Source organism: Oncorhynchus tshawytscha, linkage group LG33 (genome assembly GCF_018296145.1).
Source record: "Oncorhynchus tshawytscha isolate Ot180627B linkage group LG33, Otsh_v2.0, whole genome shotgun sequence".
NCBI classification, from domain to species: domain Eukaryota; kingdom Metazoa; phylum Chordata; class Actinopteri; order Salmoniformes; family Salmonidae; genus Oncorhynchus; species Oncorhynchus tshawytscha.
Genome location: NC_056461.1, coordinates 25,443,611 through 25,552,864, shown reverse-complemented (window position 1 = coordinate 25,552,864; position 109,254 = coordinate 25,443,611). Strand labels below are relative to the sequence as shown.

The following is a 109,254-nucleotide window of genomic DNA, read 5'->3' as shown; positions in this document are numbered from 1 at the left end:
TATATATATATATATATATATATATATATATATATATATATATATATATATATATATGTATATATATATATATATATATATATATATATATATATATATATATATATATATATATATATATATATATATATATATATATATATATATATATATATATATATATATATATATAGTATATATATATATATATATATATATATATATATATATATATATATATATATATATATATATATATATATATATATATATATATATATATATATATATATATATATATATATATATATATATATATATATATATATATATATATATATATAGATATATATATATATATATATATATATATATATATATATATATATATATATATATATATATATATATATATATATATATATATATATATATATATATATATATATATATATATATATATATATATATATATATATATATATATATATATATATATATATATATATATATATATATATATATATATATAGAGTATATAGAGTATATATATATATATATATGTATATAGAGTATATAGAGTATATATGTATATGTATATAGAGTATATATATATATATATATATATATATATATATATATATATAGAGTATATATATATATAGTATATATATATATATATATATATATATATATATATATATAGGTATATATATATATATATATATATATATATAGAGTATGTATATATATATATATATAGAGTATATATATATATATATATGTATATATATATATATATATATATATATATATATATATATATATATATATATATATATATATATATATATATATATATATATATAGTATGTATATATATAGTATGTATATATAGTATATATATATAGTATGTAGTATATATATATATATATATATATATAGAGTGTATATATATATATATATATATATATATATATATATATAGAGTATATATATATATATATATATATATATATATATATATATATAGAGTATATATATATATATATATAGTATATATATATATAGAGTATATATATATATATATATATATATATATATAGTATATATATATATATATATATGTATATAGAGTATATATATATATATATATATATAGTATATATATATATAGAGTATATATATATATATATATATATATAGAGTATATAGAGTATATATATATATATATATATATGTATATATATATATATATATATATATATATATATATATATATATATAGGTATATATATATATATATATATATATAGAGTATATATATATATATATATATATAGATATATATATATATATATATATATATATATATATATAGAGTATATATATATATATATATATAGAGTATATATATATATATATATATATAGTATATATATATATATATATATAGAAGTATATATATATATATATATAGAGTATATATATATATATATATATATAGATATATATATATATATATATATATATATAGAGTATATATATATATATAGTATATATATATATAGAGTATATATATATATATATATAGAGTATATATATATATATATATAGAGTATATATATATATATAGAGTATATATATATATATATAGGTATATATATATAGAGTGTATATATATATGTATATATATAGAATATATATATATAGAGTATATGTATATGTATATATATATATATATATGATGAGGATATATATATGACCCAAAAGCTATTATATATATATATAGCGCTTTTGGGGGGGTGGCATAAAAATAAATCACAAGGAGTTCCGCAAAGAAGTTGTTTAATTTAGGAAATCGGTTCCCAAGAATAAATTTAAAAAAGACACGATCGTGTCTCAATGTAATCTAGGTATGAAATGATTGTTGTACAATCAATAAATTATTGTACAATCAATAAAAATAACAATCTCTTTGGGCTTAGTTGTAGTCAATTTGCAGTGTACAAATTATTATAATTATGTTCCGGCTTCCCGACCATCTGCTCCAACAAGAATCCGCCCGTGGCTGAGTCTAGTTTCCTACCCCTGCCTTATAGGTTAGCGAAGGCTATATCAACCTGTTAATTACATTTTTGTAAACCTGATCCATGTCCAGGTCAGTCCTCTAACCCCTCAGACCATCCACCCCTCTTCCTCCAGGTCCTCAAGACTCTCCCCTGCCTCGGCCCTCCTGCACCCCAAAGCCCCCCATGGCAGCAGGGACAGGGGCTCCAGGCGCCCCACAGACGACCACTCCTCCACCCCCAAGTCTCCTGAATCGGCTTCACTCAGCTTCCCCAGCCCCTGTCCCAGCCCCTCACCCACCTCATCAGGAAAGGTACACAAATAACCAATATCATTATTACTATAGGTTTGTCTCCAGCAATGGTTAAAGTCCTTTATCCCAGTGTGTAAATCTAAATATATCATAGTTTCTCAACTCAATGTCTCCCTCAGTGCTCCAAGTCTCCGTCCCCGAGGCCAGGCGTTGCACCGGTGCGTTACTTCATCATGAAGAGCAGCAACCTGAGGAACATTGACATCTCCCAGCAGAAAGGCATCTGGTCTACCACGCCCAGCAACGAGCTCAAACTCAACAGAGCCTTCCTGGAGAGCAGCCTTGTCTTCTTGGTCTTCTCTGTGCAGGGCTCCGGACACTTCCAGGTGTGTGTGTGTGTGTGTGTGTGTGTGTGTGTAAGTGAGAGTAAATTGAGAATGGCAGGCTGTAACATGTCATTTTCGTGCCTCAGGGCTATGCACGGATGACGTCGGTCATTGGACAGGAGCGCTGTCAGGACTGGGGCTCCACAGGGCTGGGGGGGGTCTTCAGTGTGGAGTGGACGAGGAAGGAGAGCCTGCCCTTCCAGTGTACCCAACAGCTGCTCAACCCCTGGAACGACAACAAGAAGGTGCAGATCAGCAGAGACGGACAGGTGGGTTACCTGACTAACATCAATACAGCCGCAACATTTCCAAAGACTAGGACCAATATAATCCAATGAACAAACAGATATGTTACACAGCTAATATGGTCAGAATGACCTCACAGACTACTGTTAAGATGTGGGTTCAAGATGATCCCACTATCAGAGAACAATATTGTCAACAAAGAATATTCAAAAGTTGAAGACTCATTAAACCATCTTGCCAAAACACACCCACTAAAATGCCCTGCAAGACATCAAGTGAGATGATTGGTTTATTTGTCGGGGAGGATGCACAACCAATATATTGCTAAATAGCTCATTTCCATCTATGGTGTGTATATTTCTATGACTGAAATGTAACTAATTTTGTTTTCATCTCATCTCACTCTCCTTCCTCACTTCTCCTCCCTCTCTGCTTCCTGGTGTAGGAGTTGGAGCCCCAGGCTGGAGGCCAGCTGCTGCAGCTATGGGAGAGACTCTCAGGGAAACCACAGCAACCACAACAGCAACATGAGGTACAACAGGACCCATCTTTATCATCAGATAACCACAGGTTACACACAACGTGACTCCAGAAATAGAATTTGCAGTGTTTAAGAAAATCTGACAAAATAACTGCTCACTCTTGGATAGTCCCATTTTACAATGCACCAAACTATGGTTTTATTTTACTGTGCCTTGACCTGTTCTTTTGCTATGTCCATTTGATTATTTGTATTCAATACCATTACTAGTTGGCAATGTGGTCATTACATGTATTTCCTCCCTCTTTAGCCATGAGAGATTGCACTGACCTTCAGGACCTCACCACTTGACTTGGCTATGTGTCATTATAACAGATCGAAGACAGCATTATAACAGATCGAGGGCTAGTTTTATTTCCTAAATGTGTTTTGAACCACCACCACACACACACGTTTGTCAGTGGTCCACAACCAGTTACCCAATGTGTTTGTATTTGGCAAAAAAAAATAGATTTGTTACTGAGATTCATGTTCTGAAGTTAACCTTTTCAGATGCTATAATGTTATGTTCAAGAATATCTAAGTGCAGAAAGCTGTGTTAACATGAAGTGACCTCACGAGAAAAGTTATTTGTTTTTAATATTCATTTCCTGGTGTTTTTTTTTAAGAAAATTATAACTTTGATGACGAGACTGACATCTACGCTAATTCCCAGTGACTACAGTGAAATGTAATGATTGGGACATTCGGTGAGGAATCTTTTTTTTTTTTTTTCATTTTTTTTTTCAATGCTTCTCACAGCACATGAGTTGCGTGTACAATAGCACTCCATGGCACACAATGGTTGAATGTTATTTGTTAACATGTTTGAATGTGTGTCACTGCACAAGGTCGCTCAGACTGGAGCAACCATAATGTAACCTTGTACTGTAGCTAAGCTGTGCCTGGTGAGACCTTACTAGAGGTCATGTCTTTCTCTGTCAATGACCAAAATGTTTGTTTTTATTCATTTCAACGGATTTATGATCTTTTGTAAATGTATTTAAAGAATTACTTTTATCCAGTTTTTGGATATTTTTTTATCTGTTCATTTTAGCCCTGGTTCAGCAAGGGGTTAAATATTACAATTGACTGACAAGTCTCTTCGTTTGAGTTTTTTTTATGGTTGTAATTGTTGAAGTAAGAAATAGATATAAAGAATTTTTATCAATAAACTGTCAGCTGTTTAATACACCCACATTGTAGTATCACCTGAAAGGGAAAGTTCATCCTAAAATCAAAGATTATATGGTGCCAAATCTTAATAATTTGGTAGGTGCTTATTTGTCCTATTTCACACATGTACAAGTGTGAATTGTAAATTTATTTTTTGCTTAGCCCACTCTCCCTGAGACTCCCTCAGTGGGGTCACGGCCAGGGTCAACGGGGACCCTCAAGCAATTATTGTTAAGTGCCTTGTTCAAGGGCATATTAACAGATTTTTCACCTTGTTGGCTCGGGAATTTGAACTAGCCATCTTTCGGTTACTGGCCCACCGCTCTAACTGGTAGGCTACCTGCTTGGTATTACAGACTTGAATAAAAAAATGTGCTCCATAGGAATGCAAATCAATTAATAAATTCACTTGAATTTAGACAGCTATTGTCACCAACCCTGACAAGAACCCCTTTGTTTTTGTGGTGAACGATCCCTATAAAGCTGTTGTTTGCCTGTTACTGTACCTCTCAGTAAGCCATAGAAAATACACATTTTAATAGTGCAAGAAAATATTTATTAACTACATATTTACATCCCTTCCACCCCAGTAGATTGTACAATGCATATTTGAGTTGAAGCATTAGAAATGACAACTTACTGAAGGCTACTGAGCACACAGTAAACATTCATGTAGAGCTGATAAATTTAATGGTGAATTTAAGCTCTATTCTGGGTGTGTTCAGGTGAGGGATGGGCAGTGGTTGGTTACTGAGGTCTCCCTCTGCTGGTGGCATGTAGGATCCGCAGCAGGTCTCCTGCCAAACCACCCATTAAGGCAGCGTTCTGTTCGCTGGGTGACTGACGTTTACTGTCCTCTAGGCAGTCTGGGTCTAGCACACAACTCTCTGTAAAAAAGTTCAATAGTATTATGACAAGTGGATGATGCAAAAATATTTGGATTCAAGTAAGTACACAAGTCACCTTCCATTAGTAAAACATTTTAGCAACTGTTTCAAAGCTCACCTTTCCATTTACTGACTAACTGTCTTACCTGAGTCACAGCAGACTCCGGATGCAGCACAGCTTCCCTCAGAGCCACACACTCTTCCTCCAGCCTCGCAGGGGGAGGGCAGGTAGTTCTCCTCCACACAACCAGCTGCCTCTGGGGAGCCCATGTAACAGCCCATTCCCTCCCCACAGCAGATATTGGGGCCAAAGCAGCGGCCCCTGTCCCCGGGGCCACACGACATGCACTGGAAATGGAAGCATCCATTGTTAATCCCTGTGCTAGTGGTAGAGTGGCCAGCAGACCGTGCCTTTTGGCCATAACGCACGACCATAGCGCATTGGAAACACGGCTACACAACACCTGCATGTATAATTCCAGCTGATTACTGCATTTGAGGTTGAAATGAATAACGTTAGTATCTAGCCTACTTTGATCCATGATTTAATTTTGCAAGCATGAGCAAGGAGTCACATGAAGGAACATGAAGGACCATTATGTCGCCAAAATCATCCCTATTTTGCGCAATGAATGTGGCAGCATATAGGCTATCCACACGAAGCTGCTTTGATACTCATCTGACAATTATTTTATTTTCATAAATAGGCCTAACTGATTCGAATAAATAGGCTTGTTAAATTCAAGCAATAGGTTATTTGCACCAATAAAGTTTCATAAAACACCAAAGCACTCGTTACTGTAACTATAATGAACTTCGAAATTTAAAAAAAATAAACTTACTTGGAAACACATCTAACTTTACTTCCCATTTTAAATCGACGAATAAACTCACCTGTCGTGGAAGATCAGGAAAAGAGCGCTTCCCGCCTCGCGGACAGTTCTGGATGTAGCACGCGGAGGAGAGCGCGAGGAGCCCCAGGACCCACAGCAGTGGAAACGTAGAATATGGCATCTTTGTTCAGTCTGAAGTGCTTCGTCCAATTGATACTGTCGGCTACAACTGAACTCTTTCAAAGGGCTCGGTTTTTCTTTTCGAATGTCTGCTAGGAACTTTCCGTTATTTATAGGGATCGTACCAATTGATAAAGCTTGCGCTTTGCGCCTACGTCATCACAACACTTTGCACCCCAATGGGACTACCCCCAATGTCCGATCTGATATTTGATGACTCAGCTTTCAAAATTAATCTCTCCCATTTGGATTATAAAAAGTATATTCGAATAGATGGATGAGCCTGACAGTTTGACACCGTCTGTCTGTATACTTCAAGGAGTTGACGGGAGACTACCCTTTACACCTGCCCACTGTCAGACCAAATGGATATTGCCTTGAAATTATGTGAAGCTATAGACATTCCAATAATATGCATTACAAAGAAATGGAACCATTCAACTCCATATATTGCCAATGAGGTTAATAATTGTCTCTAAAAAAATATCCTAAACCTGTATTTTTACAACATACAGATCATTTGTTCTTAAATCTCATTTTAGGTCATGCAAGTTGTCTCCCCTTAATTAACCCTTTGCATTCCAATCATAGGACAAGAGACTGAGAAGAGGGATGGCCAAGAAAGAACTGTGAGTGATGGAGAAACAAACGGTGTGACATTGATCCAGAGTGGTATGCTTGTGACAAGCTATTAGACAGACAGACAGAGCAAGCAGCGAAGACCCAGGGTGATGAGCTGCATCAGAAATCTTCCATTTCGTTTAAGGCACATCAAGCAGGACCTCTGATTATGAGAAGATGCTGTCAGTCCCTTTACAGGGATGACAAGGCTAATTGCTTTGAATATTTATGATTGTTACACTAAACCAGCCATTCAAATGCAAGGCAGCAAACAAAATGGAGCAATAGTGAGAAGTCATGGGGAGCCATCAAACGGATGGAGCAAAAAGAACAATTTCTACCCCCACCCCTATGGCTTCATGGTAATGCTGTGATGTAAAAAAAAAAAAAAAAAATACAGCCAGTACAACTAGTACAGTTTAGTACAGCACATGGTGTGGTAGAAGATAGAGACGTCCTAATGATGTTGGGTAGATTAGCCAATGGTGCAGCTTGGCACACACATTTCTTAGACTGCCCAATGATTCCATACATAGTCTACTGTAGAGTTATGGCAGTGGTGAGAGAACTGGGAAATAAACTATTCTGAATGTAACAATCGTCTATATGAGAGTAGCTCTCCAATACCTTGGAATAAACCATATCAGTAGGACATGACATGGGACAGATAAAATAAGCTACAGCTAGTGTAAGGTTTTAAATAACCATGTTTATGCAGTGCCATTTGACACCATTATTTAGGAATATATCAAGCTATTGGAAATTCAAATGTGCCTTTCTAAATGAGTGTTAATTCTTAATGTCATAACAGGTGGCTTGTTGTGTATCATACTGGCATTGGAATAGTAAAATCTCAATAAGTGTCTCGTTACAACAATTACTCAGAGAAGAAGTGACAAACAAGGCATCAAAGACCATCTCTGAAGAGGGCCAGAGGTCAGACTCCAATGCAGAGATGCGTCAGGGGACCGTGTGTGCCTGTATGTGTGTGGAGAGACCGACATGGTACAGCACTTACAGTGCATTCGGAAAGTATTCAGACCCCTTCACTTTTCCAGATTTAGTTAAGTTAGTCTTATTCTCATCAGTCTACACACAATACCCCATACTGACAAAGCAAAAACAGGTTTTTAGAAATGTTAGCAAATTTCTTCAAAATAAAAAATATTACATTTACATAAGTATTCAGACCCTTTACTCAGTACCTTGTTGAAGCGCCTTTGACAGATATTACAGCCTTGAGTCTTGGGTATGACTCTACGAGCCTGGCATACCTGTATTTGGGAAGTTTCTCCCATTGTTCTCTGCAGATCCTCTCAAGCTCTGTCAGGTTGGATGGGGAGCGTTTTTCAGGTCTCTCCAGAGATGTTCGATAGGGTTCAAGACCGGGCTCTGGCTGGCCCACTCAAGGACATTCAGAGACTTGTCCCGTAGCCACTCCTGCGTTGTCTTGGCTGTGTGCTTCGGGTCATTAACCCGGAAGCCAGCCACACCAATGTGTCGGAGGAAACACTGTACAGCTGGCGACCGAAGTCGGCGTGCATGTGCCCGGGTGCCACAAGGAGTTGCTAGAGTGCGATGGGACAAGACATCCCAGCTTGGCCAAACTCTCCCCTAACCCGGGCGACGCTGGGCCAATTGTGCACTGCCTCATGAGTCTTCCGGTCGCAGCCAGCTGCGACACAGCCCGGGATCAAGGCCGTATCTCCCAACCATCCAGGAAGTTTGGTGACGAACAATGCCTTTTCCAGCATGATGGAGCACCTTGCCATAAGGCAAAAGTGATAACTAATTGGCTTGGGGAACAAAACATCGATATTTTGGGTCCATGGCCAGGAAACACCCCAGACCTTAATCCCATTGAGAACTTGTGGTCAATCCTCAAGAGGCGGGTGGACAAACAAAAACCCACAAATTCTGACAAACTCCAAGCATTGATTATGCAAGAATGGGCTGCCATCAGTCAGGATGTGGCCCAGAAGTTAATTGACAGCATGCCAGGGTGGATTGCAGAGGTCTTGAAAAAGGGTCAACACTGCAAATATTGACTCTTTGCATCAACTTCATGTAATTGTCAATAAAGACCTTTGACACTTATGAAATGCTCGTAATTATACTTCAGTATGTCATATTAACATCTGACAAAAACATCTAGAAACACTGAGGCAGCAGACTTTCTGAAAATGTATATTTGTGTCATTCTCAAAACTTTTGGCCACGACTGTAGAAACATCTCAAGGATGATCAATAGAAGTAGGATGCACCTGAGCTTAAGAACAGTATGGTGCCAACATACTGCTCGCCATACTGGCGACCATCTCTGGAGCCAACAGATGGTCGCCTCGCTTCGAGTTCTTAAGAAACGTATTATTTCTTACATTGTTACCCCAGGAAATATTAAGTCTTATTACATACAGCCTGGAATAACTATTGGATATAAGAGCAATGTCAACTTACCAACATTACGACCAGGAATAAGATTTTCCTGAATCGGATCCTCTGTTTGGACCACCATCCAGAACAATGGAGATAATTCCAGGAGACGATCCAAAACAATGACGTCGCAGAAGGGGCAGGTGAACCGGCCACCTGACCAGGCTCCCAAGTATACTACTCGCCAATGTCCAGTCTCTTGACAACAAGGTATATGTAATTCGAGCAAGGGTTGCCTTCCGGAGAGAGACATCAGAGATTGTAACAGTCTCTGTTTCACGGAAACATGGCTCTCTCGGGATATGCTGTAGGAATTGGATCAGCCACCGGGCTTCTCCATGCATCGCGCCAACAGAGAATTCTCGTCAGTTATAGTCACAGCTGTGTACATTCCCCCTCAAGCAGACACCAAGACGGCCATCAAGGAACTTCACTGGACTATATGCAAACTGGAAACCATACATCCTGAGGCTCCACTTATTGTAGCTGGGGATTTTAACAATGCAAATTTGAGAACAAGTCTACCTAAATTCTTCCAGCATATTGATTGCGCTATGCGCATGCGCAAAACCCTCGACCACTGATACTCTAACTTCTGTGATGCATACAAAGCTCTCCCTTTGGCAAATCCAACCACGACGATGCTTGTTCCTTCCGTCTTATAGGCAAAAACTCAAACAGGATGTACAGTGGGGCAAAAAAGTATTTAGTCAGCCACCAATTGAGCAAGTTCTCCCACTTAAAAAGATGAGAGAGGCCTGTAATTTTCATCATAGGTACACTTCAACTATGACAGACAAAATGAGATAAAAAATCCAGAAAATCACATTGTAGGATTTTTAATGAATTTATTTGCAAATTATGGTGGAAAATAAGTATCCGCAAGGCAATCAAACAAGCAAAATGCTAGTACAGGGACAAGGTGGAGTCGCAATTCAACGGCTCAGACACAAAACGTATCGAACTACAAAAATAAATCTAGCCACGTCACGGACACCGACGTCACGCTTCCAGACAAACTAAACACCTTCTTTGCCCGCTCTGAGGATAATACAGTGCCACCGTTGCAGCCAGCTAACAAGGACTGCGCATGCTTCACGATGTCTACCATTGCTCCTGTTCCCAAGAAGGCAAAGATAACTGAACTTAACTGAAATCTCAAACAAAATAAACAGTACAGTTTAGGACCACTGCACTGGCAAATTATTAGTGTCTCATTTTGAGCAGAAGGTAAAGATGAGAGTGTGAGTCGATTCTTCATCATGAAGTGCTTTGAGAGACTAGTCAAAGATCATATCACCTCCACCTTTCTGGCCACCCTAGACCCACTTCAGTTTGCACACTGCCCCAACAGGTCCACAGACGACGCAATTGCCATCACACTGCACACTGCCCTATCCCATCTCTACAAAATAAATACCTATGTAAAAATGCTGTTCATTGACTACAGCTCAGCATTCAACACCGTAGTACCCTCCAAGTTCATCATCAAGCTGGAGGCCCTGGGTCTCGACCTGTGCAATTGGGTCCTGGACTTTCTGATGGCCCCCCCGAGGTGTTGAAGGTAGGAAACAACACTTCCACTTCGCTGATCCTCAACACTGGGGCCCCACAAGTGTGTGTGCTCAGCCCCCTACTGTACTCCCTGTTCACCCACGTCTGCGTGGCCATGCACGCCTCCAACTCAATCATCAAGTTTGCAGATGACACAACAGTAGTGGGCTTGATTATCAACAACGAGATAACCTACAGGGAGGAGGTGAGGGCACTTGGAGTGTGGTGTCAGGAAAACAACCTCTCAGTCAACGTCAACAAAACAAAGGAGATAATCGTGAACTTCAGGAATCAGCAGAGTGAGCACCCCCCTATCCACATCGAAGGGACAGCAGTGGAGAAGATGGAAAGTTTTAAGTTCCTTGGTGTACACATCAGACACACTGAAATGGTCCACTCACACATACAGTGTGGTGAAGGAGCAACAGCACCTCTTCAACCTCAAGAGGCTGAAGAAATGTGTCTTGTCACCCAAAACCTTGACACACTTTTACAGATGCACAATCGAGAGCATCCTGTCGGACTGTATCACAGCCTGGTACGGCAACTGCTCCGCCCACAACCTCAAGTCTCTCCAGAGGGTGGTGCGGTCTGCACAACACATCACCGGGGGCAAACTACCTGCCCTCCATGACACTTACAGCACCCAATGCCACAGGAAGGCCAAAAAGTTAATCAAGGACATCAACCACCTGAGCCACTGCCTGTTCACACCTCTACCATCCAGAAGGCGAGGTCAGTACAAGTGCATCAAAGCTGGGACCGAGAGACTGAAAAACAGCTTCTATCTCAAGGCCATCAGACTGTTAAACAGCCATCACTAACATAGAGAGGATGCTGCTTACATTGAGACCCAATCACTGGCCACTTTAATAAATAGATCACAAGTCACTTTATACAATAAATGCCACATTAATAATGTTTACATATCTTACATTACATATCACATATATATACTCTATTTTATACCATCTATTTTACCTTGCCTATGCCCCTCGACCATCGCTCATCCATATACTTACATGTACATATTTTCATTCACACCTTTAGATTTGTGTGTATTAGGTAGTTGTTGGGGAATTGTTAGATTACTTGTTAGATATTATTGCACTGTCAGAACTAAAAACACAAGCATTTCGCTACAATCGCATTAACATTTGCTAACCGTGTGTGTGTGACAAATACAATTTGATTTCGAGCCTCATAGCAAAGGGTCTGACTACTTATGTAAATAAGGTATTTCTGTTTTTTTATATTTATAATACATTAGCAAAAAATTCTAAAAACCTGTTTTCACTTTATCATTGTTGTATTGTATGTAGATTGATGAACATTTTTTATTTAATTGATTTAATACATTTTCGAATAAGGCTGTAACTTAACAAAATGTGGAAAAGAATGTGTGCAGGTGACAGAAACCTTGGTGATATCAAAAGCTTTGACGCTGGTTCCTGCTACAGCCTATCTGTTAACACCCCTACAATTTCTCCCTGTTTGAACTGAAATACACATTTTAAATGTCCTCATTTAAAAAAAAGTTATTCAATAAATAATGTATGCGTTAAATGTATTGATATACTTGATATACAGTGCCTTGCGAAAGTATTCGGCCCCCTTGAACTTTGTGACCTTTTGCCACATTTCAGGCTTCAAACATAAAGATATAAAACTGTATTTTTTTGTGAAGAATCAACAACAAGTGGGAAACAATCATGAAGTGGAACAACATTTATTGGATATTTCAAACTTTTTTAACAAATCAAAAACTGAAAAATTGGGCGTGCAAAATTATTCAGCCCCCTTAAGTTAATACTTTGTAGCGCCACCTTTTGCGATTACAGCTTGGCCATTCTAACACCTGGATATGTTTATTTTTGAACCATTCCATTGTAGATTTTGCTTTATGTTTTGGATCATTGTCTTGTTGGAAGACAAATCTCCGTCCCAGTCTCAGGTCTTTTGCAGACTCCATCAGGTTTTCTTCCAGAATGGTCCTGTATTTGGCTCCACCCATCTTCCCATCAATTTTAACCATCTTCCCTGTCCCTGCTGAAGAAAAGCAGGCCCAAACCATGATGCTGCCACCACCATGTTTGACAGTGGGGATGGTGTGTTCAGGGTGATGGGCTGTGTTGCTTTTACGCCAAACATAACGTTTTGCATTGTTGCCAAAAAGTTCAATTTTGGTTTCATCTGACTAGAGCACCTTCTTCCACATGTTTGGTGTGTCTCCCAGGTGGCTTGTGGAAAACTTTAAACGACACTTTTTATGGATATCTTTAAGAAATGGCTTTCTTCTTGCCACTCTTCCATAAAGGCCAGATTTGTGCAATATACGACTGATTGTTGTCCTATGGACAGAGGCTCCCACCTCAGCTGTAGATCTCTGCAGTTCATCCAGAGTGATCATGGGCCTCTTGGCTGCATCTCTGATCAGTCTTCTCCTTGTATGAGCTGAAAGTTTAGAGGGACGGCCAGGTCTTGGTAGATTTGTAGTGGTCTGATACTCCTTCCATTTCAATATTATCGCTTGCACAGTGCTCCTTGGGATGTTTAAAGCTTGGGAAATCTTCTTGTATCCAAATCCGGCTTTAAACTTCTTCACAACAGTATCTCGGACCTGCCTGGTGTGTTCCTTGTTCTTCATGATGCTCTCTGCACTTTTAACGGACCTCTGAGACTATCACAGTGCAGGTGCATTTATACGGAGACTTGATTACACACAGGTGGATTGTATTTATCATCATTAGTCATTTAGGTCAACATTGGATCATTCAGAGATCCTCACTGAACTTCTGGAGAGAGTTTGCTGCACTGAAAGTAAAGGGGCTGAATAATTTTGCACGCCCAATTTTTCAGTTTTTGATTTGTTAAAAAAGTTTGAAATATCCAATAAATGTCGTTCCACTTCATGATTGTGTCCCACTTGTTGTTGATTCTTCACACAACAATACAGTTTTATATCTTTATGTTTGAAGCCTGAAATGTGGCAAAAGGTTGCAAAGTTCAAGGGGGCCGAATACTTTCGCAAGGCACTGTATAACTTAAACTAACAATTAATGAAAAAACAATTATCCAAACATTAAGGCCTAGATTCAATCAGATCAAGAGTTAATGGCGACAAGCAGACACCCGCATAGCAGCATTGCAGATGTTTTTGTTGGGAGGTGGAACTGTGTTGGAGCTGTCCAATCGGGTTAGCAGCTGCTCTTGCAATTATTGTCATGAAGCCACACCTGCCCCACTCACGTTAGAAGTTCAGAACAAGAAAGTGGAGGCTATATATAAATAAGTAAGCTCAAATTGAAAAATCATTCAACAAAATGAGGATTTATATCATCTTAGTCATGGTGTAAATTACATCTCACCTTCCAGTGTTCAAACTTGTAAACAAGGCTGCATGGGATTTCACTTAATGCAACTCCATGCAGCCAATGGCAATGTTGGCTTTAGGTATAAGCTAATGTCAGGAGCCACTTGCGGATTTGATAGCTCTAACGCAGTTCCGCCTCTGACACAGCCTAAACATCCGCTATGCAGATGTAGGTGTAGCCGATGTGAAATGGCTAGCTAGTTAGCGTAGTGGCGTTTCAATCGGTGACGTCACTTGCTCTGAGACCTTGAAGTAGTGGTTCCCCTTGCAGCTCTGCAAGGGCCGCGGCTTTTGTGGAGCGATGGCTAACGATGCTTCGAGGGTGACTGTTGACGTGTGCAGAGCATCCCTGGTTCGTGCCCAGGTCGGGGTTAGGGGACGGACTTAAAGTCTATACTGTTACATAGGCTAAAGTGGATCTGATTGAATAGAGCCCAAAGTCAACCTATTTTTCCTGCCCTTTATCATGGTTTTCATGTGAACAATCTGTTGTCTATCATGAAGCCCTGTCATTGAAATTATTCACTGTATATGAAAATGAGATTTCCGTTCCACAATAGTCTATTTGTTTCTGAGCCTTGAGCACAGAGCTGGAAACTTTGCAAACAACCTCTTCTATAACTCCCTCCACATCCTTCAGTGACTCTATGTCATGACACACTTCATTTCAATTTGACAATCCACTTAAAAGGACAAGCGGCCTCTGGCACACGTCCTCTGCTTTGAGAAGGACATAGGAAACAAAGTAGTTATGAAATCGGGACGTAATTGAATAAATGCGTCATACCCACCTTTAACCATGTTGCTTGTGGCCTAGACAATGTCATTGCCAAGAAACTAAACCCTGCGTCACGCATATTAGAGAGTTTTAGAAGTACTAGACAAGATCAGAAAAGCATGCCTTCTTGTATAGATGCGGTAAAGAGGTCAATCGAACTCGACCAAAACAATGGAAACACGTGGGGGAAAGACCCTGAGTCTGTCTCCTTATTGCCCGCCAGTAAAATTTGCCTACATTTAGAATATTTATTAATAATGTGTATTTCACACTATGTTGAGGTGAAGATCGGAGTATAATGCTTGTAAGGATGTCAACCCTAAACACATGTTCAGGTCATCCCTACCAATCAACTGCATTACAGTTCAAACTTGTTAAAGGAATTTCATTCCTATATGTTCACCAACCAATTCAATTAAAACACTCTACCCATTTCTAAGAATTTGTAGATACTTATTTGCATAAAATGGACAGAAACCAGTCTCAAAATCAATCAATAGCATTTATTCTCAAGAGTACTACATATAAAATCATGTACATTAGTTTATATACCTACTATTTTGTCATAAATATCTCTCCTCTCAGATACAATGGCAGTATAGTTCACAAGCCTTCCCACATTGTCTGCCACCTGTTAAACAATCTACTACTAGCCCAAGGTCTCTCCCCTCCCTGGGTAGAGACAGGATGTCCTGTAAGGAACACAGCATTCCAGCCAGTCTGACGATAGCTCCATTAGTTTCTAACAAGGAACAGAAAGTCCTAATTCTTGACGAAAACTATACACATTACATTCAGTATTATGATTATAATAAGATTCATACATCCATACAGTAACATAGTAGTATTCGGTTTAGTTTTCGTTCTGATTTAAATGTATACATAATTTAGTCATTATTCATAAAAATCCCTTAACAAACTGAATTTGACTACCACCACTGATTTCTGTATGGTAGCTATGCTAACCAGTTTATAAAAACAGGAGTTAGCATTTAGCAGTCACTTATACTAAACCTGAAAAGAGAACTTCTACATGTTATGCAGCGAAAACAGACACATCGGACTTAAGTAACCACATTATGGGACTGTTACAATACATCAATCATGACAAATATCCACTTTGTTAGATCAGATTTGTTGAAGGTGCTCCAATCTGGTCAATGGAACATCTGCATTCTATTGACTCCTTTAGCGCATGTATTCAGTTGTCTCTGAGTGCAGTGAAATTGTATTTTTTAAATTTAACTAGGCAAGTCAGTGAAGAACAAATTCTTATTTACAATGATGGCCAAGGAACAGTGGGTGAACTGCCTTGTTCAGAATGACAGATTTGTACATTGTCAGCTTGGGGATGCGATCTAGAAACCTTTCGGTTACTGGCCCAACACTCTAACCACTAGGCTACCTGCTGCCCCAAATGCAGCGAAAGAAGGAATACAATTCTGGTTACCTTCCAGTTACAGTGGCAAGAAAAAGTATGTAAACCCTTTGGAAATACCTACATTTCTGATCTTCATCTTAGTCACAACAGACAAACACAGTGTGCTTAAACTAAAAACACACAAATTATTGTATTTTTCTTATCTATATTGAATACATCATTTAAACATTCACAGTGTAGGTTGGAAAAAGTATGTGAACCCCTAGGGATAATGACTTTTCCAAAAGCTTATTGGAGTCAGCTAACCTGGAGTCCAAGCAATAAGACAAGATTGGAGAAGTTGGTTAGAACTGCCCTGCCCTATAAAAAATACTTACACAATTTGAGTTTGCTACTCACAAGAAGCATTGCCTGATGTGAACCATGCCTTGAACAAAATAGATCTCAGAAGACCTAAGATTAAGAATTATTGACTTGCATAAAGCTGGAAAGGGTTACAAAAGTATCTCTAAAGCCTTGATGTTCATCAGTCCACAGTAAGACAAATTGTTTATAAATGGAGAAAGTTGAGCACTATTGCTACTCTCCCTAGGAGTGGCCGTCCTACAAAGAGCACAGTGCAGAATACTCAATGAGGTTAAGAAGAATCCTAGCGTGTCAGCTAAAGACTTTCTGAAATCTCTGAAACATGCTAACATCTCTGTTTTCGGGTCTACAATACGTAAAACACTAAACAAGAATGGTGGTCATGGGAGGACACCACAGAAGAATTCACTGTTGTCCAAAAAAAAACATTTCTGCACGTCTGAAGTTAGCAAAAGAGCACCTGGATGTTCCACAGCGCTTATGGCAAAATATTCTGTGGACAGATTAAACTAAAGTTAAGTTGTTTGGAAGGAACACACAACAATACGTGTGGAGAGAAAAAGGCACAGCACACCAACATCAAAACCTCATCTCAACTGTAAAGTATGGTAGAGGGAGCATCATGGTATGGGGCTGCTTTGGTGCCTTAGGGCCTGGAGAGCTGGCTATCATTGACGGAAACCACATATCCTGAGGCTGCATTTATTGTAGCTGGGGATTTTAACAAGGCTAATCTGAGAACAAGGCTCCCTAATTTTTAACAGCATATCGATTGCGCGACCCGGGCTGGCAAAACACTGGATCATTGTTATTCTAACTTCCGCGACGCATATAAGGCCCTCCCCCGCCCTCCTTTCGGAAAAGCTGACCATGACTCCATTTTGTTGATCCCAGCCTATAGACAGAAACTAAAACAGTAAGCACCCGTGCTCAGGTCTGTTCAACTCTGGTCCGACCAATCGGATTCCACGCTTCAAGATTGCTTCGATCACGTGGACTGGGATATGTTCCGCATAGCGTCGAACAACAACATTGATGAATACGCTGATTCGGTGAGAGAGTTTATTAATTAACAAGTGCATCGGTGATGTTGTACCGATGCACAGCGTCTATTAAAACATTCCCCAACCAGAAACCGTGGATTGATGGCAGCATTCGCGCAAAACTGAAAGTGCGAACCACTGCTTTTAATCAGGGCAAGGTGACCGGAAACATGACCGAATACAAACAGTGTAGCTATTCCCTCCGCAAGGCAAACAAACAAGCTAAGCGTCAGTATAGAGACAACGTAGAGTCGCAATTCAACGCCTCAGAGAGGTATGTGGCAGGGTCTACAGTCAATCACGGATTTCAAAAGAAAAACCAGCCCCGTCGCCGACCACAATGTCTGGCTCCCAGACAAACTAAACAATGTCTTTGCTCGCTTTGAGGACAATACAGTGCCACTGACACGGCCCGCTATCAAAACCTGTGGGCTCTCCTTCAGTGCAGCCAACGTGAGTAAAACATTTAAACGTGTTAAACCTCGCAAGGCTGCAGGCCCAGACGGCATCCCAGGCCGCGTTCTCAGAGCATGCGCAGACCAGCTGGCTGGCGTGTTTACAGACATATTCAATCAATCCTTATCCCAGTCTGCTGTTCCCACATGCTTCAAGAGGGTCACCATTGTTCCTGTTCCCAAGAAAGCTAAGGTAACTGAGCTAAATGACTACCTCCCCGTAGCACTCACTTCCGTCATCATGAAGTGCTTTGAGAGACTAGTCAAGGACCATATCACCTCCACCCTACCTGACACCCTAGACCCACTCTAATTTGCTTACCGCCCCAATAGGTCCACAGACGATGCAATCGCAATCACACTGCACACTGCCCTAACCAATCTGGACAAGAGGGTCTGGGTCTCGACCTCGCCCTGTGCAACTGGATCCTGGACCTCCTGACGGGCCGCCCCCAGGAGGTGAGGGTAGGTAACAACATCTCCACCCCGCTGATCCGCAACACTGGGGCCCCACAAGGGTGCGTTCTCAGCCCTCTCCTGTACACCCTGTTCACCCACGACTGTGTGGCCATGCACACCTCCAACTCAATCATCAAGTTTGCAGACGACACTACAGTAGTAGGCTTGATTACCAACAACGACGAGATGGCCTACAGGGAGGAGGTGAGGGCCCTCGGAGTGTGGTGTCAGGAAAATAGCCTCACACTCAATGTCAACAAAACAAAAGAGATGATCGTGGACTTCAGGAAACAGCAGAGGGAGCAGCCCCCTATCCACATCGACGGAACAGTAGTGGAGAGGGTGGAAAGTTTTAAGTTCCTCGGCATACACATCACGGACGAACTGAAATGGTCCACCCACACAGACAGCGTGGTGAAGAAGGCGCAGCAGCGCCTCTTCAACCTCAGGAGGCTGAAGAATTTTGGCTTGTCACCAAAAACATTGACAAACCTTTACAGATGCACAATCGAGAGCATCGCCGCCTGGTACGGCAACTGCTCTGCCCACAACCGTAAGGCTCTCCATAGGGTATTGAGGTCTGCACAACGCATCACCGGGGGCAAACTACCTGCCCTCCAGGACACCTACACCACCCGATGTTACAGGAAGGCCAAAAAGATCATCCAGGACAACAATCCCCAGAGCCACTGCCTGTTCACCCCGCTATCATCCAGAAGGCGAGGTCAGTACAGGTGCATCAAAGCGGTGACCGAGAGACAGCTTCTATCTCATGGCCATCAGACTGTTAAACAGCCATCACTAACATTGAGTGGCTGCTGCCAACATACTGACTCAACTCCAGCCACTTTAATAATGGAACATTGATATAATAAATGTATCACTAGCCACTTTAAACAATGCCACTTTATATAATGTTTACATACCCTTCATTACTCATCTCATATGTGTATACTGTACTCTATACCATCTACTGCATCTTGCCTATGCAGTTCGGCCATCATCATTCATATATTTTTATGTACATATTCTTATTAATTCCTTTACACTTGTGTGTATAAGGTACTTGTTGTGAAATTGTTAGGTTAGATTACTTGTTAGATATTACTGCATGGTCGGAACTAGAAGCACAAGCATTTCGCTACACTCGCATTAACATCTGCTAACCATGTGAATGTGACAAATAAAATTTAATTTGAAAAATGAATTCCCAAGTTTATCAAGACATTTTGCAGGAGAATGTAAAGCTATCTGTCCGCCAAATTGAAGTTCAACAGGACAACGACCCAAAACACAGAAGTAAATCAACAACAAAATGGTGTCAACAGAAGAAAATACGCCTTTTGGAGTGGCCCAGTCAGAGTCCTGACCTCAACCTGATTTTAAAATTCTGTGGCATGACCTCAAGAGCGGTTCACACCAGACATCCTAAGAATATTGCTGAACTGAAACAGTTTTGTAAAGATGAATGGTCCAAAATTCTGTTGGTTGAGTTTATTACTGTCAAAGGGTCAACCAGTTATTAAATCCAAGGGTTCACATACTTTCCCCACCCTGCACTGTAAATGTTTACACGGTGTGTTCAATCAAGACATGAAAACATATCATTGTTTGTGTGTTATTAGTTTAAGCAGACTGTGTTTGTCTATTGTTGTGGTCTAGATGATCAGATCAAATATGACCAATTTATGTAGAATTCCAGGTAATTCCAAAGGGATCACATACTTCTTCTTGCAACTGTATGTAGCTAGCTGAAATAGAACCAGAGAGAGATATGAAATGTTTAAATCTGGTATAAAACGTTTAACTTCACAACTCCCAAAAAACATTTATTTTGCATCAGTACTTTGTTGACATTGTGCAGAGCTAACTCTAGATAGTGGATGGATAATGACAGCAAATATCCAATAGGCTTTAAAGGCCACAACACATAAAGCATGGTCTTTGCTCAGGAATTTACTAATTTCCTTCAAGGCGACTGAAGGAACTAACCTTAGTTGGATGGGCCCTTGAACCACATTGGTAATCTCACAGAGAATGATTTTAAAGATGTATGAATACATTTTGTTCCCCGCTCTCTATTGTGCCTGTTTAACCTTTGAACCCCAACCAAGGTGACCAAAGGCCTTGATCAAAGGAACATGATGTATGGGGTTGATGACATCATTTAATACAGAGTAAGATTGGTTAGGAAGGGACAGTTCAACATTTACTGGGGTGGTGTCTGGTCTGGTCCAAAATAGGGGAGGGTTGTCTAACTTTTTTTGTTGCTTTGGGAGCGTTGTTTTTTTATTGAGCACAGAGGAGGGTAGTGCTTTTTTCCCGTGATTTACATTTGCAGATTTTACGATATAATGTCCTCATCTGCTTGCATGTGCCTCCCCTATAAATGTGTTTTGGTACTTCCCATATGCACTACTCTTTTCCATGTGCTTACTATACCACAGGTCAATATAGTCAACTGTCTATCCTGCCCTCTATCTGAAGTGCATTTGTAAAGTATTCAGACCTCTGGACTTTTTCCACATTTTGTTACGTTACAGCCTTATTCTGAAATGGATTAAATATTTTTTTTGTCCTCATTGATCTACACATAATACCTCATAATGACAAAGCGATAACAGGTTTTTTGAAATGTTTGCAAATGTATTACAAATAAAAACATACATTATTTACATAAGTACTCAGACACTTTGCTGTGAATAAGAGGGCTTTCACGGCATTATTAAAATTATATTTTAATGCAAGTATAGTTCCCGAGTGGCACAGCGGTCTAAGGCACTGCATGCATCTCATCTCAGGTAAATTCAATTGATTGGACATGATTTGGAAGGCACACCTGTTTATATAAGGTCCCGAAGTTGACAGTGCATGTCAGAGCAAAAACCAAGCCATGAGGTCGAAGGAATAGTCTGTAGAGCACTGAGATAGGATTGTGTCACGGCACAGATCTGGGGAAGGGTACCAAAAAAATGTCTGTAGCATTGAATGTTCCCAAGAACACAGTGGCCTCCATCATTCTTAAAATGGAAGACATTTGAAATCCCCAAGACTCTTCCTAGAGCTGGCCACCCGGGCCAAACTGAGCAATCGGGGGAGAAGGGCCTTTGTCAGGGAGGTGACCAAGAACCTGATGGTCACTCTCACAGCGCACCAGAGTTACTCTGTCAAAATGGGAGAACCTTCCAGAAGAACAACCATCTCTGCAGAACTCCACCAATCAGGCCTTTATGGTAGAGTGGACAGAAGGAAGCCACTCCTCAGTAAAAGGCACATGACAGCCCGCTTGAAGTTTGCCAAAAGGCACCTCTCAGACCATGAGAAAAACATTTATTTGGTCTGATGAAATGAAGATTGAACTCTTTGGCCTGATTGCCAAGTGTCAAGTCTGGAGGAAAATGGGCACCATCCTTATGGTGAAGCATGGTGGTGGCAGCATCATGCTGCAGGGATGTTGTTCAGCGGCAGGGACTGGGAGACTAGTTAGGATCAAGGGAAAGATGGACAGAGCAAAGTACAGAGACATCCTTGATGAAAACCTGCTCCAGAGCGCTCAGGACCTCAGACTGGGGCAAAGGTTCACTTTCCAACAGGACAACGACCTTAAGCACACAGCCAAGACAACGCAGGAGTGGCTTCGGGACAAGTCTCTGAATGTCCTTGAATGGCCCAGCCAGAGCCCGGACTTGAACTCGATCGAACATCTCTGGAGAGACCTGAAATTATCTGTGCAGCGACGCACCCCATCCAACCTGACAGAGCTTGAGAGGATCTGCAGAGAAGAATGGGAGAAACTCCCCAAATGCAGGGGTGCCAAGCTTGTAGCGTCATACCCAAGAAGATTCAAGGCTGTAATCACTACCAAAGGTTCTTCAACAAAGTACTGAGTAAGGGGTCTGAATACTTATGTAAATGTGATATTTCTGTTTTTTTCTATTTCTATACATTTGCAAAAATGTATAAAAACCTGTTTTTGCTTTGTCATTATGGAGTATTGTGTGTAGATTGCTGAGGAAAAAAAACTATTGAATTAATTTTAGAATAAGGCTGTAACAACAAAAAGTGGAAAAGGTCAAGGTGTCTAAATACTTTACAAAAGCACCATATAGTAAACTATAGAGTGGTAGTTTTAGTCAATATCTGCAATACGTTAACTAGCAATCATACCACACATAAAATCTTTCAAATCTTCACAAATCTAATTGGCAGCCGAGAGGCCAGGTGCGTCATTGCGCATGAAATAACAGTCAAGACACAGTTCAAAAAACTCCCCTATTGATCCTATTTTGGGACAATAAACTTATCGTACCTAGACTAACCAACAACACTCCAATTCTGCATTTAAAAAAAATATTTAACTAGGCAAGTAAGATAAGAACAAATTCTTATTTACAAAGACGGCCTACCCTGGCGACGCCCTATGGAACTCCCAATCACGGCCGGATACAGCCTGTATTCGAACCAGGAACTGTAGTGACACCTCTTGCACTGAGATGCATGCAGTGCCTTAGACCACTGTGCCACTCAGGAACTATAATTGCATTAAAATATAATTTTAATAATGCCGTGAAAGCCCTCTTATTTTTATGTTTCATTCCATTTGGATCAGTTGTGGGTCGGCAGATTATAGAATGGCACAGTAGCAGGCCAGTCTGGCTGTATTTTTTACTTCTGATGCGTTGTCTGTTGCTGATCATCATTCTCCTATATAATGTGGCCACATAAGCTTATGTTCCCAGCAGGCCCATTAATTCAGGAAAGCTTAACATGTGTTCTAGAGATCCTGGTTCGAGTCCAGGCTCTGTCGCAGCTGGCCGTGACTGGGAGACCCATGGGGCGGCGCACAATTGGCCCAGCGTCGTCTGGGTTAGGGGAGGGTTTGGCCAGCGCGGTCTAGCGACTCCTGTTGTGGGCTGGGCGCATGCATGCTGAACTATCGCCAGGTGTACAGTGTTTACTCCAACACATTGGTGTGACTGGCTTCCGGGTTAAGTGGGCATTGTGTCAAGAAGCAGTGCTGCTTGGTTGGGTCGTGTTTCGGAGGATGCATCGCTCTTGACCTTTGCCTCTCCCGAGTCAGTACGGGAGTTGCAGAGATGAGACAAGAAGGTAACTAAAAATTGGGGAGAAAAATAAATAATAATTCCAGCATCCAAACTTTGCAATGGCCATTTGATTAATCGAGACATCGGTTACAAAACACCAAAAAGTTTCATTACAATCAGAGATTCTTAAACCAATGCTGAGTAGGGAGTGATGTATTGTCTGTTTGTCGAAATTGACATACTCTACTTGATTGTGGTGTTGCATTGGTTATGTATGGTGCATTGGCACAGAAACCGTTTGGTGAATCTGCTGCTTATATTTTATATCATTACAAATACAGCATCAAAAATGTGGAAATTTGGATTTTCCCGCTGATCATTGTTCGCAGCCGGCACTGATTGTAGTGTAATGAGACAGGCAGGGAGAGTGAGCTAGTCCATGGTGTAGTTGCAAAAACCATCAAGCGCTATGATGGAACTAGTGGCACAGGAAAGGAAGACCCAGAGTTACCTCTGAGCAGAGGATAAGTTCATTAGAGTTAACTGCACTTCAGATAGCAGCCCAAATAAATGCTTCAGAGTTCAAGTAATAGACATATTTCAGCATCAACTGTTCAGAGGAGACTGTGTGAATCAGGCCTTTATGGTCAAATTGTTGCAAAGAAATCACTACTAAAGGACATCAATAAAAAGAAGAGACTTGCTTGGACCAAGAAACACGAGCAAAGGACATTAGACCAGTGGAAATCTGTCCATTGGTCTGATGAGTCAAAGTTTGAGATTTTTGGTGAACGGATGATCTCTGCATGTGTGGTTCCCACCGTGAAGCATGGAGGAGGTGGTGTTATGGTGTGGGGGTGCTTTGCTGGAGACACTGTCTGTTTATGTAGAATTCAAGGCACACTTAACCAGCATGGCTACCACAGCATTCTGCAGCAATACGCCATCCCGTCTGGTTTGCGATTTAGTGGGATTATCATTTGTTTTTTAAAAGGACAATGACCCAAAACACACCTCCAGGCTATGTAAGGGCTATGTGTCCAAGGAAAGTGATGAGTGCTGCATCAGATAACCTGGCCTCCACAATCACCCGACCTCAATCCAATTGAGATGGTTTGGGATGAGTTGGACTGCAGAGTGAAGGAAAAGCAGCCAATAAGTGCTCAGCAGATGTGGGACTGTTGGAAAAGCATTCCAGGTGACTACCTCAGGAAGCTGGTTGAGAGAATGCCAGAGTGTACAAAGCTGTCATCAGGGCAAAGGGAGGCTACTTTGAAGAATCTCAAATATATTTTGATTTAACACTTTTTTTGGTTACTACATGAATCCATATGTATTATTTTGTGTTGTGTTGTCTTCACTATTATTCTACAATGTAGAAAATAGTCATAATAAAGAAAAACCCTTGTATGAGTAGATGTCCAAACTATTGACTGGTTCTGTATATGAAATATTGAATTTGGTCTTCCTGCTATTAGCCCATAGAAACCTATTGAATAACAGAATCATACAAGGATAGTCAAAAAATAAATGAAAAGGAAGTACGCTATATATACAAAAGTATGTTGTCACTCCTTCAGATTAGTGTATTTGGCTATTTCAGCCACACCCGTTGCTGACAGGTGTATAAATCGAGCACACAGCCATGCAATCTCCATAGACAAACATTGGCAGTAGAATGGCCTTACTGAATAGCTCAGTGACTTTCAACGTGGCACCGTCATAGGATGCCACCTTTCCAACAAGTTAACTCGTCAAATTTCTGCCCTGCTAGAGCTGCCCCAGTCAACTGCAAGTGCTTTTATTGTTTAGTGGAAACGTCTAAGAGCAACAACGGCTCACTCGCAAAGTGGTAGGCCACACAAGCTCACAGAACGGGACCACAGAGTGCTGAAGCATGTAAAAATAGCCTGTCCTCAACACTCACTAACAAGTTCCAAACTGCCCCAGGAAGCAACGTCAGCACAATAACTGTTCGTCGGGAGCTTGATGAAATGGGTTTCCATGGCCGAGCAGTGGAAACGCATTCACTGGAGTGATTAATCAATCGCCCAACATCAGTGCCCAACCTCACTAATGCCCTTGTGGCTGAATGGAAGCAAGTCCCCAAGCAATATTCCAACATCTAGTGGAAAGCCTTCCCAGAAAAGTGGAGACTATTATAGCAGCAAAGGGGGGGACCAACTCCATATTAATGCCCATGATTTTGGAATGAGATGTTCGACAAGCAGGTGTCCACATACTTTTGGTCAAGTGTATGTTTTGAAATGTCTGTCCTAGATCTGAGATAAGAAAGATCAGGAATATGTTTTTACTGTGGAATAAACCGTATACCTATGACGTGGAAATGCCCTATTCACTTTCACAGATTTTTCGGCACAGTACCGAGTTACCTTCAGACGAGTCTCATGACAGTGGTGGGGGTCATAGAGCAAAACGGAGAACACCATCGTGTTCGTGAGTCTCATCTTTAAAAGGGTCATATTAGTGTGTAGCCCAAACTGTTTGGACTCTATAGACGTTTTCGTGAGAAGACCGATTTTCAGGATGGTCTGACAAACTGCTGTAGCTCTGCCACCTTCCACTGCAGATGCAAAAGGCCAACATCGGCAGATGCGGTGGAAGACGCAGCCTATTCAAATAACCCAGATATCTCTAGCTTAAACAGACAAACGTGCACATGGTAGTGTAAACACTTGGTAAATCTGTTTTATAGATTAACACAAAATTCACATTGAATAAATCCAAATCCAGATAGCTGATGTTCTGAAAGAGCTGCAAAATCTGGACCCCTACAAATCAGTCGGGCTAGACAATCTGGACCCTCTCTTTAAAAAATGACCCGCCTCTTCAAAGGGGGAGACACTCCAGACCCAAACTGCTACAGACCTATATCTATCCTACCCTACCTTTCTAAGGTCATCAAAAGCCAAGTTAACAAACAGATTACCGACCATTGCGAATCCCACCGTACCTTCTCCGCTATGCAATCTGGTTTCAAATCTGGGCATGGGTGCACCTCAGCCACGCTCAAGGTCCTAAACGACATCATAATCGCCATCGATAAGAGACAATACTGTGCAGCTGTATTCATCGACCTGGCCAAGGCTATAGACTCTGACAATCATCACATTCTTATCTGCAGACTCAACAGCCTTGGTTTCTCAAATGACTGCCTCGCCTGGTTCACCAACTACTTCTCAGACAGAGTTCAGTGTGTCAAATGGGAGGGCCTGTTGTACGGACCTCTGGCAGTCTCTATGGGTGTGCCACAGGGTTCAATTCTTGGGCTGACTCTTTTCTCTGTCTACTCAATGATGTCGCTCTTGCGGCTGGTGACCTCTACGCAGACGACACCATTCTGTATACTTCTGGCCCTTCTTTGGACACTGTGTTAACAAACCTCCAGATGAGCTTCAATGCCATACAACTCTCCTTCCAGACTCACATTAAGCATCCCCAATCCAAAATTAAATCTAGAATCAGCTTGCTGTTTCTCAACAAAGCATCCTTCACTCATACTGCCAAACATACCCTCGTAAAACTGACAATCCTACCGATCCTTGACTTCGGCGGTCATTTACAAAATAGCCTCCAACACTCTACTCAGCAAATTGGATGCAGTCTATCACAGTGCTATCCATTTTGTCACCAAAGCCCCATATACTACCCACCACTGCAACCTGTATGCTCTCGTTGGCTGGCTCCTCGCTTCATATTCGTCGCCAAACCCACTGGTTCCAGGTCATAAGTCTTTGCTAGGTAAAGTCCCGCCTCATCTCAGCTCACTGGTCACCAAAGCAGCAAGCGCTCCAGCAGGTATATTTTACTGGTCACCCCAAAGCCCATTCCTCCTTCGGAAGCCTTTCCGTCCAGTTCTCTGCTGCCAATGACTGAAACTGCAAAAATCACTGATGCTGGAGACTCGTATCTCCCTCACTAGCTTTACGCACCAGCTGTCAGAGCAGCTCACAGATCACTGCACCTGTACATAGCCCATCTGTAAATAGCCCATCCAACTACCTCATCCCCATACTGTTATTTTATTTATTTGGCTCCTTTGCACCCCAGTATCTCTACTTGCACACTCATGTTCTGCACATTTATCACTCGTGTTTAATTGCTATATTGTAATTATTTAGCCACTATGGCCTATTCATTGCACACACTGTATATAGACTTTTTCTATTGTATTATTGACGTATGCTTGTTATTCCATGTGTAACTCCGTGTTGTTGTTGTTTGTGTCACACTGTTTTGCTTTATCTTGGCCAGGTCGCAGTTGTAAATGAGAACTTGTTCTCAAGTAGTCTACCAAGTTAAATAAAGGTGAAAAAAATAAAAATAGCACTGCAGTCACTTTTTTTCCTGAACATTCTCATGAACATCCCCACTTAATGTCAATACCTCAAAAATAAGCTACATACTATGTCAAATATTCACATGACGGACATATGACAGGGTGGGAGGTAGCCTAGCAGAAACAGCATTGGGCCAGTAACCTGAAAGGTCGCTGGTTCGAATACCCGAGCCAACAAGGTGAAAAATCTGTCAATGTGCCCTTGAGCAAGAGTGTGCCGTATTACTATGGCTGATCCTGTATAATGCTTATACAAAGGTAGGACAGATATTTATTCAGTTCCAGTATGTAGGTTGAAGCAACAATATTGGCAAAGATGTATTTTCAGTACTTGAATCCATGAGGAACAAACACAAGACGTAGTGGATATGGCTATAGGGAGAAAAGAACATCATAACTTCCTCTCCAAGGACAGTTCTGACTCATGCTTCGTCTCCTCCTGAAAAGGAAGGGTATATTGACGTGGAGGATAGACACGGAGTGAGGCACGCCGACACAGGCAGGATAAAGGATAAGACACACTTAAGAATCTCTTAAATCACAGAAAGCAAAAGAGACAAGTGCAAGACAAAAGCATGTTAAACAACTCACTAGTGACCACATTCCAAAGTGACAAATAACAGCTTTCGCAATGGCAAAATTTCACAATTTCTGTCACGTTGAGGCTATGCAATGCCAATTGAGAAACCCAGCATGACAGGCCAAATTGGTGTGTAGAAATGTTCACCTTCCTCCATTCCTTCCAGTTATTGGGCATAGGGCCAGAGTTTTTCCCTGACCAGGTCAGACCAATTAAGGTCTGGTTATGTAACAGGTGGTTCAGTGAACTACGGTCGCATGATGAGTATCCTTTCCTTGAGACCTGACAACTTGCTCTAGCCTCCAAAGCTAATGCCTAGGCTTTAGCTCAGCATGCTAACATAGTCTTGCATTGTACAGATGACCCCAGTTTAACCACAGTTGGTCAGTCAGGTCAGTGGGTCCGCTGGCATACACAAACGTGGACTAAGGGCACGGACACTTTTATTGTGTTGGTGCATACTGTTGTGTTACGAGGACACCTTCAAAGGGACATTGAAAAGCTTTGACCTTCATAGAACGAGTAAACATGATGGAGAACAGTTGGTCACCAAGTATCAAAAGACTCAGAGAATGATTGACCCTGCTCTCTATGAGAAACAGCTGACATTGTAAGGTGAAGTCTTTGGTCTATTGAGAAAGCATTGAAACACTGTCTCTCTGAATGAGGTCGTTCGAGTGTGACATAAGTCAAATGTACAGTGATGCGTTGAGACTTTTGTAAGATTTGGCAAACCTATTCCTTGACTGAATAGCCTCTTTTAAAAAGGGCCATTAGTGTTTTGTAAATTAACACATGAAATGAAGAATATGGCTATGACAAATGTGAAAACCTTCACGTTGACGGTAATTGTTCATGCCATGCCTTGTGTAATTTTTTTCTGATTTAAAACACTTTGTCAAAGTAAAGGATGTATAGTTGTTGACATGTAGCGAATAGAAAATCTCCTATAAATAACACATGCTGTCCCTTTTTATACTTCCTGCCTCAAGAACACAACTGGATAAATAAAGGGGTATCAATTCTGGTCATGAAGTTGCACCACACCTCTGATTATCGTTTAGTGTTCTTAATTTTGTACGCTTGGCCTTCGATTACTCTCACCCACACGCAAACAAACTCACACACTAATAACTCAAATCTGGAGAACCAGGTGTATGAACAGTCAATCAAGAATATTTTAATTTCCTGCACGTACAAAAGGGCACATGGGCTTTAGATTTAAGATCCTACTTTGAATTCCTGATTAACATTAACGAATGGTAATTTAAACCCTTCACATATGTGCCTCCACTCAATAACATGAAAACCTCATAACTTTTCTTAATTAAATGAAATACATGAATGCATGTGCATAGTTAAGCAGAAAAAAAACTGCTGGATTTAGGGGTTGGTGAATTATAATAGAACATTTTAGGCCAAATCACATGTGTGGTAGACATGAATCAGATATCTATACTGTATAGACAGCTGGACTGGGGGTAAATGGCACAAAACGTAAGGTTATAAGCTGTTAAATATCGCAATATTAAAAACCCATAAAATCGAGGAGGAAAGTCTAATGATAGGCTACAGTGCCTTCGGAAAGTTATAAGACCCCTTGACCCTCCACATTGTTATGTTTCAGCCTTATTCTAAAATGGATTTTAAAAAATCCTCAGCAATCTACACACAAAACCTGTTTTTGCTTTGTCATTATGGAGTTTTCAGAAATGCTTGCAAATTTATACAAACAAAAAAAGTATTCAGACCCTTTGCTATGAGACTCGAAATTGAGCTCAGTTGCAGCCGGTTTCCATTGATCATCCTTGAGATGTTTCAACTTGGAGTCCACCTGTGGTAAATTCAATTGATTGGACATTGTTTGGAAAGGCACACACCTGTCTATATAAGGTCCCACAGTTGACAGTGCATGTCAGAGCAAAAACCAAGCAATGAGGTCAAAGGAATTGTCAGTAGAGCTCCGAGACAGGATTGTGTCGAGGCACAGATCTGGGAAAGGGTACCAAAAAATGTCTGCAGCATTGAAGGTCCACAAGAACAAAGTGTCATCCATCATTCTTAAATGGAAGAAGTTCGGAACCACCAAGACTCTTCCTAGAGCTGGCCACCCGGTCCAAACTGAGCAATTGGGGTAGAAGGGCCTTGGTCAGGGAGGTGAACAAGAATCTGATGGTCACTGACAAAGCTCATCTGTGAAGATGGGAGAACCTTCCAGAAGGACAACCATCTCTGCAGCACTCCACATATCAGGCCTTTATGGTAGAGTGGACAGACGGAAGCCACTCTTCAGTAAAATACACAACAGCCCGCTTGGAGTTTGCCAAAAGGCACCTAAAAAGGACTTCGACAATTAGAAAAAGTAATCTCTTAGTCTGATGAAATCAAGATTGAACTCTTGGCCTGAATGCAAAGTGTCACATCTGGAGGAAACCTGGCACCATCCCTACGGCGAAGCATGGTGATGACGGCATCATGCTATGGGGTTGTTTTTCAGCGGCAGTGACTGGGAGACTAGTCAGAATCGAGGCAAAGATGAACGGAGCAAAGTACAGAGGTCCTTGATGAACCTGCTCCAGAGTGCGCTAAACTTCAGACTGGGGCGAAGGTTCATCTTCCAACAGGACAACAACCCGAAGCACACAGCCAAGACAATGCAGGGGTAGCTTAGGGACAAGTCTTTGAATGTCCTTGAGTGGCCCAGCCAGAAACCAGACTTGAACCCAATCAAACAAAGTACTGCGTATAGGGTCTTAATACTTCTGTAAATGTAATGTCTTTTGTTTTTTACTTTTAATAAAAAAAACTGTTTTTAAAAATGGGCTATTGTTTGTAGATTAATGAGGGGGAAAAAACAATTTAATCAATTTTAGAATAAAGCTGGGGTCTGAATACTTCCCGAAGGTACTGTATGTCGCCTACCACCCCGAGTTATGACACAGAAGATACTAAAATGAGTTCTCTGAAGCGGTTTTTAATGGACCATCAAACATTTAATGGAATACTGCAAACATGTCAACAGTGGAGAAGTGATATGTACTGTACATTCAAAGTATTCATACATTGCATTTGCTTAATAGATCCTCTTTTACCATTTATCTTAGGCCTAGCAACAAAAAATGTCCCATCCCACACATGAAGAACATGCAGAAGTCATGTTTGGCTGCTGTTCAAAATCTTGCAGTCATAACATTTATTTTTGACACCTCTCACACTGATCAGGGGTGGCAGGCAGCCTCGTGGTTAGAGTGTTGGGCCAGTAACCGAAAGGTTGCTGGATCGAATCCCCGAGCTGACAAGTTAAAAATCTGACATTATATTCAACAGCCTCTCAACAAGGATTGCCCATAAACTTACTAAAAAAAAAAAAAACTGTCCTGCTAAGCCTTGGGCCTGGTTTCATTTAGGTTCCTAGCCTCTACCACTTCAGTGTTCAGAGATCTAAAAGCACTGGATAGGTGTTAGCTAAAATGTTAATCTCCACCTAGCCCTTCAACATGTGAACACGTCAGTCAAGGGTGCCGTAAACCTTGCAGTGCATATAGGCCAGTTTCTCAGCTTGGGTTCGCCTCAGCAGAGGGAACCACTCACGGTGAGGCAGCTCCACCACTCGGTATCCAGTCAGCTTCAGCTGCCTCCTTTTCATGGCGTGCAGCCCCAGCAGCTGTGGAGAGCGGTAGCAGTAGTGGTTCCTGTTCGTCACCTGGATGGCCAGTCTGATGGGGGCTATGGAGGCTTTGTGGGAGTCCCTGGGGAGTGGGCCTGGGTTGTTACGTTTGGTCAGAGTCCCCACAAGCCCGTCCGTCAGGTCGACTCCCACACTGAACAGCCCCCCTCCCTCATCCGGCTCTGTCCTTCGGAGGAGGGGCAGCTGAGAAGCTTGGGTTGGGGGAAGGGGGGTCTTTCTGCCATTGGTAAGTTGAGTCAAAAGGTCCTCGGTGAGAGTGACTCCTGTGTTGATCTTCTCCCAGCCCTGAGTAGAAGAGCCAGAAGAAGTTGTCCAATCCTTGGAGGAAATGGGGTATGTCTGCACTGAGGTCACAGGTAGCGGCTGTCCGACAGGGTTCAAATGCACCTCCAGGTCGATGGAGCGGGTGTGAGGCAGGATCATTCGTTTGCTCACAAACTCCTCTCCACCCAAAAGGTCCCGTAACACGGCCTCTGCCTCCAGGACCTCAACCTTCTGACACACGTCCTTCTGGGCAAAGCGCCACAGAATCTCCGTTGTCTCCTCCCGCAGCTCTCTACTCAGCCGCGGGCCAGTCCAGTGAGGCAGTTCCAACGCCACCGTCCCATCCAGCGTGAACAAGTCTTTCTTCAGATCCAGCTGTTTGGACCTGGTGGCTAGGCTAACAAACTCGGGGCTCAAAGCTAACGCCACAAGGTCCTCAGGGAGCTGACAGATAAATGCCAGGCCGAGGAGGCCGGTTAGGAGGTGCTCAGGATAGCGCTGGAACTCATCCTCTCTCTGCCGGAGGGCCTCAATGAGGCTGGGGTAGAAGTTAGGGCACTGGCTGGGCAAGACACCTAGGGTCCCAAAGGCCCATATCAGCTTGCCCGAGTCTTTGCTCCGACAGTGTGGTGCTAACGACGGCAGGCGCTCAGCAACAGCCAGTAGGATGCGTTCGTTGCGGTAATGCAGGGACGAGCAGGCCAGTGCCACATGCATCAGACCCTGGACGCCCATGCTGGGGGCACGGCGAGGCACCTCATGCGCCATGACCTCAAGCCAAGCCCGATGGTCCAGGTAGCTAAAACGCAGCAGCTTCATCACATTCACCATGGCAAAGTCACTCATCTCATACACAACCGAGTGGGCCCTGTCCACCAGCCGGTTCACCGATCCTTCCGAGAGCGCTGTCTGGGACTTGAACAGGCCCAGGCACACAGCACCTACCTCCTCTGGCTCCAGCTGGTCCAGGTGACGCATCAGTATCTGCTCTAAGGGGTGAACTAGCTCTTTGGGGCAGTGCCTGCCCTCCCCCATCACATACAGAAGCTGGACTATCTCAGGGACACCTACCTGGCCTAAGTGCAGGCTGGCGCAGTCATACAGGCACTGCAGGTACTGAGGCACAGACCTCCCCAGGCAGCGCCACAGGTCTGCGGCCAACAGCAGCTGGTGGAGGCCCATCTCCCCGGCCCTGCGGCCCAGCTCAGCCTCATACAGCCCCAGCATGCTGTGAGTGGGGGGCAGGCCCAGCCAAACAAAAGACCTCAGCACATTCAGTAGCTGGGAGTGGCTGAAGTGACTCAGGTTTTCCACTGAGTAGCGGAGCAGCATGATGAAACGCGTGTCACCCCTCACTAAAGGTGTCTGGTCAGGGTGCAGGTGGCTAAGCTTGGTGAGGAAACCGGTTACATCCACAGGCTCCATGCTGCCCTTCAGGATGGTTACTTTGTGCAGCAGGAAAAAGGCCTGCTTGGAATGGACTGGGGCAGGCCGCTGGGACAGGTCAAGGGTCATGGCTGAGTACTCTGTGCGGCATGTCTGGAAGGCACGGGGGTCGCCTTTGACGTCTGGGGTTAGGGGTTCTGTGCGGTAGGGGGGTGCCCTTTCTGCCTTAGCCCCAGTGCCTCTGTTGAAGGCCAGGTCCAGCAGAGTGTTCTTGGTGCTAGATAGGCGGCGTGAGGAGCTGACACTGTAGCGGTTACTCTGCTGCCTGAAGGCAGAGGTGACGGTGGACTGACACTGCTCCTCCATCTCCAACCTGCTCAGGGAGGCTCCAGGGTCATGCTGGGGCCGATAGTAAGAGGAGGGGTTGTACTGTAACCTGTAGCCCCCGGGATGTACCCCTTCCCTCCCGTCCTCCTCATCGAGTCCCTCCGTTTCAGGTTCTCCATAAGCGTTGTGCAGATGCCGAGCTCTGAGGAACTGCCTATGGAGGGCTAGGGAGAGATGGCGTAGCCTAGCCACATGGCATAATGATCCCACAGACATCCACCTCAGAAGCTGAAAGGCAGAGAATGTGCAGGAATTATTAGGTTGTTGGTTTAACCATAGATATATTGTTCCTAAAATGTAATGTGCATGCTGCTTCAATTCTAGAGATGACTTTTCTACTTCATCCATATAAACAGAACAGCCTATACGAGGGCCATGTGGAATCTTGTTCAGGATATAGCTAGCAAGCTGGGTTTCCTATAGCTAACTAACGTTAGGATATTAATATACATAATTGATAACGCCGGGTAAGCTATAACATTGGTGGCAAAGAAGAACACAGTACAGTAGACTGGCGTGCTCTCCCCTGAAGTTTTCAGTAGCTAATGTTAACCAGGTAGCCACTTTGGAATGAGTTGCTAGCTAACGTTAGCTAAGTATGATAAATTGTATTAGCTAACTAATTTATTCCACAATACTAGCCAGTTGCAGTTTGCCATATATACAAAACAAAGCAAACTCACCGATAATAGCAATATCATGCACAAGGAAAAATATATATCATTTTTTATGACATTTCAGAAACATCCTTGTCTGTAAGGTCGCTGATGAGCTCTGACCTACGGCGCTGTGCGGGTACAAAAATAGTAGCGTCAGCGAAAGCGAACTCTTTGTCGAAGTAGCTGTGCACTAGACCGCTCTCCTAGTATATATTAAATTAATGCTGCAGATGTGGAAGGCAGGGTTTTCCTACTTATGCAGTTGCTCAAATGAATGTGAAATCATGCAATCAATCAATAATCAATATATTACATGATACTATCCTAATACTGAAATTGGACGTAATTGGCCAACTGTATCCAATTATCCTAACTTGACAACGCTTGGCCAACTGTATTTCTAATAAGAGATTAGAACTACTTCAACATGTTTAAAATTGAAAGTCAGATATTGAGTATTGAGCTTTATTCATAGTGAGCATGTGTGAACACCCTGTGGGCAACAAAATGAGTTATTCAAGATTTAATCACATCTTTAATCATTAAATTCATATTTGCTAAGATATGTTTTCTTCAAGCCATTTTTCAGTAACACAAAATAAATACAAAAAGAAACTTGATAGCATTTTGTCTTTTAAGACATTACATTAGTTGAAACACAAAAAATCTAACATATTAGTTTTTGAACAATCGCTTCAGTTGTACTGTACCATGTAGTAGATCAAAATTAAAAAGATTTCATATATATGTATATATTTATATATTTATATTGATATAGTTTAAAAAATAAAAGCGGAAATGTCTGTCTCATTCATTCATAGTAATCCTCTTAAATTATTCACACGTAATAAGCTTGATATATTTGAATAAATATGTACACATAATAAATAACAATAATATTTACATCCAAGTACACTGCCTTTCTGTTTCTACTAAGAACACAACAAAAGTACATAGCAGCAAATGTTGCCCCAAAACTGAGGTTGTGGGCCCTCCATCCCTTGCTCTACCTCTTTCTTTTCCTCTCTTCTTATCCTCTCTTTAGCATTCATTCTTTTTTAAGTCCTCACTTCTTTCACCCCTGACTTCAAAGTTATTCTCTAAATTTCCCAGACCCATGAAAAAATATATGTCAACATATACTGTACACACTAATGTTTAGAATAGTTTAATATATTGTAAAATATCCCATATAGCCAAATATATTCTAGAGATCTATAAAGGTAGTATATATTGACATATACATTAGTTTTTTTCAAATGAGGGTGGGTCCTGTTCAAACAAGTACACCACACAAGTACACTCCATGATCTCAAAGAATCATTCCAAAAATTCATTACTCTTCCTATAAAGTCTGAATCTTACAATTAGCATCTAACACCATCAAGTCTGCTGGCTCAGCTACCACCTGCTGCTAGTGATCTTAAATATACACTTTGCACAGATAAGCAGCTTCATTGACCAACCTTTATGTTTAAGTAATCATTAATTAATCACTAACACACCCCTTTTTGTCACTTTAAGAAATATCAATGGAGACCAAAAGCATCTAGAACGTCAACAAATTACAAGCTGCTTTTAGCTGTCGCCTACATAGTTTCGAAACGAAGTAAAATGCTAAGAGGTTTGCAGCTGATTCGTCATCCTGGGATTGATTGAGCCATTTTGTGTCAGTTGTTGTCGCCACAAGGTGGCTGTCCTCAGTCACTGCAGCTACTAATAGCACAGAGGAATCTACATGTGCGGCATCACTGGAGATGGAGGAAACAAAGCCTTCTACGCCCAACAAATACAATGTGCCGTCAATCATTCACAGCTGCAGACCCATCAAAGCTTTGGAGATCCCTGATTGGTTAATACAACTGATCCTGTCATGCAATCCCAGCCCTTAGGGTTCTGAAGCCTCATTTTCCCATCTCAACCAAGCACATTATTAAACACCCCCCCCCTTAATAACACAATGCAACAAACTCCTGAAAAACACATCTCACACCCCTTAAAACAGCTTCTGTATCTTAACCGTTTGGTTTGTTTCCTTCGTGATTTGGTGTGGTGGTGTGTTCTTATAGCACCAATAAAGTCACAGGGGGAGGCTGTATAGATGGATCTCCCCCTGTTTACCTGAATCATATCTTGTTCCTAATGTTAACCATGTGAATTAAACAGAAGAACTGGCCCTGGCCAACTTGTTAAGGGCATACAGTAACCACACATGCCCAACAGTCATGCCGCAAATCTGACACCAGTAGTATTCAATGTTGTTCTTCAAGACCCTTTATGTACAGAGGTTGATAAAGCTGTGTTTTACGCCATACAACACTCTTCCGTGGCCTCCAACTGCTCTTAAATGCTAGTAAAACTAAATGCATGTTATTCAACTGATCGCTGCCCGCCCACCCGACTAGCATCACTACTACAAATGGTGTAGTAGGTGTCTGGCTAGACTGTAAACTCTCCTTCCAGACTCACATTAAGCATCTCCAATCCAAAGTTAAATCTGGAATCGGCGTCCTATTTCGCAACAAAGCATCCTTCACTCATGCTGCCAAACATACCCTCGTAAAACTGACTATCCTACCGATTCTTGACTTCGGCGATGTAATTTACAAAATAGCCTCCAACACTCAACTCAGCAAATTTCGATGCAGTCTATCACAGTGCCATCCGTTTTGTCACCAAAGCCCCGTATACTACCCACCACTGCGACCTGTATGCTCTCGTTGGCTGGCCCTCACTACATAATCGTCGCCAAACCAACTGGCTCCAGGTCATCTATAAGTCTTTGCTAGGTAAAGCTCTGCCTTATCTCAGCGCACTGGTCACCATAGCAACACCCACCCGTAGCATGCGCTCCAGCAGATATATTTCACTGGTCATCCCCAAAGCCAACACCCCCTTTGGCCGCCTTTCCTTCCAGTTCTCTGCTGCCAATGCCTGGAACAAATTGCAAAAATCACTGAAGTTGGAGACATATCTCCCTCACTAACTTTAAGCGTCAGCTGTCAGAGCAGCTTACCAATCGCTGCAGCTGTATACAGCCCATCTGTAAATAGCCCACCCAACCAACTACCTCATCCCCATTGTTTTTCTGCATACCAGTATTTCTACTTGCACATCCTCATCTACACATATCACTCCAGTGTAAATTGCTAAATTGTAATTACTACGCCACTATTGGCCTATTTATTGCCTTACCTCCTTACTTCATTTTGCACATACTGTATACAGATTTTTCTATTGTGTTATTGACTGTACGTTTGTTAATTCCATGTGTAACTCGGTGTTGTTTTTGTTGCACTGCTTCGCTTTATCTTGGCCAGGTCGCAGTTGTAAATGAGAACCTGTTCTCAACTGGCCTACCTGGTTAAATAAAGGTGAAATTAATCATTTAAAAAAATCTAAATCTAAATCAAATATCATACATTCTCGGTCTTTACACTGTCAGTTATTGTGACAATTTACAAATAGGCCCAGACAGAATCTGCAGGGTAGTTTCCTTATCCCTACTTTTACAGTATTTGACAACTGTAGTAGTACATGTTTAGTAGTAGTATTTGGCTTGATTTAAATTGAGATTTTTTTTTTCCACATAATTTCTAGAGGCTGCCTTGAGGAGAATCTTTCTCCCACAGACTGTCTTCGCTTTATAATATATTCATTTCATGCTAATGTCAATGCAACAATAGCTTTTCCAATAGTGTGCTACTCTTGATCCCAAAATTCACCAACCTAAATGTTCAGTGGATTGCCGATCAATAGAACTAAAACCTGCATACAGGGTGGCTTGAAGAGCGTCTTTTGAAAACCAGAGTAAACTGTTCTTTTCCTTCCCCAATGGTCCTCCATGCCTCTCTCTGCCATCCGTAGTGCAGTGCGTCCTAGGACCGCCCCGGGGTAGCAGTGAGTACAACTATTTAGGACTACAAAATGAATGCTATTGATATGTGATACTGTTTAATTATTATAAAAGTGTGTATAAGCTGAATTGAACTGCTCTGTAGTGTTCTGGAGCACTATGGATCTAGATCACATAGAATCTAGATCTCTGTGGATTCTATCCTCTCCAGACGGGTGAGTACTGGCCAGGGAGGGGCCAGCTGGTGGAGGGCGGGAGGGAGCTTCTTGTCCTCAGCAAGGGGAGGTGGGGAGAGAGAGAGGGAGGGTAGGGGAGTGACGGGGGCAGGCAGGGGGATGGGGGACAGTGGGGGTGGTGAGGTGGGCGAGGGGGTGGTGTTGGTGGAGGTGAGCTTGGAGCCCAGCTGGCCCACGCGGAGCTCCAGGGCCTGGTTCTTCTGCAGGGTCTCCACATAGCTGAGCTGCAGCTGGGCCTGGTACTTGAGCACATGCTCTTTCTCGTCCATCCACACATGGCGCTCCTTCTTGAAGGTGAGTGCCTGTCGCTCACGCTGCTGTCGTTCCAGACGCAGCTCGCCTTGGAGGTGCTCCAGCTGCCGGCGCAGGTCCCCTGCCTCCTCCCACTGCTGGTGGGCCTCCTGGCGCTGCTGGTGGATTTCCTGCCGCAGTTGGGCCTCTTGACGCTGATGAGCTTCCTGACGCAAGTGAGCCTCCTGACGCTGGTGGGCTTCCTGACGCATGTGAGCCTCCTGGCGATGGTGGGCATCCTGGCACTGAACCTCATCGCTCTGCAAACTCAGTATGGCATCTGGGGGGACGGGGGGTGGAGGCAGGGCCGGGTAGGAGAAGGCGGAGCCTTCAGGTGGGCTGTGTGGCGAGGGAAGTCCCACTCTAGTCCTGGATGCTTCCCTGCTCCCTCCACCACTAGCCTCGACAGCCCTATCCCTCACACTGAGCTCACCCAGGGCCCGCTTCAGCCCTACCACCTCAGCTTCAAACATTCCCAGCTTGTCCCTCAGCTGAGAGACCTGGAGAGACACAGGGAGGAGAGGCCGGAGAGTCAATCAGGAGTTAAAGAGAGAGTAAGTGGTAGCTAATTCACTTAATGCGTGTCGTGTGAGAGAGAGAGTATTGTTTGTGTCTTTCAAAGTGTATTTGAATGCCTGTGTCTGTACTGTATGCATGCGAGTGTCTCAAGAGCTCAAAACTTGTGGTGCACAGACCAGAATAACCCTTCAAGTGGTAGTTAGTGTTTCAGGTCAGTCTGACTCTCCAGACCTCATCCCTACCTCGGTCAGTGTCTTCTGCAGCTCCCCCTCGCAGCGCTCCAGCTCCAGGCTCTTGGTGCTGTAGGAGTCCTTGAGGCCCAACATGGCCTCTTCCCAGTCCCTCAACTGGGCGTTGGCCTCCTTCAGCTGGCCCCGCAGGGCCACCATCTCCCCCGCCCGCTGGGTCACCTCCGCCTGGCTCTCCCTCAGCTGCTGCTTCAGCAGGGAGATCTCCCCTGCCTTCTGACACACCTGACAGGGAGGGGGATGAAAGATATGGACATGGTTGAAATAGAGATCAACAAGCACCTATGTAAAGGGCATGAGTCTGTGTAATGGATGTGCACTTACAGTATAGGACAGCTACTGCTGCATTGTGTGCTAATGATCAAAAACCATTTGCACAGAACAAATAGGACACATCTGACCATTGGTTTAGACAGTATTGCCCTTTGTCATTTTTAGCATGGACATCTACTATTTATTCTCAGCACTCCTTTTCACATTCTCCCTCTCACTTGTCATGCCCCCTAAAGTTTACCTTCCTCCCAGTTAACTTGTAAACCTCACCCATCTCTCTAGTATCCCACATCCAGCCATGCACACTACCCTCTTAACCCCGGGTCCCCTCTCTCACCTCCCATTTGGTCTCCTCCAGGCGTGGCAGGATGTCAGCCTGCTCCTTCCTGTAGTCCAGGCACTTCCTCTCCAGCTCCTCTCTCTGGGCCAGCAGCGCAGCCATCTCCTCATGCAGCCGTCGCTTGTCCTGCGACAGACGGGTGATCTGGGCCTGCAAGGCACTCTGGGAGCGCTGGGCGCGACGCGTCACCTGGGTAGAACGACATTTGGTAAAATGGAGATTCCCGATTCAAATCAACATTCGGCAATGGGTATACTGGAGGAGGCCATATTGAGTGTACTATTTGAAATAAGGTAAGTGGGAAAAATTTTGCACAAAATTTGACTAAACTACTCCTCAACGCTCATTCTTTGCCTTTCTCAGTGTTTGCCATGCAGCCATGGCAAATGCTATTGTGCTATTGGGTATAGCCTACGACCCCACAATCTGTGAACTAAGGAGCCATTACCTGCTGCAGGCGTGAGGCATAATTCTGCCGCAGCTCGTCCATCTGGCGCTCCCACACGCGCTGCTTCTCCTCAAACACCTGGACGATGGCCGCCTCACTCTGGTCCACATTACGGCGCATGTGGAGCACCTGGGAGAGGAGGAAAGGAAGTAACTCATCTGTAATTCACATGTAGCTGCAGGAGGTGATGGGGAATTCACAAAATGGCTGCCATCCATCATCGAGGTTACTGCCCCACTAGTCTTTCATATTTCTTTGTACTTCTCATTTGCAATGTCAACGGATGCTGAATATTAATTGATTGCTTTTTAGGTGTTCCACTATGTCTCCTTGCATTGCATTGTATTGTATGTGGGTAACACACCTCATTCACCATCTACCACCAAGGTGTACCACCCCACTTTCAAATTGCCACATTTCAGGCTTCAAACATAAAGATATAAAACTGTATTTTTTGTGAAGAATCAACAACAAGTGGGACACAATCATGAAGTGGAACAACATTTATTGGATATTTCAAACTTTTTTAACAAATCAAAAACTGAAAAATTGGGCATGTAAAATTGTTCAGCCCCCTTAAGTTAATACTTTGTAGCGCCACCTTTTGCTGCGATTACAGCTGTAAGTCGCTTGGGGTATGTCTATCAGTTTTGCACATCGAGAGACTGACATTTTTTCCCATTCCTCCTTGCAAAACAGCTCGAGCTCAGTGAGGTTGGATGGAGAGCATTTGTGAACAGCAGTTTTCAGTTCTTTCCACAGATTCTCGATTGGATTCACGTCTGGACTTTGACTTGGCCATTCTAACACCTGGATATGTTTATTTTTGAACCATTCCATTGTAGATTTTGCTTTATGTTTTGGATCATTGTCTTGTTGGAAGACAAATCTCCGTCCCAGTCTCAGGTCTTTTGCAGACTCCATCAGGTTTTCTTCCAGAATGGTCCTGTATTTGGCTCCATCCATCTTCCCATCAATTTTAACCATCTTCCCTGTCCCTGCTGAAGAAAAGCAGGCCCAAACCATGATGCTGCCACCACCATGTTTGACAGTGGGGATGGTGTGTTCAGGGTGATGGGCTGTGTTGCTTTTACGCCAAACATAACGTTTTGCATTGTTGTCAAAAAGTTCAATTTTGGTTTCATCAGACCAGAGCACCTTCTTCCACATGTTTGGTGTGTCTCCCAGGTGGCTTGTGGCAAACTTTAAACAACACTTTTTATGGATATCTTTAAGAAATGGCTTTCTTCTTGCCACTCTCCATAAAGGCCAGATTTGTGCAATATACGACTGATTGTTGTCCTATGGACAGAGTCTCCCACCTCAGCTGTAGATCTCTGCAGTTCATCCAGAGTGATCATGGGCCTCTTGGCTGCATCTCTGATCAGTCTTCTCCTTGTATGAGCTGAAAGTTTAGAGGGACGGCCAGGTCTTGGTAGATTTGCAGTGGTCTGATACTCCTTCCATTTCAATATTATCGCTTGCACAGTGCTCCTTGGGATGTTTAAAGCTTGGGAAATCTTTTTGTATCCAAATCCGGCTTTAAACTTCACAACAGTATCTCGGACCTGCCTGGTGTGTTCCTTGTTCTTCATGATGCTCTCTGCGCTTTTAACGGACCTCTGAGACTATCACAGTGCAGGTGCATTTATACGGAGACTTGATTACACACAGGTGGATTGTATTTATCATCATTAGTCATTTAGGTCAACATTGGATCATTCAGAGATCCTCACTGAACTTCTGGAGAGAGTTTGCTGCACTGAAAGTAAAGGGGCTGAATAATTTCACACCCAATTTTTCAGTTTTTGATTTGTTAAAAAAGTTCGAAATATCCAATAAATGTCATTCCACTTCATGATTGTGTCCCACTTGTTGTTGATTCTTCACAAAAAATACACAGTTTTATATCTTTATGTTTGAAGCCTGAAATGTGGCAAAAGGTCGCAAAGTTCAAGGAGGCCGAATACTTTCGCAAGGCACTGTATAATACTTTCATATATATAATACTTTCAAATATCGCTACCTCCAAGCCCTCAGTACTTGAATAACTTGCACTACTATTTCAGACCAAAGACCTAATGTCTCTTACCAGCTTGACCGTCAGCTAATAAAAATACAGTTGTCCGCTCGGCGAGTTTAGGGCACACCCACCTGACCAGTTTATCAACTCACCCAACCAGTTTCCCAGCGGTTTTAGTTTAAAGTTTTATTTGTCACATGCACAAGTACTGTGAAATGCTTAACTTTCAAACCCTTCCCAACAGTGCAGTACTCAATATCAAAATAGTATAAAAAAATAAAAAAACAGGAACGTGTAAGCTATGTATGGGTTATTCTTAAGCCATAGACAGTATTAGGTAAACAGTAAGATCACTAGTACAGTTACCTATGCCCTCTATGGGTTATGCAAACTCAAATTTCAAATAACAATTTCTTGTGATTATATAAAATAACTGCATTCACTGTCCTATAGTTGTGATAATTTGCACTACTGGCACTATTTGTTTGTTGCTTTCTTCTACAATATAATCTATTAAATCTCCTCCTGCACCCCCCAGTAGTATCCATTATTTCTTCTCCCTTTTCCTCTCTCCCGTCATCTACATCTGTCTCAACTCACCTCTTGCTCCCTCTCCCATAGCCGATCCTCCAGATCCTGGATGACGTCATCGGAGGAGGGCGAAGGGCGGAGGGGCGGGGGGGCGTCACTCAGGTGGCTGAGCCTCTGATAGGATGAGGAGCTCTTCCCAGAGGAGGAGCGACCACTATCCGAGGTGCTCAGTCCGTTCTGGTATCCACTATTACCGCTAACGCCACCAGGCTTGTCCATCTTCTCCAGGGCCCCTGTGGTCCCCAGGCGGTTAATGTGGCTGGTGGAGGCGCTCAGGGGCCCTAGGACAGGCGGGGGCCCGTAGCCCGAGCTGGAGCCAGCGTAGGTGGGCAGGCTGGTTAGAGAGTTCCTCCCTGAGTCGGAGAGGCTCCCCTGACCTCCGCCCCTGCTGCCACCACCTCCCCCGCCTCTGGTACCTCCACCCCGGCTGCCAGAGCTGTCTGTCTCTCTGAGGGGTCCTGGTAGACTGGGACCCCCACCACCTCCAGCCCCACCTCCGGCCCCTCCTCCGGGGCTGCGGCCCCCTCTTCCGGTCTGGGGGGGGCACACCAGATTCTGCATGGAATGGAAGCTCTTGGGCACTACAGGCTTGAAGGCAGAGGGGCGGACCAATCCATCGTTGCTCTGGATGGGGGAGGATGGAAAATGGCATTGGTTGTGAAATGTAATGCAAGGATTGTATAACATACATTATCTGACAATTAGGTTGACAGAGATTATGAATATGCTGCTATACGTGTAATTAATTAAGCAGCAAGCATACTGACGCTACATGTGAATTTCAAATGGGGATTAAGAGCATTTACTGTGGTTTGTTAATGTACCGGTACACAAATTATATGCAGATATACAAAAAAACAAATGTCCAGTATGAGAGACCTTTTCAGAAATCTATCATAAAGAACAGTAACAGCTAAGTAAAGGCTAATGCTATTTGAATGCATGGAGGAGTTGAGGGGAGAGGAGAAATAACTCAGGCAGCTAGGTAAGAAAGTACAGTATATCAATTTATGACAGCTTTTTATATACATTCCTGTACAAATACATACACACATGCACAACACACACTTTCAACATGCACCCTCATACTCAACTTACAGCCTGTATTTGGACACACACACACAGAGAGAGAGAGAGGAGAGAGACTCACCTGAACCTTCTCCAGCTTCCCAGAGATGGGGAGGATGTTGGGGGGGTTGTTATGGTTATCCAGTTTGGCTGCGCTGGCGCCCGCCTCTTTGTACTGAGCTAGTTGTTGGCTACTGTTTCGATCATTGTTCAGCGAGACCTCGTTGTTCCCGCAAACGTCCAAACTCACTGCCCCTCTTGGCACTTCTCGCCCCCCATCCCTCTGGTCCCGCCCATCACACCGCCCGCCTCCATTCAAAAACACTGCATTGGACACCTGCCTCTCACTGTTACCCACCGCTGCTCGGTTCCCATTGGAAACGCCCCTATTGCCATTGGAGACTTGTCTGCTTCCATTGTTATGGACGGGGGGCCTCTCTCTCTCTGCTCTCTCGCAGAGCGGCAGAGGACGCTCGCTGCCGTAGTAAGAAGAAGAGTGCTCCACTGTGGCAAAGCTTCGTTCGTCAGCCGTAGTCCCCTTAGCATGGGTCAGGGGAGGAGGTTGCTGAGAGGACCTCTCGATGCTGTAACTCCTATCTTCCAAGCCCCTGCGGGTGGAAGTGGATGGGGGTGGTGGGGGGGCACGAGGCAGGCTGTTCTGCTGGGTGGTGCGGGTGCCCACGCTCCGCATGGCGATCTCCTGCTGCTATTGCTGCTGGCCAGAGGTGTTGGTTGAGGAGAATACCCCGCTGGCCACAATTCCCATGCCCTAGGGGCGCCCCCCCTCACTCATCCCCCCACACTCCACACGTGCCATGATGGAGGGCAGGGAGGCAGCACCAGCCGACATGCACTGCAGGACACACAGAGACATCGAGAGGAGAGGGAGAAGGTAAAGAGACAAACTGTAAGTACACACAAGCACATGCCCACACACAAACACACACTATACGTAACAGAAGGAGGAGGATGAAGAAGTCCTCCAACTGCGATATCTGAGACCATCAGTGCTTGACATGGGCAGGAGCTGAGTATCGGCACCTCAAATGTTCTACTGCTCCTGTTCCTCTTATAGAATATTAGCTCAAAAGTATTGTGGAGCTCTTGCACCTAAAATGTAAACAGTAAATGTAAACAGTACGGCACCAAATGAGTACCGGCACCTACAGTGCCCTCAGAAAGTATTCATACTCCTTGACTTATTCCACATTTTGTTGTGTTACAGCCTGAATTCAAAATTGATTACATTTTTTTTTTTTAAATCTCACCCATCTACACACAACACCCCACAATGACAAAGTGAAAAAAATGTGCTTAGATTTTTTTTTTATACATTTATTGAAAATGACATACATAAATATCTAATTTCAGAAGTAGTCACACCGCTTTCTTGGACATTACATGTTAGAATCACCTTTGGCAGAAATGAGTTTTTCCTGTAAGTCTTTATGAGCTTTGCACACCTTGATTGTACAATATTTGCCCATTATTATTTTCAGAATTCTTCAAGCTCTGTCAAATTGGTTGTTGATCATTGCTGGACAATCATTTTCAAGTCTTGCAATAGATATTCAAGCAGATTTAAGTCAAAACTGTAACTAGGCCACTCAGGAACATTCACTGTCTTCTTGATAAGCAACTCCAGTGTGTATTTGGCCTTCTGTTTTAGGTTATTGTGCTGTTGAAAGGTGAATACATCTCCCAGTGTCTGGTGGAAAGCAGACTGAACCATGATTTTCTCTAGGGAAATCCCAGTCCTTAACAATTACAAGCATACCCATAACATGATACAGCCACCACTATGCTTGAAAATATGGAGAGTGGTACTCAGCAATTGGATTTGCTCAAAACATAACACTTTGTATTCAGGACATTGCAGTACTACTTTAGTGCCCTGTTGTAAACATGATGCATGTGTTTGGAATTCTTCCTTCTTTTCACACTTTCAATTAGATTAGTATTTTGGAGTTCTCCTATCACAGCTATTAAACTCTAGAACGGGTTTAAAGTCCCCATTGGCCTCATGGTGAAATCCATGAGCAGTTCCCTTCCTTTCTGTCAAACGAGTTCGAAAAGATGCATGTATCTTTGTAGTGACTGGGTGTATTGATAAACCATTCAAAGTGTATTTAATAACTTCACCATGCTCAAAGGGATATTCAGTGTCTGTTTTAAATGTTTACTCATCCACCAATAGGTGCCCTTCTTTGCAAAGCATCGAAAAACCTTCCTGGTCTTTGTGGTTAAACGTGTTGGAAATCCACTGCTTGACTGAGGAACCTTACAGATAATTGTATGTGTGGGGTACAAAGATGAGGTAGAGATTCGAAAATCATGTTAAACACTATTATTGCTCACAGACTGAGTCCATGCAACTGATGGTGACTTATTAAGCACATTTTTACTCCTGAATTTATTTGCCATACAAAAGGGGTTGAATACCTATTGACAAGACATTTCAGCTTTTCATTTTTTTTTAAATTGTAATTTTTTGGGGAAAAAATGAGGCACACAATGGTTTCAAACGGCACTCCATCTTCTCTCTTCCAAAGAGAAAGTGACATTTTTTAGTTTGGTGTGGCGACAGAGTGGTGTTTGAATCAGGGCTAAGGTTACTATTGAGACGACAAACTGACACCAAAGAAATAGTGGTTAATTATATACTACACATAAATACAAGGAAGAGAGTAAAGGGGTAACCTCTCTGGGATATGTGGGACGGTAGTGTCCCACCTCGCCAACAGCCAGTGAAAGTGCAGGGCTCCAAATTCAAAACAAAAATCTCATAATTAAAATTCCTCAAGTATTTTACACCATTTTAAATATAACATTCTCATTAATCCAGCCAGTGTCTGATTTCAAAAATGCTTTACAGCGAAAGCACCACAAACGATTATGTTAGGTCACCACCAACTCACAGAAAAACACAGCCATTTTTCCAGCCAAAGAGAGGAGTTACAAAAAGCACAAAGAGATAAAATGTATCACTAACCTTTGATGATCTTCATCAGATGACACTCATAGGACTTCATGTTACCGAATACATGTATGTTTTGTTCGATAGTGTATATTTATATCGAAAAATCTCATTTTACATTGGCGCGTTACGTTCAGTAGTTCTAAAACATGCAGTGATTGTGCAGAGCCACACCAATTCACAGAAATACTCACCATAAATGTTGATGAAAATACAAGTGTTATACATGGAATTAGAGATATACTTATCCTTAATGCAACCGCTGTCAGATTTTAAATAAAAAAACTTTACGTAAAAAGCAAACCATGCAATAATCTGAGTACAGCGTTCAGACAACAAAGCAGCCAAAAAGATATCCGCCATATTGTGTAGTTAACATTAGTCAGAAATAGCATTATAAATATTTATATATTAACTTACCTTTGATGATCTTCATCAGAATGCACTCCCAGGAATCCCAGTTTCACGATAAATGTTTGATTTGTTCGATAAAGTTCATAATTTACTAACTTTTGTTAGTGTGATTGGTAAACAAATCCAAACGCGCGTTCAGGTCCAGCCGAACGTCGGACGAAAAGTTCAAGGAGTTATATTACAGCCCGTAGAAACTTGTCAAACTAAGTATAGAATCAATCTTTAGGATGTTTTTATCATAAATGTTCAATAATGTTCCAACCGGAGAATTCCTATGTCTGTAGAAAAGCAATGGAACGAGAGCTAACTCTCTCATGACCTCACCTCAGAGCCTGTGGCACTCTGCCAGACACCTGGCTCAATCCCCTCTTCACAGTAAAAGCCTGAAACAACATTCTAAAGACTGTTGACATCTAGTGGAAGCCTTAGGAAGTGCAATATGCAATATGCAATATACATTTACACTGTATATTGGAATGGCAAAGAGTTGAAAAACTACAAACCTCAGATTTCCCACTTCCTGATTGGATTTTTCTCAGATTTTCGCCTGCCATATGAGTTCTGTTATACTCACAGACATCATTCAAACAGTTTTAGAAACTTCAGAGTGTTTTCTATCCAATACTATTACTAATATGCATATAATTAGCATCTGGGACAGAGTAGCAGGCAGTTTACTCTGGGCATCTTATTCATTCATGTTACTCAATACTGCCCCCCTGTCACCAAGAAGTTAAGGAATTTTCCGTAGAGGTCCGAGACAGGATTGTGTCGAGGCATAGATCTGGGGAAGGGTACCAAAACATTTATGCAGCATTAAAGGTCCCCAAGAACACAGTGGCCTTCATCATTCTTAAATGGAAGAAGTTTGGGAGCACCAAGACTCTTCCTAGAACTGGACGCCCGGCCAAACTGAGCAATCGGGGGAGAAGGGCCTTAGTCAGGGAGGTACTCAAGAACCCGATGGTCACTCTGACAGAGTTCCTCTGTGGAGGAACCATCTCTGCAGCACTCCACCAAATCAGGCCTTTATGCTAGAGTGGACAGACGGAAGCCACTCCTCAGTAAAAGGCTCGATGGAAAGATGAACGGACTAAAGTACATAGAGATCCTTGATAAAAACCTGCTCCAGAGTGCTCAGGACCTCAGACTGGGGTGAAGGTTCACCTTCCAACAGGACAACAACCCGAAGCACACAGCCAAGACAACGTAGGAGTGGCTTCGGGACAAGTCTCTGAATGTCCTTGTGTGGCCCATCCAGAGCCCGGACTTGAAAATAGCTGTGCAGCGACGCTCCCTATCCAACCTGACAAAGCTTGTGAGGATCTGCAGAGAACAATGGGAGAAACTCCCTAAATACAGGTGTGCGAAGCTTGTAGCGTCATACCAAAGAAAACGAGGCTGTAATCGCTTCCAAAGGTGCTTTAACAAAGTGGTCTGAATACTTATGTAAATGTGGTGTTGTTGTTTTTATACATTTGCAAAAATGTCTAAAAACCTGTTTTTGCTTTGTCATCATGGAGTATTGTGTGTAGATTGATGAGAAAAAAAAATTAAATACATTTTAGAATAAGGCTGTATCGTAACAAAATCTGGAAAAAGTCAAGGGGTCTAAATAGTTTCCGAATGCACTGTACATGTATATGAAGTACATTGAATATTATCCCAAAAATTATGTAAAGGCTAATAATAAAGGACAATTTGCGGTATCAATTTCAGCAGAAATTCCTCCTTATACAGTTGCACCTTATTCCAAACCATATGAAAATTCATATTCAAATGTATTTTTTTCAGTTGAGAAAATTGTTTATGCAATAAAAATGAAAGCACATCTCATATAACTGTAAAAACAGTTGACATTAAAGTGGAACTGACATAATTTTAGCAACATGAAATCTTTAAAAAATATCTGTTCATACACATCTCTAGGAAGAATGACACCTTTTCTTGCATTTGCTGACAAGCGAGCACTTAGATATGGTAATTTTCACTGTTTCATAAGTTAATAGAATGTTTGGGAATTCAGTGTAGTTGCGTTTGGACAATTAATAGACACTGCAGCAAATAAAACCTAATAAAAACAACCGTCTTGTCCAGGACCAGCGTCTATGCAGAACGGTGCGCCATAGCCAATCAGAGTTACAGTAGGCCTTATGCAAATAAGCCATTTGTCACACAGGCTTGCCATCATTCACTTTGAACTGGAGTGTGTGTTAATAGGCAGCAGCATCAGCGTGACATTAGATAATTAGAACGCATTCACCAAAAGCCACAAAACACACCTGAATGGATTTCTGTAAATATGTAAAAACCATGGGAGCCCTCTTACATTTGGGAATTGTACAGCCCTATTGATCAAACAACCATGAAAAGGCAGGCTCTCTCTCCCTCAGTTGCCTATGCACATCATCAACAATAGCAAGATCAACAACTAATGGTAGTCAGAGCGAGATTAGCTCAAATCTAACAACGGAATATTAGATAAACGCTCTCAGACTCGTTAAACAAGTAGGCTACAAAATTGCACTGAGAAACAGAAAAGTAACATGCTCGTCCTTCTGCAGTTTGCCTGCCAGTACATGCTTGTCCCAACCTACGTTTTAAACAACTGAATCGGAACCTGCCTGCCTTCCCGCTAATTTGATCGATGCCAAATGCATTTGATTGACGACTATTTCAGCATAGCTAGCTAAGCGATATACATTTTTTTGCTAGCTAACCATATGACAGCTGGATCTCTAGCTGTAGCCACTGAAAAACGATATGAGGGTCCGACCAATCTGATTCCACACTCCAAGACTGCTTCCATCACGTGGACTGGGATATGTTTCGTATTGCGTCAGACAACAACATTGACGAATACGCTGATTCCGTGTGCGAGTTCATTAGAACGTGCGTTGAAGATGTCGTTCCCATAGCAACGATTAAAACATTCCCAAACCAGAAACCGTGGATTGATGGCAGCATTCGCGTGAAACTGAAAGCGCGAACCACTGCTTTTAATCAGGGCAAGGTGACCGAAAACATGACCGAATAAAAACAGTGTAACTATTCCCGCTGCAAGGCAATCAAACAAGCTAAGTGTCAGTATAGAGACAAAGTAGAATCTCAATTCAACGGCTCAGACACAAGAGGTATGTGGCAGGGTCTACAGTCAATCACGGATTACAAAAAGAAAACCAGCCCCGTCGCCGACCAGGATGTCTTGCTCCCAGGCAGACTAAATAACTTTTTTGCCCGCTTTGAGGACAATACAGTGCCACTGACATGGCCTGCAACCAAAACATGCGGCCTCTCCTTCACTGCAGCCAAGGTGAGTAAAACATTTAAACGTGTTAACCCTCGCAAGGCTGCAGGCCCAGACGGCATCCCCAGCCGCGCCCTCAGAGCATGCGCAGACCAGCTGGCTGGTGTGTTTACGGACATATTCAATCAATCCCTAACCCAGTCTGCTGTTCCCACATGCTTCAAGAGGGCCACCATTGTTCCTGTTCCCAAGAAAGCTAAGGTAACTGAGCTAAACGACTACCACCCCGTAGCACTCACTTTCGTCATCATGAAGTGCTTTGAGAGACTAGTCAAGGACCATATCACCTCCACCCTACCTGACACCCTAGACCCACTCCAATTTGCTTACCGCCCAAATAGGTCCACAGACGATGCAATCTCAACCACACTGCACACTGCCCTAACCCATCTGGACAAGAGGAATATCTATGTGAGAATGCTGTTCATCGACTACAGCTCGGCATTTAACACCACAGTACCCTCCAAGCTCGTCATCAAGCTCGAGACCCTCTCCTGTACTCCCTGTTCACCCACGACTGCGTGGCCACGCACGCCTCCAACTCAATCATCAAGTTTGCGGACGACACAACAGTGGTAGGCTTGATTACCAACAACGACGAGACGGCCTACAGGGAGGAGGTGAGGGCCCTCGGAGTGTGGTGTGAGGAAAATAACCTCACACTCAACTGCTCTGCCCACAACCGTAAGGCTCTCCAGAGGGTAGTGAGGTCTGCACAACGCATCACCGGGGGCAAACTACCTGCCCTCCAGGACACCTACACCACCCGATGTTACAGGAAGGCCATAAAGATCATCAAGGACAACAACCACCCGAGCCACTGCCTGTTCACCCCGCTATCATCCAGAAGGCGAGGTCAGTACAGGTGCATCAAAGCTGGGACCGAGAGACTGAAAAACAGCTTCTATCTCAAGGCCATCAGACTGTTAAACAGCCACCACTAACATTGAGTGGCTGCTGCCAACACACTGACTCAACTCCAGCCACTTTAATAATGGGAATTGATGGGAAATGTAAAATATATCACTAGCCACTTTAAACAATGCTACCTAATATAATGTTACATACCCTACATTATTCATCTCATATGTATACGTATATACTGTACTCTATATCATCTACTGCATCTTTATGTAATACATGTATCAATAGCCACTTTAACTATGCCACTTTGTTGACATACTCATCTCATATGTATACGTATATACTGTACTCGATACCATCTACTGTATCTTGCCTATGCCGCTCTGTACCATCACTCATTCATATATCTTTATGTACATATTCTTTATCCCCTTACACTTGTGTGAAAGTTGTCATTTTGTTTTGTGATCACTGTGTATTATTGTGTAACAAATGTGCAAAATGTATGGGATTATTATTATTCTTTCTTTTAGACACATTTTATCCCTGAATGTGTTTTTTTTTTTTTATATATAAAAAAAATGTTGTAAGACAGAGGTTTGGAATTGTTACTTAGATTACTTGTTGGTTATTACTGCATTGTTGGAACTAGAAGCACAAGCATTTCGCTACACTCGCATTAACATCTGCTAACCATGTGTATGTGACAAATAAAATTGGATTTGATTTGAAGTCAGTCACTCACCCACTCCTCCAATGACATGCCATCCTCCTAGCAGCTAACTAGCTAAAGTTAGGCTCTATGTTTATAGCTCACTAAATAAATAGATACGCTAGTTCAGGGGTGTCAAACTCAATCAGTGCACACGGGTCCATATAGAAGAAAAAAAACACATTTTCAGGCCAGACATAGCCTAAAATATGGTCCAATGTTCACGTTTGTACATAGGAAGCTGTGTAGTATTTTAACATTAAAACAAAATAGATAAATATTTGTCCAGCCTTTGCTGCTAAGCTTGCAGATGGGCATAATAGGCTGCCACTGTAACTTTAAACCGTACCCTCGCCCATACCCGGGCGCGAACCAGGGACCCTCTGCACACATCAACAACAGTCACCCACGAAGCATCGTTACCCATCGCTCCACAAAAGGGCAAGGGGAACTACTACTTCAAGGTCTGAGAGCAAGTGACGTCACCGATTGAAACGCTATTTAGAGCGTACCACCGCTAACTAAGCTAGCCGTTTCACATCCGTTACACCACCCTAACCAAAAAGTATTCATGGAATTAAACTTTTTTTTCAAACCTCTTATAAAGTTGGTTTTGAAGCATAAACTGGGAATTTTATACTTATGACTGATATTAACTATATTCCACATCTACAAATATTAACTACATTCCACATCTACATTAACAGACATATTCAAGATTTGCAATTGAGGTACAATCATAGAAGGAAAGCTTACTGTGCTCACTGCTCACACAATCTTCGTATTGTTCGTTTCACACCCTTTCTCTCACTATTTGTTGATGGTTAGCATAGCAGGTTTTTTGCACACCTGGTACATTTGCATGTTAACATATGCCTTCTGTCTTATATACACACGAAAACCGATAAAACATACACAAATGCCAACAGATATTCTGTCCCTGAACCACACCCACAGGGAACACCATCTGATTACTCAACTATCACTGATTGAACATTGACCTAAAGGTAATATCTGGATTTATAGTGCATTGTACCAAGTGTTGCCTACTACTCCTTTCTGAGCAAAGATGCAGCCAAACCATTGTGCGAATTCTCTCTCTCCATTGTCTCTTCATGCCTGAAGACACACACATGCAAACAAATGCAAACAAATGAAAATACACACAGACACAAGTTCTTCCCCCTGCGCCAATGACAAAAAAAAAAAAATTCAACTGTCTGACTAATAGAAGGAAAAACATGTGAGTCAATCATCAATACTTCATTGAGAATAAGGTCATGCAAAGTATGTGTGCATATAAAGAGAGTACATCATGTCTGTGTATGCATCACTGAGTGCAATCAGGAATACACACTATATTATCATTATTTCACTGTCCCCTGAACCACAGACAGAGAACACTATCTGATTACTCAACTATCACTGATTGAATATTGACCTAAAGGTAATATCTGGATTTATAGTGCATTGTACCAAGTGTAGACTATACTAGTCCTATCAGGGCAAAGATGCAGCCAAACCGTTGAGTGAATTCTCTCTCTCCATTGTCTCTTCATGCCTGAATCCAAGACCGTGACCATTAATCTACCATGCTACTTTGCTATAGTAAGGTAAGAATTAACATTCCATCTCAGGTAGGACATGAGAACAGAACTGAATGTGAAAGTGCGAGTACTGAATCCTTGGGATAAGGTGCTGTTCAAAACTAGATAGGGTGCGTTACTGCCCCAGGGCCAGTAGAGGGACCTGTTCCAGTGTTGGCTGAGCTGTGGCACGTGCCTACACTCCTCACTGTCACAGTTACACACTCCTAGGCATTACATCATCGGCTCCATGCTTCATACAGAGAGAGCACGGCACACACAAGCACTCTTTCTTGTGTGCCCTCATTCACACACTTACACATTCCTCAAATCTCTCAAAAGGTCATTCTGCTCAATCTCTTGTCCTGTGCTGAAATGCACTATGAGGTATTTAATAGGTGTACACACACACACCTGCAATACATGTTCTCCCCATATTGTCACTGCATTGTCCATACATAGACCCTTATATACACACACACAACTCAAATGCAAACAAACTGTCCCCCAAACTAAGTGACCACTTCCCACTACACATACTTCACTTCATTCAAGGCCTCATATAAGCTAGGTCTAGAAGACCTCCAGAGCAGTAACACTGGGCACAGAGGTAAACACTACACAGTAGAATATATTCAATAGGCCTATTTTATCAGAGTTCCCTTGCCATTATCATCAAATTACTGTCCATATACCTACAACTGACATGTTAGCCCCCACTTTTAGTTCATATACATACACACGCATATATATATACACACTTATAATATGCTTCATGACATGTCAATAACAGTGTTTTCTACATCTGTTTGGTATTGATGTAGGCCTAATAAATCAGCCGATTGCCTATGCAAGCTCTATTCCTGTTAAGTGCCAAGGTAGGTCTAAATTCTACTGTAGGACATTTGCTCTTGGTCTGTCAATTTATGCTCTTAATGTATAAAAATTCTCTTCATTATTTTTGTAGCAGCTAAAACAACCTCCGTCAACCCTTTCACCGCACAGATGTGCACAGGCAGGGTGACTGTCAGCTGACGCGGCGATGCTAGAGCACAATGGAGAAACATCACTCGTTTCTCCATACCAGCGAAAAAGCCCTAACCCAACAACGAAGGACGAGAAGAACGAGATAATTAACACGATCTACCCATTTCCCCCTGTATTTCTTTCCGTTCACGAATTAGGCCTGCATAATGTGCGTGTGGGTCAGGGAAATAGCTCTCCCCCCGTGGGGGAAGCGGAGGGTCGTGCTCGAGTGAGCGTCGTAAACTACAACCCGCGCGCACAACCGCTCGCTTTTGCCACATTCCCATCTCGCCGTCTTTACTTTCACTCCAATAAGCAATATGAACAAGAACGGTATCCCTCTCCCTCATCGCTCTGCCACAACAACATTTGAATCACCCAAATCCTTCTCCCCGTCAGCGTGCACCATGTAAAGCGGCAGGATAATGGATTGGCAATGCAGTGAATGGCGATAAAAATAGAAAAACGCAGGTGTCGATGTGCGCCGCGCTGCGTCGCCTAATAGGTGCGCGTATTTCTCTGTGGGAATGATGGAGCGCTCCGCTCAAACAGCAGCTCTACACTTACTATTAGCGGCAGGCACAGCACTGCTCCTCGGCGAGCTATCCGATTCGAGGTTCGCAGATAGCGACGGTGGAGCGGGAGTATAGCCTAGGCCTACTCGTGTGGCTCTGGTCGGGGAAAGCTGCAGCCGCTAGTACCCGTAGCAAAGATCGGGTGATTGAGGCATCGAGAGGATGCGTGCATCAGCTGTGTCACACACCCACCTCCGCCCCGCCCCTTCTGATGACCACGACACCGCCCCCTTCCCAGAACGGCACCGCGCCTGCGCCCACACTTCCAGCAACAAAGGTGTGAATTCTTCCTCCACATCAGAATAGCACACAATGTATTGATTTTGTTCCACACAGAATACGTGGAGAGCAAATACAGTGGCTCACAATGTATTGATTTTGTTCCACACAGAATAAGTGGATAACAAATACAGTGGCTATTGCTGGAAAATGGGGACTCTTGCCAATCTTGCAATTTGTCTTTCTGTGTCTTACTATGTATATATTCCTTTGAGTACTGTACAACGGAATTACATATGACCGGGCAGGATAAGTGTGTGTGTGTACTAGTATACGTGCATAATAAGTGCGTGTGTAGCTCAGAATGCAGTTCTTAGTACCGAGGGCAAGCGAGGCCTTGGGCAAACATGATTGCCAGTTCCCAGGGGCAGAGACAGAGCAGAGCTGGCTGTGTTTGTGTAGGTGAGGAACTGGAGCCTGAAAATCAGCCTCACTCAGGACTAGTCAAGAGAGAGAGGAGGGATAGGCAGGGAGAAATTGCAGAAAGAGACAAAAGAGAGAGATATCAAAAGATGAGCAGGGAGAGGGCAGAGCGAGAGAAACTAGCCTATGTTGAAGCTGTAGCAGAACAGAACTGTTAACTTGTCTGTAGATGGATAAGAAGGACCATGTCCTTCCTCTCTTCTAAACCTCTGACTGGGTTTACCAAATGCACACGCAGGCATTGAGTTCAAAATCAGAGCTCACACACAAAAAATGCCTTTATAGGGATTTAAAAACATTAGATCATTACATTCCAAGCAAAACTAAATGAAAGGGTTGATGAGTATGAGAGTTTCTGGTTTCATTTGGAGTAAATCACATTATTTTCAGTAGCCTTTTCCAATGTCAAGAAATGTGTGACTTATTTCCCTGTCATAATGCCTTCTTCATACACACTCCACTGTTTGCACACAAGCAGAACTATTACAAGCAGTCTTCCACACATAACCCTGTCAACATGATCAGAAAACATCCATGGTCCTTCACATCAGAGGAGGCTGGTGGGAGGAAATATAGGAGAACATTTTTATTGTAATGGCTGGAATGGAATGGTACCAGACACATGTGTAAGTACAAGTACAAAATTGTTGCTAGTGGTTGTACTAAATTATCCTCTAATTACACAAATTGCTTTAGTTTAAATTATGAACCTAGCCAGTCAATGTAGCTAGCTAGTAGTAGTAGCTTCTTGACTTCATAAATCTTAGTAAAACAACCAATGGTGTTTTGTCGAGGCCATATGCAACCAAAATCAACTTTATTTGGAATTATTTCAATTCACAAGATAGAATGAAAGAGAGCGTCAGTCATCAATTATTTAACTTCTGCAATTCTTGAGCTTGGACGCTGCCATTGGACGCGATGCAACGCGAGCTCAACACGGGCAGTGAAGCAGCTTTCATTCATTTCATAGGAAGCATTATCTCAATGGCTGACGGCAATGACGGACACCCGATGGCTACAGTGTTGCAGGGCCATAACACAGACCAGCACACAAGCCACTCTCAAACTCAAATAACCTATTCAGCACACATAGGGACAAACAGGACTGTCAAGACAAGACAAACACACAATCTCTGAGCCAGGTTAGCAGAAAAAATGGTTAATGCTTGCATAGCACACACACACACAAAAGCAAATATATGACTGTTGTCGCCACGCATATGGTGATCCACATCTAATCTGGACATTAAAACACACAACATGCATTCACATTGCATGCTGTACTGATCTACTACTACAGCTCACACACCTGCCAGTTCTCTTGGGGCTCCCGAGCGGTGCAGTGGTCTAAGGCACTGAAAGAAAGATGTTTTGGCATCGAGTAATTGTCTCTGGCCCCCTCCCAGTTAAGGGGAGTGATGAGCTCTACAGCAAAGTCTCACAACTCAATCACTAGTTGAAAACTCTTTTCTGACCCTCCCAAAAGATAGAATTTGTAGATAATTGGCCCTCTTTCTGGGACTCACCCACAAACAGGACCAAGCCTGGACTGTTGAGGAGTGACAGACTCCATCCTAGCTGGAGGGGTGCTCTCATCTTATCTACAAACATAGACAGGGCTCTAACTCCCCTAGCTCCACAATGAAATAGGGTGCAGGCCAGGCACCAGGCTGTTAGCCAGCCTGCCAGCTTAGTGGAGTCTGCCATTAGCTCAGTCATTGTAGTCAGCTCAGCTATCCCCATTGAGCCCGTGTCTGTGCCTCGACCTAGGTTGAGGAAAACTAAACATGGCGGTGTTTGCCTTAACAATCTCACTGGAATAAAGAACTCCTCCATTCCTGAAAGAGATTGTGATACCTCACATCTCAAAATAGGGCTATTTAATGTTAGATCCCTCACATCCAAGGCAGTTATAGTCAATGAACTAATGACTGATCATAATCTTGAAGTGATTGGCCTGACTGAAACATGGCTTAAGCCTGATTAATTTACTGTGTTAAATGAGGCCTCACCTCCTGGTTACACTAGTGACCATATCCCCCCGCGCATCCTGCAAAGGCAGAGGTGGTGCTAACATTTATGATAGCAAATATCAATTGTTTTTGTCTTTTGAGCTTCTAGTCATGAAATCTATGCAGCCTACTCAATCACTTTTTATAGCTACTGTTTACAGGCCTCCTGGGCCATATAAAGCGTTCCTCATTGAGATCCCTGAATTCCTATCGGACCTTGTAGTCATAGCAGATAAAATTCACATTTTTGGTGACTTTAATATTCACATGGAAAAGTCCACAGACCCACTCCAAAAGGCTTTCGGAGCCATCATCAACTCAGTGGGTTTTGTCCAACATGTCTCTGGACCTACTCACTGCCACAGTCATACTCTGGACCTAGTTTTGTCCCGTGGAATAAATGTTGTGGATCTTAATGTTTTTCCTCATAATCCTGGACTATCGGACCACCATTTTATTATGTTTGCAATCGCAACAAATAATCTGCTCAGTCCCCAACCAAGGATCCTCAAAAGTCGTGCTATAAATTCTCGGACAACCCAAAGATTCCTAGATGCCCTTCCAGACTCCCTCCGCCTACCCAAGGACGTCAGAGCACAAAAATTAGTTAACCACCTAACCAAGGAACTCAATTTAACCTTGTGCAATACCCTAGATGCAGTCGCGCCCCAAAAAACAACACATATTTGTCATAAGAAACTAGCTCCCTGGTATACAGAAAATACCCGAGCTCTGAAGCAAGCTTCCAGAAAATTGGAACAGAAATGGCGCCACACCAAACAGGAAGTCTTCCAACTAGCTTGGAAAGACAGTACCGTGCAGTACCGTAGAGCCCTTACTGCTGCTCCATCATCCTATTTTTCCAACTTAATTGAGGACAATAAGAACAATCCCAAATTTGTTTTTGATACTGTCGCAAAGCTAACTAAAAAACAACATTCCCCAAGAGAGGATGGCTTTCACTTCAGCAGTGATAAATTCATGAACTTCTTTGAAGAAAAGAACATGATCATTAGAAAGCAAATTACGGACTCCTCTTTAAATCTGCATATTCCTCCAAAGCTCAGTTATCCTGAGTCTGCACAACTCTGCCAGGATCTAGGATCAAGGGAGACACTCAAGTGTTTTAGTACTATATCTCTTGACACAATGATGAAAATAATCATGGCCTCTAAACCGTCAAGCTGCATACTGGACCCTATTCCAACTAAACTATTGAAAGAGCTGCTTCCTGTGCTTGGCCCTCCTATGTTGAACATAATAAACAGCTCTCTATCCTCCAGATGTGTACCAAACTCACTAAAAGTGGCAGTAATAAAGCCTCTCTTGAAAAAGCCAAACCTTGACCCAGAAAATATTTTAAAAACGAATCGGTCTATATCGAATCTCCCATTCCTCTCAAAACATTTAGAAAAAGCTGTTGCACAGCAACTCACTGCCTTCCTGAAGACAAACAATATATACAAAACACTTCAGTCTGGTTTTAGACCCCATCATAGCACTGAGACTGCACTTGGGAAGGTGGTAAGTGACCTTTTAATGGCATCAGACCAAGGCTCTGCATCTGTCCTCGTGCTCTTAGACCTTTGTCCTACTTTTGATACCATCGATCACCACATTCTTTTGGAGAGATTGTAAACCCAAATTGGTCTACACGGACAAGTTCTGGCCTGGTTTAGATCTTATCTGTCGGAAAGATATCAGTTTGTCTCTGTGGATGGTTTGTCCTCTGACAAACCAACTGTGAATTTTGGTGGTCCTCGACATTCCGTTTTAGGACCACTATTCACTATATATTTTACCTCTTGGTGAAGTCATTCGGAAACATAATGTTAACTTTCCCTGCTATGCGGATGACACGTACATTTCGATGAAACATGGTGAAGTCCCAAAATTGCCCTCGCTGGAAGCCTGTGTTTCAGACATAAGGAAGTGGATGGCTGCAAATGTTCTACTTTTAAACTCAGACAATACAGAGATGCTTGTTCTAGGTCCCAAGAAACAAAGAGATCTTCTGTTGAATCTGACAATTAATCTTGATGGTTGTACAGTCATCTCAAATAAAACTGTGAAGGACCTCAGCGTTACTCTGGACCCTGATCTCTCTTTTGACGAACATATCAAGTCTGTTTCAAGGACAGCTTTTTCCATCTACGTAACATTGGAAAAATCTGAAACTTTGTCCAAAAATGATGTAGAAAAATTAATCCATGCTTTTGTCACTTCTAGGTTAGACTACTGCAATGCTCTACTTTCCGGCTACCCGGATAAAGCACTAAATAAACTTCAGTTAGTGCTAAACACGGCTGCTAGAATCTTGACTAGAACCAAAAAATTTGATCATATTACTCCAGTGCTAGCCTCTCTACACTGGCTTCCTGTTAAGGCAAGGGCTGATTTCAAGGTTTTACTGCTAACCTACAAAGCATTACATGGGCTTGCTCCTACCTATCCTTCCGATTTGGTGCTGCCGTACATACCCACACGTACGCTACAGTCACAAGATGCAGGCCTCCTAACTGTCCCTAGCATTACTAAGCAAACAGCTGGAGGCAGGGCTTTCTCCTATAGAGATCCATTTTTATGGAATGGTCTGCCTACCCATGTGAGAGATGCAGACTTGGTCTCAACCTTTAAGTCTTTATTGAAGACTCATCTATTCAGTAGGTCCTATGATTGAGTGTAGTCTGGCCCAGGAGTGTGAAGGTGAACGGAAAGGCACTGGAGCAACGAACCGCCCTTGCTGTCTCTGCCTGGCCGGTTCCCCTCTCTCCACTGGGATTCTCTGCCTCTAACCCTATTACAGAGGCTGAGTCACTGGCTTACGGGTGCTCTTCCATGCCGTCGCTAAGAAGGGTTGAGTCACTGACGTGATCTTCCTGTCTGGGTTGGCACCCCTCCTTGGGTTGTGCCGTGGCGGAGATCTTTGTGGGCTATACTCGGCCTTGTCTCAGGGTGGTAAGTTGGTGGTTGAAGATATCCCTCTAGTGGTGTGGGGGCTGTGCTTTGGCAAAGTGGGTGGGGTTATATCCTGCCTGTTTGGCCCTGTCCGGGGGTATCGTCGTATGGGGCCACAGTGTCTCCTGACATCTCCTGTCTCAGCCTTCAGTATTTATGCTGCAGTAGTTTGTGTCAGGGGGTTAGGGTCAGTCTGTTATATCTGGAGTATTTCGCCTGTCTTATCCTGTGTCCTGTGTGAATTTAAGTATGCTATTCCTTTCTTTCTTGGAGGACCTGAGCCCTAGGACCATGCCTCAGGACTACCTGGCCTGATGACTCCTTGCTGTCCCCAGTCCACCTGGCTGTGTTGCTGCTCCAGTTTCAACTGTTCTGCCTGCGGCTATGGAACCCTGACCTGTTCGCCGGGCGTGCTCCTTGTCCCAGACCTGTTGTTTTCAACTGTCTAGAGACAGCAGGAGCGGTAGAGATACTCTGAATGATCTGCTATGAAAAGCCAACTGACATTTACTCCTGAGGTGCTGACCTGTTGCACCCTCGACAACCACTGTGATTATTATTATTTGACCTTGTTGGTCATCTATGAATATTTGAACATCTTGGCCCTGTTGTGTTATAATCTCCACCCGGCACAGCCAGAAGAGGACTGGCCACCCCTCATAGCCTGGTCCCTCTCTAGGTTTCTTCCTAGGTTCTGGCCTTTCTAGGGAGTTTTTCCTAGCCACCGTGCTCCTTCACCTGCATTGCTTGCTGTTTGGGGTTTTAGGCTGGGTTTCTGTACAGCACTTTGAGATATCAGCTGATGTAAGAAGGGCTTTATAAAATAAGTTTGAAATCTCAGTGCTAGAGGTGTCACTACAGACCCTGGTTTGATTCCAGGCTGTATCACAACCAGCAGTGATTGGGAGTCCCATGGGGCGGCGCAATATTGGCCCAGCATCGTCTGGGTTTGGCTGGGGTAGTCCGTCATCGTAAATAAGAATTTGTTAGTAACTGACTTGCCTAGTTCGTTTTTTAAAATTTTCTTTAAAGGCCAGCATCCCGGAGTCGCCTCTTCACTGTTGACGTTGAGACGGGTGTTTTGCGGGTACTATTTAATGAAGCTGCCAGTTGAGGACTTGTGAGGAGTCTATTTCTCAAACTTGACACTCTAATGTACTTGTCCTCTTGCTCAGCACCGGGGCTTCCCACTCTTTCTATTACGGTTAGAGCCAGTTTGCGCTGTCCTGTGAAGGGAGTAGTACACAGCGTTGTACGAGATGTTCAGTTTCTTGTCAATTTCTCGCATGGCCTTAATTTCTCAGAACAAGATTAGACTGACGAGTTTCAGAAGAAAGGGCTTTGTTTCTGGCCATTTTGAGCCTATAATCAAACCCACAAATGCTGATGCTCCGGATACTCAACTAGTCTAAAGAAGGCCAGTTTTATTGCTAATTTAAAATCAGCACAACAGTGTTCAGCTGTGCTAACATAATTGCAAATGTTTTCTAACGATGAAGTAGCTTTTTAAAATGCTAAACTTGGATTAGCTAACACAACGTACCATTGGAACACAGGAGTGATGGTTGCTGATAATGGGCCTTTGTACGCCTAGTAGATATTCCATAAAAAAATCTGCCATTTCCAGCTACAATAGTAATTTCAAATCAAATAAAATGTTATTAGTCACATGCGACGAATACAACAGGTATTTCACCTTACAATGAAATGCTTACTTACGAGCCCCTAACCAACAGTGCAGTTTAAAAAAATACAGATAAGAATAAGAGATACAAGTAATGTAACGGCGTTCGTCTGTTGAAAGAGGAGCGGACCAAAATGCAGCGTGGTGGTTACTCATGTTCTTTAATGAAAAATAACAAACGAACAATACAAAACAACAAACGTAACGCGAAAACCTATACAGCCTATCTTGTGCCAACTAACACAGAGACAGGAACAATCACCCACAAACACACAGTGAAACCCAGGCTACCTAAATATGGTTCCCAATCAGAGACAACGATAATCACCTGACTCTGATTGAGAACCGCCTCAGGCAGCCATAGACTATGCTAGACACCCCACAAAACCCCAAGACAAAAACGCACCACAAAAACCCATGTCACACCCTGGCCTGACCAAATAAATGAAGACAAACATAATATACTACGACCAAGGCGTGACAAGTAACAAATTAAAGAGCAGCAGTAAAAAAATAACAACATATACAAGGGGGTGCCGGTACAGAGGCAAGTGACTATGCATAGATGACAACAGAGAGTGGCAGGGGTGTGGAGAGGGGGGGAGCAATGCAAATAGTCTGGGTAGCCATTTGACTAGATGTTCAGAAGTCTTATGGCTTGGGGGTAGAAGCAATTTAGGAGGCTCTTAGACCAAGACTTTGTGCTCCGGTACCGCTTGCCATGTGGTAGCAGAGAGAACACTATGACTAGGTTGGCTGGAGTCTGACAATTTTTAGGGCCTTCCTCTGACACCGCCTGGTATAGAGGCCCTGGATGGCAGGGAGCTTGGCCCCAGTGATGTCCTGGGCCGTTCGCACTACCCTCTGTAGTGCCTTGCGGTCGGAGGCCAAGCAGTTGCCATACCAGGCAGTGATGCAACCCGTCAGGATGCTCTTGATGGTGCAACAGTAGAACCTTTTGAGGATCTGAGGACCCATGCCAAATCTTTTCAGTCTGCTGAGGGGGAATAGGTTTTGTCGTGCTCGCTTCACAACTGTCTTGGTGTGCTTGGACCATGTTAGTTTGTTGGTGATGTGGACACCAAGAAACTTGAAGCTCTCAACCTGCTCCACTGCAGCCCCGTCGATGAGAATGGGGCTGCCTGTATTCCACAATCATCTCCTTGATCCCATTGAGGGAGAGGTTGTTGTCCTGGCACCACACGGCTAGGTCTCTGACCTCCTCCCTATAGGCTGTCTCGTTGTTGTCGGTGATCAGGCCTGCCACTGATGTGTCATCAGCAAATTTAATGGTGTTGGTTTCGTGCCTGGCTGTGCAGTCATGAGTGAACAGCAAGTACAGGAGGGGGCTGAGCACGCACCGCTGAGGGGCCCCTGTGTTGAGGATCAGCGTGGCGGATGTGTTGTTACCTACCCTTACCACCTGGGGGCGGCCCATCAGGAAGTCCAGGATCCTGTTGCAGAGGGAGGTGTTTAGTCCCAGGTTACTTAGCTTATTGATGAGCTTTGAGGGCACTATGGTGTTGAACGTTGAGCTATAGTTAATGAATAGCATTCTCACATCGGTATTCCTTTTGTCCAGGTGGAAAAGGGTCGTGTGGAGTGCAATAGAAATTGCATCATCTGTGGATCTGTTGGGGCAGTATGCAAATTGGAATGGGTCTAGGGTTTCTGGGATGATGGTGTTGATGTGAGCCATGACCAGACTTTCAAAGCACTTCATGGATACAGACATGAGTACTACGGGTCAGTAGTCATTTAGGCAGGTTACTTTAGTGTTCTTGGGCACAGGCATTATGGTGGTCTGCTTAAAACATGTTGGTATTACAGATTCGGACAGGGAGAGCTTGAAAATGTCAGTGAAGACACTTGCTAGATGGTCAGCGTATGCTCGCAGTAAACGTCCAGGTAATTCGTCTGGCCCTGTGGTCTTGTGAATGTTGACCTGTTTAAAAGGTCTTACTCATATCGGCTGCGGAGAGCGTGATCACACAGTCTTCCTGTACAGCTGGAGCTCTCATGCATGTTTCAGTGTTATTTGCCTCGAAGCGAGCATAGAAGTAGTTTAGCACATCTGGTAGGCTCGTGTCACTGGGCTTCTCTCGGCAGTGCCTCCCTTTGTAGTCTGTAATGGTTTGCAAGCCCTGCCACATCCGACGAGCATCAGAGCCGGTGTAGTACGACTTGATCTTCGTCCTGTATTGACGCTTTGCCTGTTTGATGGTTCGTCGGAGGGCATAGCCGGATTTCTTGAAAGCTTCCGGGTCAGAGTCCCGCTCCTTGAAAGCAGCAGCTCTAGCCTTTAGCTCAGTGCGGATGCGGCCTGTAATCCATGGCTTCTGGTTGGGGTATGTACGTACGGTCACTGTGGGGATGACATCATCGATGCACTTATTGATGAAGCCAATGACAGATGTGGTGTACTCCTCAATGACATTGGATGAATCCTGGAACATATTCTAGTTTGTGCTAGCAAAACAGTCCTGTAGCTTAGCATCTGCTTAATCTGACCACTTTTTTATTGATCTAGTCACTGGTGCTTTCTGCTTTAATTTTTGCTTGTAAGCAGGAATCAGGAGGATGGAATTATGGTCAGATTTGCCAAATGGAGAGCGAGGGAGAGCTTTGTATGCGTCTCTGTGTGTGAGGTGTAGGTGGTCCAGAGTTCTTTTCCCTCTGGTTGCACATTAAACATGTGGATAGGAATTTGGTAAAACTGATTTAAGTTCCTCTGCATTAAAGTCCCCGGCTACTAGTAGCGCCACCTCTGGGTGAGCGTTTTCTTGTTTGCTTATGGCGGAATACAACTCATTCAATGCTATTTTAGTGCCAACCTCTGAGGTGGTATGTAAACAGTTATGAAGAATACAGATGAGAACTCTCTCGGTAGGTAGTGTGGTCTTCAGCGTGTCATGATATACTCAACCTCAGGCGAGCAATAGCTCGAGACTTCCTTAGATAGTGCACCAACTGTTATTTACAAAAATACATAGTCCACCACCTCTTGTCTTACCAGACGCCACGGTTCTAACCTGCCGGTAAATCGTATAACCAGCCAGCTCTATGTTGATAATGTCGTCGTTCAGCCACGACTCCGTGAAGCATAAGATGTTACTGTTTTTAATGTCCCGTTGGTAGTTTAATCTTTTCCATAACTCGGCGATTTTATTGTCCAAAGATTCCATGTTTGCTAGCAGAATTGAGGGAAGTGGGGGTTTATTCAATCGAATTCTCAGAAGGCAGCCTGCTCTCCAGCCTCTCTTTCTCTACCTCCTCTTCACGCAGATCATGGGAGTCGGGCCTGTTCCCGAGGGAGCCATATACCCTCAGTCTCGGGCTCATCAGAGTCGTGAAAGAAGAAAAAGATTCTGCTAGTCTGTGGTGAGTAATTGCAGTCCTGATGTCTAGAAGTTAACAATGTTAACAATGTGTACACTGTATTTCTGATCAATGTTATTTCTGATGTTATTTTAAATGGACAAAAAAATAGTGTGCTTTTCTTTTAAAAACAAGGACATTTCTAAGTAACCCCAAACTTTTGAACGGTAGTGTGTGTGTGTGTGTGTGTGTGTGTATATATATATATATATATATATATATACACTGCTACATATATAAAAAAATGCTCAAAAAAAGGGAACACTAAAATAACACATCCTAGATCTGAATGAATGAAATATTCTTATTAAATACTTTTTTCTTTACATAGTTGAATGTGCTGACAACAAAATCACACAAAAATGATCAATGGAAATCAAATTTATCAACCCATGGAGGTCTGGATTTGGAGTCACACTCAAAATTAAAGTGGAAAACCACACTACAGGCTGATCCAACTTTGATGTAATGTCCTTAAAACAAGTCAAAATGAGGCTCAGTAGTGTGTGTGGCCTCCACGTGCCTGTATGAGCTCCCTAAAACGCCTGGGCATGCTCCTGATAAGGTGGCGGATGGTCTCCTGAGGGATCTCCTCCCAGACCTGGACTAAAACATCCGCCAACTCGTGGACAGTCTGTGGTGAAACGTGGCGTTGGTGGATGGAGCGAGACATGATGTCCCAGATGTGCTCAATTGGATTCAGGTCTGGGGAACGGGCGGGCCAGTCCATAGCATCAATGCCTTCCTCTTGCAGGAACTGCTGACACACTCCAGCCACATGAGGTCTAGCATTGTCTTGCATTAGGAGGAACCCAGGGCCAACCGCACCAGCATATGGTCTCACAAGGGGTCTGAGGATCATATCTCGGTACCTAATGGCAGTCAGGCTACCTCTGGCGAGCACATGGAGGGCTGTGCGGCCCCCCAAAGAAATGCCACCCCACACCATGACTGACCCACCGCCAAACCGGTCATGCTGGAGGATGTTGCAGGCAGCAGAACGTTCTCCACGGCATCTCCAGACTCTGTCACGTCTGTCACATGTGCTCAGTGTGAACCTGCTTTCATCTGTGAAGAGCACAGGGTGCCAGTGGCGAATTTGCCAATATTGGTGTTCTCTGGCAAATGCCAAACGTCCTGCACGGTGTTGGGCTGTAAGCACAACCCCCACCGGTGGACGTCGGGCCCTCATACCACCCTCATGGAGTCTGTTTCTGACCGTTTGAGCAGACACATGCACATTTGTGGCCTGCTGGAGGTCATTTTGCAGGGCTCTGGCAGTGCTCCTCCTGCTCCTCCTTGCACAAAGGCGGAGGTAGCGGTCCTGCTGCTGGGTTGTCGCCCTCTTACGGCCTCCTCCACGTCTCCTGATGTACTGGCCTGTCTCCTGGTAGCGCCTCCATGCTCTGGACACTACACTGACAGACACAGCAAACCTTCTTGCCACAGCTCGCATTGATGTGCCATCCTGGATGAGCTGCACTACCTGAGCCACTTATGTGGGTTGTAGACTCCGTCTCATGCTACCACTAGAGCATTCAAGCCAGCATTCAAAAGTGACCAAAACATCAGCCAGGAAGCATAGGAACTGAGAAGTGGTGTGTGGTCACCACCTGCAGAACCACTCCTTTATTGGGGGTGTCTTGCTAATTGCCTATAATTTCCACCTGTTGTCTATTCCATTTGCACAACAGCATGTGAAATTTATTGTCAATCAGTGTTGCTTCCTAAGTGGACAGTTTGATTTCACAGAAGTGTGATTGACTTGGAGTTACATTGTGTTATTTAAGTATTCCCTTTATTTTTTTTAACAGTGTATAAATAAACACACACACATAGGCTACTAAGAGAAGGAACCGCATGCAAGTACGCTAGTAAAACAGGATCTGACATCCATCTTGAATAACACCACAGTTCTTTCTCTCTCCTCTTTTTAAATTTCTGAATGTGGCTAAATGGCTAAATGTCACTAAAGAGGAGAAGAGGAGAGAAAGGAAGAAGGAAGAAGGGATACAAAGAGGAATCTCACAGCTCCACGAGTAGGTTCGTCCCTGTCGCTTCTCTAATCCCTCTCTCCACTCCTCCATGTAGATGAACTCCACATGCACGCATAACTCAGGAAGCTCTGTTGAAAGAATCATCCACTTGCCTCACAGAATACTGAATATTAGGGTTGTAAAATAAATACATAATTGTAAAAGAGCACCATCAACTGGGGGTGGACTCAGATAGAGGTGCCAGTTTAGATATAGGTAGAATTGTCCTAGCACCCCAGTGAAGACGTAAGTGACCAGTAGGAGACAGGGATACAATACACACTTTATTACCACGCACCAAACCGACACACACACAGCACACAGGAAGAGGTGACTAATAGAAGTGTAAGTGATAGTGGTTGTGTGGTCAAAGATGCACTAAACACCAGTCAGGAAGTCCAGTGGCTGGATTGTCTATATGAACATTTCCAGATGTCAAATCAAATTTCATTGGTCACATACACATGGTTAGCAGATGTTAATGCGAGTGTAGCGAAATGCTTGTGCTTCTAGTTCCGACCATGCAGTAATATCTAACAAGTAATCTAACAATTTCACAACAACAAATGAATGAATAAGAATACGTACATATTATGGATGAGCGATGGGCAAACGGCATAGGCAAGATGCAGTAGATGGTATAGAGTATCTGTTTCCGACAGAATCTTAACAAGGTCCCTTGCTGTTGTTCTGGGATTGATTTGCACTTTTCGCACCAAAGTACGGTCATCTCTAGGAGACAGAACGTGTCTCCTTCCTGAGTGGTATGATGGCTGCGTGTTCCCATGGTGTTTATAGTTGCGTACTACTGTTTGTACAGATGAATGTGGTACCTTCAGGCATTCGGAAATTGCTCCCAAGGATGAATCAGACTTGTGGAGGTCTCCAATTTTTTTTCTGAGGTCTTGGCTGATTTCTTTGGATTTTCCATGATGTCAAGCAAAGAGGCACTGAGTTTGAAGGTTGGCCTTGAAATACATCTACAGTTACACCTCCAATTGACTCAAATGATGTCAATAAGCCTATCAGAAGCTTCTAAAGCCATGACATAATTTTCTGGAATTTTCCAAGCTGTTTAAAGGCACAGTCAATTTAGTGTATATAAACTTCTGACCCACTGAAATTGTGATACAGTGAATTATAAGTAAAATAATCTGTCTGTAAACAATTGTTGGGAAAATTACTTGTGTCATGCACAAAGCAGATGTCCTAACCAACTTGTTAAAACTTGCTAACTAGTTAGTTAACAAGAAATTTGTGGAGTGGTTTAAAAACAAGCTTTAATGACTCCAACCTAAGTGTATGTAAACTTCCGACTTCAACTGTACCTACAGGCTCAGACTCACACACACACTCACTTACCCAGCAGCGCAACACCACCACTAAAATAGGCTCTTTGACTCACCCCCACTTCTCTCCTTTCTTATCTCTCATTCACAAATTCACTGGCGACATCAACCATTTATCAAGGTTACTAATGGTAAGGGTTTCCGTCCAATGAGAGAGGGGAGTGGAGTCATTGCTTGCTGACTGAGGGGACATCATATTCACAGCGAGTCCTGCCTGGCTAACCCTAAAACCTGCCTATGCATTCAGAAAGACTTCAGGAAAGATGTGAGACAGTTCTGAAATGGAGAGGTATATTTAGATCCATCTGATTGTCAATGAAGAGAAGGTTAGCAGTCCCTATAATGAGTCTTACATATACCCCAGGATACTGTTAGACACTCCCATGATAAATAAGAACATCCCCACACAAACACAAGCCGGTAACTATGGAAAATATTGACATTGGTCCAGACAACTTTTCTTTGATAGGATGGAACCCTGCATAGAGTAGTCAGATATACACTATGAAGATACTGTATACACATTCCATTACAACAAACAGCATCGGGGGACGATCTCATTGTTTTTGGTTAAAAGAAAATCCCTAGACCTCTACTGCAGTAGATGCCTCATTTGATAATAAGATGTTGCCACAGGCTGAATTTTGGTAGCAATTCATTTTTGATACTGTTTAGACTGGCATTTACTAGAGAAATAGTATGGCGTTGGGTACTTATAACAATTAAAACACATTTTCATAACCTAGTACCAAATGGTGCCTGTTGTGGGGGCTTGTTTAAATGAATCCCAAAGAAAAAAAGTAATTCATACTGTAGGTTATTACTGGATAATTACCATGTACATTCTAAGTTAATACCTGGTCATGTGCGGTCTTGGATGAAGACCATTTCCTGATGATGTTGGTTGGAAATGAACCTATAGAGGCAGAGATGACAGACACCAACACATAAAGCAGATGAGTAGGAATGAGAGTAACTGGACTGGACACTTCTGTTCTGGAACAGAAAGAAAATGCATGTACACATGTTTTACAAATACGCAAAAGTAGTTTAATGAATAAATAGCATCATAAACAACAACAATGAATAGTCGGATTCATAGAGATGGGACTGTGACCCTGGAATAAGAGAAGGAACGTCTTCCTATGTACCTGAGGAAAAGATTGAGGGACGGTTTCCCAGACACATAGTAAGCCTAGTCTTGAACTAAAAACAATCTCCATCGAAAATGTTTCCTAGTCCAGGACTAAGATTAATCTGTGTCCAGGAAACAGACCTTGAGGGTATAAGCGGGTAAGGAAAACCTGATTCTAGGCAGCCATCTTAATTTATCAAGTCAATATCCATAACCCTACCGTCACATGCAACCAAGCGCCATCAAGGAGCTTGTCTTATTGGTTACCTTCAAGTAGGATAAGCATACATACAGTGGTTTGTGCTGTAATGTAGACGCCTAAAGATGCCAAACCGGGATATATTTTCACAGTGATCTGAGGTATCTAGTGACCAGTAGCAGTGTCATTTTATGAAACAATAAATATTTAAGCACATCAAATATTTAATACATCATATTCAAATATGATTAGATAGCAAGTCATTTAAAGGCAAGAGCCATGTATTTACACTACCTACTGTGGTAAGGAAAGACTTCATCTCCCCACTCAATCTTTCCTATAGTAGTAAACAACCATGCTAATAAATACTTCCTCAATTTGTGATTAAAGCTATAGTGGCCATAATAGAAGCCAAATGGGCTTTTTAAATGGAATTTCTCAGAGGAAACTCCAGTTTCAGTATACTTCAGGTAAATCTTCCATAGAAATCTGTGATTTGTTTCCACCATTTGGGAAACTTAAAGTGTCACTATGGAAGACTGTGCAAAGGGTTCAAGAAGTTAAAATAATGCATATGTTAAAAAAACAACCTGTTAAAAAGAAAATAATCAGAAAAACCTTCCTCTAGGGATTTTTATGTTAACTAGAAGAGGAGAATAGGTGATTGTACTGTGTTAGGATCGCAATGTTAAGCAGTCTGAACTTCTGCTCATTGAACATATTTTCTGGTTCTGAACTGTTACAAACCATTCGCTGATCCGGAACATTCCCCAGTGGTTATTTTGCAGTAATGTGAACAGGGTCAAAGCTTGTTCCCATTGATGAGCAGGAAGGGCATATCATTTGCATCACACATCAATTATAACATACAGACACTCACTTTCCCTGGTCACACACAGACAGAAATAGCTTAACCGTGTTACATTCTTGTCACACTTTTCCAAATATCACAGCTAGCCAAAGAACGATTTATCTTGGTCGGGTCAAGTGTGAGACGCTGGGCATAAACTCCCACAAGGAAAAATGGGTAAATGGGTTAAGGACTTGATGTTGTGCAACTGTACATACCCCGAGAAGGCATGTTTTAGGCAGACAAACATTAAAACAACATTAGGAAACGTATCTGGTCTCTTTTTTTGGCTCCTGACTGGATTCCACCAGCTTGGTCCAGTGAAGCAATAGGGATTCAAAACATGAACAGGGAAGGCGCCAGCACTGCTGTCTAATTAAGTCTGTTACAGGCCATGTGTGGTGTGGTCCTGGTTTTCATTCTAGCCCGAAACTAAGCCATTTTGGGCCACACATTCAAACCTCTACCTCTGTAGTGGTCCGAGAAACCCCTTTAGGAGTCTCCACTTCCACCCACCTCCCCCTGAGTAATTTCAGGCAACACGTCTCCTACCCCCTCCTCTTCGTCAGACTGTCCCACTCCCTGCTCCCTGGGGGTAAGGGGCTCTGTGTCACTGTCATCCCACTCCACCACAGCTGTGTAGTCCCTCTGGGTGGAGGTGGGGTCCGCCAGGCTGCTCAGGCTGATCACACCAGCCAGGCAGGAGAAGAGCAGGCCCAGCATGGTGATGTAGAAGCTCTCCCCTGGGTAAGGCTTCATCCCCACCACCCCTCCCTGGCTCCTGGAGCCAGACCCAGGCCAGGTCCAGCCCCCCACCCATTCCCACAGTGGCCCAAGCTTGCCCTCCTGAAGGTTACAGTGGATGATGTACAGGCAGGCCCCACACACTCCCAGAACAGACAGGAGGAGAACCACTGGGGAGAGAGGAAGGAAGAAAATAGAGAGAGTGGGTAAGAGAGAGAGAGAGAGAATGACATACTAATTAATCCCAGAGAGAACTGCAGAGAGTGATGTAAGCTAACATGGCTCAGCAAACATGGCTCGTCATTCTATGAGAGTTCATATTTTGAGAGACCTGTGAGAGTGCATTCTTCTTCAAGTGATGACAGTATTGTGATAAGCCCTCAGTGAGTGAGAAAACAGAAAAGGCAGCAAAAGAGAGCAAGAGAGAAATAAATAAAAATGAGAGACAGAGAAGTTAGGTTACCTGTGGAGATGTGGAGTAACACCACCAGTCGGGGGTGGGACATCCCAGTCCCCAGGAAGTCCAATAGGAAGGAGGAGCTGGAGAGCAGGACAGCACTGTAGCACAGAGCCGCCAGGGCATAGAGCAGCCACACCCCCCAGCCATTTACACCACCCAGGGGACCTGCAGGGAGGGAATGCACACATGCCACTTTACTTTTTCCACATTTTGTTACGATACAGCCTTATTCTAAAATGTATTAAATTGATCAGGGGGGGAAAAATCTACACACAATACCCCATAATGACAAAGCAAAATCAGGTTTGTTGAAATTATAGCAAATTTATTAGAAACACAACTGTAATATGACAGTTACATACAGTAACAGTCAAAAGTTTGGACACAACTGCTCATTCAAGGGTTTTTCTTTATTTTTACTATTTTCTCCATTGTAGAATAAGAGAGAAGACATCAAAACTAAAAAATAACACATGGAATCATGTAGTAACCAAAAAGTGTTAAACAAATCAAAATATATTTTATATTCTTCAAAGTAGCCACACTTTGCCTTGATGACAGCGTTGCACACTCTTGGCATTTTCACAACCAGCTTCACCTGGAATGCTTTTCCAACAGTCTTGAAGGAGTTCCCACATATGCTGAGCACCTGTTGGCTGCTTTTCTTTCACTCTGCGGTCCAACTCATCCCAAACCATCTCAATTGGGTTGAGGTTAGGTGATTGTGGAGGCCAGGTCATCTGATGCAACATTCCAGCCCTCTCCTTCTTGGTCAAATAGCCCTTATACAGCCTGGAGGTGTGTTGGGTCATGGTCCTGTTGAAAAACAAATGATAGTTCCGCTAAGCACAAACCAGATGGGATGGCGTATCACTACAGAATGCTGTGGTAGCCATGCTGGTTAAGTGTGCCTTGAATTCTAAATAAATCACAGTGTCACCAGCAAAGCACCCCTACACCATCACACCTCCTGCTGCATGCTTCACGGTGGGAACCACAAATGAAAAGATCATCTGTTCACCTACTCTGCATCTCACAAAGACAAGGCGGTTGGAATGGAACCAAAAATCTCAAATTTGGTTCATCAGACCAAAGGACAGATTTCCTCTGGTCTAAATGTTTATTTATTGTGTTACTTGGCCCACGCAAGTATCTTCTTTTTATTGGTGTCCTTTAGTAGTGGTTTCTTGGCAGCAATTCGACCATGAAGGCCTGATTCACGCAGTCTCCTCTGAACAGTTGATGTTGAGATGTGTCTGTTACTTGAACTCCGTGAAGCATTTATTTGGGCTGTAATTTCTGAGGCTGGTAACTCTAATGAACTTATCCTCTGCAGCAGAGGGAACTCTAGATCTTCCTTTCCTGTGGCAGTCCTCATGAGAGCCAGTTTAAAATCATAGTGCTTGATGGTTTTTGCAACTACACTTGAAGAAACTTTCAAATTTATTGACATTTTCTGGGATTGACTGACCTTCATGCCTTAAAATAATGATGAACTGTCATGTCTCTTTGCTTATTTGAGCTGTTCTTGCCATAATATGGACTTGGTCTTTTTCCAAATAGGGCTCTCTTCTGTATACCACCCCTACCTTCTCACAACACAACTGATTGTCTCAAACAAACACATTAAGAAGGAAAGAAATTCCACAAATTAACTTTTAACAAGGCACACCTGTTAATTGAAATTCATTCCAGGTGACTGACTCCCTCATGAATCTGGTTGAGAGAATGCCAAGGGTGTGCAAAGCTGTCATCAAAACAAGGGGTGGCTACTTTCAAGAATCTCAAATATAAAATATATTTTGATTTATTTAACACCTTGTTTACTGCATGATTCCATATGTGTAATTTCATAGTTGATGTTTTCACTATTATTCTACAATGTAGAAAATAGTAAAAAAATTAAGAAAAACCCTGGAATGAGTAGGTGTGTCCAAACTTTTGACTGGTACTGTAATTATTCAGACCGTTTACTCAGTACTTTGTTGAAGCACCTTTGGGAGCGATTACAGCTTTAAGTCTTCTTGGGTATGACACTACAAGCTTGGTACGCCTGTATTTGGGGAGTTTCTCCCATTCTACTCTGCAGATCCTCTCAAGCTCTGTCAGGTTGGATGGGGAGCATTGCTGCACAGCAATTCTCAGGTCTGTCCCGAGATGTTCGATCGGGTTCAAGTTCGGGCTCTGGCTGGGCCACTCAAGGACATTCAGAAAATTGTCCCGAAGCCACTCTTGCGTTGTCTTGGCTGTGTGCTTAGGGTCGTTGTCCTGTTGGAAGCTGAACCTTCGCCCCAGTCGGAGTTCCTTAGTGCTCTGGAGCAGGTGGTTTTCATCAAGGATCTCTCTGTATATTGCTTCATTCATCTTTGCCTCGATCCTGACTAGTCTCCCAGTCCCTGCCGCTGAAAATTAAACCCACAGTATGATGCTGCCACCACCATGCTTCACCGTAGGGATGGTGCCAGGTTTCCTCCAGACATGACGCTTGGCATTCAGACCAAGTTTCATCAGACCAAAGAATCTTGTTTCTCATGGTCTGAGAGTCTTTAGGTGCCTTTTGGCAAACTCCATGCGGCCTGTCATGTGTATTTTACTGAGGAGTGGCTTCCGTCTGGTCACTCTACCATAAAGGTCTGATTGTTTGAGTGCTGCAGAGATGGTTGTCCTTCTGGATGGTTCTCCCACCTCAACAGAGGAACTCAATCTCTGTTAGAGTGACCATCGGGTTCTTGGTCACCTCCCTGATCAAGGCCCTTCTCCCCCGATTGCACAGTTTGGCCGGGCAGACAGCTCTTGGAAGAGTCTTGGTGGTTCCAAACTTCTTCCATTTAAAGAATGGAGGCCACTGTGTTCTTGGGGACCTTCAATGCTGCAGAAATGTTTTGGTACCTTTCCCCAGATCTGTGCCTCGACACAATCCTGTCTCTGAGTTCTACGAACAATTCCTTCAACCTCATGGATTGGTTTTTGCTCTGACATGCACGGTCAACTTCGAGACCTGATATAAACAGGTGTGTGCCTTTCCAAATCATGTCCAATCAATTGAATTTACCACAAGTGGACTCCAATCAAGTTTTAAAAACTTCAAGGATGATCAATGGAAACAGGATGCACATGCACTCAATTTCGAGTCTCATAGCAAAGGGTCTGAATAGTTATATAAGGTATTTCTATTTTATACATTTGCAAAAAAAAAAAACTGTTTTCGCTTTGTCATTATGGGGTATTGTGTGTACATTTATTATTTGATCAATTTTAGAATAAGGTTGTAAGTCAAGGGTTCTGAAAACTTTCCCGAAGGCACTGTATAAACATTTACATTACACCCACAGCTGCTCACAGACTAATGTGCTCAAGCAGGGAATACACACAATTACATATGGACAATGCAAACATAGAAGAATAGAATACAGACACATATTATCAGACATAGCGTGAGCACATTTTAACAGTGTCAACATGACACTTGCCCCCCAATCCATCCTTTCCCCAAAACACATGTAAATATTGGACTATATATATTGTCTTCCTGTATTATACTTATGCCAAAATGTTTATTATATGCTACTGATTTACTTTGTTTATATTATTTTATTTCTTATTGATGTTGCATTGTCGAGAAGGAACCTAAAAGCAAGCATGTCATTGGACGGTGTATACCATGTGTATTCCGTACATACGACCAATAAAACTTGATAAGAGTGAAAAGACAATCCTCAGTACAACACTTCTTCCACCTCCAGTCTTGCCCCTACCTGTGTCAGTGAGGTTCTGGGGAGCATGCAGTATGAAAGCCACACCATAGATGAGCTGTTTGCCTCCAGGGTCAGTGTTGTTCATGACTTGGATCCAGTTTGGGTCGGCGATGGATGTGCACAGTGACACCAGCGTAAAGCACTGGCACACCGCAGCCGGAGACATGCTCAGAGTCATGGCTGGAGGGGAGACACAATGGATTTACCAATAACAATTTTTTACAAATGATGCTGCTTTACAACAGAGAAAGGTTTTTCAACCTCAGAGACTTTGCAACAGTTGCCAAATGCATAAATGTGATGTCAGCATTTAGGCTGGGTGTTGTACTAGTCTGGACTGGATTTTTTTTTTTACTGTTTCAGACAAGCAATGTGTATGGTTATGTTAGATGTATAGTGAACAAAAATATTAAACACACCATGTAAAGTGTTCGTCCCATATTTCATGAGCTGAATTTGTTTTTCACAGAAATGTTCCATACACACAAAAAGCTTATTTCTCTCCAATTTTGTGCACAAGTTTGTTTACATCCCTGTTAGTGAGCATTTCTCCTTTGACAAAATAATCCATCCATCTGACAGGTGTGGCATGTTAACCTTGAGCTGGGGAGAATAAAAATCCACTAAAATGTGCAGTTTTGTCACAAGTTTTGAAATAGCGTACAACTGGCCTGCTGACTGCAGGTATGTCCACCAGAGCTGTTGCTAGAGAATTTAACATTCATTTCTCTACCATAAGCCACCTCCATCATCATTTTAGAGAATTTGGCAGTACGTCCAACTGGCCTCACAACCGCAGACCACGTGTAACCACGCCAGCCCAGGTTCTCCACCTCCAGCTTCTACAACTGCGGGACTGTCTGAGACCAGCCACCAGGGCTGCTGATGAAATTGAGGAGTATTTGTGTTTGTAATAAAGCCCTTTTGTGGTGAAAAACTGATTCTGATTGGCTGGACCTGGCTCCCCAGTGAGTGGGCACGGCTCCCAATTGGGTGGGCTCATGTCCTCCCAGGCCCACCCATGGCTGCGCACATGCCCAAACCATAGATTAGGGCCTAGTTCATTTATTTAAATTGACTGATTTCCTTATATGAACTGTAACTCAGTAAAATCTTAGAAATTGTTGCATTTATATTTTTGTTCAGTATAATAATATGATTCCAATGTAAATACAGTTTACACCTACAAAGTAAAGAGAGATTATGCACACAAAAAAATTTGCCTAACTAAGAAGCAGTGTTCTGGTGCAGGTTGTAGGAACATTACTACTGTAAACCGAATGTAGGGATATCTAAAATGAGAGAGCTGTTCTAAGAACAGCAATATTTTCTCAGAATCAAATTAGCTGACATTGTTAGGTCATGCATATAGCACTTAACCTTTCCCTAACCAGCACCAAGCCTAGCCCAATACACTACAAAGTATGCTTGAGACTAAAATGTAGACTCGCTAACGTTACGTGCTATTCAGGGATAACCAAATAATACAAATAAAAACGTCATGCGAAACAACTGAATCGTCTATTGTTCAGTTTATTGTCTGAAACGCTAGCTATACATGATGGGTGTGTAAAATTAGGCATTTCGAAATGTCACATTTCCAACCCCTCTCGTGCCCTGAATGAACTCAGATAATAAATTATCAATCAAGTAACTAGATGGCTATTTAAAATGCACGGGCACAACAACAACTATATCCAAGCTACTTCTATGGCTAACGTTACTTACCGAGCTAAAAAAAAACAATGAAATCCACGAACATATAATTATTCATATATATCTCAATGACTGATAGGTGTGGCAAAAAAATCTATCGTTTTTTAGTTGACGTAATCTCAATCCATTTCAACACGGGATTATCTCGTTTGTATTTAGCCAAAAATAATGGATATACTAACAATATACATGTCTCTCCGCCCTAAAAATGGAAGTTGCTGTCCACAAAGGGGCTGTCTAGTTCCCGCCTATCCTTTCTACGCTATGCAACTGCCCCATCACATGAATGAATATGCATGTCCATCTAGAGGCAACTCCAATAAAAAGTGTTTTTTTTCCCTCAAAATTGCCGGGATGTCACGTGTCCTACTTATATCTGTACACTCATAACAATGTAAGCATTATGAAACTTCTATTCGATCAAATAAACCTCACGTAACATATAAGGCATTCATATTGTAGTTGACCAAATTCGACATTGTCATTGACCTACATACAAAACGACTTGCTAGGTGGGCGAAACAACGAAAAAAAAACACAACCTGCTGGGGGAGCAGATTTGCCGCCGAGTTGATCCTCTCGCTTCCTCTTCTTTTCCTTTTTCTTCGATGAGGTTTAACGGCGGTTGGCATCCAATAAATGTTGCATTACCGCCTCCTCCCTTATACTTTGCTTGAAAAAAGCAATAAATAAACAAATACCCTACCTTCTCATTTTAACACTACACTCACAATTTCTTAAAAATAACACCACCCTACTCCACTATTTACATCTATTTAGTCCTACCTCAAACGACAAGCATCACAAACACTGTGAATCTTCCCCTTAAATTGGTCAACTTTTACATTTACTGCTACCCCAGTAATCACTCCTTTGGCACCCTTTTCTTGGGAGAAAAACAATTTACCTTTCTTGTCCTCATTTGTTTAACACGGAGCACCTTCTCCCTCTGACCAGCAGAAACACAAACAATTACCACAAGACCACTTCTGATTACCCTCACCAATTCCACAGCACCCAACACTGTTTTCACCCACAAATGGATCAGCTAAAAGGCAAGGGTCCACTTTTCCAAAACCTTCACTCCTGCTGTCACACACTCATCTTCATGCTGACCCTCGGTAAAAGCCTCGGCCTCCGAGAACTTCACCAAACCTACCACCTCCGATACATCGACCTCCTTCACTTCCATTTCTCCTCCTGTCTTCAGCTCACTCTGCTTACACTTTCTACCATTCTTCTTTAACAAACCATTTCCCTTTTCCCGCTATTTTTAACAGACTCAATCTCACCCTCTTCCTCCCTCTCTCTCTTAGACCTCCTCTGCCTCTCTTTTTCCCTCCATTCCTCCTCCATATTCCAAGTATATGTCCCCTTATGATAATAATGCACTTCTCCTGACATACATCTTGTTCTTGCCTTCTCAAGGGACGGCATTTAACCGGCTGTCACAATTTCCGCACAATCAGCATGAACCTCTCGGGGTGTAGTGCTCAACAGTGCATACCACTTATAAAGCATCTGCTTCGTCTTGATGTTCTTATTTTTCATAAGCTACCACTTTTCCATTTCAAACATCTCGCTTCCTTCTCTCTCTTCCTCTTCCTCTGAATTACCAGAAATTATAAAGGCCATTGCTATCCGGGGTGCTTGGGACGTCAATCTGAAGTCTGCATTGGCCGTGCAGCTTATTTGGTGATACGGCCTTTCCAGAAGTCAGGGCATTCATACTTATTGCCTTCCCGGAGCAACTTTAAAAAACAATTTATGCTTGATCCAAAAATGTGGTTGGAGGCTCCATATGGAGTGTGTGACACAAATGTGGAGACCAGGAGTAATGCAGAGGCCAAATCGAACTCCATACCACATCTTAGTCCCCAGTGGCGATTTTAGCATGTAAATCTTGTTGGGGCAAACTCAACCCCCAAAAATTGGGATGCATGCCAGCAAAGCCTCTACACAACAGAACACTAAATAATACATTCATTGCACTATAATGGTGACAAACGGTGCCCACAAACTGTTAGGGCCTACATAAAGCTGTACCAACAGCAGAGCTTTCTTTTCAGCTATACCTGGCTCTCAGCGGAGCCTTGTCTGGCAGCGAAACAGTTCATTCATCTTCATTTAGCAAAGCCTCTACACAACACAACACAACACTAAACAATACATTCATTGCACTATAACGGTGACAAACGGTGCCCACAAACTGTTAGGGCCTACATAAAGCTGTACCAACAGCAGAGCTTTCTTTTCAGCTATACCTGGCTCTCAGCGGTACCTTGTCTGGCAGCGAAAAAGTTAATTCATCCTCATTTACTGTCTTTTAAAAAGACATGGCTGACTTGCTTAAACAAATGTGGTTTCTACTGACAATTGAGATGTACAAACTATTGCATAAGGGGACAACAAGCGGATAAGAGGAAATCCTTAATTTTTTGTGGAAGGACCACCAGGGGGCAGGCTGGTCCCACGGATAGTAGCCCAGCCTGTGAGTCAAGGTGATCAGAGGCAATTAAGCACAGCTGATGCTACTAATGACCTATTCTTTTCCCCCTACAAGAGAGAGGAGGGAACCGGTAGTTGGGGAGAATGGAGAAAAAATAATTATTGCTTCTCCAAAGGAGAGGACTTACCGGACAGAAGGGAGAAGAAGAGGACAAACTACCTCTTGGGAATGGCAACCACGGATCCGTACCACCACCCGAAGGGGGCTCTCCACGAACGGATAGTTAAGGCGGCGACACACCCATAATTTATGTTATAGTTCAAAGTTACTCACGTTGTGTTCCTTGTTCCTGTAAAGAAGAAGATTTGTGTTTTCCTTGTGAGATCATCCCTGATCGTGTAGGATTGTTTGAGAAGAAATAAATACCTAAGTAGAGAACTTTGTTCAACGTAAGAACCTGCTCCCGACTCATTTATTCCACCTTTCCGGCTTTAGAGCAACCTCAAAGTACTTGGTCAGCTCACATTGGTGGAGAATGCGTGAATTAGGTGGACGAGTTACACAAGGAAAAGTGAGGAAAATGAAAATCTACCGGTAGACACAGAGGAACCATTCAAGAAAGATGGATAATGCTCTACTACAACAGTTGATCATGGCACAGCAGACAACCATAGAACTCATGCAACAACATCTGAGCCGGCGAGAAGAACTGAGAGTGAAGCCGAGAGCTGCTGCTCACGCCATCTTACCTCACCTCTCAAAGGATGATATTGAGGCTTTCATCATAACATTCAAAAGGACGGACACCTTGGAAGAGTGGCCCCCCACAGAATGGGCAAGAGCGTTAGCCCCTCTTTTGACCGGGATAGCCCAGGAAGTCTACTATGACCTGGACCCCCGCGAAGCTGCTGAATATGGGTGACTAAAAACCAAGATTCTGTCCCGGTACCAACTGACCGTCCGCGATAGAGCCGTAAAGTTCCATAAATGGACCTACATGGCAGACCAAGCTGTGCGAGCCCAGATCTTCGCACTCATACGACTAATGAAACAGTGTCTAATAATAGTGGGTGTCTCCATTGATACAGGAGACGGCTACTTTGTCTGGTGGCAGTGTTGCTGTGGTCACAATCTGCTCCTCCACTAACGTAACCTTAATTACGGAATCGAGAATAGCTACCACGTTTTGTCCTTCTATTCAAACCGGAATCTCTGGGGCTGAGGCTATTTTTGCTTCCCAAAAGGGGCAATTGTGCCCTCTCGGACAGGGATGCGTGGGGACGGGCAGTGATGATTCGTGGCCATGGACTCGTACTTTCTGGGACATTGTGTGCCGTAATGGTCCAGGGACTGGCATTTATAGCACCAACCCTGTTGTGTGGGTGATAACTTCTCCCACGTAAGGAGCAGGTTCAGTCGTTTCTGTGGTGGACGTGCCAGGGTTAATCAGGGAACGGTCATCCATGTCCCCTTTTAACAACTCCCATGTAGATTGGTACATTTCCATGGCCTGGGCTATGTCGTCTGCTGATGACGGGTTTGTTTGCCCCATGACCCTTTTTAAGTCTATGGGTAATTCCCTCAAAATCTTGTCCACTACGAGAGTCTCTACGACATGTCCTACTCCCTTTCTGGGTACCAGACACTGTTTCATTAGTCGTATGAGTGCGAAAATCTGTGGGTCAGATGTTTACATACACTCAATTAGTATTTGGTAGCATTGCCTTTAAATTGTTTAACTTGGGTCAAACGTTTCACGTAGCCTTCCACAAGCTTCCCACAATAAGTTGGGTGAATTTTGGCCCATTCCCCATGACAGAGCTGGTGTAACTGAGTCAGGTTTGTAGGCCTCCTTACTCACACACGCTTTTTCAGTTCTGCCCACAAATTTTCTATAGGATTGAGGTCAGGGCTTTGTGATGGCCACTCCAGTACCTTGACTTTGTTGTCCTTAAGCCATTTTGCCACAACTTTGGATGTATGCTTGAGGTCATTGTTCATTTGTTCATGCTGTTATCCCGGGTGGGCCTTCCCAAGATGATCCTAATCAACCAGGGAACCCTGTTCATTTCCTGGTTGATAAAGGACCTGTCGGTTATTCCAGGTTCAACAGATACCCACAAGCATATTCCATCCACAGACAGACAGTTTGTGCGAATGCCTGAACAAAACGATTAAAAGCATGTTGAGAAGAGTGGTGTCCAGAGACGGGAACAACTGGGACATGCTTCTGCCCCACTTAATGTTTGCCCTGTGAGAAGAACCCCAGGCCTCCACAGTGTTTTCCCCGTTCAAATTGTTGTACGGCAGACCATGAACGAGGGATCCTCGACTAAGATGCAGGACTTCCTGTCAGCAGTCTGGCCCATAGTAAAGGAGCATATGGAGAAGGCGTGACAGACTCAAGGACGGGCCTATGATAAGTCAGTGACACACAGTGAGTTCACCGTGGGAGAGAAAGTGATGGTACTCGTGCCCACGGCCGAACAACGATTGCTGGCACAGTGGAGGGGGCCCTACTAGGTAACAGAAAGGGCCTCACCAGTCAATTACCGCATCAAGCAACCTGAAAGTAGGAAGAAGGTCCAACTCTATCATATCAACTACAGGTGCGCTGTGGCCGAACTCTCCTGCTGTAGCAGTTGAGAAAGCTGGACAAGCTGATTATGCAATTTGGCAGGGTATTCTCTCCCTTCCCAGGACAAACAGATGTCCTGTTTCACCATATCCATACCGAACCCTGGCAAGAAGGTGCATATCCGGTCTTACAATATTCCTGAGGCACGCCGAGTCATCACTAAGAACGAGGTAAGGGAGATGCTGAGGATGATCGAGCCATCTACGAACGAGTGGTCCAGTCCCATAGTCCTAGTCCCCAAACACAACGGTAGTATAAGGCTCTGCAACCACTTTAGGTGCGTAAACGTCATCTCTACATTCGATGCATATCCCATGCCCCACGTGGATGAGCTCTTGGAGCGTTTGGGAAAGACCAAGTTCATCACCACCCTGGATCTGACCAAGGGATATGGGCAAGTGCCGGTGGCTCCGGAGGATCGCCCAAAGATCGCCTCGCCAAACCGGAGGGGCTTTTTCAGTATGTGAGGATGCCCTTCGGACTGCATGGTGCTGCGGCAACTTTCCAACGCCTCATGGATGCCATTCTACAACCCCATCAAGAGTATGCAGTGGCATACATAGAGAAATGTGGTCATCCAGAGCGACTGTGGGCAGTGCTCGTGAGCCTGGAGGCTACAGGGCTGACAGACAATCCCAAAAAATGCTGCCTGGATCTGTCCGAAGCAGAATACCTGGGAACGGAAAAATACACCCACAGGCAGAAAAGACCAGGGCAATTCGGGACTGGCCAGTCAGCATAGCTGACGCTACTAATGACCTATTCACAGCTGACGCTACTAATAACCTATTCTCTTCCCCCTACAAGAGAGAGGAGGGAACTGGTAGTGGGGGAGAATGGAGAAGAAAAAAAAGAGTGATTGCTTCTCGAAAGGAGAGGACTTACTGGACAGAAGAGAGAAGAAGAAGACAAACTACCTCTTGGGAATGGCAACCACGGATCCGCACCACCACCTGAAGAGGAACCTCCACAAACAGATAGTTAAGGTGTTGACACACCCGTAATTTATGTTATAGTTAAGAGTTACTCACCTTGTGTTCCTTGTTCCTGTAAAGAAGAAGATTTGTGTTTTCCTTGTGAGATCATTCTTGATGGTGTGGGATTGTTTGAGAAGAAAGAAATACCTCAATAGAGAACTTTGTTCAATGTAAGAAAATCTGCTGCCGACTCATTTATTTCACCTTTCCCCTTTAGAGCAACCTCAAAGTACTTGGTCAGCTCACATTCGATAACGACATTGATGACCGAGCTAGGATGGACTTTGTCAAAATGACAATTTGTTCAGCACTATTGAAATGTACAGCGACAGAATTCAGAACATGGGTCGGTCTTACAGTATTCTCCATGTACACTAAGTCAGAACCGTAGGATAAATAAAGTGGGCATATAAGCTGACAATGAAAGCTCTTACAATATTCAATGATTACATTTCTCTAAAATAGGCTATAGGCTACATGTGCACCACCAAGTCAGAACAGTAGAATGTTATGAAGGGAAAAGGGACCAAATTATTAGTGTGAGGCACATGGTCTACTAACAGCTTACTACAGAACATACAATTATTACCTTCTTAGCTACAGTATACATATCTCCTTGGCATATTACATAATTTATGCAGCAGCATACAATACATTTTTGGATTCACTTTGTTGTGCTGGGCTCACTTGAACAGAAAGGTGGCGCGGGGGTCCTTCTTGTGTACTGCTGTACTGCAGCGCCAGCTGTGCCATCAGAGACTCTGGGTTCGTGCCCAGGCTCTGTCGTAACCAGCCACGACCGGGAGGTCCATGGGGCAACGCACAACTGGCCTAGCGTCGTCTGGGTTAGGGATGGCTTGGTCGGTAGGGATGTCCTTGTCTCATCGCGCATTAGCGACTCCTGTGGCGGGCCGGGTGCAGTGCGCGCTGGCCAAGGTTGCCAGGTGCACAGTGTTTCCTCTGACACATTGGTGAGGCTGGCTTCCGGGTTGGATGCGCACTGTGTTAAGAAGCAGTGCGGCTAGGTTGGGTTGTGTATCGGAGGACACATGACTTTCAACCTTCGTCTCTCCCGAGCCCGTACGGGAGTTGTAGCGATGAGACAAGATAGTAGCTACTACAACAATTGGACACCACAAAATTGGGGAGAAAAAGGGGTAAAAATTAAAAGAAAAAAAAAATAATAATAATAATTATATTTAAAAATAATGATATATACAGTACCAGTCAAAAGTTGGATTTTGATAATTAGCGAGTATCAGCCTAATTCTGCTCTGCATGCATTATTTGTTTTTTTACGTTGTACACAGAGAATATTTTTGCAGAATTCTGCACGCAGTCTCAATTTGGTGTTTGTCCCATTTTGTGAATTCTTGGTTGACCCCAGACCTAACAAACATAAAGGGCGATGGGTTCTATAATGGATTTAAAGGAAGGTGCACAGGTAGGCCTCATGAAAAACAATGTTTCATATGCTCTTTTTAATCACAGTAATAGGCAGTGATTTGTCAGTTACAGTGAGCTTGATAATGTGAAAGAATCATTTTCATAGCATCACTTTCATATACTGTACATTAAGACAAATCCTTCTACGTTGAGTATTAGAACACAGTTTACATAACCTGATAATGACTTGATATTTGAGTGCATTCACAACAAGCCACCTGCAGACAACTTACAAAATGCAATAGTGCATTTGAGGGTTCGTTTTTGATGAAAAGTTACTTGATGCATAGCCTACTATTTCTAACTGGGAAAATAAATTCCTACGTCTTTTGTGAGTAAAATCCTTTTTCCAAAATTGATTTAGGTACATTTTTGTGAAGAGGTATGAGGGTTGTGAAATGGGTCTTTTAATAGTAACATAATTTAAGGGATCAATACATTTCTATATTGCTTCCCCAGTATCTGCATGAGGCCAAGTGTTTTTGGTTGACCCTGCTGGACAGAAAGAGAAGGAGGAATCGGAACATGCTTCCACTCGTCCCCTTCCCGTATCCACACCAGGTGGTAGGCGTTCTGTAGATCCAGCTTGGAAAACAAGGTGACCCCCTAGAGTGGCTCAAAGGCAGAGGAGATGAGTGGTAATGGGTAGCGGTTCTTCACCCTTATGTCGTTGAGACCCCTGTAGTCGATGCACGGGCGCAAAGAAGAACCATGCGCCGGCGGGAGAAGAAGAAGGACGGATGAATCCTGCAGCAAGGGAGTCCCCAATGTAGGTCTACATCGCCTTGGTCTCTGGTCCCGACAGAGAGTACAGTCATCCCCGGGGCGTAGTCGTGCTAGTGAGAAGGTCAATCCCGCAGTCATAAGTTCTGTGCGGTGGGAGTGAAATGGCCCGGGCCTTGCTGAACACCTCCCGGAGGTCCTGGTACCCGGCGGGAATGGCGGTAAGGTCCAGGGCACCTTCCGAGCCCCCAAGAAGACGTCCCGGGGCAGGTTGTGCTGAATTCAGGCAATGGGCGTGGCAGAACGGGCTCCAGCCGATGATGGCACCAGTAGACCAGTTCATGAGGGAATTGTGTTGCTGGAGCCAGGAGAATCCCAATACCATGGGAATCAGAGGGGACTTGATGAGCAGGAACTGGATAGCCTCGCTGTGGTTCCAAGACACACGTATAGGTTGATGGGAGTGGTGTTGTGAGTGACTCCGCCTATAGAGCGCCCATCCAGCGCTCTAACGTCCATGGGAACGGAGAGGGGCTGAGTGGGGATGTTCAGCTCAGACGTCAGGGTAGTGTCCAAAAAGCTCTCATCGGCCCCATAATCAATGAGAACCCGGAGAGATTTGGACTGGTCTCCCCACAGCAGAATGGCATGAAAAGGGGTGCGAGCAAGAGAATCAGGAATGTTCTCCATATGGCCCACCAGAGTACTCGCTCCTACCGGTATGCCTGTTTTTTTTTTAAAGGATAAGAGGACACAAAATGACCAAGAGTCCCGCAATACAGACAACTCTTCGTGACGATCCTGTATTCAAATCAAACTTTATCTGCCACATGCGCCAAATACAACAAGTGTAGACTTTACAGTGAAATGCTTACTTACAAGCTCTTAACCAACAACGCGGTTCAAGAAGAAAAAAACATTTACCAAGTAAGCTAAAATAAAAAGTAATTGCTTGGGGGTAGAAGCTGTTGAGGAGCCTTTTGGTCCTAGACCGCTTATTATATAGGTCCTGGTTGGCAGGAAGCTTGGCCCCAGTGATGTACTGGGCCGTTCGCACTACCCTCTGTAGTGCCTTACGGTCAGATGCCGAGCAGATGCCATACCAGGCGGTGATGCAACCTGTCAGGATGCTCTCGATGGTGCAACTGTAGAATCTTTTGAGGATCAGGGGGCCCATGCCAAATCTTTTCAGTCTCCTGATGGTGAAAATGTTTTGTCGTGCCATCTTCACAACTGTCTTGGTATGTTTGGACCATGGTAGTTCGCTGGTGATGTGGACACCAAGGAACTTGAAGCTCTCAACCTGCTCCACAACAGCCCCATCGATGTTAATGGTGGCCTATTCGGCCCGCCTTTTCCTGTAGTCCACTGTCAGATCCTTTGTCTTGCTCACATTGAGGGAGAGGTTGTTGTCCTGGCATCACACTGCCAGTTCTCTGACCTCCTCCCTATAGGCCGTCTCATCGTTGTCGGTGGTCAGGCCTACCACTGTTGCGTCATCAGCAAACTTAATGATGGTGTTGGAGTCGTGTTGGCCATTCAGTCGTGGGTGAATAGGGAATACAGGAGGGGACTAAGTACACACCAGGGAAGGGCCCCAGTGTTAAGGATCAGCGTGTTGTTTTCTACTCTTACCACCTGGGGGTGGCCTGTCAGGAAGTCCAGGAACCAGTTGCAGAGGGAGGTGTTTAGTCTCAGAGTTCTTAGCTTAGTGATGAGCTTTGTGGGCACTATGATGTTGAACGCTGAGCTGCAGTCGATGAACAGCATTCTCACATAGGTGTTCCTTTTGTCCAGGTGAGAAAGGGCGGTGTGGAGTGCGATTGAGATTACGTCATCTGTGGATCTGTTGGGGCGTTATGCGAATTGGAGTGGGTCTAGGGTGTCCGGGGGGATGCTGTTGATGTGAGCCATGACCAGCCTTTCAAAGCACTTCATGGCTACCGACGTGAGTGCCTATGGGCGGAAATCATTTAGGCAAGTTACCTTCACTTCCTTGGGCATAGGGACTATGGTGGTCTCCTTGAAAATGCAGGTATTACAGACTCGGTCAGGGACAGGTTGAAAATGTCAGTGAAGACACTTGACAGTTGGTCCACGCATGCTTTGAGTACACGTCCTGGTAATCCGTCTGGCCCAGCGGCTTTGTGAATGTTGACCTGTTTAAAAGTATTTTCTCACATCTGCTACTGAGAGCGTTATCACACAGTCATCCAGAACAGCTGGTGCTCTCGTCTATGCTTCTGTATTGCTTGCCTCGAAGCGAGCATAAAGGCATTTAACTTATTTGCTAGGCTCGCGTCACTGGGTAGCTCGCTTCACTGGGTTTCCCTTTGTAGTCCGTAATAGTTTTCAAGCCCTGCCACATCCGACGAGCATCAGTCACACAGTCATCCAGAACAGCTGGTGCTCTCGTGTATGCTTCAGTGTTGCTTGCCTCGAAGCGAGCATAACGGCATTTAACTCATTTGCTAGGCTCGCGTCACTGGGTAGCTCGCTTCTGGGTTTCCCTTTGTAGTCCGTAATAGTTTTCAAGCCCTGCCACATCCGATGAGCATCAGAGCCGGTGTAGTAGGATTCAATCTTAATCCTGTATTGACGCTTCACTTGTTTGATGGTTCATCTGAGGGCATAGCGGGATTTCTTATAAGTGTCCAGATTAGTCTCCCGCTCCTTGAAAGCTTCCAGCTCTAGCCTTTAGCTTGATGTGGATGTTGCCTGTAATCCATAGCTTCTGGTTGGGATATGTACCTACAGTCACTGTGGGGACGACGTCATCGATGCATTTATTGATGAAGCTGATGATTGAGGTGATGTATTCCTCAATGCCATTGGATGAATCCCGGACCATATTCCAGTCTGTGCTAGTAAAACAGTCCTGTAGTGTAGCATCCACTTCCATATTGAGCGAGTCACTGGTGCTTCCTGCTTTAGGTTTTGCTTGTAAGCAGGAATCAGGAGGATAGACTTATTGTCAGATTTGCCAAATGGAGCGCAGGGGAGAGCTTTGCATGCATCTCTGTGTGTGGAGTAAAGGTGGTCTAGGATTTTCTTTTACCCTGGTTGCATATGTGACATCCTGGTAAAAATGAGGTAAAACTGATTTAAGTTTGCCCGCATTAAAGTCCCCAGCTACTAGGAGTGCCGCTTCTGGGTGAGTATTTTCTTCTTTGCTTATGGCCTTATAGAGTTGGTTGAGAGTGGTCTTAGTGCCAGCTTCGCTTTGTGGTGGTAAATAGACAACTACAGATAATACAGATGAGAACTCTCTTGGTAGATAGTGTGGTCGACAGCTTATCAGGCGAGGAATACCTCAAGACCTCTTTAATATTAGAAACCAGCTGTTATTGACAAAAAGACACACACCCCCACCCCTCGTCTTACCAGAAGTAGCATCTGTTCTGCCGGTGCATGGAAAATCCCGCCAGATCTATATTGTCCGTTTCTTCGTTCAGCCATGTCTCGGTGAAACATAAGATGTTACAGTTTTTAATGTCCCGTTGGTAGGATAATCTTAAAAGTAGGTCATCAACTTTATTTTCAAACGATTGCACGTTAGCGAGGAGAATGGAAGGCATTGGGAGTTTACTCGCTCGCCTCCGGCTTCTCAGAACGATCCTCGATCCGCGTCCCCTTTTCTGGCGTCTTTTCTTCACGCAAAAGGCATGGATCTGGGTCTGTTCCAGTGAAAGCAGCATATCCTTCCCATCGGACTCGTTAAAGGAAAACGTTTCTTCCAGTCCGTGGTGAGTAATCGCTTTTCTGTGGTCCAGAAGTTATTTTCGGTCATAAGAAACAGTAGCAGCAACATTATGTACACGATAAGTTTAAAAATAAGTTACACAAAACCCTTTGTTTTTAAATTGTACAATTGGTTGGGAGAATGAAAAACGTCAGCCATGTTCTTCGGCGCCATCTTATTTCATTGCCGTTCCGCTGGCGACAGCCTAGCTCTGCTTAGTGCTATAGGCTTAGTAAGCGGTGACTCAGACATCTTTGGCAGCCCTCGGGGCAGGTCGAGAAGCCTCGGGTTCTCTCAGCAACGTGACTGGGAGCTTCCGGGATGACTCGGAGGCAAGGGGGATCCCTGGGCGTGCGAGCGAAATCCAATTTCCTCTCCCTCCGTTGTTCCCGTAATCGCCCATCGATATGGATGATCAAAGTGATGAGGGATTCGAGCTCCATAGGTAACTCCTGGGCTGCAAGCTTGTCCTTGACCTCCTCCGTGATGCCATGCAGGAACATATCGAACAGTGTCCCTTGATTCCAAGAAGATTTGAAACAGATCAAGGTTGAACTGGTTGATGATGTAAATAATATTTGATAGTCTGTGGTGTGTAATGAGGAGCAACCAGAAGCTGCACTAGACACATTTATGAAATTGCTTATTCCAGTTACTAATAAGCACGCACCCATTAAGAAAATGACTGTAAAAACTGTTAAATTTATGAGAAATTAAAAAATTGTGCGGTTGAGAGGGATGAGGCAAAAGGTATGGCAAATAAGTCCAGCAGCCCAACTGATTGGCAAATGTACTGCAAATTAAGAAATCATGTGACTAAACTAAATAAACATTTAAATAAACTGTACTATGAAACAAAGATCAATTATATAAAGAATGATAGTAAAAATATTTGGGCCACCTTAAATTATATTTTGGGGAAAAAAGCCAACTCTTTGGGAAAAAAAGCTCCATCATTCATTGAATCAGATGGCTCATTCATCACAAAGCCCACTGATATTGCCAACTACTTTACTGACTTTTTCATTGGCAAGTTAAGCAAACTTAGGGATGACATGCCAGCAACAAACGCTGACACTTCACATTTATGTATATCGGACCAAATTATGAAAGACAAGAATTGTACTTTTGAATTCCGTGAAGTCAGTGTAGAAGAGGTGAAAGAATTATTGCTGTCTATCAACAATGACAAGCCACTGGGGTCTGACAATCTGAACGGGAAATTACTGAGGATAATAGCAGACGATATTGCCACTACTATTTGCCACATCTTCAATTTAAACCTACTAGAAAGTGTGGGCCTGGAGGGAAGCTAAAGTCATTTTGCTACCCAAGAATAGTAAAGTCCCCTTTACTGGCTCAAATAGCCGACCAATTAGCCTGTTACCAACCCAAAAATGGTGTTTGACCAGATACAATGCTATTTCACAGTAAACAAATATACTAACCTCAGGATGCTGAATGAAATTTGGCTTGTCACCAAAAACACTCACAAACCTTTACAGATGCACAATCAAGAGCATCGCCGCCTAGTACGGCAACTGCTCCGCCTACAACCGTAAGGCTCTCCAGAGGGTAGTGAGGTCTGCACAACGCATCACCGGGGGCAAACTACCTGCCCTCCAGGACACCTACACCACCCGATGTCACAGGAAGGCTAAAAAGATCATCAAGGACAACAACCCCCCGAGCCACTGCCTGTTCACCGCGCAGGGTGAAGACGAGGGCAGTACAGGTGCATCAAAGCTGGGACCGAGAGACTGAAAAACAGCTTCTATCTCAAGGCCATCAGACTGTTAAACAGCCATCACTAACATTGAGTGGCTGCTGCCAACATACTAACTCAAATCTCTAACCACTTTAATAATTGAAAATTGGATGTAATAAATGTATCACTAGTCACTTTTAACAATGCCACTTTATATAATGATTTGTTAAAAAAGTTTGAAATATCCAATAAATGTCGTTCCACTTCATGATTGTCTCCCACTTGTTGTTGATTCTTCACAAAAAAATACAGTTTTATATCTTTATGTTTGAAGCCTGAAATGTGGCAAAAGGTCGCAAAGTTCAAGGGGGCCGAATACTTTCGCAAGGCACTGTATATACAGTATATATCATTTTTTGTGGTGGTCAAATGAGAGGGTGGAGTCCAGGATGATGCCAAGGTTGCGTGAATGGAGTGAGGGAGAGACAGTGGGGTCGTCTATGGTGATACTGCCAGCTTTGGTGAGGGTGGATTTGGTGCCTATGAGTTCTGTTTTTATCACTGTTGAGCTTAAGGAAGTTTTGTTGCATCCGTTTTTTATTACAGAGAGGCAGGATTCAATGTGGGTCAGATGTGGGTTGAGGAGGGATTTGGTGCTGAGGTATATCTGGGTGTCATTGGCGTAGCAGTGGAAATCAAGCTTGAAGTGACGGAGGATCTAACCAAGAGGGAGGATCCCTAGCACAGAGCCCTGGGGTACACCCTGTATAACTGGAGCTGAGTCTGAGGTTTGGGAGGTATGATTATAGCCAGGAGAGTGGAGTGCCCTCAACACCCAGGCCCTCCAGCCTGGTGAGGAGGATCTGATGGCTTATTGTGTCAAAAGCGGCCCTCAGGTCAAGGAGAATCAGGATGTTGAGGGCATCAGCATTAGCAGAGGTGAGGAGGTCATTAATTCCTACTTAATTTGAGAGGCTCGAACAGGTTGTTGATTAGCAGGTGAGTTTGTAATTGGGAGGTACGTTCCGGAGTCTTGTCAAGTAAGGGGAGCTTGGAAATGGGGCGGAAGTTATTAAGGATGGTGGTGTTCTGTCCTGGCTTTTTTAAGATGGGAGTGACTGCAGCTATTTTATAGTTGGAGTGGACAGTTCCATGGGCAGGGGAGAGATTGACAACGTATGTGACCAATGTATGTGATATATGGACAGAGAGCAAGCAGGCAGGCTTTGATGAGAACAGTGGGGAGAGGATCTAGGGAGCAAGTTGCAGTCTTTTGAGACATAGGGAGCGTCAATGGGGGCAAATTCAGAGTGCCGGGTTTCAGGTGTGACGGTTGGAAGGTTGACAGGGGGAGGGGTGGGGAGATGGATCAGACAGTGATGAGTTTATTTTGGTGATCTTGTCCTTGAAAAATGTACGGAAGGAGATGCAGAGTTCAGTGGAGGGAGTAGAGAAGATTGACTGTGTAACCAAGCATTACAACGGCTAAGAAATGCACTGCCATTAATTGGAAGGTTTGTTATCCTCTCACAATGTCAAGTTATGTATCACTAGCTTTGATTTATTACAAGATTGAAGGGTATATACTGGGCAACTTTCATAAATTATCACCTTATAGGGATTACAGTACAAATAAAAGAGTCTGTACACACCCAAAACCAATAATGACTGTTACACAAAGATCCTAAAGCTGAGTGGGGTGTGTTGGGTTAGGGCGCTGCAGGGTGGCGGACCCCTAGGGACAGGACGGGGCGTTCCAGCTATATTGTGTAAAAAGAGCTATATAGTACTATTAGGCCTATCATTAGAACGTGCGTTGAAGATGTCGTTCCCATAGCAACGATTAAAACATTCCCTAACCAGAAACCGTGGATTGATGGCAGCATTCGTGTGAAACTGAAGGCACGAACCACTGCTTTTAATCAGGGCAAGGTGTCTGGTAACATGACTGAATACAAACAGTGCAGCTATTCCCTCCGCAAGGCTATCAAACAAGCTAAGCGCCAGTACAGAGACAAAGTAGAATCTCAATTCAACGGCTCAGACACAAGAGGCATGTGGCAGGGTCTACAGTCAATCACGGACTACAGGAAGAAACCCAGCCCAGTCACGGACCAGGATGTCTTGCTCCCAGGCAGACTAAATAACTTTTTGCCCGCTTTGAGGACAATACAGTGCCACTGACACGGCCTGCAACGGAAACATGCAGTCTCTCCTTCACTGCAGCCGAAGTGAGTAAGACATTTAAACGTGTTAACCCTCGCAAGGCTGCAGGCCCAGACGGCATCCCCAGCCGCGCCCTCAGAGCATGCGCAGACCAGCTGGCCGGTGTGTTTACGGACATATTCAATCAATCCCTATACCAGTCTGCTGTTCCCACATGCTTCAAGAGGGCCACCATTGTTCCTGTTCCCAAGAAAGCTAAGGTAACTGAGCTAAACGACTACCGCCCCGTAGCACTCACATCCGTCATCATGAAGTGCTTTGAGAGACTAGTCAAGGACCATATCACCTCCACCCTACCTGACACCCTTGACCCACTCCAATTTGCTTACCGCCCAAATAGGTCCACAGACGATGCAATCTCAACCACACTGCACACTGCCCTAACCCATCTGGACAAGAGGAATACCTATGTGAGAATGCTGTTCATCGACTACAGCTCGGCATTCAACACCATAGTACCCTCCAAGCTCATCATCAAGCTCGAGACCCTGGGTCTCGACCCCGCCCTGTGCAACTGGGTACTGGACTTCCTGACGGGCCGCCCCCAGGTGGTGAGGGTAGGCAACAACATCTCCTCCCCGCTGATCCTCAACACTGGGGCCCCACAAGGGTGCGTTCTGAGCCCTCTCCTGTACTCCCTGTTCACCCACGACTGCGTGGCCATGCACGCCTCCAACTCAATCATCAAGTTTGCGGACGACACAACAGTGGTAGGCTTGATTACCAACAACGACGAGACGGCCTACAGGGAGGAGGTGAGGGCCCTCGGAGTGTGGTGTCAGGAAAATAACCTCACACTCAACGTCAACAAAACTAAGGAGATGATTGTGGACTTCAGGAAACAGCAGAGGGAACACCCCCCATCCACATCGATGGAACAGTAGTGGAGAGGGTAGCAAGTTTTAAGTTCCTCGGCATACACATCACAGACAAACTGTATTGGTCCACTCACACAGACAGCATCGTGAGGAAGGCGCAGCAGCGCCTCTTCAACCTCAGGAGGCTGAAGAAATTCGACTTGTCACCAAAAGCACTCACAAACTTCTACAGATGCACAATCGAGAGCATCCTGGCGGGCTGTATCACCGCCTGGTATGGCAACTGCACCGCCCTCAACCGTAAGGCTCTCCAGAGGGTAGTGAGGTCTGCACAACGCATCACCGGGGGCAAACTACCTGCCCTCCAGGACACCTACACCACCCGATGCTACAGGAAGGCCATAAAGATCATCAAGGACATCAACCACCCGAGCCACTGCCTGTTCACCCCGCTGTCATCCAGAAGGCGAGGTCAGTACAGGTGCATCAAAGCTGGGACCGAGAGACTGAAAAACAGCTTCTATCTCAAGGCCATCAGACTGTTAAACAGCCACCACTAACATTGAGTGGCTACTGCCAACACACTGTCAATGACACTGACTCTACTCCAGCCACTTTAATCATGGGAATTGATGGGAAATGATGTAAATATATCACTAGCCACTTTAAACAATGCTACCTTATATAATGTTACTTACCCTACATTGTTCATCTCATATGCATACGTTGATACTGTACTCTATATCATCGACTGCATCCTTATGTAATACATGTATCACTAGCCACTTTAACTATGCCACTTGGTTTACATACTTATCTCATATGTATATACTGTACTCGATATCATCTACTGTATCTTGCCTATGCTGCTCTGTACCATCACTCATTCATATATCCTTATGTACATATTCTTTATCCCCTTACACTGTGTATAAGACAGTAGTTTTTTTGGAATTGTTAGTTAGATTACTTGCTCGTTATTACTGCATTGTCGGAACTAGAAGCACAAGCATTTCACTACACTCGCATTAACATCTGCTAACCATGTGTATGTGACAAATAAAATTTGATTTGATTTGATTTGATTTGAGAGTAATTATATGGAGGATTTGCTGTTTCTGTGTGTTAATGTATATTTGAGGTGTATGTTGTTTTTTTTGCATGATTTTTTTTGTTTCCAAACCTTTCCTTTGGGAACATAAGAAAGTAAAGTTGGGAACTGGGAAGGAACTGTTGGGAGAGAGTTGAGTTATTGACTAGACTGGTGGAGGTCAGGCGTGTAGGCGGCTCGGGCTGGCTGGTCGATCTGGCTGAAACTTGATATGGGGGATGTCTTAATAAAAACAATCAAAAGTCTGTATTTTTTCAAGAATTGTTCATTTGTTAGGCTATTGGTTAAAGATGCAACACAATATTTATTTTTGAATTACCTTTGATCTAGTTCAGTCTTATTAATCACTTAAACATATTTAATAATGATCTCTTACCTAGTTTGATGACTGTGGACATTTTTGCTTACTTTTTGTTCTAAATAGAGATGGCATATTGGATTGTGTAAAAATTCAGGAAATGAGCTTTAGATGCCCAAAGAAATTCTGGGGGAGGACACCCCACCAGGTTATGTCCCCCCCACTTCTAAAACCAAAGTGGCACCCCTGCACCCTTTACATTTTAACATGTCAGTCTTGTAATTCCAAGATCATTTACTGACTGCTCCTCTATAATATGTATCTTCTTAGTCTTAGATTGTAATTTTTCTGTGCAATTGATTGCTGCTGTCACAAACAAACAACCTTCCTCATGTCTACTACCAGTCTTGTGTTCTCCCCCATTATGCTACCTACATCATTCTCAAACTTCATTCTGGTTTTTGTATTTGTTTTATTTTCTATTTAACCTTTATTTAACTAGGCAAGTCAGTTAAGACCAAATTCTTATTTACAATGACGGCCTACTCTAGAATACCTGCTCTTCTAAGTGCCCTGCTTGTGTCTGCGTGAACTACTTTCACTGCCTCTCCATACGAGATTTTACACTCACACCTCACTTGCTGCACTTGCCTACTCCAACAATCCATGAGAGACAAGTGTGTTTTATGTTCTGTTTCTAAGACCTCTGTTACGTGATCAACTATAGTCTTCCATTTTTAAAAGTGAAAGACCAACACTGCCACTGTGTGGCTAGATGATAACATCACCAATCAAATCCTCATTGGCCTAATCATGGGAGCTTGGAACTTGATAGAATGTGATTGTGAGAATAACATACAAGATTTAATGTTAAAACCTAGATTAGAAACACCCGAATATATCATATAGTAAGGGGTTTATTCCCCATTTTACTACTATGCTCTGTCATCGAACAACATTTACTGTAAGCCTAATATTTTGTTGGTATGAAAACAACATTACTCATCTTCTACAAGATTTGTACTATTAAACCATGGTGTTCCACTGTCACTCCTGTCCTCAACTCATACCAAAACATAATCTAAAGCTAATGTATTATTAACTCCACATTCCCTACTTGTCTGAAGCTCTATGCATTATCCATACAGCTTCATTCACAACAGTTCCAAGTTGACACAATGTTTATTTCAATGAGAGATCCAGTGTTACTATGGTACTATGTGGTTCAGAAAGAACCAAATAAGGGCTTAAAACTGGGTTTAAATTATGTCCCTTGTGTGGCTTGAATAAAGCAAGACAACAATGGCCTGACTTTACTCTCAATGTACAGTACCAGTCAAAAGTTTGGACACACCTACTCATTCGAGTGTTTTTCTCATTTTTAAAAACTTTTTTCGACATTGTAGAATAATAGAGAACATATCAAAACTATGAAATAACACACATGGAATCATGTAGGAACCAAAAAACATATATATTTTAGATTCTAGATTAGATTCTTCAAAGTAGCCACCCTTTGCCTTGATGACAGCTTTGCACACTCTTGGCATTCTCTCAACCAACTTCACTTGGAATGCTTTTCCAACAGTCTCCCCATACATGCTGAGCACTTGTTGGCTGCTTTTCCTTCACTTTGCGAGTGAAGGACTCATACCAAACCATCTCAATTGGGTTGAGCTCAGGTGATTGTGGAGGCCAGGTCATCTGATGCAGCACTCCATCACTCTCCTTCTTGGTCAAATAGCCCTTACACAGCCTGGAGGTGTGTTGGGTGATTGTCCTGTTGAAAAACAAATGATAGTTCCACTAAGCGTAAACCAGATGGGATGGCGTATCGATGCAGAATGCTGTGGTAGCCATGCTGGTTAAGTGTGCCTTGAATTCTAAATAAATTACAGACATTGTCACCAGCAAAGCACACCTACACCATCACACCTCCTCCTCCATGCTTCACGGTGGGAACCACACAAGCAGAGAGAATCCTTTCACCTACTCTGCGTCTCATAAAGACACGGCGGTCGGAACCAACAATCTCAAATTTGGACTCATCAGACCAAAATCTAATGTCCATTGTGCGTGTTTCTTGGCGCAAGCAAGCCTCTTCTTATTATTGGTGTCTTTTAGTAGTGGTTTCTTTGCAGCAATTCGACCATGAAGGCCTGATTCACGCAGTCTCCTCTGAACAGATGATGTTGAGATGTGTCTGTCATCAAGGCAAAGGGTGGCTACTTTGAACAATCTTAAATATAACATATATTTTGCTTACTACATGATTCCATTTGTGTTATTTCAGTTTTGATGTCTTCACTATTATGCTACAATGTCAAAAATAGTAAAAATAAAGAAAAACCCTGGATTTAGTAGGTGTGTCCAAACTTTTGACTGGTACTGTGGGTGGATATCTTTTAAAAATGATTGTCCCTTTTCCCACAGAAAAGAAAGACATGGATTCATATCATACTAAAAGCGTAACCAGTGCTTGACTTAGATTGAAATAGATGTTTATATTTAGTTGCAGGAACCCCACAATACTTTTGAGGTAATATTCTATAAGAGGTGCACGAACTCAAGCTGTAGAAATTGCTCAAGTCAAGCACTGAGTGTAACATTTGATTTTTTTTTTTTTAAACATCCACAATCCTCTTCATTCTGATCCATATCATCATACATTATAATCTACAACATGGCATTATGTGGAAATATTCCTCAGCTCCCGTGCACCATGTACTGTAGATACAGTACTTGCCACACCCTGTGTGAACCATAATGTTGCATGCTGTGACCAAGTGCAGTCCCCTTACTCTGTAGACCTATACATTTCATGCATTTCTTGGTCATGGATGATAATTGTATCAGATAAAAAGACAGGTGTGTGTGGCAAGGTAACTTATAGGTAATAAATTGGTAATTATGAATGATTTGTAATTAATAGATCTGTACATGATTCAAAGAGTTGTAATAAAATCTGCTCTTCGGTGAGGGCCAATACAGTAAATTGAGTCATGTGGTCAAGTCATGTGGTGAGATTTGCTACACATTCTTCTGTAAGTATGTATGAAACAAATCATGTGGCATGTTGAATTCCATATCTATTTTCCATCTAGTTGTAAAGAAACATGTGTATGGTGTGACATTCAGGTGTACAAACAACTGTTACAAATACATGTACACACCAGTTTAGACAGGCAATGTATGTATTCTTAAAATTGGACACAGACTGGAAAATCTAATTATTTACTTAATGGATAATCTCATGTACAGACTATGTAAAGCTAAATGACCAATTTACTAAAGATTTCTTCATTGATAAAGAATAGATCTCATCTGAGGATGGATCTCTCAATGTACTCAGACAATTAACACATAACGGACAATGTTGAAGTGCACAAAAAGGAAATTAATAAAAAAAAAATAGGTGTGATAGTTTAGTGTAGTGAAAATGCATACATTATTGTATACTCTGGAAGTTGAGCATCACTAGATTGGTTGGTTTCGACAAAACAGATCAAGTGAGACTGGAAAACATTCCTCAACACAGTTCTATTATATATGGCTACATTTAGACAGGCAGCCCAATTCTGGTCTTTTTTCCCACAAATTATTAGTTTGACCAATCGGATCAGCTCTAAAAAACATAATGTGAAAAGATCTGCTGTGATTGATCAAACGACCAATTAGTGGAACACAGGTCAGGATTAGGTTCAGAATTGGGCTGTCTAAATGCTGCCAATGACATGTCAGTAATGCTCTGTGTGATAATTGTCTTTTATGAAAGCATTTGACATTTAGACCCCATGTGTTACATAGCCTGTGTAGTGTAGCCTAAATCTTTGTTCAAAATGTTAAGCCATTCAAAACCATATCTTGATCTCTCTCATTATTGCCACAATTTTGATAACTATTCAATCATACCAGACAATTGAAACAGAGCATACGTTGCACTGAGTTAAGTTATTGGATTTAGTAAATAATGTCTTATCACCGAGGTAAAGACAGTTTCAGATTGGATATTCGACGGATATTCGCCTGTAGTTTTCCTTATGTCCACCAACAACAGTTAGGGACCGTCAACATAGTGACAAATCAAAATGTTCACATTTCAATAGCTCTTTAAACATTACTCCTTTCAAAACTGGTTGTGGCTAACCCAATGGCATAGACACACATTACACACCCTTTAGTTTGTCCATTTTCATCTCACATGGTTTTACATAAATTTTTCAAAATGTAGAATTTCAATAGCTCCTTGGTCATGTGACCTGGTGACTTCAAACAAGGTTCAGAATGTTCACTCAGTGGCCCTACACATTGCACACCCTTTAGTTTGTCCATTTTCATCTCATATGGTTTTACATACATTTTTCAAAATGTAGAATTTCAATAGCTCCTTGGTCATGTGACCTAGTGACCTCAAACAAGGTTCAGAATGTCCACTGACTATGCCTTCATATTGCATACTCTGATGTTTGTCTACTTTCATCTCATGCTATTAGACTTAAATCTGTAAGCTTTGCAGGCCTTCATTTCACAATGGTGAAATGTGAAAACAAAAATGTTTTTAAGTCAACAAATGTTCCATCCTCGCAATAACTATCTTTCACATGGACACTGATAAGATCCACAAATGGCTGTATGTGGTATGGATCAAGGACAGGAGAGGTGTTCGAACAGAGGTGCTTAAAGGAAGGTGCACAGGTAGGCCTCATGAAAAACAATGTTTCATATGGTCTTTTTAATCACAGTAATAGGCAGTGATTTGTCAGTTACAGTGAGCTTGATAACGTGAAAGAATCATTTTCATAGCATCACTTTCATATACTGTACATTAAGACAAATCCTTCTACGTTGAGTATTAGAATGCAGTTTACATAACCTGATTATGACTTGATATTTGAGTGCATTCACAACAAGCCACCTGCAGACAACTTACAAAATGCAATAGTGCATTTGAGGGTTCATTTTTTGATGAAAAGTTACTTGATGCATAGCCTACTATTTCTAACTGGGAAAATAAATTCCTACGTCTTTTGTGAGTAAAATCCTTTTTCCAAAATTGATTTAGGTACATTTTTGTGTAGAGGTATGAGGGTTGTGAAATGGGTCTTTTAATAGTAACATAATTTAAGGGATCAATACATTTCTATATTGCTTCCCCAGTATCTGCATGAGTGAGGCCAAGTGTTTTTGGTTGACCCTGCTGGACAGAAAGAGAAGGAGGAATCGGAACATGCTGTATTCAAATTCAGGTCGTAGTTATTCCATTGTACTGGATCTAATACATATTAGCATTTTACATACACTTATGAATGTAAGACTTTTTTATGACATACTGTGAAAAACTCTTGGCTGCTGGCTCTGTCACTTTCAGACATGCGCAGAGCAGACTGAAAGGGGAAGGGTAGCTCTTGACTTGAACCACAGAGGTTTTCTATAAAGAGAGAGTAATCCAAAAGGCACAAACACACCCCTTGACTTTCAATTGGCACCGTAGACCTGTATGTATTCTCTCCTGATTGGCTCTGTGGTGCACAGTCTGGCAGTCTGACTAAAGTGCCAGAGGTATGAGGAGAGACATCCTCCTTTGTATTTATGGGAACAAATACTTCCTAACACTTTGGATCCTATTCTTGGACAGTTAGAAGACACAATGCATCAATGCAAAAACATTTTTTATTACTAATTACTGTCCATGAGTAACCTCAACCATGTGGGTCTGTGGGTGTTTGGGCCAATAAAGTGCCAACTCAATTCTAGCAGTGACGAGTCTCTCATGCCCCTATGAACGGGGACACAGGGCAATAGTTTTTCATCTAAACCAGCCCTTTTTTACTGGAGTACACTAACCCCTAATGGTGGCTCTTTTATTGACACACAGTAGCAGTTTACCAGATAAGAAGTCAAGAAGATCAAAAAATAGATTGTTGTAAGGGTGTATTACATCCTGTGCTGGCAACATTGTCATATCTAGTCTGGATTCTGAGTGGTAAAATCATAGCTGAAAAATGCCTGTATGTGAATACATTTTCCTCCAAGACAGAACTGCCAAAGGGGGTGGAGTTGCAATCTACTGCAGAGACAGCCTGCAGAATTCTGTCATGCTATCCAGGTCTGTACCCAAACAGTTCGAGCTTCTACTTTTAAAAATCCACCTTTCCAGAATAAGTCTCTCACTGTTGCCTCTTGTTACAGACCCCCCCTCAGCGCCCAGCTGCGCCCTGGACACCATATGTGAATTAATTGCCCCCCATTTATCTTCAGAGTTTGTACTGTTAGGTGACCTAAACTGGGATATGCTTCTTGGATATAGGGGGCGCTCTTTTAATTTATGGATAAAAAAACGTGCCCGTTTTAAGCGCAATATTTTGTCACGAAAAGATGCTCGACTATGCATATAATTGACAGCTTTGGAAAGAAAACACTCTGACGTTTCCAAAACTGCAAAGATATTATCTGTGAGTGCCACAGAACTCATGCTACAGGCGAAACCAAGATGAAAGTTCAAACAGGAAATGAGCAGAATTTTTGACACTCTGTTTTCCATTGTCTCCTTATATGGCTGTGAATGCGCCAGGACTGAGCCTGCCCTTTCTGTCGTTTCTCCAAGGTGTCTGCAGCATTGTGACGTATTTGTAGGCATATCATTGGAAGATTTGCCATAAGAGACTACATTTACCAGGGGTCCGCCCGGTGTCCTTTGTCTAAATTGGTGCGTAATCTACAAGTTGCACGCAGTCATCCAGTGATTGAGAGGAGAGAGGAGGCTTCCACTAAGGATATATCATGAAGAGATATGTGAAAAACACCTTGAGGATTGATTCTAAACAACGTTTACCATGTTTCAGTCGATATTATGGAGTTAATTTGGAAAAAAGTTTGGCGTTTTGATGACTGAATTTTCGTTTTTTTTGGTAGCCAAACGTGACGCACCAAACGGAGCGATTTCTCCTAAACAAATAATCTTTCAGAAAAAACTGAGCATTTGCTATCTAACTGAGAGTCTCCTCATTGAAAACATCCGAAGTTCTTCAAAGGTAAATTATTTATTTGAATGCTTTTCTGGTTTTTGTGAAAATGTTGCCTGCTGATGCTAACGCTAAATGCTACGCTAGCTACGCTAGCTGTTACACAAATGCTTGTTTTGCTATGGTTGAGAAGCATATTTTAAAAATCTGAGATGACAGTGTTGTTAACAAAAGGCTAAGCTTGAGAGCTAGCATATTCATTTCATTTCATTTGCGATTTTCATGAATAGTTAACATTGTGTTATGCTAATGAGCTGCGGGGATAATTACACTCCTGGATACAGTTTTTTTTCATAGCTAAACGTGATGAACAAAACAGAGCGATTTGTCCTAAACAAATAATCTTTTTGGAAAAACTGAACATTTGCTATCTGAGAGTCTCCTCATTGAAAACATCCGAAGTTCATATTTTAAAAATCTGAGATGACAGTGTTGTTAACAAAAGGCTAAGCTTGAGAGCTAGCATATTAATTTCATTTCATTTGCGATTTTCATGAATAGTTAACGTTGCGTTATGGTAATGAGCTTGAGGCTGTATTCACGATCCCGGATCCGGGATGGCTAGAATCAAGAGTTAACACCCCGGCCATCCTACAATCTAAGCTAGATGCCTTCAATCTCACCCAAATTATCATGGAACCTACCAGGTACAACCCCAAATCCGTAAACTCGGGCACCCTCATAGATATCATTCTGACCAACCTGTCCTCTAAATACACCTCTGCTGTCTTCAACCAGGATCTCAGCGATCACTGCCTCATTGCCCGCGTCCGTAATGGGTTCGCGGTCAAACGACCACCCCTCATCACAGTCAAACGCTCCTTAAAACACTTCAGCTAACAGGCATTTCTAATCGACCTGGCCTGGGTATCCTTGAAAGATATTGACCTCATTCCGTCAGTAGAGGATGCCTGGGTATTCTTTAAAAGTGTTTTCCTCACCATCTTAAATAAGCATGCCCCGTTCAAAAAATGGAGAACCAGGAACAGATAAAGCCCTTAGTTCACTCCAGACCTGACTGCCCTTGACCAGCACAAAAACATCCTGTGGCGTACTGCATTAGCATCGAACAGACCCCGCGATATGCAACTTTTCAGGGATATCAGGAACAAATATACACAGGCAGTTAGGAAAGCAAAGGCTAGCTTTTTCAAACAGAAATTTGCATCCTGTAGCACAAACTCCAAAAGGTTCTGGGACACTGTAAAGTCCATGGAGAATAAGAGCACCTCCTCCCAGCTGCCCACTGTACTGAGGCTAGAGAACACTGTCACCACCGATAAATCTACGATTATCGAGAATTTTAATAAGCATTTCTCTACGGCTGGCCTTGCTTTCCACCTGGCTACCCTTACCCCGATCAACAGCTCTGCACCCCTCACAGCAACTTTCCCAAGCCTCCCCCATTTCTCCTTCACCCAAATTCAGATAGTTGTAGTAGATGTTCTGAAAGAGCTGCAAAATCTGGACCCCTACAAATCAGCTGGGCTAGACAATCTTGACCCTCTCTTTCTAAAATTATCCACCGCAATTGTTGCAACCCCTATTACTAGCCTGTTCAACCTCTCTTTCGTTGAGATCCCCAAAGATTGGAAAGCTGCCGCGGTCATCCCCCTCTTCAAAGGGGGTGACACTCTAGACCAAAACTGTTACAGACCTAGATTTATCCTACCCTGCCTTTCTAAGGTCTTCGAAAGCCAAGTTAAAAAACAGATCACCGATCATTTTGAATCCCACCGTACCTTCTCCACCATGCAATCTGGTTTCCGAGCTGGTCATGGGTGCACCTCAGCCACGCTCAAGGTCCTAAACGATATCTTAATCACCATCGACAACAGACGATAATGCAGCTGTATCCATCGACCTGGCCAAGGCATTCGACTCTGTCAATCACCACATTCTTATCGGCAGACTCAACAGCCTTGGTTTCTCAAATGACTGCCTCATCTGGTTCACCAACTACTTCTCAGACAGAGTTCAGTGTGTCAAATGGGAAGGCCTGTTGTCCGGACTTCTGCCAGTCTCTATGGGGGTGCCACAGGGTTCAATTCTCGGGCCGACTCTTTTCTCTCTATACATCAATGATGTCGCTCCTGAGGCTGGTGATTCTCTGATCCACCTCTACGCAGACGACACCATTCTGTATACTTCTGGCCCTTCTTTGGACACGGTGTTAACAAACCTCCAGACGAGCTGCAATGCCATACAACTCTCCTCCCGTGGCCTCCAACTGCTCTTAAATGCAAGTAAAACTAAATGCATGCTCTTCAACCGATCACTGCCCGCATCTGCCCACCCGCCTAGCATCACTACTCTGGATGGTTCTGACTTAGAATATGTGGACAACTACAAATACCTAGGTGTCTGGTTAGACTGTAAACTCTCCTTCCAGACTCACATTAAGCATCTCCAATCCAAAATTAAATATAGAATCAGCTTGCTATTTCGCAACAAAGCATCCTTCACTCATGCTGCCAAACATACCCTCGTAAAACTGACTATCCCACTGATCCTTGACTTCGGCGATGTCATGTACAAAACAGCCTCCAACACTCTACTCAGCAAATTGAATGCAGTCTATCACAGTGCCATCCATTTTTGTCACCAAAGCCCCATATACTACCCACCACTGCAACCTGTATGCTCTCATTGGCTGTCCCTCGCTTCATATTCGTCGCCAAACCCACTGGCTCCAGGTCATCTATACGTCCTTGCTAGATAAAGCCCGCCTTATCTCAGCTCACTGGGCACCACAGCAGCACCCACTCGTAGCACCCGCTCCAGCAGGTATATTTCACTGGTCACCCCCAAAGCCAATTCCTCCTTTGGCCGCCTTTCCTTCCAGTTCTCTGCTGCCAGTGACTGAAACGAATTGCAAAAACCACTGAAGCTGGAGACTCATATCTCCCTCACTATCTTTAAGCATCAGCTGTCAGAGCAGCTTACAGATCATTGCACCTGTACGTAGCCCATCTGTAAGTAGCCCATCTGTAAGTAGCCCATCTGTAAGTAGCCCATCTGTAAGTAGCCCATCTGTAAGTAGCCCATCCAACTACCCCATCCCCATATTGTTATTTATTTATATATATTGTTTTGCTCCTTTACACACCAGTGTCTCACTCCAGTGTTTATTTGTGAAATTGTAATTATTTCGCCACTACAGCCTATTTATTGCCTTACATCTCTAATCTTACTTCATTTGCACACACTGTATATATACTTTTCTATTGTGCTATTGACTGTATGTTTGTTTATTCCATGTGTAACTCTGTGTTGTTTGTGTCACACTGCTTTGCTTTATCTTGGCTAGGTCGCAGTTGTAAATGAGAACTTGTTCTCATCTGGCTTACCTTGTTGAATAAAGGTGAAATAAAAAAATACTGTATGTGGGAATGTCTTATGTCCGTCCTACATGTAGTGTTGGTACATGGGATATTCCTCAACTGCCTATATCATAAATTGGTATTGCAAATAGAAGTATTATGTTCAACAACTGACATTTTCAGATATTATTTCGGCAAACACTTTGGTGCTTACAATTCATTATCTATTGTCATAGATTTAGTGGGCACTGTCATGTGATCTTTGTGATATGACTTTCTTTAACTCTAGGGCCAGTATTTTCATTTTTGGAAAAAAAATATTTTGTCAGGAAAAGATGCCAGAATATGCATATAATTGACAGCTTTCGATAGAAAACACTCTAACGTTTCCAAAACTGTAAAGATATTGTCTGTGAGTATAACAGAACTGATGTTGCAAGCAAAAGCCTGAGAAAAATCCAATCCGGAAGTGCCCCAGGTTTTGAATGCGCTGCGTTCCAATGACTCCCTATTTGGCTGTGAATGTACCATCAACGAGCTCACGCTTTCTACGTATTCCCCAAGGTGTCTACAGCATTGTGACGTAGTTTTACGCATTTACGCATTTTTACGCATTTTTTGCGTAAGTGGTCACATGGTGGCTCCGAGAGAGATTCTCGCATAAAGTACAGAGGTAGCCATTACTCCAATCGGTCCTAGAGAAAAAGGAATTGTCCCGACAGATATATTATCGAATAGATATTAGAAAAACACCTTGAGGATGGATTCTAAACAACGTTTGCCATGTTTCTGTCGATATTATGGAGCTAATTTGGAATATTTTTCTTTTCGGGCGATTTCTCAGCCAAACGTGAAGAACAAACGGAGCTGTTTCGCCTCCAAAAATAATATTTTGGGAGAAAATTAACTTTGGCTATCTACCTGGGAGTCTCGTGAGTGAAAACATCCAAAGTTCATCAAAGGTAAACGATTTAATTTGATTGCTTTTTTGATTTCCATGACAAGGTTGCCTGCTGCTAGCAAGGCATAATGCTATGCTAGGCTATTATAAAAACTTACACAAATGCTCGTCTAGC

General features: G+C 43.1%; 5 protein-coding genes across 7 annotated transcripts in view; 1 reads left to right on the top strand and 4 right to left on the bottom strand.

Moving 5' to 3' along the window:
• LOC112233472 (3'-5' RNA helicase YTHDC2) overlaps positions 1–4,648 on the top strand; it is a 27,279-nt gene extending 22,631 nt beyond the window's left edge. The window contains exons 28-32 of one of the 2 annotated variants that reach the window (XM_024401133.2): positions 2,185–2,362; positions 2,482–2,688; positions 2,775–2,957; positions 3,380–3,466; positions 3,726–4,648. In XM_024401133.2, coding sequence (XP_024256901.1) covers positions 2,185–2,362; positions 2,482–2,688; positions 2,775–2,957; positions 3,380–3,466; positions 3,726–3,731 — 661 coding nt within the window. In that variant the 3' untranslated portion in view covers positions 3,732–4,648. Of the gene's footprint in view, positions 1–2,184; positions 2,363–2,481; positions 2,689–2,774; positions 2,958–3,379 lie in introns of both variants that reach the window. The other variant, XM_024401132.2, reaches the window with a different exon arrangement.
• Positions 4,649–5,163: 515 nt separating this feature from the next.
• On the bottom strand, positions 5,164–6,634 carry LOC112231034 (vasotocin-neurophysin VT 1). The gene is made up of 3 exons (XM_024397535.2): positions 6,412–6,634; positions 5,664–5,865; positions 5,164–5,517 (listed from the first exon to the last, which is right to left on the bottom strand). The coding sequence occupies exons 1-3, from the start codon at positions 6,529–6,531 to the stop codon at positions 5,378–5,380; spliced, it is 462 nt and encodes a 153-aa protein (XP_024253303.1). The 5' UTR covers positions 6,532–6,634; the 3' UTR covers positions 5,164–5,377.
• Positions 6,635–31,844: 25,210 nt separating this feature from the next.
• LOC112231031 (FAST kinase domain-containing protein 5, mitochondrial) lies at positions 31,845–35,516 on the bottom strand. Its single transcript, XM_024397532.2, has 2 exons — positions 35,387–35,516; positions 31,845–34,931 (listed from the first exon to the last, which is right to left on the bottom strand). The coding sequence occupies exons 1-2, from the start codon at positions 35,402–35,404 to the stop codon at positions 32,487–32,489; spliced, it is 2,463 nt and encodes an 820-aa protein (XP_024253300.1). The 5' UTR covers positions 35,405–35,516; the 3' UTR covers positions 31,845–32,486.
• Positions 35,517–38,697: 3,181 nt separating this feature from the next.
• On the bottom strand, positions 38,698–56,887 carry LOC112233455 (leucine zipper putative tumor suppressor 3-like). The gene is made up of 7 exons (XM_024401099.2): positions 56,709–56,887; positions 45,338–46,108; positions 44,197–44,811; positions 41,574–41,702; positions 41,123–41,314; positions 40,507–40,737; positions 38,698–40,245 (listed from the first exon to the last, which is right to left on the bottom strand). The coding sequence occupies exons 2-7, from the start codon at positions 45,944–45,946 to the stop codon at positions 39,400–39,402; spliced, it is 2,622 nt and encodes an 873-aa protein (XP_024256867.2). The 5' UTR covers positions 45,947–46,108; positions 56,709–56,887; the 3' UTR covers positions 38,698–39,399.
• Positions 56,888–71,871: 14,984 nt separating this feature from the next.
• LOC112233475 lies at positions 71,872–80,335 on the bottom strand. 2 transcript variants are annotated; one of them, XM_024401138.2, is made up of 4 exons: positions 80,240–80,335; positions 77,982–78,161; positions 74,230–74,391; positions 71,872–73,936 (listed from the first exon to the last, which is right to left on the bottom strand). In XM_024401138.2, the coding sequence occupies exons 2-4, from the start codon at positions 78,157–78,159 to the stop codon at positions 73,515–73,517; spliced, it is 762 nt and encodes a 253-aa protein (XP_024256906.1). In that variant the 5' UTR covers positions 78,160–78,161; positions 80,240–80,335; the 3' UTR covers positions 71,872–73,514. The 2 variants fall into 2 exon arrangements, with proteins under 2 accessions (XP_024256906.1, XP_024256905.1); XM_024401137.2 differs by lacking the exon at positions 80,240–80,335 and adding an exon at positions 79,710–80,112.
• Positions 80,336–109,254: the final 28,919 nt, after the last annotated feature.

Coding starts and splice junctions, on each gene's coding strand:
- LOC112231034 (XM_024397535.2), bottom strand. CDS start 6,531: ATGCCATATTCTACGTTTCCACTGCTGTGGGTCCTGGGGCTCCTCGCG. Junction 5,866..6,411: donor TTCCTGATCTTCCACGACAG/GTGAGTTTATTC, acceptor TTCCATTTCCAG/TGCATGTCGTGTGGCCCCGG. Junction 5,518..5,663: donor CGGAGTCTGCTGTGACTCAG/GTAAGACAGTTA, acceptor ACTTTTTTACAG/AGAGTTGTGTGCTAGACCCA.
- LOC112233455 (XM_024401099.2), bottom strand. CDS start 45,946: ATGCGGAGCGTGGGCACCCGCACCACCCAGCAGAACAGCCTGCCTCGT. Junction 44,812..45,337: donor GGAAGCTGGAGAAGGTTCAG/GTGAGTCTCTCT, acceptor TCCCCCATCCAG/AGCAACGATGGATTGGTCCG. Junction 40,738..41,122: donor TGGAGGAGACCAAATGGGAG/GTGAGAGAGGGG, acceptor CCTCCCTGTCAG/GTGTGTCAGAAGGCAGGGGA.
- LOC112233475 (XM_024401138.2), bottom strand. CDS start 78,159: ATGACTCTGAGCATGTCTCCGGCTGCGGTGTGCCAGTGCTTTACGCTG. Junction 74,392..77,981: donor CCAGAACCTCACTGACACAG/GTAGGGGCAAGA, acceptor CCCTCCCTGCAG/GTCCCCTGGGTGGTGTAAAT. Junction 73,937..74,229: donor GTTACTCCACATCTCCACAG/GTAACCTAACTT, acceptor CTCTCTCCCCAG/TGGTTCTCCTCCTGTCTGTT.